At 38.5% G+C, this 144,179-nt stretch overlaps 1 protein-coding gene and 1 non-coding gene across 2 annotated transcripts; both read left to right on the top strand.

Moving 5' to 3' along the window:
- Positions 1-31,770: 31,770 nt before the first annotated feature.
- LOC100726039 (ATP-dependent translocase ABCB1-like) lies at positions 31,771-118,196 on the top strand. Its single transcript, XM_063250520.1, has 28 exons — positions 31,771-32,090; positions 32,449-32,516; positions 36,062-36,101; positions 50,343-50,511; positions 55,789-55,837; positions 59,281-59,472; positions 60,113-60,284; positions 61,568-61,692; positions 66,347-66,518; positions 72,835-72,948; positions 73,092-73,202; positions 73,389-73,514; positions 73,617-73,820; positions 74,094-74,264; positions 79,956-80,117; positions 84,861-85,034; positions 86,522-86,668; positions 88,681-88,788; positions 91,487-91,564; positions 92,385-92,468; positions 95,578-95,781; positions 99,639-99,739; positions 100,995-101,135; positions 103,220-103,376; positions 106,186-106,383; positions 112,157-112,363; positions 116,788-116,934; positions 117,616-118,196. The coding sequence occupies exons 2-28, from the start codon at positions 32,455-32,457 to the stop codon at positions 117,826-117,828; spliced, it is 3,828 nt and encodes a 1,275-aa protein (XP_063106590.1). The 5' UTR covers positions 31,771-32,090; positions 32,449-32,454; the 3' UTR covers positions 117,829-118,196.
- A 21,792-nt stretch (positions 118,197-139,988) lies between these two features.
- Positions 139,989-140,090, top strand: LOC111758510 (small nucleolar RNA U13). Its single transcript, XR_002792694.1, has one exon. It is a non-coding gene; the product is annotated as a small nucleolar RNA U13 (small nucleolar RNA).
- The last annotated feature ends 4,089 nt before the right edge of the window (positions 140,091-144,179 follow it).

Raw genomic sequence — 144,179 nt, 5'->3', positions numbered from 1 at the left:
GATCCTCTTATCATCTTCTTGTCTTTGTATCATTGCTGTTTGTTTCTTTGTTATTTTTAAGAAGTTTTTCATTTCATTCTCCCATATTACGAGTCTGCCCTCCAGTTCAGATAGTCTGTCCTTAGTTTCTTTCAAGCTGTTATGCCAGTCTTCTATAGACTTCTTAGTATCTTGGTAGTCCCTTTGAACCTGCTTCACGTATTCTATGCTTTCTCTGTTTTCTCCATCAAACAATTCTCCCCTTTTTTTCTGTTCTTCCATTCCACCACCTGTTTTTTCTTGGGTGGTACTTAGCATTTCTCTAACTATTCTGCATACTTCTAGCTTCAGGTCATTGATAACTTCATTCCTGAATTGGTCTATGAGGCTCTCTATATGGCGCCTTATGTGATTTGGTGCGGTGTCTGCTATTGCCTGTTTCTCAGAATTGGGGGCCGAGGAGCCTTTCTTGTTGCTGCCTCTTCCCATGCTGCCTCTTCTTCTCTGTTCCTTATATATGCAAGCTTATATAAGAGGCCCAGCTTCTCTCCCAGTCAGCCACAGCCTGATCGAATTGCACCAGTTAGGTGTTCCCGCTCACCGCTGCGCACCAGGGAGTTACGGACCAGGCAGCCTACGCATCTCCCCTCCCGGCCACCGTCAGGCTCTGGGATCTGGGTTGGGACAGTCTACCAGGTCCGCCGGCAGCGTCACGCAGGCCAGGCACTTTTCACCAATCCCGCCCGAGAGGGGGATGTGTGGCTGGAGTCGCCACCGCGCCCTGCTCCCGAAGGACTGCTCGGGCCCAGAAAGTCCTCCGCTGGAGTCAAACTGTGGTAGAGTGTCAGTTTCTCTCACTCACCTCACCACAAGTCAGTGCACGCCTCCCTGCCGTTCGCAGATTGCCGTTCTCAGAGCTTCTGCGCGTCTCTCTCCTTGCCGAGCCGCTTGTGGAGGCAGCCAGCCACCGCGCGGCGGGAAACCCAAATCGCGGCTTCCAATGGCGCGGAGTCCAGCCTCCACACCGAGGCTTTTCTGTTCCTGTTTTAGCACCAGGAATGCATTCCAAGTTGGTTTCTCTCAGCCCAGTTTGTTCCTGTGTCAGCAGAGCATATCTCCACCTGCTTATGTCTCCTTAGTCCGCACCATTCCTGGCTTCTGAGCCGAGTCTTTCAGAGAGCCTCCGGTAGTTGCTGTTATCTGTCCGCCATGTTCTCCCGGAACTGGAGCCCCTTTTTTTTCCTATGGAAAGGTTTTTCCTGTCACTCACTACAGGTTGATGCAGGTTCCCCACCAGCTCAGTTCTCCATTTGGTTCACCAACTCTTGTCCTCAGTACAAGTGCATTTCCAGTGAGTCAAAGTAGTAGGATTTCAAAGGGCTCAGTAAGTCGCCGCCACGTGGGTTCAGGCACTGCAGCAGGAGCCTTGAGCCTTTAGCTGTTCCAATTATAGCACCAGGACTGTATGTTTGATTGGTTCTTCTCATCTTGGGTCGAGAGGATGCATCTCCCTCTGTTCAGGACTTCCCACACTATATTATGTTGAATTCTAAGCTGACTATCTCAGGGAGCCTCTGTAGCCTGCCATTATCTATCTACCATCTTTACCAGACTCCTACCCCAATTTCTAAAAGTTGCTCTATTCTTAGGAAAACAAAAAAGATAAAAATGCTGGTAGAAATACCAGGAATGGTAGTGCATGGCTAAAACCTTGACACTTTGAGAGGTTGTGGCACAAGGATCACAAACCTGAATCCAGTTTGGTTAATTTAACAAGATTCTTATTTCAAACTTAAAAAGGGACTGGGGATATAGTTCAGTGTCAAGATTCTGCATTCAGTCTCTAATATGATAAAACTTTGGATTATGAGTAACTTGTTCCATGAGTGTCCTGGAGATGGGTAGAGTTTTCTAGTAAATTTTAACTTGGTAGAGGAACAATATCATGCAATATAAGTAGTATGTGAAGCAGAATATCACATGATCACAACTGAGCCCGTGGTTTTTCCTCTCTGTCTCTGTCTCCTGCTATGGGATTGTGGATGACATCTTCCAACTGCAAGAAATTATGGAGGAAATCTTGTTGGCAGAGGAGGACAAAAAGGTGAAGGAATCCCTTACTTCAAATGTGATTATCAGGATATGTAAAATGTGGGAAACAGCAAAGTTTGTAGAAAAACACCACCCAAATATGTCTGTAGCAGTGTGAGCAGTGAATCTGCTTAATGACAAAACAATGTCACACTTCCAAAAAATTCTCAAAAGGAAGCAAAAGCAAGTATCGTTGGCCAGGTTCCTTGTTAAAGCTGAAGAAAAACAAAAAGATTCCATTGAGCCAGTAGATAGCAGTGTTCCTGGTAGTAATAGTGAAAGTGGTCCTACACAATAACTCTCCTCTCTCTTGTCTCCCTAAACCAGCTATGAAGGTTTGGAAAGGTAAATGGAGTTTAATTTATATTTCTTTATATGGTGGTTCCTCATTTCATGAAAATTTTTGTTTGTGAGCAGTTTTGTTGCAAACAGAAGCATTTGGCAAAATTTTGTTTTTGTTTGTGATCTCCACATTGAGCAACAAACACAACCATGGCCATCTTTTCTGCATGAACACACATGGGGCCATATTTTCCTAAATCATAGAATGAATTATGCTCATAAATGGAGAGACACTGTATTGTGTATTTTCCTTTATTATTTTATATTATATTACAGTAGAATTATTTTTACACGAATATTGGGGTTGTGGAACAAATAATCTGAGTTTCCACCATTATTTGTTATGGGGAACTTCACTTTGATAAAGTGCTTTGGATCATAAGCATATTGCTGGGACAAATTATGCTTGGAAACCAAGGTTTGACTGTGTGTTAAAAGGTAAAAAGTGCTCCAAGGGGAAATGGAATAGGGGAAGGATACCAGGAATGCCAGACCAAGGAAAGATTGCAATTTTAAGTGCTATGGGCAGAGCAAGTCTTTTCTAGAAGCTAACATTTGAGCCAAGATAGGAAAAGGGTGTAGAATATTTTGAGTTGTACAATTAAAAATCCTTGAAATCTTTGAATATTAACGCTGTTAAAGTTATTTTTTGTCTTAGTTACTTTTCTTTCAATGCTGAGGTTTTGAGGGAACATCAAGATACAGGCCATAGCACTTCTTCAACATGCTTCCTGCTGTAGGCTGGTCCTCATGCCCAATGTTTCTCTATAGAATAACAGATATTTGAGCTTGTGGGAGAAAAAAGGAATCATCTTCATTAACACGGTCTTGAGAACAGTAAAGATTCTGACCAAGCCCACAGTGTCAGGTAGAAGGAGGGTAGCATTAACAACATAACTCTAGAATGAGGTTTGCTGTTCTAATCACATAGAAGGGAAGATTTTAATGATGAGAATTTCGAATTGGCTAGCATCAAACACGGGTGGGAAAGACAGGTGCAATCCTGCCCCCTAGTGGTTTTACTTTGCATTAAGTCTCAATTGCAATCTTTTTTTTTTGTATGAGTATTATTAAACAGAGATCTCTCAGATGATAGAGAGATAGATAGATAGATAGATAGATAGATAGATAGATAGATAGAGTCATGCTAAATTCCTCAGGCTGAGTTTGAAATTCAGATCTTCCTACCTCAATCTCCCAAGTACCTAGAATTCGAATGCTTGACATAGTATGCTATGACATTGTGATTACTGTATTTTTACCAGTTGCCAGATCATGCTGCAGGACTCATACCTGGAAATTACGCTTGTCTGGTAATGATATTATGGTATCATTTTTAGCTTGACTCTCTTTATTTTACTTGAGAACTACAGTCTCCTAATGCTCAACCAAGACATATATATTTCCTTGTTATCATTTCATCAAATGACAAAGGGGAACCTTGTTACTTATTGTGCTGTAGTCAACTTTTCTTCATTCTCCATCATCTTTTTTACTGCATGAGGCAATGAATTATAAAGGTCACACTGTAGAAAGTTTACCTGTGTGACTACAAGCATCTCACACTGAGCGCTACCTAAACACAGCTCTTGGTTCTGTCCCCGGGTTGATGTGTCTTTCAGCATAAACCCATAAATCCATACAGAGCACCTCCATTACTTGGTGTCAGGAACTTGCAGAGGAGAAATCATCCTGAACGCTCCTTTTCCCTCATTCTATATATTCAGTTTTAATCCATTTTCTTTTAAAAATGACATTCATTTTAGCCTCCTCTCATTTACTTGCTATATAACTGCAAAAATAATTTTGAAATGCACATAAAACTTATTATTCTCCTTAGTAAAATTTGCAATAGTTCTTATGGCTCTGTTTCAGTTGCCAAGGCTCTCCAAGATCTACCTTCTGCTTGTCTCTCTAGGCTAAAGGTACTTCTTTCTTTGATCTTTCTTGATCCAGCCACCCTGTTTCCAGCTCCTTAGAGCTTTGCTCAATACCATGCTATTGAGGGTTGCACTCTGGACACCGTCTTCCTCCACCCTGTGCCCTGTATCTCACTGTGTAACAAACACAGAAACTGTTAACTGGTTCACATGCGATGACAGTTATACTGGCTGTCACTTTTCTTGGATTGAGAGCTGCCTGGAGAGGTGATTGGATTTTGAGAGCATTAACCTCATCAATGAGTTACCTTTTTGATGATTTCCTAACTGAATGGGCTGATAGGAATGGGGCCAACCTGGAGGAAGCAGGTCACTGGGAGTGAGATTTTGAAGGGTATTACTTTTCTGAGTCTTTTCTTGTAGCTCTGCTTTCTGACTATTGTGAGGTGAGCATCTTTCTTAGCCTCATCTTTCTGCTGTTTTTGCCTTGGACCAATGTGAGCATATGCTGAAACCTTTGAGATTATGAGCCAAAATAAAACCTTCTCACCTTTAAGCTGTTTTTCTCTCATGTTTTGGTGACAATGACAAAAACCTGAATAACACACATGGATTCATCCTTCAGGCTTAGTTTAAAAATCATTTCCTCAGAGAAACATTGGCTATGGTTTAGGATTAGGCTTTTCCCCTTGCTAGTAATTCACCAAGAATCTTGCACTTCTCCCTTTTGTTACATACCACAATTGCACTTTTGCTCAATAGACAATGACTTTCTTACCCAGTTATGAACTTTGCAAGGATTTCTCAGCACCTGACACACAGTAACTGCTGAGTATTTACTGAATGAAGGAATGAGTGAGTTTATATCGTTGCTCACGCTCTTGATGTTTTCTCCTACTGTACCCCACGAGACCCTGCTTTCTCAATCCTTATTCTTCCACATTGTCAAATAACACTACAGGGATCACACTGGCAAAAACATCACTATGTTGGTTTAGCATTCTCAGAAAGGTTCCAATCTTTTGAAGCCTTGAAAAGACAACATATTAAGATATTTCTTTAAAAATGCTTAGGAAAGGTCTGAATTCTCTGATCTAGGTTTTAGTTTTGTGTGCGTATTGCAAATAAATAAATTAGGATATAGGGTTTCACAAAGAAATTTTTTCTTTATGAATGTCTACATATTAAAATGCTACAAAGATGCAAATTAAGGATGTTTAGTTATGCACACAGAAAATCACCTTTATGCGAGAAATAATACAGTATCAATTGGAAATTTCTTAGAAACATTATAAATCCATCAATAAAGAAGCTATATCTTGACTGCTATTTTTTAAAAGATACAAGATCCTGCTGTACAACTCACATTGAACTTGAACTCACTAGACAATAAGCTGACCTCAATCTCATGCTCCTCGTTCAGGCTCTGGGTTACTTATATTACAGGCCTCTCTGTCCACTTTTATAATCTCCAGATACATGTGGATAAGCTTGCGGTATCTTAGTCACTTTCTCATTGCCAAGACACAATATCCAACACCTGTCAATTAAAGGAAGTGAGGTTTATTTTGGTTCACAGTTTGTAGAGGTTTCGGTCCATAATCCATTGACTTCAACACAGGACAGCACGGTGGTGAGGCATAGCAAAGCAAAGTTATTCCTTACATGGCATCCAGGAAGGAGACAGAGACAGAGATGATAGAGATAGAGATATAGAGATAGAGATAGAGATAGAGATAGAGATAGAGATAGAGATAGAGATAGAGGTGGAGGAGAGAGGGAGAGAGAGAGAGAGAGACAGAGAGAGACAGAGAGAGAGAGACAGAGAGACAGATCAAAGGAAGGGCCAAGAACGGAGAGGTAACATTTCAGGTCATACCCATGGTGACCCACCTCTTCACACCAGACCCTGCTTCCTAAAGACAAGTCAGCTAAAATGTCTATGTAATCCACCTGTTTTTATTCTTGATCTGACCTTAATCCTGTCTCATTCAAATCCATTATTTCCAGCTATTTTCTTTCTAAATTTGGAAACAAATCTGATCACAACTTTTGATAAATCAACTGCCTAAGTGGTACAATGCAAAGTCTTTTTCATAACATACAATGGCTTCATGATCTTGTCTTCTGTCACCTATGTCAGTAGTCTCTGACCAGATTGTGCTCTTGTGTTACCTATCCAATTGTAGCACCAATATAAACCATGTTCTTTTATTATGCAGACATAGTTTATGTTGCATTCTCTGCTTGAAATATTCTTCCCAAAATCTTCTCAGTGTAACTTCTTCAGCAAGTCCGTCTTTCTCCTAAAGCTAATCATGCCGATTGTATTAGTATGTAACTACATTATGAGAGCATTTGATATTATGTTGTTAGTATTGTGTTTATGTTTTCAAAATTTTTTAGCTTTTAATGAATGGTAATCATTAAAATGATGAGTGAATTTTTAAAAAAACACAAATGGGTGGAGCTGAGACTGATGTTACTGATGTAAAAAATAATCGGAATAAGTTGTATGCGTCCTGTATTGGTTTACATTAGTGAACAAAACCATTTTTTCCTGAGTGGAGTTGACATTCTAGTAAAGGTGATAAAAATAGAATAAATAGGTGAGTGAAAAATATTATATTGAGGTGGTGATCAGTGCTCTGGATGCAAACAAGGCAGTAAGAGAAGATAAGAAATTCAGCAGAAAGGAGTGTGCCATGAAATTGCCTGACTAGGTGACCAATTGGGAGTAAAAGGAACCCCGTGGGTGTCCAGGGTAGAGTAGAGCAAAGGCCCCAGGCAGGAGCATCCCTGTGACACTTAGGGAACAGCAGGAAGCCAGGATAGCTGGAACAGAGTGGCCAAGGAGGAAGCATGAAGTCAGGAAGCAATGTGATTAGAATCTGTGCACCAGCCAAACCACACCTCCTGTGAGCCCCACAGGAAAAGAATCAAGAAGCCAAACCGTGCCTTCCCTGAGCCAGGCAGTGTGCCAGCTGGGAGGCAAGAAAAGCAGGGCCCTCCTGCCACCTATAAACAACTGGCTGATTTGGAGGAACTCAGGCTGAGATGATAGCATCTGAAGTAAAAAAAAAAAAAATGCTTATATTGTTTGATTGACTTTGAGACCTAAAGCTGGTAGTCTAAGCATCTATTTGGGAGATAATAGTATGTATTATAGCAACTGTGTGAGATTTCCTTCGGTCTGTTTTTGAAATACATCTTATTCTGTTTTACTGTTTCATTTTATTCCTGTATCTGGTAACCTAAGTGATTATTTTGAAGATAACAATATGCAATATAACAACCATCATTAAATTCCTATCATCTTGTTTTGAAAACCTATATCACTAGTTGTTTGTTGCTGCTGTTGTTGTTTTGTTTTTGTTATTGTTCTTTTTTTAATTTGTTTGCTTATTGATTTTTCTGGAGTTTTTTTCCTCTTTAAAACAAAAAAAAAGTAGAGTCTGTGGACCAAGTAGATCATTGTAAGAACTTCAACTTTTAGTCTAAGAGAAAGAGAAAACCAGTGGGAAGCTTGGAGAGTAATACACTTTCATTCTGGTGACTGCTAAGTGATGCTACATAATGTAATTTGTAAATTTGTGTAATAAATTTGTTTTTAAAATCCTATTAATAAAAAGTGATCAAAAAAAGAGGGATAAGGAGAGCAAGAGGACATACAAGAATCTTGAGGGTAATTGAAAAACATACTTAATTTAAGCCAATTGTGGTAGCATATGCCTGTAATCCCAGCACCCAGGAGGCTGAGGCAGGAAGATCCCAGGAGTCAGAGCTAACCTAGACTACATATTGAGTTCAAGGCTACTCTGAACATGCTTAATATTACAATAGAAAAAACTGGGTCTTTTTCTTTTCTTTGTTGGCTAGTATTGGGGATCAGACCCAGGAACAATCTACCCCTGACCTACATATACAGCCCTTGTTAGTTTTTGAGACAGGATCTCACTAAGTTTCTCAGGACTTGATGATCCTCCTGCCTCAGTTTGATGAATAACTTAATCAAAAAAATCTGAATTTTTATTACAAAGTAGAGAAATTAAAGATCTATAGTACCTTTTTGACTTGAGACTGGAGTAATATTTAGAAAATCAAAGAAGTAGTCATTGAGAGATAGCCTCACATTAACCTAGTGGTTGTCTTTGTTAATAAATATATTTATAAATTAAAGGCATAATAATATCTTTATACTATTACATAGTACAAGATTTTTTAATGGAAAAGTATTTCCTTTGTTGTACAATTACAATGATAACAGAACATTATTCAAAGTTGCCTATTTTTAAAGGTAGTACAATGAACAATACTTTAGGAGCATTAATATGAAATACTGGACAATTGGCTTTTTTTCTGCCTTGAACATGGAGAAATTCATTACAAAGGACTTGAGGGTGATTCATCGTCAATAGCACTTAAGAAAACAAGGCCCTCACACCTATAACTGCAAATAAATGGTTTGTACTGAAAACCTGAATGAGTTTGAGAAACAAACCCTAAAGAAGGAGTAAAAGTGTGTGTGTGTGCATGTGTGCATAGAGCTTTTTAGAACATTATACTCTTAGAACATTATAAATATTGAAAAGATGTTTACTTTTGCTTATCTATAAATCTGATACAATTCTAATAAAAATCTGTATATTCATTTTACTGTTTTTTGGAAGAATAGACATTGCATATTGATCTAAGATGATTCTAAAAGAGGATAATGAATCAAAACTATCCTACCAAACAATAAAGAGAATGGTAAGACTTCAGTACTTATTAGATCTTAGTACAAATGACAAGATTTTCTTCTTCATAGCTGGAAAAAACTATGTTGTACATATTGACAGGATTTTTGGTGCAGTAAAAAAGAATATAAAGTAAAGATGACCTTTATTCTAAGAATGCAGAGAGAATCCCATGACCACTGGAGGTCTGGCTTTCTCTGCTGGAAATGTGGTATGGGGGCTTATACATAGTTTCCAACTGGGGTGGTGCTTAAAATGACATTGCTGATGTGCAAGTAGCTGATTGGGACTCTTTTCGTGCCACAGGTAAGTTGCATAATGGAGGAGACAATGACCTCAAGGTAAACATCCCTTGGTCCCGCCTCCCACTGCTGTAATACTATCTAAGGCAAAATCCTTTCATGCCCATCTTTTTATTGTTAGGAAAAGGGTGAAGTCTCTCTCTCTCTCTTACTACTTCCTGCTGAAAGGAGCTGTTATATTGGGGTTTAGGAAGGTTGATTGGATGACAGTTTATGCCCATGCAGAAGCTGGTGCCAGGTGTTTCAGCCAGGACAATTTTATCATTGGTGAATGCCTGCATATTAGACTGAAAAAACAAAGAGAAAAGGTGCTATGAGGAGGCAGGCCACTGTCATATTTAAGGACCCGGTGAGGTAGAAGGAAAGGTGCCTTTGATCTAGATATGTCATTTTATCAGGACCACAGTGAGATAGAATCATTACCAAAGTGAGGTAGAATTCTGAAAAATAAGGGTGGGGTTAGGAGGAGTGAAGTTAATAAGTGTGGGGTTAGCAGGAGTGAAATTATGAGCAAAGTGATTATTCCCCCATCTGAAAGGATAAATTTAAGAGTGTAGGTAGATAGGGCTTGTCTCCAGGAGTTGAGCTGGAAAGAATAAGAGGGGTGGGGATGGCCATGGCTTTGTTACTATAAGGGAGATAGGAGCCTAGGCCTTCAGAGATCTCACGTTTGACTAAACAGGTGAGGGTAGAGAGAACTAAGACAATTGTCATGTAGAACAACATGAAGACAATCTTATGCATGATGTGGGAGTCTTTAGGAAAGACTCTTTAAGAGTCCTGCTGGAAAAATGATAATTAATAGAATGTAAGGAATTAGGAACCAAATTGGATAACAAAACATGACTTAGCCTGAGAGTTCTGGCTGTGAGGCCTTGGTGAGACAGTGGATGACAGAAGATGAGATAACCACTCAGGATAGTTAGATTTAGGGTTGGAAGGGCACTGCTTAGCCTGAGTGATGTGAAACCAGGATGGGAGTCCAGCAACTTTGACCACTGTTGAGGTTGCCAAGAAGACCAGGTAGGGGCCACTCCACCTTGGTTGTAGTCCTTGGGATGATTTCTCTGTAATAGACTTTAGTAACTACATCAGCAGTCTCCCTGGTTATGGGAAAGGCTTCTATCCATACTGAGAAAGTACAAACTAAGGTCAGAAGACATTTGAGAGTTTTGTGGCAGGGAAAATGTGTAAAATCTATCTGACAGTCCTGACCAGGGGATGTGTCCTCGAAATTGATGAGTAGGAAAGGAAGGAGGTGCTATATGTCCCTTCGGAGGGGTCCTAGCACAGAGATGACAGGTGTGAGTAAGCTGAAGACTGGTAGCCTTTAGAGAAGGATGTGTGACTTTTGGGGCTAAGAGTTTGTATAGGGTCTGTGATCCTATATGAAAACAGTTATATAAGTCAGTGATGATGTTTAAGGCCCGCTGATCTGGGAGAACAAGTTTTGATCCCTGGAAAATCCATCCCTGAGTGTTTTGTGTGTAATCTGGTTTATGAAGTAACTGCAGCTGCTCTGGTGAATAAGTAGATTGAGGTAGACTGTTTGGGACTAATAGGAGAAGATGAGAAGGATAGGGCCTTTTGCAGCTAACTTGGCTTGTGAATCTGCAAAAGCATTGCCCTGAACAATGGTATCTGCAGAATTTTGGTGTCGCCTACAATGAATAACTGCTGCCTGCTTTGGTAGTAGTGCTGCCTCTAGGAGTTTAAAGGTAAGAGGCACATTGATGATGGGGGTTCCCTGAGAGTTCATAAAACCCTGTTCTTGCCAGATAGAGACATGAAAGTATAAAATGCTAAATGTATACCTGGAGTCAGTGTATATATTTTTGATTTTGTCCTTTGCTAGTGTAAGAGCCCTTGTATGGGCAATAAGTTCCGCCCTCTAGGAAGAGGTCCCAGGTGGCAGTGGATTTGCCTCTATACCTTTTGACTGGTTAACTATTGCATATCCTGCCTTTTTGGCTGTCTGTTTGTTGAACTGCCATCTATGAACCATGTGTCAAAGGCTAAAGAGAGAGGTGTGCTACTGATGTGAGGGAAAGGGGTGGGAGTCATCTGTAAGACCTCAATATAGTCATAGTGAGGATGGCCCTCTGAGGTGGGAAGTGAAGTTGCCACATTAAGAGTACCACTAGTTGCAATAGAGATACAAAGGTCCTGAGAGAGGGCTAGATGTACCTGTTGAAGGCAAGAAGGGGTCATCAGAGCAGGGACTGCCTTATGTGAGATAAGCTCACTTAGATGATGAGGTGAGTGTACTGTAATAGATTGCCCTAATGTAAACATCTTAGTTTCCTGTGTCAGTAGAGCTGCAGCCACAAGGGCTCGGAGACAAGATGCCCATCCTTTTCTGTGTTGTCTAACTGTTTTGAAAAGTAGGATACTGCTTGAAAAGAATGTCCCTTCTTATGTCCAAATACACCTACAGCATTGTGGCCCTGAGAGGTAGTATATAGAGTGAAAGGTCGGGTGGAGTCAGGAAGGGTAGGGGCTGGAGCTCTTAGGAGACCCTCTTAATTTATGAAAGGAGACATGTATGGGCATAGTGGGGTCTAGGGGTTCTGATAAGGGACCCTTAGAAGCCTTGTAGAGGGGTTGAGCTAGAGCTGCAAAGTTAGGAATCCAGAGACAAAAGAAATTAGCTAAACCTAGGAAAGATGTAACCTGTTGTTTAGTTGTGGGCACCTGGAGATCTCGAAGAATAGCCTTCAATCTGTAGTGATGGAACAAATGGTGGGGGTGAGAACAAGACCTAGATATTTGATTTTTGAGGAAGCTACTTGGGCTTTAGTAGGAGGGACCCTGTATCCACAACTGGGAGACTAGCTGAACGCTGTATGGCTAACGTATGGGATGCAGAACATAAGAGAAGGTCATCTATGTATTGAAGGAGAGTGCTAGGTCTGAGATGAAGTTCTACAAGGTCAGCAGCAAGAGCTTGGCTAAAGAAGTGGGGAGTATCCCTTAACCCTTGGTTGAGCACTGTCCAAGTAACTTGTTGAGACCTGAGTGTCTGGATCACTCCATGTGAATGCAAAGAGATCCTGACAATCAGGGTGTAGGGGAATGGTAAAAAAAAAAAAAAGGCATCTTTAAGATCTACAACTGTAAAGTGAGTGGTGGAGAGAGAGATATGAGAGAGCATGGTATAGGGGTTTGGCGCCACTGGGTGGATTGGGGCAACAGCACTATTGATTACCCTAAGATCCTGCACTAGGTGTAAGACCCATCAGGCTTGAGTACCAGGAGAATGGGAGCATTATAGGGTGAATGGGTAGGTTTAAGAAAACCATTGTCTAAAAGATACTTAATTATAGGATTAAGTCCCTGTAAATGTTTGGGGGCTATGGGATATTGGGGAACACAAGAAAAAATTGAAGGATCCCTGAGATGAATTAAAATAGGCATGGCAGGTGGGATTGGAAGTATCTCAAACTATGGGATCTACCAGAGAAGAAGGAAGGGGAGGGGATGACTTTGCAGTGCACTGTGATGATGCTTGGAGGACTAGAGCTGTGGGGAGGGAGAAGGCAAAGTAGAAGTTAAGCTTTTGAAGGAGATCTCTACCTAAAAGGGGTGTGGGGCATGTTGGAATTACTAGGAAGCTATGCGTAAAGAAGAGAGTCTGGAATCTGCATGGAATAGGCCGTGTCTGCAAAGGCTGCATAGGCTGGCCATCAACACCCATCACAGAGATTGAGGACTTAATACAAGGACCTGAAAACTCAGGAAGTACACTATAAGTCATATAAGTCACCCCCATGTCTACAAGTACAGATAGTGTCTTATATGAGAACTTCAGTGAGACTTGAGGCTCCGAGGATACCTTAATGGTGGTTGTGGGCCCTGAGCCTGGTCAACCTTTAGCAGCAAGTCCAAGAAGATCAATCAGCAATGAATCTGGCAGTTATGGAGTCTCCTGTGAGGGCAAGGAGTTATAGGATGACTTACCCACTCTCTGGTGGGTAAGACAGTTTCTCTTGCAGTGGCCCTTGAGATTGCAATAGAGGCAAGGCCCCAAGCGAAAGCCAGGATTGGGGCACTCTCATGCCCAATTTCCTCCTTTTCTGCACTTGACGCATGGTCCAGGAGGGGCTCAGGCAGCTCTGCCTTGTTTTGGCTTTCCTGTCTTGGGAGCCCCAAGTGCCACTGCTAAGAGATCAGATTGATATTTAGCAAATTTTTGAGTTTTTTTCTCTGTTATTGAAAACACAGAAAGCTAAATTAAGAAGATCTCCTTGTGGGGTTTGAGAGCCTTTTGCAACTTTGCACAAATATGAGGAGCAGATTGAAAAATAAAATAAGAGTTAACAACCATCATCCCTTCATGACAGTCTGGGTTTACATTAGTAAACTTAATTAAGGTGTTTCTAAGCCAATTTAGGAACACAGCTACATTTTCATTAGCCTCCTGGACCTGTTCTAAAAGTTTGTTATAGTTAATATGTTTTTGAGCAATTTTATTAAGGCCCACAAATAGACATTCAAACATCTTATGTATTTTATAAGAACCTTCTCCATTTTGGTAATTCCAGTTCAGATCTTGTTCTGGCACCGCAGTAGGCCCAGGGTCATTTTCAGTGGCCTTATGTCTCTGATCAGCTTCTTCTCAAGCTGCTTGCCACAGCTGAGCTCACTCTTGTGAGCTGAGGGTGGAGTTTAGAATCACATAAATACCTTAAAGTGTAAATCATAACAATAAGTTATAGATTCAAATTCTCTGATATAATTCCGTGGGTCAACAGAGAAGCAACCTAATTTATGGCTAATCTGAGAAAAGTCAGAAAGGGAGAAAGGTACATGCATATTAACAAGTTCCTTGGGGCCACCTGTTCCTGAAGTGGGAGCAGAGACTGAGGTGGAGAAGACTATGGAGTAGATGGTCATCAAGCAACCAACTGTCCAGCAAGTGTGTGTGGGCAATTACCTGATGATTGGCTACAAAGCAGCCACTCGTCACCATGAGACAAAGGATCACAATGCCCCTGTGTAATCCACAGCAGACCAGCCACTGCTGGCAGGCCAATGAGTCATCCATCATGTGACCTGCAGCAGGGTGCTCGTTGCTGATCACATGAGGAGCCACAAGGGGGCAGCCATTGACTGTGAGACCCATCCCAAGATGGCAGTGCCCTGTCACATGGCAGAGGGCTGCAATATGGCGGCCATCCTCCATGGGAGCTGCAACCATGTAGCCCACCAGAAGGCTGGAATACCCAAGATTGAGTATGGTGAGCTGGCAGAGAAAATAGCGATGCAAGGGAAGGAGACAAAGAACCCTCAGACAGGACAGATGACTCGGGTAGGGGGGATTGAGAAGATAGAGACTGGGGATAAACACTAGGGGAAGGATTAGAGACACTAGGGGAAAAATTAGAGGACGGATTAGAGACCCTAGGGGAAGGATTAGAGACCCTAGGGGAAGGGAGAAGAAGATGGCCCAGCAGGTACAGAAACTCTTGGCTGAGAAGGCTGCGGAGTTTGATCTTGGGGATAGGAAGGGGAAGGTTAAAGATAGGGGGGCATGGGGCTGGGGATTTAGCTCAGCGGCATAAGCGCTTGCCTTGCAAGCAGGCAGTCGTGAGTTCGATCCCTGGTACCGATAAAAACAAACAAGACAAAAAAAAAAAAAAAAAGATAGGGGGGCACATTGTCTGAGGGGTCTCGAGGGGAGGAGGGAAAAGTTTGTGGTGCATTAAAGCTAGCTAAAAATATTTGAGCAGGTATACATGATTTAATGATAGAAGAGCATGTTCTTAGGGTAAGGAAAGCCTGTACATACGGAATTTCTGCTAACTTGTGGCCAATGTAACAAAAGGCATATAAATTTTTGAGAATTCAGATGTCAAATGTCCCCTCTTTAGGCCACGGGCTCCTGGCAGTAAAAGATTAGTTGTTTAATTCTTATGCTTTTCTTTAGGCCAGGGGTACCAAGGTTACAAACCAAGCATCCCAGAGGTGTATTTTTGGGGGAGAGGAAAATGTATTTCCCATGACTGAACTAAAAGTGAGCCAAAAGGGACAATTTTGTGCAAACCAAGCCTGACCAAAAGAGATTGTTCCCTATTTTGGAAGTGCGGTTAAAGAAATGGTTCCAACTCATGCCCAGTTGTCATCACCACAAAGCAGGGTGGGGTCTCAGAAGATCACAGTAGTGGCTCTGCCTGAGACTGTCCAAGTAACATGAGAACTGCTACCTCAGTCCAGGGACAGAATGGGTAATTGGGAGTGAGCCTGGCCCACAACCAGGGAGAAACCCTCGGATGGAGGTTGGCTCACCTGAGGTAAATGAATCAAGCTGTGTTGTTTGCAAGTTGAGCAGCTCCCACATGTTGAGAAATGAGTAATTAATCCAAGATGTGATCCAGTCCGTGAATTGGCAGGGAGACTCAAACTGAGGAGTCACTCATGCTGCCTTCCTGCCTTCCCAGTCAGGGAACCAAATGATAGGATTTTTGGCACAGTAAAAGAGAGAATATAAAGTAAAGATGGCCTTTATTCTAAGAACACAGAGAGAATTTCATGACCACTGGGGGTCTGGCTTTCTCTGCTGGAAATGTGGTGGTGAGGGGGTATATATGTAGTTTCTGACTGGAGTGGTGCTTAAAGGTGGCATTGCTGATGCATGAATAGCTGATTGGAACCCTTTTCGTGCCACAGGTAAGTTGCATAGGGAAGGAGAAAGTGACCTCAAGGTAAATGTTCCTTGGTACCACCTCCCACTGCTGTAATATCCTATCTAGGGCAAAATCCTTTCACATATAATCATATTTTCTTTACCTATTCCTCTGTTAATGGGCAACAAGGTAGATTCCTTATCTTGGTTGTTAAGATAAGTGTCACAGGGCTGGGGATTTAGCTCAGTGGCATAAGCACCTGCCTGGCAAGTGTGAGGTCATGAGTTCAATCCGTGGTACAAAAAAAAAAAAAGATAGTTGTCATAAAAATATGGATCTGAAGTGTATCTTTTTGTATACTGACTTCTTTTGGATAGATATCTAAGTCAGAAGTCACAGCACAACATATGATACTTCTTTTAATCTTTTGTGGAAACTCAATATTGTTTTCCACAGGGGATGTAATATTTTGCATTACTATCAGTAGTGTCCACAGATTTATTATCTCAACATCCTCACCAGCATTTGTCATTTTGGACTTTTTGGTATCAGTTATTCTAAATGGGATGAGATGGAATATTATCATAAATTGAAATGCATTTCCCTGAGGAGCCACAGTCATTGATGTTTTCATACACTTATTGGTTATTTGAACTTTTATTTATTTATTTTTATTAATTAAGTTCATTGGTATGTTTTAAGTGGGGGGTGAGGGAGAGAGACACCTCCTGCTGTGGGTCAGGCCTCAAGACAAAGGATCAAACAAATGCATCTACATCCTAAAGACTGATATTCTAATTAGGGCCCTATCACCTTGGAGTCACTATACCATCCCCCTAGAGAAATGGTCACAACTCTAATATCCACTCCTTATGTGACTTGCTTTCCTATTTGTCCCTAATGTAATCAATTTTGCCTGAACTATTAATCTTATTGGCTAACTATGGTTATGTTCCACATTATGCCCATCTGCCTTGTGAGTTCCCAGTTTTCCCCACCTTGAACCCATGGTTTTACTATATAAAAGTCCCTGGAAAAGACAAAGTCTTGGGTAACCTGCTTGGATCCTCTTCTGTCTCTCTTCAGACAGGAGCTTTCTTTCTCTCAATAAATATATTCTACTCTTCATGTCATTGTTCTTCAATTTTAGAGAACACAGACTCATGGACATAGTAGGTTGGGATTTCATTCCCCTATATCATTTGTTGTAGAATTTTTTGGTGTGGAAGGGAACCATTTGATAAGATTTTGGCATGGCTGAAAAGATAGGAAGTATGAAATTAAAATGGACCTTTATTTTAAGAATGTGGGGAGAGACCACCTGACCCTCTGGGGTCTAGCATTGTCTCTGGGGTCTGGCATTCTCTCCCCCCAGACATGTGGTGTGGGGGCATACATGTAGCTTAGGTTTGAGGTGGTGCCTAAGGGGCATTAGTGATACACAGGTAGCCCATAGGTATTCATTTCATGCCACAGGTGAATTCCTAGGGGCGGGGAAGATAGAAACCCTTGGTTCTGCCTCCAAGCTTTTCACCTGCTACAGTGTCCCACCTGAGGCAAAATCCTTTCATTCCCAACTTTTGATTATTAGGAAAAAGGGCAAAGATTTTATTTCTTTTACTGTTTCCTGCTGGAAGGGGGCACTGTATTGGGGTTTAGGAGTGTCGATGGGATGACGGTTGATGCCCATGTAGAAGCTGGTGCCAGGTGTTTTAACCAGGATGACTTTATCACTAGGGAATGCCTGTACTTTAGACTAAAAAAACAAAGAGATAAGGTGCTATGAGGAGGCAGGCCACTATCATATTTAAGGACCCAGGTGAGGTAGAAGGAAAGGTGCCTTTGATTTTGATATGTCATTTTATCAGGACCATGTTGAGGTAGAACCATTGCCACGGTAAGATAGAATTCTGAAAAATACGGGTAGGGTTAGGAGGAGTGCAGTTATGAGAGGTGATTATTCCCCCATCTGAAAGGGTAAAAGTTAAGAGCGTAGGTAGGTAAGGCTTGTCTCTGGTCCGGGAGTCTTTAAAAAATATTGTTGAGACTCCTCATATGATAGAAATTTTTGGCACAGAAGGGAACCATCTGATAGGATTTTGGTATAGCTGAAAAGATGGGAAGTATGAAATGAAAATGGACCTTTATTTTAAGAATGTGGGGTGAGACCACCTGACCCTCTAGGGTCTAGCATTGTCTGTGGGGTCTGGCATTCTCTCCCCCAGACATGTGGTGTGGGGGCATACATGTAGCTTAGGTTTGGGGTGGTACCTAAGGGACATTAGTGATGCACAGGTAACCCACTGCTATTCATTTCATGTCACAGGTGAATTCCTAGGGGTGGGGCAGATAGAGCCCCTTGGTTCCACCTCCAAGCTTTTCACTGGCTACAGTGTCCCAGCTAGGGCAAAATTCTTTCAATTTGGAGGTCTTCCACCAAGATCACTGGATGGAGGTGAGAGTTGCTTTTGCTTCATAGACTCTGGACTGGGACTCATTTAGGTAACAAATTTTTATGCTTCAAATTTTGCCTTGTCTTTGCCAGTTGTTTATATAACTACTTGTGATAATTGCCTGCTATTTGCTCATTGTTTTTAATTGCTTTGTCTCATATAGTTTTATTTAAATAATTTGAATCTAAGTTAAAACATGTACAATTTATAACATTATGATATTTCTTTAATGGTATGCTATTATGATTTTGTTCTTATACAAATTAAATTTAAATTGATATTTCTTTAATGCTACATTATTACTATTTTGTTCTTATAAAAGTTAAATTTAAGTTGTTGCTAAAGTTACTGGTACTCCTTGCTTGACTATATTTAGACAGTAGCACTAGAGAAAAATATTAGAACACCTCTGACAGGCTTTAATGTAAATTCTATAAAATGGTTCTCTTAAATGGAAATCTAGCTCAGATTTAGAAAACATACATGCCTACAATAAAAAACCAGACTCCTTCCACCATTTAAGCAGCACTAGGCTGGTGGCTGGCCTTAAGACTTGGTAGAGAGATGTCACTGAGACAGACTGGCTCTGATCCTCCTCTATACTTTAGAGGAAATGTCAAGCCTGTTCTGCTTCAGTTTCCTTCCTCTGACTTTACTTCTATTCATTTCCCACTTTCTACTTTCCTTATAGAGGCATGTAAAATTAGGAAAAATAATTATTCCAACCTCTTCCGTCTTAGTTAAGCCCATAGAAAATGAGCATTTGCTAACACCAAAGACAGGGAAGTCATCTTAGATAAAGACACATCCCACACTCTGGATCAATGAGACATTGATTGGAATTGTGCCCATCCAGGAGAACACACATAAGAACTATGTCCCATCTCAGTGTTTGGGGCAAATCTCCTTTGGAGAATAAGCCTGAGATACAGTGGGGAGAACCAGCTTCCTGTGACAGTAGAAGAACCTATCCTCAGAACCAGTACACATGAGACCTAAACACATTAAAATAAGGAGGCTCTTCAGTCTCTCAAGTTGTGGGCTTTAAAACCTGTATTATAAATTCAGAGAGCAGTAGGTAATGATCTTGCTCAGAATTTTAACTCTCCCTTATAGAATTTTGACAAACATTACTGTGCCAACTAATTAATCACTCTTATAGCTGCCACCCTCCAAAGAAGAGGACAGGTTCCCCAACATCTGTTTGGTGAATCCCCATTGAAGCCAGTGGCCAATAGAGTCAATGGAATATTGACCAGACAGACAGCTGGATTCCTTTTTTGAGATTGATCTTTAGTTATGTGAGCCAACAAAAACTGAGAACTGAGGGTTCCTGGCCAGGGCAACTCCCAAAAGTCCTCAGTGAACATTTGCTCATGACCACTGAAAATCTCTACTTTTCTATAATCTTTACTTCTAAACTTTCCATTGGAATTTCAGATCATTTAGAATATCTTTCCCCACCTTCAGAGATAAGACTGAGATAGCATTCTTTTGTGTGTGTGTGTGTCTTTTTTGTTTTTATCGGTACTGGGGATGGAACTCAAGACTGCCTGCTTGCAAGGCAGGTGCTTATGCCGCTGAGCTAAACCCCCAGCCCCAAGACTGAGATAGCTTTCAACAGTTGTTTACATTTCACAGCAGGTAGTAAGAAAGAATTTATATTTGTGCCTTACATATGTTAATTAAGCATAAATAGGCTTTTCTTTTCTGTGTGCCTAGAAAATTGATGTGATTTTTTCTAACTTAAACTGTGATTACTAGATGTTTTACAAATTTAACCTGTGAGCTTCAAAGATATAGAAATTTAAATGAAGTATAGCCTTATCCAGTTACTCGGAAAGGTTACCTAGGTAATTAGACAAATGCCTGGAGATTCCTTTGCCCAGTGCATGGGGTGAGGCTCCTCCAGTCAATTGTTTTACCTATCCGTAGAGGAAAAAAGAAACATCCTACTTCAAGTAGTTTATTACAAAGTTATACTTCCTTCTTTGACCATTCCTTATGGAAACAAAGTTCATGAGCTATCTGGGAAGATAGAATTGGGTGTCAGGCCGAGAGTGGATAGGCTGACCAAATCTATCTTCCATGCTCTCCAGGTAGCATCCACCTGCACTGGAGCAGTGTCAGCCCAGGGATGCTTAGGAAATATTTAGCAAACAGGAATACAAAGGGATGCCTTGTTTTATCTCCTTTATTTGCATAATTAGATAGCTCACTTCATAGCTCAGTGGAAAGGTCCTGAGTTCAATTCTCAGGTATGAAAAGGTTTCATACTTATGTCTTGCTTTTACATTACCAATGTGGGCAACACAATGCCACAGCTCCTTACTCCTTTGGAATGCATTCTTAAGCACTAGAAGATGTTTGACTATTCCATGTTGAAAAAGAGACAACTGGTATTTCTTTGCAGGAGTGAGTGGCCTACCTACTCCTTACAGCCAAAATGGAATACAGAGAGAAGTATTAATTATGATGTTCTTTTATAAATAAAATCACATTGTAAGAAAAAGATGGTTAGAACTGCAGTATGTTTAAATTTTCTTCACATTAAAAGACAATTCTTATTTATGCTCCAGGTATAATTACAGTCCTTATGAGATCACTCGCATTTATAGGTCTCTTTCTCTCAGTGACTTGAAACAAATTAAGCTAGAACTGGGAGAATTTTCAGATGACCCTGATAAGTACATTGATGTCTTTAGAGGATTTACTCAGACCTATGAGCTATGCTGGAAAGATGTAATGTTACTCTTATATCAGACATTGACTTCTAAAGTCAGTATTACACAGGCAGTATTACAAGTTGCCATTGCCTTTGGTGATGAATATCATATTGTTATTTTTAGAAGGCCAAAAAATCCAACAGCCAGGGGAACCACAAGTTCCCACTGGGGCAAAAGCAGTTCCTATCCAAGACCCCAAGTAGCCTGCCAATAATACAGGAGACATTTTCAAGTGTGTATTCTTGAAGGTCTAAGAAGGACAAAAGCCAAACGTTCTAGTTATTTTAAATTGCCAGCTATTTCTCAGGAAAAAGGCAAAAACTCCTTTGACTGTTGTACACTAGCAAAAAGAGCTTCGTAATACCAAAACACCTGTAATGTGGCCTACTGTTCTGTACGCATTTTTCTTTTCCTCTGGGTGACATAATTGATATGTTAATCAATGCTCTCCTCTATAAAGAATTGTAAAACCTAACCTAATTGATACGTTAACCATTGTTGTCCTCTACAAATAACAGATTTGGTGTTAAAATAAGCTAACAAAGGTTGTTAATTACTGCTAGAATACTCTATCCTCTGCTAAGGAAAACAAAGATCTTCCTCATTAACAGATTTCTGGACCCATGCCCATGACCCCCTTATTTTGTAAATTGTTTTTGTTTTTGTTTTTTGTCTTTTTCCTTTTTTATCGGTACCGGAGATCGAACTCATGACTGCCTGCTTGCAAGTCAGGTGCTTATGCCGCTGAGCTAAACCTCCAGCCCCTTACTTTGTAAATTGTGATATGTACTTAAAGATGGCAAGTATAGATGAGCAACACACAGCTTTTGCAATCTCCAACTGCACTGTGTTGCTGGGCCCAGGATAAAATAAATCAGCACTGCTTTTTAAAATATGTTTTTGCCTCATTTTTTGAACTCAAGTTTGGGGGCTCATTTGTGGATTACAAGACTGACTTCTTAGATCATTTATCAGAGGCAATAACAAAATATATGTCTATAGATCCTGATTTGACAGGACAGATTTTGCTTAAAAATATGTTTATTACTCAGTCAAATCCAGACATTAGAAAAAAGCTACAAAAGATAGCCTTTGCTCTAGATAGTGCACTTGATACTTTAGTAAAAGTTGCCTCCTCAATATTTTATAACCATGATGAGGGGGAGATCAAAGAGAGAAAATGAAGAGACCAGGAACAAGCAGCTACCTTAGTTGCAGACCCTAAGTCTGATTCTTGGGGCTCCAAGAACTTGAAGACAACACAGACCTGCTATTGCTGCCACTGGCCAGATCACCTTAAGAGGGACTGCACTCAGAATCCCCACGGACCATACCCCAACTGCAAAGGTGACCACTGGAGGTCAGACTGTCCTCTGAGGCCAAGGCCCCTGAGTTCAGACACATCCTATCAATTGATCCAGCAGGACTAAAGGGTTCCAGGACACTGGCAGCCTTCTCCCTCTGGCCAGACTGTCATCTCCACAAAGGAACCCCAGGTAATCATGACTATAGAGGAAAAAGAAACCAGCCTATTGCTGGATACTGGTGCAAACCAGCCTATTACTGGGTATTGGCACAAGCCTCTTGGTCCTTTTCAATCCTGGCCTTTCTTCTAGTCACCACACCTCAGTAAAGGAGTCACTGGCAAGGAGGTAATTTGCTATTTTTCACGACCCTTAGACTATAGGAAGGATGGTTTTCTTTTTACACGTTCATTTTCGATTATGCCTGAAAGTCCAGTTACGCTCTTAGGAAGAGATATTGAATCACGTTTAAATACTGTAATATATGTGCACCCAGGTCAGGTACACTGCCTTCCCCTCATGGAGACAGAAATCCTGATGTATGAGCAACTAAAGGTAGAATAGGTAGGGCAATAGGAGCTGCCCGAATACAGATACATCTCAGAGACTCTATCTTTCCTCATCAGAGACAATATCCTTTAAGACCCAAAGTTAAGAGAGGATTAATACCTATAATTGATAACCTAAGGGCACAAGGCTTACTTGAGCCCTGTAATAGTCCATGCAATATTCCAATCTTGGGAATTCAAAACTCAGTGGGGAATGGAGGTTGGTACAGGACCTTAGATTGATAAATAAGGCAGTAGTGCCCATTCATCAAATGGTACCAAATCCATACACTCTGCTCTCTCAGATCCCAGAAGATGCCAGTTGGTTTTCAGTGTTAGATTTAAAGGATGCTTTCTTTTGTATTCCTTTACATACAGATTCTCAGTTTCTTTTTGCTTTGGAAAATCCATAGGACCAAGCATCTCAATTAACATGGACTGTGTTTCCCCCCAAGGGTTCAGAGATAGTCCACATCCTTTTGGACAAGTGCTTTCCCTGATGTGGCATGTTTTAAGTTTTCCCAGGTCACAATCTTGTAATATGTAGATGACATACTGTTATGTGCCCCCTCAGAAGAGCTTTGTAACTAAGGTACTTGTGTTCTGCTAAATTTTCTAGCAGACAGAGGTTATAAGGTCTCTAACCCTAAGGCACCACCTTGCTGTTTTGAAGTAAAATATTTAGGCCTCATTATATCCAAAGGGACCTGAAGACTAGAAAAAAATTAAACCCATTCTCTCCTTCCCACAGCTCAAAACTCTAAAACAGCTGAGAAGATTCCTAGGAGTTACAGGCTTTTGCTGCCTTTGGATCCCAACATATAGAGAGATTAAAAGGACCCCTTTATCAATTTATAAAAGAGACCCAAAAGACAGATACCCATATTTTATGCTGGGAACCTGATTCTCAAACTGCATTCCAAAAGCTTAAACAAACACTTCTAAATGTGCTCACCCTGAGCCTACCCACAGGGTACCATTTCAGTTTATATGTAGATGAGAGGAGGCATGGCTTTGGGAGTGCTTACACAACATCAAGGACTTGTTCAGCAACCTATAGAGTATCTAAGTGACTTAGAAGACTGACAACTCTTCTGTGATGGCAGCTCCTTCATAGAAAAAAAGGGCAGGATATTCAGTGGTAACTTTACAGGTAACCATACTCTTAAAAGCTCCTCACTTGGGGCTGGGGATTTAGCTCAGCGGCATAACCGCCTGCCTTGCAAGCAAGCAGTCGTGAGTTCAATACCTGGTACTGATAAAAACGAAAAAGACCAAAAAAAAAAAAAAAAAAAAAGCTCCTCACTTGCACCTGGAACTAGTGCTCAGCTAGCAGAGCTCATAGCTCTGACCAGAGCCTTACAGCTTAGCAAGGGACAAAAGGTCAATATTTATACTGACTCTAAGTATGCTTTTCTAGTGCTACATGCTAATGTAGCCATATTAATAAAAATTACTTCACAGCCAATAGGTCTCCTATAAAATATAAGGAGATAGATGATCTTTTATTACAGGCTGTCCTTCAAAACCAAGTGGCATTAGACATTCTAACAGCAGCACAGGGGAGTACTTATATAAGTATAAAACCTGAATGTTGTGTATACATTCCTGATTCTTTTGCTAATATCTCAGTAGCTATTCAAGATATTAGATAACAAATCAAAGACATGTCAGATTCTAAAATTCCCTGGACTTTATTCTTAAAAGAATTCTAATTCCTCTTGGTGGAAATCTTTTTTAACTATACTCATAATTGTCTTATTGGTTTTACTCTTTGGCCCATACATACTTAACTGTCTCTTTGGCTTTGTCTCCTCCAGGCTTAAAGCTGTGCATATACCCAAGATGAAAATGCCTGGTGTCTATCGAGGAACTCTAGAGAGGATCTCTGCAGAAGTATCTCTGACTGCTGTTCAATAACTGTGACCCTGTTCAGCTCAAGAAGTTCGACTGGCCATCCCCCATTAACCCCTAGGGTAGTTCGGGTTACTTCTTCAGAGTGGGGGGGATTGTTGCAGGAAGCTGAGTTAGTTAAAAATATAGGCAGTGAGACAAGGCTAGGTCCTCAAAGGAGCCAGTGCAGATACCTGGCAGCTGGGGGGAAGGGGACAGACACCTCCTGCTGTGGGTCAGACCTCAAGACAAAGGATCAAACAAATGCATCTACATCCTAAAGACTGATATTCTAATTAGTTCCCTATCACCTTGGAGTCACTATCCCATCCCCCTAGAGAAATGGTCACAACTCTAATACCCACTTACATGATTTGCTTTCCCATTTGTTCCTAATGTAATCAATTTTACCTGAACTATTAATCTTATTGGCTAATCTTATTGGCTGCCATAATCTTATGTCCCACCTTATGCCCATCTACCTTGTGAGTTCCCAGTTTTCCCCACCCCTTGAACTCATGGTTTTACTCTATAAAAGTCCCTGGACAAGACAGAGTCCTAGACAACCCACTCAGGTCCTCTTTCTGTCTCTCTTCAGAAAGGAGCTTTCTTTCTCTCAATAAATATATTCTACTCTTCACCTCTGTTGCTCCTAAAATTCATTCTTCGGTTTTATTGAACACAAACTCGCGGACATAGTAGGTTGGGATTGTCATTCCCCTATATCATTTAAATTATTATGTCAAGAAAACAATGAGCACAAATAAAAAACCTAATGCTACATCTCAAGCTTCTAGAAAAAGAAAAACAAGTTATACCCAAAGCTCATAGAAGAGAGGAAATTGTAAATAAAGATCTGAAAGAGTTTTGGCCCACACAGGACACTGTAGCTGGTAAAGCCTCAGGCAGAACCAAGGAGCTCCATGTCCCCCACCCAAAGGAATTTACCTTTGGGGCCAAAAGAATACCAATGGGCTACCTGTGCATCCCTAATGCCCCTCAGGCACCACCCCCAACCTAAGCTACATGTATGCCCCCACTCCATGTGTTCCACAGAGAGATCTGTGGGGGGGTGCCGCACCCCAGGGGATCGGGGTGTCTCTCCCCACATTCTCAAAATAAAGGTCATTTATATTTCATACTTCTTATCTTTTCAGCCGCCACCGGTCCCCCACAGTTCTATCAAATCGGTGCAGAAATTAATGCAATTGAAACTAAAAACGCAATACAAAGAATTAATGAATCAAAAAGTTGGGGGTTTTTTTGAGAGAATAAGCAAAATTTATAAACCTCTGGCTACCTTATCAAGAAAAAGAAAGACAAAACCCAAATTCATGCAATAAGGACTGAAAAGAAGGAAATTACTAGTGATCCCATGGAAATTCAAAAGATCATGAATACCTACTTTGGAAATCTCTACTTACATAGGATGGAAAACTCAGAGGAAATGGACACATTTCTAGAAGCATACAAACTACCAAAGCTCAGTCAAGAAGATGTAGCAATTTTGAACAACCCACTACCAGCCAGCTGCTGATTGTCATTTCATGCTGCTTTGTAATTTTTAAACATTCTATCATTTCATCATTGCTAATTGCGATCCCGTCCGCAAGGTCCAAAATTCTATCCTCAGCTTCATTTAAATGGTTTTGCCAGCTTTCAATAGAATTTTTTGTTTCTTGGATATCTCTTTGAGTTTGTTTCATGGATTCTACTTGTTTTCTATATCATTCATTCAAGGTTTCAATCAGTTTCCCACGCTCTTGTTTTTGTTTTTTAATCTATTTTTTCCCTTGCTGCACATAGCAATTCCTTTACTAAGGTTGTTATTTCTGTCTTTGCATGGGAGATTACTTCTAATTTGATTTCCTTTATAGCCTCATGGATTTGTCTTTTTTATTTCACTCACTATGTTTTCAGAGATTTCCTGTGTGTGACTTGTAAAGACCTCTATTTCAATGTCTCCTTTACTTGCTCTTGATGGACTGGATGTTTGAGATTGGATTTTGCTTTTTTATTTTGTCATTTTCACCTTTTGGGCTAATATTTGGTCTTTCAGTCCCACTAGTCTCACCTATTGGTAGTGTGTATCTTAGAGTCCTATTGTGTGATTGATGTTTGTCCAACTGCTGGGTGCCACAATGAAGAGGTGGGAAAGCCACCTGAATTCCTCCTGCATGGACTGTTGGGTGGGTCCTATATTCTTCCTAGGCTGTCAAACCTAGGTATACTGATGTAAGTCAACCCTTAGTTCCTGCTGTTACTACATCTTCAAGTTGTTCCAGGTCACCAGATCTCCCTGCCTATAGTGTCTCTGCTGGGATCCTACTATGTCACTGGGTGTCTCATAAGCCCTTTTAATTATCTCCAGGTTGGGGGAGGCCTTATTGGCACTCCCCTCAACCTACCTGATGTTCTCTGTATGGAGGAAGGACTGACCTACACTCTTGCCCAGCTCACCAAGGTTCTAGTTCTGGAAGGGGCTTGGCTATTGCTCCTGTTTATCCAATGAAGGAGGCAAACTATACTCCAATTTTAGGGTCAGTCTCACTACACTGATGGAAGCCCACTGAGGTCTTCTGTTTGGATGAGGGGTTACTGAGTCTCTCAGTAACACAGCGTGTTTGATCCTCTGCAGTCCAAAGCTCTGGGTGGAAGAGTGGGAGCCGAAGATCAACAGTAATAGTAGATCCAGGAGGTTGGGGGTCCCAGAGGGCAGCGGTGGGAAGGCAGGGGAGCAGAAGAGGCTGGCTCAGCCTAGCCCTGCACGCTGCTGGAGGTCCCTGCATGCTGCTGGAGGTCCCTGCATGCTGCTGGAGGTCCTGTGTCCTGCAACACACAGTGGGGATGGTGGGAACAGGGAAGGGGTGGGCTCAGCGCCCCCAACCTTGCACACTGCTGGGAGTCTTGTGTCCCAGGGCACTTGGTTGGATGCAGGGGCACTGAAGGGGTGGGCTCGGCTTGGCTTGTGAGCTGCTGAGGGTCCCGTGTCCTATAATGCTTGGTGGGAGAGCAGGGCTGGTGCAGTAACTTAAAATGTAGGTAGTGTGGACATTCTTAGCACATCAATCTAGTATGCTTAATTAAAATTTGTATAAATGTAAATTAGTGTGAGGATAAAAAATCGAATCAAGTTATTTTTCAACAAATAGCAATAAGTTTTTGGTCTAAAGCTAAACCTTGTTCGTTTTGTACATATTCTATGTTAATTCAAATTACATTATCGTGACGTGTATTTATATACATTGTATAGAAAATGTTTATGAAATCTGTCAGTTGTGGACTATGTGCCATGCCATTGCTAAGAATATTTTGCTTATAAAAATTTCAAGGTGCAGTCAAATGCTGTTAGTTTTTGATTTTCAAGAGGCTACCTAAACTGTTAAGCCCCTTTTTCTTCCTTTGCAGCACTTTTTGTATTTAGGCATTTTCACCAAATTGTTGAACTCTAGTTAACAGCCACATGTATTCAACAATTTTAAAAGATTATTTTGGGAGGGTTGAGAATATAACTTTTTAGTTTTATTTACACCCCAAGTTAGAATAATTAAATTCATATTTACTAGATGTATTCAAATGATACACTTTTCTCTATTCTATAAGTAGGACAGGAAAGTAGGTTACACAGAAAATATTATTCTGTAAAGAAATTGTTGCTCCATGATGATTTTGCAGTACTTAGAATGCAAAATGTCATTAGAGTTCCCCTACTGACCTGGGTTTTACAGTGTGTGATTGGAAGCTCTATTTCTTGCTTAAAGTAAGTTCCTGATGATAGGCCAGAGAACTGTGCAGCCTCAGATGTGGAGCCATACTGTGCTTAGGAGAGAGACCAAAATCAAAATAGATGCTTTTGCACTAATGTGCTGTGATTTTGCTCAGATGAGACCACATTTTGTCTTATCTCAGTGCTTTCTCACTTAAACAGCAAGGCTGCTGGATGTCTCTTTTATATGGAAGTCTCCACTTGAGGATCACAGGTTCATCAAAGTTTTGGTTTCTGAGCCATTATCATACTCTATTAAAACAAACAAACAAATAAATATATTCCTGAAAGATAGCAATTGGAAAATGACTTCTTTTTGAGATACAGTCCTGTTATGTTCTTGCTTATGTGGGACTCCTGGAATCTTCCTGCCTCAGGCTACAGAAATACAGGAGGCTATCCTGGTTGAAAGAATTTTGCCCCAGATGGGATACTGTAGCCAGTGGGAGGCTGGGAAGCGGAACCAAGGGGCTGTATCTTGAAGGTCACCTTTCCTGCTCCTAAGCAATGTATCTATGGCACGAAATGAATTCCAATGGGCTACCTATGCATCAGTAATTCCCCTTAGGCTCCACCCCAAACCTAAGCTACACGTATGCCCCCACACCACGGGTGGGGCGGAGAGAATGCCAGACCCCGGAGGTCATGGAGTCTCTCTCCACATTCTTAAAATAAAGGCCACTTTTATTTCATACTTCTTATCTTTTTAGTGAAATTTACCAAACTGCACCAGCCTTTCACAATTCAAATGTACCTAACGCCAGCAGAGGTACCAACACTGTGATGGTCCACTTCTAGGACCATATAGAACTCCAATACCACATCTAACCCAAGGCGGCCTGTATCCCATCCCTGAGCTCATCCTTACTCCTTTACCAGGCATGCCCATTCCATACTTGCTCCTCATCAGTAACTTGTGCAGGTTTGCCCACCAGCTCTTAAACAAAGGGAGTAGCAATGTGGTCAATGAGCTCTCTTCAAGCAAATTCTAAAGTGAAGCTGCAGGCCACATAGTATGTTTAAAGTCTACCTAGAATATATAGCAAGACTGTATAGAAAGAAAAATAAAGAACAAAGAAAGAGAAAATGGGCCCACCATATTAAAAAGCTTTCTCATAGCAAAAGAAACCACCAACAGAGTGAAGATGCAAACCACAGAATGGGGAAAATATTTTACCAGCTATTCCTCAAAGGACTAATATCTAGAATATATAAAGACCTTTAAAAAAATCAGATTCCCCAAATTTAAAGACTCAATCCAGAATGGGCATCCGAAATGAATAGATACTTTTCAGCAGAAGTACAAACAGCAAATAGATATATGAAAAAGTGTCCAGTGCCTCTGGTCATTGGAGAGATGCAAATTAACAAACTCATATTCCATTTTACTCCAGAAAGGGCTGCTATCATCATGAACTCACCCCATAAGAAATGCTGGCAAGGCTGTTGGGAAAAACGAAATCTCCGCTGTTGGTGGGAGTGTAAAGTTGGTACAACCAATATGGAAATAGGTATGTAGATTTCTCAAAAAAACTAAAATTGGAGGTTTCCTTTCACCCAGTTAATCCCCTTCTTGGTATCTCTTTTTGAAAGAGTTAAAAGCATCTTACCACAGTGAATATGCAAGCCTATGTTTATAGCAGCACAATTTGTAATAGTTAAATCTTGGAAACAGCTCAAATGTCCATCAATCAATGAATGGATAAAGATGATATGGCTGTTATATACAATCGAATACTACTTTGCCATAAAGGAGGATAAATTTGAGACATTTTAAAGTCCATAGATGCATCTTGAGACCATACTTTTAAGTGAAATAATTCAGACACATGTTTCAATGTCACAGCTTTTTGTTTGTCTGGAAAACTGAAAGAATAAATAAGGATCAAAATGGGTGACAGACACTGAGAAGTAGGGAGACAGTGTCCAAATGGGAAAGGGAAAGAGGGAGGGAGGAAAGGAGACGGAAGGGAAAATAAAAAACAGAATAGAAGGAAAAAATGGAAACAAGACTTTTGTAAATAAGGAGGGGAAGAAGGCTGGAAGGAAGGCGATGGAAATGGGGGAGGAGGGGAGAAGAATCAAGATAAATTATACACAGGTACAAATTCCCTAGGATGCATGTGATCTTTATGTATATCAAGTGTACCCATAGGATTAACATTTTTTTAAAAAAGCTGTACACTGTGCCTGAAACACCATACACATTCATTGCTTGTCTACATTAGCAGCAAAACCTTTTTCTCAGTCTGCTCTTACCCTTCTTCGGCATTCTTCACACGCATACTTTTAGTATATTTATTTATCCATAAATAGTTGACCAATTATTCAGATTACTGCTACCGAATACAGAAATGTTATTTTACTCTCAGTAGCCATATAAAAAGCCAAACATTTAAATAGTAAAAACCAATCAGTCAGTCAATCAATACCATTTCACACCTCTGCTGTTACTTGCCCTGAGGACCACAGTGACTTTCTAGCTGGCCTTCTGCTTCCTCCTTGCTGCGCTCCAGCAGCTCAGTGTGAAGTAATGCCATATTAACCCAAATCATGAAGACTGAAGTTACTTTTTTATCATTTTGAAGAAAACTGTGGATACCAAAATAAACACTTTCATTTGTTATCAACCAAAATAATACGCTAAAATGTGTTTAAAAACCGTCATCAAATGTAAGAATTTTGCAATGCCCTAGGAAAAACACCGGCGTTAATTGTACAGCTAAAGGTGCAAAATCTGCACACTTTAAAATACCATTTCTACCTAGAAAGGTCTACGATGATTCACATATCAAAAATCTTCCTTTATAAATTTTCTATTTATCATTTTAAAAGTTGCACAGATTTACCCCAGAAACTCTCAGGTGCATTGATGACAGACTTGTAGAATGATTCTCCTGGCCCTCTCCTCCCTGCTGCTGGGAAAGAGGGTTTTACTACAAAAAGGAAAGGTCTAGGGTTGCTTTATTAACTGTATTAGATGTGGTGCCCGCCAGGAGCACCCTTCCCCACCTGCGACCCAGGGAGTCTTCTTGTGTCTGCACTGGATAAACTTGGACCGACGGGAACCTGTGTGGACCTGTGGAGTGCACCCGAGTTGTGCACTGATGATTCAGGCGAGGCGCGCTTCTCCGCTTTCGCTGGCAGAGGGGGCCACAGAAACTAGAAGGCCCCTCCGGAAATCCAACCTTGGGGCGACTTCCCCAGCCTGGAAGCTGGCAAGGGCGGGGGCGGCCCGGGGCCTGGCTGAGCGCCGGAGGCCCGCCCAGGGCGGGGACTGCTCACGTCCGCTCCTTTCCCGGCGCTCGAGGACGGCGGCGGCCCCACGGCGCAGGCACGGTGCGCATCCGCCGAGCGAGGCGCGGTGAGCTCGGAGTCTCCGCTTCCCCAGCCCCGAGTTGGTGGTTAGCTGAGTGCGCGGAAGTTAGGACCCTCCCCGAGGTGGGTCTGTGCGGCTCCCGACCCGGACGGGCTCCCCCTGACGGTGCGGGGTGCAGGGTGCGGGACGTCCCCTCGCAGCCCCGGGGTGGCGCGGGACGCGCCCTCCTGTCCCCGCGGAGGCTCCCGAGCAGCGCTTCCCTCCCGCCCGGCCGCCCGCATCGTTTTAATGCTCCGGGATGCGGCGGGCGGCGGTGGAGGGCGAAAGCCCGGCCCGTGCGAAGGCGCCGCGAGGGCACCGCGGGGACCCGGCGGGGTCCTGCCCCAGCGTCCGCGGGCGCACGCTCGCTCCTGGGCGCTGGGGGAGCGGGGCGCAGGGTCTCTCCTGACCCCTGCAGCTTGCGCTCTGGTTTCTCCACAGGTCACCATGGATCAGGAAGAGGACTCGGGTGGAAAAGCGGGGAAGAACTTGAAGCTGGGAAAGAAGAGGTAGCGGCTTTATTTCGCTTTCATAGTTTACATTGCGTGAGGGATTGGGGCCGTTTGTTTCTAGTTCTAGTGAAGATATAAACGATGGCCGATGAGAATGGTTGTTGAATTTGAAATCATTTAGACCGCTGGGTACAGCTGGTCCATCCTCCCTGGGTCTTGGTGAGGTCTTCCGCAGTTTTCTGGCCCCAGACAGGCGAGGCGTTATCGTCTGCTTTACGAGTAGTGTTAGTCGTGGACCCTGATCTTTGCTCTGTGGTCCAGAGCTGCATAAACGTGACGTGTTTGTGGAGATGCAGAATACAGAAGACCAAAACTACGTTGAAATCGTTATTATTTCATTTTAGCTGGAAATGAAGCAGTTGCTAATAGAGCAACAGAGGAAATACTTTTCTTAAGTAAATTTTGATCGCAGTATACATAGATTTTAATTTTATAGGTTCATTGATAATAGAAAATTGTAATGTACACTGTAAGATAAAAACATGCTAGTAAATATATTATTAGAATTAGAAACCAAGCTTTTCAATGTGAAAGAAAAAATACGAAGTAGAAATCAAATAAGTATGGTTTCTTTTCAGTCCACTAAAAAGGACATTAGAAAGAAGTATTCTTTAGACAAACGGCCACAGAGAAGAAGGTGGCTTCAAACAGGTCTCAAAGGAAGCCCAAAGCAAGAAAGTGGATTTGAGTGGAGTGGATGCAGGAGCAGGGTCTTGAAGGGGTCTATCCTGGCCAAGTCCAAGACAAACTGAGCATAAAGGAAAATAATAGCCACAATTTACTGTAAGATAGTGAGTACAATACAATTGAGGTTTCTGTGAAAATACTGTGAGTAAAAGGAAACTGAAAGAATGTGACAGGTAGAGAAAATAAAGGAATATTTTCACAGAACAATTCTTCTGTCATGTGGAAGTTGCGCTGTTGTACTGTGAACCCTTGATTTAGGCACTCAGTGTGTTCTGAGGGCTGCTTGTAACTTGAGTTGTGGACTGAAGGCTGCAGCTCCTCTACACAGCCTTTTCTCTCTCCCATATACAGGCAGATCTTAGTGTCCTTAGAGAGACACTGGCCCAGGATGTCTCACTTAACCCCATACAGGAAAGGATGTTGGAATGTTCCTTTGAGAACTCCGCAAGGGTTAAATCTGTATCTGAGACCATCTGGAAGCGCAGCCTGCAGAGATTTGGGTCATAATACAAGACTTTAGTCCTAAGTTAACACTAAAATTCTGGTCATAACCCAAATTGTTCATATGAGAGTCTACTATAATTGTTTCAGACATGTACTGTCAGTTGATCCTAAACTGTTCAGAGAAAACTTACACCTAATAATTAGCTCTACAATTTTTACTAATGTGAAGAAGAAAATGTGATTTTCTCATGAGAAAATTTACAGTTAGCACTTCCAGCTCATGGTAAGACTTATGTGCAGAAAGAGACCAGGAAGCTACTCAGTGTGTGATAGGATTTGAGTATACAACACCATATAGACAGCCTGCATCCAAAAATATTTAAAAATTTTTATTTTTATTAGTACATGTTCACAGTACCTAATGATTACACTCATGGGGAATTGGTACATGTACAGAATATATCTCAATTCTTTTATCTTTCCTTTCTCATTTTTTAATTTTTGCCAGCATCAGATTCATTTCTTTGTAAGTTTTTATCAAATTATCATAGTATGTAAGGTGAATCCAAATAGGCTTCTAAACTGGTGCTATATAATAGAAATATAATGGTAATCATATTTATAATTTAAAATACTCTGAAATGAATATTAGAAATGAAAAGTAATGGGAAATGGTAATGAAGATTGTTACTGCACGTATCTTTATTTTTATAATTGACCTCCAAACATTTTCAAACTAGAGATTTTTTGGTAAGTACTTACTAAATTGTGCTCATTATGATTTATCTTATTTCCTTTTTGTGATCCTGGGGTCCAACATTGGATCTTGTGTGCTGCACAAATGTTTCTCTGTTGCTGGCTTCATCACCACTGATGTTAGTCTGTTACTAACACTATATTTTAGCATAAGAGTGTGCTATGCTAGTAGGCAGTGGTAGGAGAGTAGTATTTTCTGGAGTATCTGTGTTTGAAAAAAAAAACCTGTTAGAATGACATTTGACAAGTAGTTTGCCTTTGTAGGCTTTGTGTTTCCTGCTGATGAGGATCAGTGAAAAAATCTAGGAGGTGTGAGAGCCCTGTGAAAGTATATTCCCCGCAGTTCAGCGCAGTATCTCACAAAGTGGAGGTCACGCAGTACAGCTTGGTTGCTGTTCAGGGAGCAGACTCTGCAGTTTACATCTTATCTTTATTCCAGCCGTTGGACCTTGGACAAGTTAACTTTCTCTGTTCTTCTGAAATTTTCTCATCTCTAAAAGGACAAAAATGTGCCTTTCTCAGAGTTGTTTACAAATAATGTACGGGAAGAGCTTTCTTTAGCTGCTGCCTAAAATGTAAGCTCTTCAAAATAGCTTCAGTTTTAGAAAACTAGTGAAATAACTGCTTCAGAGCTCAAACTGAGTCACTTATGGCCGTTTCCCTCTGATCCTGGGATATGCCTGTACTAGGAATAGACTGGCACTAGACCTGAAATTCTTGCACAGTTCCATAGATTTAACATCACTCCAAAGCCAAAAGGAATAAGCCGTAATTTTTTTTCTTTAGAATTCTCTTAACCTCTTCAGACCTCATTTAATGTAAACAACAAAGACAAAGATGAATTTAAATTCTGTGCAGAAAGTAGTGCTGCTCTTTCCTAAAGTGGTCTTTTTTTATATGTATGGGAAATGAGGCTGGAGGGCTCTGATTAGTTTGTGTTCACATCTTTGGTGACAGTTACATGCAGTGGGTTACTGAATTATAATAATTTGAATCTGGGTTCAAATAATAGTTGGCCTTTTTATAGCTCAGGGCCACTTTTCCCCATTTTACAGAATGTCTTTCCTCAGTCATGGCTTTTCTAGATAGCATTTATTTCCATAATGGTCTTCTTTGGGCTCTAGACATCCTTTCAAAATTAGATTTTCTCACAAGTGATTTAATTAGTTTTTATCTTAAACTAATGATGCCAAAGAGCTGTGCTCCATTAGTAGGCTAGTAGATTAAGGATAATACTTAGCCTTAATAATTACCTTGATGGAAATGAAACAGATTGATTTCTGGGACCATGAATATTTTCCCACTTGTAATAAAAATAAGAAAATATTTTTAGCATGTATTTTTGTAATTAGCAGAGATACGCTTTGTATATTCATCATCAAAATTTAGAAAAAGCTAAGACACAAGGAAGAAAATAATTTTCTAGAAATTCTTATACCTAGTAATAACCACATATGCAGATTTCTTATATATATGTAAACCTACTTATATTTAAAGTTCATAAATAATACTTTACTAATAGATTGTTTTTACCAAATAGTATATTATGGGCATGTTTTTTGTTTTTATATAATATGGTCTATAAATTACTTTGTTAATATAAAGTTTTTCTGTAATTTTTAATATTTTCAATGATTCATTTCTTATTTTTTCAGTAAAAAGGAAAAGAAACCAACTGTCAGTATGTTTGCAATGGTGAGTTTTGAATTTACTTACTATGCAGAAAATTTTGAAAATTCAACTTCTACTTCATGGAAAAGAGACATTTTACCTGTATGATAGTTTCTTAAAGAGTATGATAATGGGAATCCAAAATGAATTGGATTTAGCTTATTTCCAGTGAAATGCTCCTCATAACTTGCCATGAGAGTTACAACCCAACAACCATCACTCCTGATGCATATTTTAGCATTCTTCTGATGAATTATATTGCCTGTAGTCTGTTGCCTAGAAAAGTATTTTCCTGGGAATGATCTTTGTTATCTTGATAGAAGTTGCTACATTTCTTGCTGTCTTAAGTGGCTCTGAAATTCTGGCGTATTCTAGGTCAAAGTCTCAAGTTTCTATTATAATAAAAGATAGGAGAGGATTATTTATTACTGGGACATAGTCTATGTCCATTTTCCTCTGTGTTGAAAGTTGAAAGTCTAGTAGTTGAAAACCTTAATTTCATTTTCTAGGTCCATGGTGGTTGCTTAGAAGTTTTCCTTTGAGCTCTACTTGGGGTAGCCCAGAGATTTAATAGATGAGGGTGGTTATTGATGCTCTATCTCTCTACCTGAATCCTTACTTCCTTTTTACTAAGTGAATAAAGTTACATGGATTTAAGTGAACTGTCTAGGTGAACTGTTCTAGGGACGAGGGAACCAATTAACTCGTGCAGCACACCCCTTTATTTCACTCATTAACATATTAGACATCTTTTTCAATGGTGAGAAGTGCTTAGGCAATCACGGAAATAGATTTTAGTAAATTGAGTATAAAAGTGGGTGCAGAGAGGGAAAACCACCCCTGTGACCTTGGCACAGAGAACTCTGTGGTTAGCTGACATCCTCTTCACCTTCCTGTGCTGCCGTGACTTTACCACCGCACTTGGTCTGACATTGCTTCCTGTGCACTGTCAGACTTCTCAGAGTGCTCAGTCATTCACAGAAGGACAGTTTGAACAGACGAGTGACAGGGCTTAAGATTACTTAGATTAGTATGTTCTTGCACAGAAAAGGTTTTTTTAAATATATCAGACTTGTTTGTTTAAATATTTTGAGAAGAAAACATTGGTCTTTTGTAGATTTGTGTTTGTTTTTGTGAGTATGTGTGCTGGGGATTGAACCTGGGGCCTCACACCTGCTAAGCACACACTGTTATCACCGAGCTATACCTCCAGGCCTAGACTTTAGTTTTTGCTATTAAAGGTTAAAATTTTTAAACCTAAGGATTTGCTTTAGAAAATATAGTATAACAAGCCACAAAGGAACACAGATCCAGAGTTTGAATGTGAGGTAACTATAATAAAATTCACCAAGCACAGTGTGCCAGGAATTGTTCTTAGTAATTCGTGTACAAAGTCATTTAACTCTGAAAACTCCATGTGACAAAGATGCTATTATCATGACACTTTTACAAATGACAAAACTCAGGCCAGGTATGAACTTGTTCAGGACACGTAGCAGGCTAGGACAGATGCAGTTCATTCTGAGCCTTCTGGGAAAGTGCTTTGGTTACTTTTCCTCACATCTTTTTCCTGAACGGTTAATACAAAAAATTGAAACGTGAACCTAATATGTATGTAAAATCTGTAAACACAAAGACATCATCAGATAAGTTAATGTTGCATGGTTGACGTTAATTGGCAGTTCATATTACTTAACCACTTCTAGCTACGACTAGTACCCATGTGCCAGAGATGTCCAGGAATTCCAGATTCTGTGGCATATTAGGAGGATTCAACAGGGTTCAGTGTCCTCCTGCTGGCAGCTAATACTGGGAAAGTTTTCAATTAGCAGTTATTGCACTTCAGATATGTTTTCTTGGCTACTATACTATGGCTCTGTGTACTAAAGAGTACAAAGTACAACCTGCACTGGCAAGTGTCACGCAGAAAGACATCCAGCAGGAACCAGGCACACATTCCCAGTGGAGCTAACCACGGGAACACCTGCTTTCCCCAGCTGGGGGTTGCACCAATGTGTGAAACACTGTGTATCAGTAAAGCTTGTCAGACCCTCATTGCCCAACATTTTTACTGGGGGAAACTCCATAGGCACTTTCTGTCTAGCATGTACCAAACGTCAGACTTACAAAGTCAGCAAGCGTCTGGCATAAACACATTGTACAATCGTTTGGTCACACTTATTAGTGTGCATTGTGGTAGCCCCCTCCAAATGGGCTACCATTTGGAGCTCCTGATGGTAGCTAAGACCCACCTGTGTGTGAGTCTTTCTAATGACAGCAAGACTCTTTTCTATGCAGTGTCTGCTGAGTCGTTTTTACTATGACACCTTGTCTCTCATCAGGCTGACATTGTCCATCAGATTATTTCTTCCCTTGGCTCTGTGGTGTCACAGTGCATGGGCTTTCACCCCAGCTCTTTTACTTTTACTTATGCCTTCTTTGACTGTGAAGTTAGAGTTGCTCAATCTTTTATTCCAGGAGCGATGTCTTCTAGGTCTACCGTCATTTCCAAGTAGTGTTTGAGCTTCATGCAAACCCCCTTTCTCTTTTGAGTTGCACTCTACAGAATTATACTACCTTCTACCAATTTTCACAGGTACCCTCTCCCAATTTCTAATTACCCCTTTTTCACTGAGAACTTCAACTTCTGATTGTTTCCCACTTCAATAACCTGTGCTACAGTTATTTTGCTGAGTATGTTAGTGTCTTTATATGTGGTCAGACTTCCTTTGACCTCTGCAGTTTTACTTCCTCACTCCTGTCTTGTATTCTGAGTCATTTTTACCTTTGGGCAGAAGACTTTGGGCTCATGCTCCCACACAGCTTCTATCTCTAGATACATAAACTACAATCTTATCAATCTTTCACCTTTGTTTTAGTTACTGTTTCTCATTGCTGAGACAAAATACCCAACGCCTAAAATTAAAAGAAAACTTTATTTTGGCTCAGTTTGTAACAGTTTCAGTTCATCGCCGGCTGGCTCTCAGGCAGGGTGGCATCACAGAGGGAAAACAGTCCAGAGCAGGCAGAAGACGGAAGTCATCAAGGCAGCAGGCCGTAAAGCAGAGCAACAACGTCCTCTCTCTGTCCTTTATTTTCTATGGAAGCTACAGGTGGGTAGCACTCGCACCCAAGGTGAGCCTGCCCACTACCACACCCAAAAATATGCCGAACCAATCAGTGGACTAATTTAGCAGCCGCACACCCTGCATCTCAGCATCACACAGCCTAGATCCAGGCACCTATGAAAAGTCTCACAATCACGTAAGGCTTTGGGGAGACATCTGGACACAAGTCACAACAACTCTCCTCTTTAACTGCATTTCCCTTCCCTTCCCTTCCCTTCCCTTCCCTTCCCTTCCCTTCCCTTCCATTCCCTTCCCTTCCCTTCCCTTCCCTTTCCTTTCCCCTCTTTTCTGCTCTCTTCCCCTTCCTTTCTCTCCTTTTCCCTTCCTTTTCTTTCTACCATTCCTGGAGGTTGTGGAGCCATTTCCTTTTAGCTACCTTTCACCTATAGATACTCATTCAGGGAACTGAGTGGATGAGTTAAACTCCTGCTTTGCCCTCTAGCAGCCTCTGACCCTGTCCATGGTGTTCTTTCTTTTGTTATATCTTGTGATGTCACCCTGTGCGGATTCCCTTCACGCTCCTTGGTTTTTTGCTTGATAGTGTCTGCAGGCTTCTAGCTCTGCACAGTCATTTCCAAGTATCATTACCAATGGTCCTAGACTGAACTTAGTTCACCTCTTCACATGGGAAGGGTTACGCAACCCTTTCCATACTCTTAATCACGCTGTTGATGAAGACCTTGGGTTTATGCTCCCAGACAGCTAATATCTATAGTTGTAAACTGAAATTTATCAGTCTTTGACCCCAACATTTGAATCATTCCAACTTTGCCCTTCTCTCTTTTATATTCTTCTTTATTTTCCTTTCCTGCTCACATCTACCCTCCCTCTTTCCTCTTCCTCTTCTTCCCTTTTTTGTGGTGCTGGAGATTGAAGCCAGAGACACTAGCACTGAGCTTCATCCAGAATCCTTTTTTATTGTTGAGACAGGGTCCCACTAATTTGCGCAGGCTGCCCTTGGACTTGAGATCCACCTGTCTCATTTTTTCCAGTGCTTGGATTACAGACCTGTACCACCACACCCAGCTTTATTATTCCCCTGAGTTCATTTCTTCTTAGTTCTGTAGGGAAATATTAGTTCCTTAAAATGTTACAAATTTATTACCTGATGGTTTTGAAGTCAGAGGGCTTGCTAGGCTAAAAGCAAGGTGTCAGCAGGATTGTGTTTCCTCTGGGGGAGGACATGCCCTTCACCTTCTCAGCTTCTGCAAGGCTCTTAGATTTCTAGTGGAGTGGCCCTCATTCCTTGACATTTACTACTGCTACTCTGAGCTCTGCTTCCCTCTTAGACAGACTTGCTGGCTTACCCACAATGTTCTCCACTCCCGATACCTTCGACTTCTATAGTGTCTCCTACCATGCAGGAAGCACATCCCCAAGTCCCTAAAAGGAGAATGTGGACATGTTGGGGGCTTCACTCTGCTTCACATATCTGCTAGAGAGGTCGATCTTACAAGTGCTCTTTTCTTCTAGTAACCCTCTTCTGATTTGCAATTCTAAAGATTTATTTATAGTGGTTACTTTATATTACCTCAGTCCTTTCCTTCAGTTTTTTTTCCAAAATTTCCTACCCATTTGTATGGGAGAGTCAGCATAAGCCCTGTCTTCTTCCTATAGAGATGTACACATAACCCTGTACAGTCTGAGATCACCCCTAGCAGTCTCACATCCCTTCCTCTGTTCTCACCAAAGTGTTTATTCCGTGTCATCCCTGAGATGCACCAAACTCATTTTCATCTAACAAGTGTTGCGTGTGTTCCTCATTCTGCAATGCTCTGTCCTCAGATAGTCACATGATGAACTGCGTCTTCCTGTCCCGAGGTCTCTTAGAGGCACCGTCCCTGAGCAGTCTAAGCCTGCAGCCCTTGCCTGTCACTGTGGCACGTGGCCCTGTATGGAATTTCTCCTGAACACTTAATCAGCGTTTGACTTTTTTTTTGTATCCCTGGGTATTGGACCATGGGATCCAGGATGCCACATCACTGAGATAAATCTACAGCCCTTTGTATTTTGCTGGAGACTGACAGACTGTGGTCCTAAGAAGCAAACCTAGGGCTTTTTCCCTGAGTTACCTCCCCAACATTTTTTCATTGTTTGATTTTAAGACAAGGTCTGACTACATTGCCCAGACTGACCTCACGGGTCCTCTTGCCTCTTGGCCCCCTAAGTGACTGTATGATAGATATGCAATACCACTTCATCAAATTTGTTGTCTGTGTGTTGTCTTTTCTCTGAATTTAAGTTCCATGAGGATGAAGTACTGTTGTATTTTCTTCAACATTGGATCTCATATCCCTAGAACACTAATAAGACTTTAATAGATGCCTAGATGTCAAATAATTATTGAATATACATAGTATTCATTTTTGTAAATATAGGAGAGAGAACTTACTCCATTTTTTCCATTACCTAGAACTAAGTGTACTCCTTATTCAGCGCTCATGAAATATTTTTAAGTTTTGAGTAAATGACCAACTTTACCAACTTGTCTCAAGTCTGGACACCATGGTCCTGTTTCCATCTCACGTGCTGAATATTACAAAATCCACCTTTCTTCCTGTAATCTCAACTTGTTTGCCATGGGAATTCTGACCCTCAGCTTTCAGCACTGACAGAGCTTCCCTTTTTGCACTTCTGTTTCTTCTTCTGTACCTCTCCTATCAATGTCTAACCATTTCCCTTTTTTTTTCAAAAGGCTCCAGCATTTCAGCTGCTATATTAATGTTTGGACTCTCTGCTCCTTTACTGTGAGAGCCTGAAGAGTTATACACTTGCAAAATCAAGAAGTTGCTGCTTGTTGTATATTTTGGAGTCTTTGCTTAATAAAAGTTACTCAGCTTCATTTTAATTCTCATAAGGCATACAGAGAAGATTTTCTGTATGTATGTGTGCTTTTCTCATTTTTTAAGTGTACAGATGGAGGCTTACATCCCACAAAAGTCTCTTCTCCAATAAACTACAGAGGGAGGAGTTTGATTGTGGCTTTTATCCTACTCAAGGTTATCTTGCCACTTGCTTCAAATCTCCTTTTCAACTTTTCTCTTCAGAAAACAATCTTGCTTTGTGTCATAAAGAAAAATGAAGCTCAGACTCTCTCAGCTTTCTGTGATCATTCCTGGAATTTTAGTTGAACCTAAATTCACTTTTAACTCGTTCCTTTCTATATGAGATGTACTTTTGACTGTTTGAGAAACATCTTCACCAAGTTTTAGGATAAAACTTTTGAAGCATACAAAAAGGTAGAAAAGTAAAATCCATGTTCATCCATTGTTTGTAGTTAATAATTAGTATTTTGTCACGTTTTGTGTGGAATTATAGATTTCATAATTTTTTACACCTGTCTCAAGTTTGTATCTCTCAAAATTTTTTCCCAAAATAACTTCCTTTAAAGCACAATGTAGTGATCATATTTAACAGCATGAACAATACTTTCTTAAGATTGTGTAATGCTCCACTCACATTCAATTTCTTTTTCAATTATCTCCAAAAAAAATTCTTCCAAACTTCATGTGTTCAAATCAGAATCCGCCTAGTGACATTTGAACTTTTTTCTCCTGAGTTTAAAGTGTTGCTGCTTTTAGCAGGTAACATTGACAGTCAGTGACAACATGCAGTGCCCCCTGCTGGGGTGCATGAATTGTTCCCTTGCAGTCATTTAACTTGATCCTCTGTGCTTTGCATGTTTTATGTGGTGAAAGCTGGGTCGAAAGTTCTTTTACCTTACATGTTAAGCACTTTGGCAAGCAAACTGCGTGGGGGATGCTGTACACTTCATTTCTCATCGTGTCTGTGTCATTCCGCAAGTGTTGCATGCCTAGCCTGCTTGATTTTGAGATGTTCTGAAGGTAAAAAAGCAATGAGATAAACTATGCACAAAATCTATCTTCTCTGAATATACGTGAATTTAACATTTTGTCCACTTTTTATTGTTCCTAAAAGAAGATAAATAATTTCCACCCATCTCTGCAATTTGGTTTGTTTAAAGAATAGGATGCATTCCTAGTCTAGACAAAGTGCCAAAATTTAAGCCATGAGATAATGAACAAAAAAATAGCAAAACATTATTCTCCTTTTTATACTGTAATTTGTAAATTGGACAGTATTTTGAAGGTATGAAAAGTTATGTCAAGAATCTAAACTTGAACTGACTTGATTATATCTTGAAGAACTAGAAAAGGTTGAAATTCAAACACCAGTGCCTTTTGTATGCCACATTCTCTTTTTTTCCTGCCAAACATTATCTTTTCACTAATCACTCAGTGATTTGGCTTAGCCTTTTCTGTCCTACTTGATGTATTGCAGTTTACTGGTGGCAAGAGCTATTCTCTTTATTTTTCCAATTGTCTGTTCAGTATTTATGCCCACTCACTACTGCTGAGTTTCTGTAAGTTCCCTTGGTAACTAACTTTAGGATTGATTTCTGTCTCCTTGCGGAGAATATTAAGCTCTGCAGGCTTGTTTGTGTTGCTGTGTCTTTTATGTTGCCTGATACCTGATCCATGTTTGGCTTTCCATTTCCTTCCTGGACCTAAGGTTGTGTGTCCTGTTTCCTCCTTGGAAAACAAACCTTCTGCCTGCAGCTACATAGTTTGTCCACATGACACCCACTTGTCTTAGGTGCCACCTCCATCTTTGGCCCATTTTTGTTTTGGTTTTCTTTTGTATTTTTTTTCGATCCATAACCAGTTCATTGGATTATGTAAAAGAAGCAGTAATTATTGCACAGATTCCCTGAGCCCCTTCTCTCATCATTTTTTATATATGAAGAAATCTTTCTTCCTGCAACTTTGCCGTAACTAAAGGAATTACAAGGATCTACACTGGTAGAAGGGGGCCATGTTCTACCTTCTTAGGAATAATATTTCTTGGGAAGCATGCATCTAACTAATTCTTTTTCTATAAATCATTAAAGCACAACTATGCTAAAGTCATTTTAGGCTTATGTTAATTCCATTGTACACTGAATGTTTAACCAAAGGTACTCTCTTAAAGTAACAAAATGCTTAGTTTTTAAAATTTAACGTTAAAAAGGCACGGAAAAGAAAATCAGAAACAATACAAACAACAACAAGAAATCAAATACAATAAGACAAGCCAAGATGATAGGAATTTGACAGTGGTTGTAGTATTGCATATTACTGTCTTCAAGAGGGTTGCTTAGATTAACAGATGTAGACATGTAAAATTGATCTAAACATGTGAGTATTAACTGTTCTTTTCCAGTAACTAATACAATTAGTATATAGTCATTTTCACTATTATACACACACACACACACACTCACACACAAATTTACATCTTTTTCCTTTTCTTATCCTTTCCTTTACTCCAACTACTTTTCCTCTTTAAACAGTTTCTTATCCTTACACAGTATTTATTGTAGATTTTGGAACATATATAATTTTTCAGTTTCTTACAGTAGGTAAGCAATGAAGTATTTACACATGTGAGTCTGATTTATTTCATTTATGAGTATGGTCTCAAGTCACATCCATTTACTTATAAAAGTCTTGATGCATTCTTTCTTTATAGCTGAGTAATACTCCATTGTATAAAAATACCACATCTTTTATTCCATTCCTTGATTGATGGGCATGAAGGCTGTTTCCAAGATTTGACTGTTGCAAACTGTGCTGCTATAAATGTGGGTACACATATATCACTATGATACGATGTTTTCAATTCTTCTGGGAAAATACCTAGACATGGGATAGCTGGGTCAAATGTACTCTCTAATCCTAGCTTTTTGAGGAATCTCCACACTGATTTCCATACTCCACACTGATTTTCACTCTCTGACCAACAGGGGAGAAGAGTTCCTTTTCCCCCACAGCCCCTCCAGTATTTATTATTGGGTGATTTCTTGATCTTAGCCATTCTTTCTGGAGTGAGATAGAATCTCAGTGTTGTTTTAATTTGCATTTCCTGAGTGACCATTGTGTTGATCATTTTTTCATATATTTATTTGTCATTTGTATTTCTTCAGCTGAGAAGTGTGTATTCATCTCATTGCCCATTTTTGGATTTGGGTCTTTGAATTTGGGGGCCTGATTTTTTAAATTCTTAATATGTTCTAGATAGAAACCCTTTGTTTGGTTAAGATTGGTTAAGATATTTCCCCAGTTCATGGATTTTCTTTTCATTCTGTTGGAGATTTCCTTTGACTTATAAAAACTTTTAATAAGATGAGATCCGAGTTGTTGGTTCTTTGAAGTGTTTCCCATGCAGTTTGACTTTTGTTTATGAACTCTCTGCCTACTCCTATGTCGTCAAGATTTCTACCTATTTTTTCTTCCAGCAGATTTAGTGTTTCTGTTTTAATATTTAGATCTTTGATCCACTGTGACTGTAGTTTAGTGCATGGTGATAGACACGGATCTAGTTTTAGTATTTTACATGTAGAGAGCCAGTTTTTTCCAGCACCAGTTACTGAAGAGGTATCTTCCAGTGTACATGTTTGGCCCCTTTGTCAAAGATAAGGTGGTTGAGTGTGTTTGCACTTGTGTCTGTATCTTCTAATCTACTCTTTAATCTTTAGGTCTGTTTTTATTCCATACTATGATGATTTTATCACAATAGCTTTGTAGTATAACTTCAAGTCAGGGATTGTGATGCCACCTGCCTTAGCTTTGTTGCCCAGAATTGCCTTTGCTATTCTAAGTCTCTTCTGATTCCAGATGAATTTTACAGATGATTTCTCTAGATTTGTGAGGTATGAAAATGGTATTTTGATTGGGATTGCATTAAATCTGTATAACAAATTTGGGAGAATGGCAATTTTCACAATAGTTTGTTCTTCCTATCTGCACTGAATATCTTTCCATTTTTTGAAATCCTCTTTGATTTCCTTTTTCAGAGTATTTTAGTTTTCACAGAATAGATACTTTACTTCCTTTGTTAGATTGATTCCTAAGTATTTCATTTTTTTGGATGTTATTCTGAAGGGTGTGGCTTCACTTATTTCTCTTCCATGAGTTTGTTATCACAGGACTGCTATTGATTTCTGAGTGTTGACCTTGTATCCAACTACATTACTCAATTTGGTTATTATGTCTAGGAGACTTCCAGTGGAGTTTTTGATGTCTTCTGTGTAGAGTATCATATCATCTGAAAATAATGATGATTTAACTTCTTCCTTTCCTATTCTTATTCCTTTTATTATTCCTTTTATTTCTCTTTCTTGTCTAATTGTTCTGGCTAATGTTTCCAGGACTATATTGAATAGGTGTGATGATAATGGACATCCTTGTCTTGTTCCTGATTTTAGATTGCATTTAGTAAGATTTTGGCTGCTTATTTGTTATAGATGGATTTTATCAGATGGATGTAGATACCATCTATTCTAATTTTCTGTAAGGTTTTTATCATGAATGAGTGTTGGATTTTATTGCAAGCTTTTTCTATTGAGATAATCATATGGTTCTTGTCCTTAGCTCTGTTGATATTGTGTATTACTTTATTGCTTTGCATATGTTGAGCCATCCCCATATTCCTGGGATGAATCCCACTTGATCATGGTGCATAATCTTCTTAATGACTTGTTGCATTCTACTTGCCAATATTTTATTGAGTATTTTTGCATTTTTGTTCATAATTATCTTTTTCTTTGGATCTTTCTCTGGTTTTGGTATTAGAGTAATACTTGCTTCCAGGAACAAGTTAGGGAGAATTGCTTCCCTTTCTATTTCATTGAAGAGTTTGAGAAATGTTGGCATTAAGTTTTCCCTAAATTTCTTATAGAATGGAGGAGTGAATTAATGAGCACCTGGGCTTTCTTTGTTGGTAGGGTTTTAATTATATTTTCAATTTCATTAACTGAAATTGGGTTATTCAGCTGTTTCACATCTTCTTGATTCAACTTTGATAATTCCTGTGTTTCTACAAATCTGTCCATTTCTTCCATGTTATTGAACCTATGAGAGTAAAGGTTTTAGATGTAGGTATTGATGATCTTATGTATTTGCACCAGGATCTGTAATGATTTCACCCTTTTCATTTCTTAGTACTGTTCTTTTTTGTTTTTGTTTTTTTGATGGTACTAGGGATCAAACTCGTGACCTCACACTTGCCAGGCAGGCACTTAGGCCACTGAGCTAAATTCCCAGCCCTACCATTTTCACTTTTTATTGCATGGATTTGAGCTTTTAATTCTTTTTTTTATAAGGTTGGCTAGGGATTTATCAATTTTATTTATTGTTTCAAAGAACCAACTCTTCAATTCATTAATTCTTTGTACTGTTTTCTTAGTTTCAATTGCATTAATTTCTGCTGTGATCTTTATAATTTCTTGCCATTTTGGGCTCTGGGCTTGACATGCTCTTTTTTTTTTTTAGAAGTTTGAGGTGCAGCATTAAGGTGTTTATTATGTTCGTTTAATTTTCCTAATGTGGGAGTTTAGTGCTATAAATTTCTCTCTGAGGACTGCTTTCATTGTGTCCTATACATTCCAGTTATTTGTATTTGCATTTTCATTCCATTGTAAATATTGTTTAATTTATTCTGTGATCCACTGGCTGTTTAGGAGAGTGTTATTTAGTTTCCATGTGTTTATGGGGTTTGTGGGTTTTTTTGTTGTTGATTTCCAATTATATTGCACTATAGTCAGATAATATGCATGGAATTAGTTCAGTTCTTTTGCATTTACTTAAGCATGTTCTGTGAGTTAGTACATGGTCTATTTTAGAGAATGACCTGTGTGCAGCTGAGAAGAATATGTATCCTGATGTTGTTGGGTAGAATACTGTGTACACATTTACTAGGTCCATTTTTTTATAAATTTGATTTAGTTCTGTTATTTCTTTGCTGATTTTTTGTTTGGTTGATCTTTCTTTGTGACAGTGGTTGATCTGTCTCTTTGTGACAATGGGCATTAAGGTCCCCTGTTATAATTGTGTTCTTGTGTATTTGATTTTTTTTTATGTCTATTAAAATTTATCTTTCATAGTTGGGTGCTCCCATATTTGGTGCATATATATTTCTGATTGTAATCTCTTCCTCTTGAATTTTTCCCCTCACAAGTATGTAGTGACCTTCTTTATCTCTTTTGATCATTCTTGGTTTGAACTTCATATTGTCTGCAAACAAAATAGCTACCTCTGTTTTTTTCTGGCTTCCTGTTGCATGGACTATTTTTTGCATCCTTTGACTTTTAGTCTCTGAATTTCCTTTTGAGTTAAATGTGGTTTTTTGTACACAGAATATGTTACATTTTGTTTCTTAATCCACTGTGGCAGTCTGTTTCTTTTCATTGGTGAGTTGGGACCATTTGCATTGATGGATATAACTGATATGTACAGACTTATCACTGTCATGTTATCTTTCTGTTGTTGGTTTTCTACTTTTTCTGTTTAATTGTTGACCCTGTTTAGTGGTTTTCTTTTGTTGTTGTTCTTGGGATTGTATTTATCTTTGTCTATTTCTGAAGTGTCTTTCAGTACTCTTTGTCATGTTGGTTTGCTGGTCATGAACTTCATCAGTTATTCTTTGTCGTAGAAGTATCTTATTTCTCCATCAGTTTTCAAAGATAGTTTTTCAAGGTACATCAATCTGGGTTAAAAGTTGTTTGCTTTCAGATACTGCAATACTTAATTCTAAGCTCTTCTTGAGTTGAAGGTTTGTGTTGAGAAGTCTGCCGTGAGTTTGATAGGCTTTCCTTCATAGGTGATCTGTTTTCTTTTCTCTGACAACTTTTAGTATTCTGTTCTTGTGCTGAATTTCTGATATCTTAATTATTATGTCTTGGTGAAGATTTTTTTGGTTATGGTTAATTGGGGTTCTGTATGCCTCACTTACCTGCATATCAGATTCTTTTCCAATGTTTGGAAAATTTTCTGCTCTCCTTTCTGTAAATAGCCTTCAGATGTCATTTGTGTTGATCCCTGCTTTTTGGTTGACACCTATCAATCCTGTATTGTTTCTCTTTGTATCATACAGCTGTTGAATTGTTTTTTCCTGGTTCCTTACTATTTCTAATGGTGTTTTTTTTCATGGTAATAATCTTCCATCCTGTCTTCTGGGTCTGAGAGTCTATCTTCAGCTTCTTTCAAGTGGTTTTGCCAGCTTTCAATGGAATTTTTCATTTCCTGAATATCCCTTTGAATCTGTTTCATGCATTCTAATTGTGTCATATTGTTCATTCAAGGTTTCCATCATTTTCTTATGTTCTTCTATTTTTTGTTTAGATCTTCTTTAGATCCACACAGTATTTCTTTCATAATGTTTGTCATTTCATTTAGATTATTTCTGATCTGATTTCCTCTATGTGAAGCAATTGCTCTTCATGGAGTTGCTTCTTTACTTCAGTTGCTATCATTTCAGAAAGTTTAATGGTAAATTTCCTGTGTCTTCCATTTCAGTGTCTCTTGGGTTTGTTCTCAGTGGGTTGGAGGACTGAGACTGCCTCTTGCTCTTTTGTTTTGTTATTTTCTTCTGGGACCTGTGTGACTTGCCAGACACCCTCCTGATGGATTGCACTGGAGCATTGCACTGAGCAGAGTTTCAATCCTCCAATATCCCGATGGCAAGCCAGGGCACACCCCCAACCTATAGCATTGGATCCTTGCGCTCTGTGGTTTGTGAGGTTGGCCGGGTGATCCCCTGATGTACTGCACTGGGGTGCTCTGGGATGCTGGGCTGGGCAGAGGTTGGATCCTCTTGTTGCTAGTAGGGACAGACTAGTTGTGTTGCTAGGGCCTAGAACCTCTGTGACCAGTGAGGCTGGTTGGGAATTCCATTGTTGGGACCAGATGGCTAGGCCAACAAATGCTTCTTAACTGAAATTTTTTGGGGAGGGCATTGACTGTCAGATTTTTCTTCATGACATGAAAAGTAACTTTTCTTATAAATAGGAACAATGTATATTTTATTTCTGTTGTAGTCATTAAAGACATTTACAGTTTTGATCATGCCTCATAGAAGAGGTATCCAGAAGAATTACTTGAGATCTTAGCAGAAGAAAAATGTGCCCATTTCTAATTAAGATGATTTATCAAAGGTGATAAGTAGCTTGGACTGGAATAGTAGATAGTGGCAGTGGTAGTCTGAAAATTATTTGGATTTGGGATATAGTTTAAGGTAAAACAAACCATCCATGAAAATGTGCTAATTGTGCCTCTGCTCTGCTTCTTCTCTTTCTTAGTTTCGCTACGCAGATGGACTGGACAAGCTGTACATGTTGCTGGGAACTCTGGCTGCTCTTATCAATGGAGCTTCCCTCCCCATCATGATGGTGGTGTTGGGCGACATGACAGACATGTTTGCAGATGTCGGAAACGATATTCCGGCAAATATTACTGACTCGCTTCTCAGTAGGTATTGTTTCTGGTACTGACTTTACTCAAAATATGTAGAAAATTACCACTTGTAGAACCCTTCTTCAATGTGCACTGCCATAGTTATAACTGTGGGAAGTGGAGGGATGGAAAACTGGCTTTTTTTTTTAGTACAGTACATGTTTGAGATAAATACTTTTTACCGTTATCTTGGGGCATGGATACAAATACATAATGCAACTTGGTTCCTTCTTTTTTAATCCTCTTCCTCATTCCTTCCCATTCCCTCCTTCTTCTTCTGAGTCCCCTTTCCCAATTTGCATTCTCATTGGTATTATTGATCTTAGCCCATGTTTGTGGAATATACATTCATTAAACTTGTTAGGCTCCTTTACATGGCAGATCTTTATTTATTTTCCCTTCCCCTCTTCCTCACCTTTTGCCCTTGGTTTCCATCTATTTATCTTCTATTGATCTCTTTATTTGTACTTCGCCTTAGTTAAATAAGAGATACCATATGGTAATTAAGTCCATGTGTCTGGTATATTTCATGCAACATTGTATTTTCCAGGTATATCCATTTTCTTACAAATGTCTGAAGCTTTCCTTTCTACATAGCTGCTTCCAGGGTTTAGCTAATATGAATTGTTCTGCTGTAAACATTGGTATGCATGTATCATTATAGTATGATGTTTTAAGCTCTTTGGAGATGATACCTAGAAAGGGATAGCTGGGTCATACAGAATTTCTAATATTAGTTCTGTGATACATACTTCCTTGGTGAGGTTAATTCGTACATCCTTGGTGAGGTATTTCATTTTTCTTGAAGTGGACTGTGAATGATATTTTCATAATTTCCTTCTGATCAACTTCATTTTTGGGATACACAAATGGTTTTTTGTGTTGACCTTGTGTTGCATCACTGATGTTGGTTATTAATTCTAAGAGGTTTTTTTTTTTTAGTTGAGTTCCTTTGGTCTTCAATGTACAGTATCATGTCATCTGCAAATAATAATAATTTGAGTTCTCTTTCTTGCATATAATCTTTTATTTCTTTCTCTTACCTGAGTGCCTAACATTGTAAGTACTGTGTTAAACAGAAGTGGTAATAGTGGGTATCCTTGTCTTGATTCTGATTTTAGAGGGAATTTTTTTGGTTTCTCCCCATTTAATATATTGGCTGATGATGTGCAATAAATAGCTTTTATCACTTTTAGGATGGTCCTTCTATATCTGTTTTCTCCAGGGTTTTCATCATGAAGTGATGTTGGAGTTTGTCAAAATCCTTTTCTGCATCTATTAATATGATCCTATGGTTTTTGACCTTGCTTCTGTTTATGTGATGTATGGAATTTACTTGATCATTATATGTGATCTTTTTCATCATGTGTTGCATTCTATCCATTAACATCTTGTTGAAGACTTTTGCATGTATGTTCATTAAACAGTGTGGCCTAGAATTTTTTTTAGTTGACTCTTAATCTGGCTTTGGGATCAGGGTGGTATTGCTTTTCATAAATGAAATTGGGAGCACTTGTCTTAGTTATGTATCTCATTACTGACACAAAATACCCAGCACTAAGGCTAATGGAGGAAAAGTTTATTTTGTCTAATAGTTTATAGAGGTTTTAGTTCATAGCCAGCTGGCTCCATGGCAGAGCATTATGGCAGAGGGGCATAACAGAGGAGAAGCAGCCCATGGCAGAGCAGACAGGAGGCAGTGAGCAATCAGCCTGTCTTCCCTCTTCCCCTTTATATTCTACCCAGATTATAAGCCCATTAATTAGTCTTACCCACACCCATGGTGGGGCTTCCATTATCCACACCCAGGATTGTGTTAAACTAATTTAATTGTCATATACCCTTTGTCCCAGTATGAGATACTTTAATCCAGCATCACACACCCATGATCCCGACACTTCCTAAAGCACCAACTATGAGCACATGTGGCCATGGGAGGACATCTAGATACAAGCCATAACATACCCCATCCCTTTCAGTTTCTTTGGAGAGCTTGAAGTGTATTAGTGGCATAACATCCTTAAAGGTTTTGTAGCATTTATCAGGTTCTGGGCTTTTTTTAGTTGATTGATTCTTTATTACCATATCAATTTTATTGCTTGTTATATGGTTGTTCAGCATAGCATCTTGGGCTAGCTTTGGTAATGTGTGTGAGTCTGGAAATAATCAGTCCATTTTTTCAAATTTCTTTTTTCTTTCTTTCTTTCGTTCTTTTTTTTTTTTTAAGACAAGTCTCCCTGTGCAGTTCAGGCTGGCCTTGAGCTCACTTTTGTAGCTCAGGCTGGTCTCGAACTTGCAACAATCCTCCTGCCTCAGCCTCCCAAGTGCTGGGATTACAGTCATGAGTCACCATGCCCAGCTCTGTTGTTGATTTCTATTTTCATTTCATAGGGGTACAGTAGAACATACGGAGTAATTTTGATTCTCATTTATTTATTTATTGGTACCGTGGATCGAATTCATGACCTCATACCTGCCAGGCTGGTGTTTATGACACTGAGCTAAATCCCCAGCCCTGTCTTTTGTATTTATCTGAGCAGGCTTTGTGGACTGGTATGTGAGTTCTGTTGTAGCAGGTGGATTAGTCTCTAGATGTCTGCTAATATGCATAATAGTGTGGTTTAGCTCTGATATTTCTTTAATGACCGTTTGTTTAGTTGATCTGTTCCTTTGCAAATGTGGGACACTGAGATCCCTCACTATGGCTATACTAGTACTTATTTGATCTTTTGTGTTCATCAGTATTTGTTTATGAAGATTGATGCTCCAGTATTCAGTGCATAAATATATATCAGTGTTTTCCCTTCTTGTTGGATTCTTTCCTCAAGCAGAATGTAATAACCTTCTTTATCTCTTCTAGTCAGTTTTATCCTAAAGTTTACTCTGAGATTAAAATTGCTAACCCTGCTTGTTTTGAGGGTCCTGGTGCATGAAATAATGTTTTTTACCCTTTGATTTTTTCACTTTGAATATTTTTTGGATTAGGTAAATCTCTTGAATACCACCGACAGCTAGATTCTGTTGCATGATCCAGTCCACCAACCTGTGAGCATCAGCTTTTGTTTGTAATGAGTTTCAGAAGGCAAATTCACAAATCTTAAAAGGCCTTATGGAAGTTCTGACAAAGATGTAAATAAAAGAAGAAAGTTCAAAGCCACAAGTGTTGCAGAGAACTTCAGGGAGAAATAGAAAAACCTATCCAGGGTCTTAGATAATAAGCTAGAATCAGTTACGAGGGTCCCTGTCAAATTGGATATGGGTGCAGTACAGGAATCCAAGATGATTGTAAAGTTTATCACCTTGGAAACTAGAGGGATACAATTACCGACAGCCGAGATGAGAAAGATGAAGGGAGAATAGATCTGTGCAATAAATAACAGAAATTAAATTTTGAACATTGTCATGGGTTGAGGTGTCTGAAAGCAAATGCAGGAATGGAGAAAAAGGACAAATATGTGTGTGTGTGTGTGTGTGTGTGTGTGTGTGTGTGTGTGTAAGAGAAAGTAAGTGAAGTTTGAAAGACAAAAGGAAGAGAATTTTTTGAGTAATGTCTTTGAGAAGAATTGGATCCATGTCTCAGGAACAAAGTTTTGCTTTGGGTAGGAGCAGGATCCTTAATCTACAGAAACAGATGGAAAGAGACAATATTTGGATGTCAGAGTCCCAAGGTGGTTAAATGATGAGGTGAGAATCTGGCAGTTTTCTTCTAATTATACCAGTCCTGTCCTCCCAAGAACTCGTAAATCCTTGAAATCTTGGGCACTACTGGATCATATATGTACCATGTTGTTTCCTATATAGACATACTTGTGATAAAATATAAATTAGGCACAACAAGAGATTAGTAACAATAATAATAAAAGCACAACAAGTGTACTATATACTGTAACAAAAATTATGTTGAGTGTGCTCTCTGGTCTCTCACAATAAGCATGTTACTGTGTTGTCCACACCATTGCCAATTGATAGCATGGTTGGTTGACTGCTGGTACTCAAACCACAGAAAGTGAAACTGAAATTAGAGGGTTGTAGGTTTTGTTTATTCCTTGTTAGATTGTGTGCAGAGAAATGAAGAAAATTCAAATTTTAATATGAGTTAGTAATTCAGAAAAAAGGCTAAATGATAATAATTTATCTTTGAAGGGTTTTGTTTTGTTTTTGCAAACTTTAGAAAAGTTTCTTCTATGTTACAAAGTGTCTTGGGGGTGGGATCCAAACTGAAAATTTATCTGTGTTTCATACGCATTTATGCACATAGGTAACATTATAAAATATTTTTAATACATTTCTGCATGAAGCAAATCTTGATGAATTGGTATTATCTGTGGGTGGTATCTTGTCAGTCCTCAAAATGTTCTGGTTTTGAAGCACTTTAGACTTTTGGAGAAATAATTAGAATGTTTTTATACTTTGAAGCTTAAATTATGACTATAAAGATTGTGTACAGGTTGGAATAGGAATGATCAAGTTGTATTTATGTTTTGATGTTTAAATTGTCAGTGTGTAAATTGTGTGCCTATCTTGAATGTGTGTGTTCAAAATGCTGATGCTATCTATAAGCAGGAAAAAGCCCCAATTCATCTCTGCCCTCAAAGCCTGTGTTATAGTTAAGCTCAAGGTAGAATGCTAGCGAATATTGAAGTTTTAAATTCTTCATAAAAATTGCAATGATGGATTTAGGTTTATTTGTTGCTTTGTTTGCTCAAGGATTTCCTCTGCCTTTAACTATTTCACTGGGAAAATTCATAAAGCTAAATTTTGAGAAATTGAATACACATATATAGGCATATGAATATTTGCTAATATTTGATGATCTTCACTAGTGTTTATATACTATTCTTTGTATTTGATAACTTTTAAATAAAATAAAACCTGGAGAAATGCGATGTTAAATTTTAAACATATGGGGCTGGGGATTTAGCTCAGCGGCATAAGTGCCTGCCTTGCAAGCAGGCGTCGTGAGTTTGATCTCCGGTACCAATAAAAATGAAAAAGACAAAAAAAAATTTTTTGAAACATATCCTTAAGTGTTAAATGTGCATTGACGCAATGGGTTTCATTTTACAGATAAGTGTTTTTGAATTTAGTCTATGTGTGATTGGCTACAGCCTGCAGGGAAGTGTTGGGATGAGTGGCATAATAATTATACCTAATAGAGATGGAGTCGGTGTGTCCTGATCTTTTTTTTTTTCTAAATTGTAATTTCAAAAATGTTTGGTTCATTTGTATGTGCTTATTTTCTAATAGAAATGAAGGGGGCATAAATGATATGTTTGTTTTGTGGTGACCTAGGTAACTTGACTGACCTGATCTACAAGCAAATGGAGGAAAGGATGACCACGTAAGTAGATGTTTTCATTTTTGTTTTCTTAGCTTTTTCCGAATCAGTCCCAAGATATTAAAACTTTGCATTATCTTCATTCAATGTTTGAAATTTTGAGGTAAACAATACCATTGTTAGGTTTTAAAGAGGATATCATGCAGAATTCTTTTTAAGGATAAGTGTTAGCTACAAAAGATATATAAAAGTAAGGTTAAGCTCCAAATAGACTCAATGCATGCGTTGGCAAACATGGGCAACCACGTACAGGGAAATTAGAGAGGCTTACAATAGCCTTTAAAAATGTAGTGGTACTTAGGGTCTCTTCATTAGCTGGTTCCAGGAGGCATGCAGAGTACCGAATGATGAGTACCAGGCAACTGTTTTGGCTGGAAAGGGTAATGAGTCAAGTGTTATCATCAACATGTGTCAAATACCAATTCCAATCCATTTCAAAGTACTAATCTAGTACTAACATATGATTGTGTTAGGAGCTGAACTAAGAATCATTCTCTTCGGTGGCTTTGTAATTACTGGCTTGCTTCTTTATGTTTCAGTCAAGATATGATAATAATGTCAGCCAGTGGGAATTTTTTAAAACTCAGTTTCTAATTCTAACCACAATACCCAGAAGAACTATAATAACTGACCTTAATAAACAGAAGGGAAATTTTTTTGTTAATGATTTACACATCTTGCAGTTTACTCTCTGGAGTAATTTATTATAACAGATGCCTGAAGATACACGTTGGTGATTCAGATGACAATGATAATGTGTTACTATGTGAATTACCCATTAGGCTTGAAGAAAGTGGAGACAGCTGTTTATATGTTGAAAGTTAAGAAACAAGTAGCCACAAATATTTCTGCGAAAAGACATTGTTTTTCATTGGAAAACCAAGAATGTCTTGGTTGGTAATGTGCGTTGCATTAGAACACATTACTGGTGGGGATTTAGCTCAGAGGCATAAGTGCCTGCTTTAGAAACGTGCAGTCATGAGTTCAATTCCCAGTACAAACAAAACAAAACAACAACAACCAAAAAGAACCCCAACTCATTACTGATTCTCAAATCATGAATTTTACTTATTAAGATTTCCTTTAGCTCTCCCTTATTATATACCCTTAATACTGGGATAATATTTAATTACTAATTTATCTATTTAGTCATTTAGTAACTAAAATTTGGAGTCTTAAGTACATGTTCTTAGATAATTACATTATAAATTACCAGGTGCACCTGGAGAGTTTTGGTTTAGCAATCTTCTTGATGGGTTGTGCACAGGATTTTGAACCATAATTATCAGAGACCAGTTTTTTATTGCATAGACATTTTTATAGCCTCGGTATTGTCCAACTATTTTTTAGAAGATAGCAAAGAATTTTTTTAAATGGGAAATTGGTATATCCAGTATTTATAATGTTTGATTTTAACCTAAAAATAAATTCCTTAGTGAAACTCAATAGTTCACTTTTCAAATATGAAGGCTTGGAGCAAAGAGCCTTCAATTTTCTTAGATAGGAAAGGTTTGAAGTTGGAAGATGTCTTTTGTTTTTATTGTGGGAGATTACACTGGAAGGAAAACCACAAATTATTCATTAAACATGATAAGATAGCTCATGACGGCCAGTTGAACAGACAGTGTAAAAATATTTTTTGTTTTGTTTCATACTTTTTGTTGTCATTTAACAAACAAATAAACAAACAAACAAGCCCTGCTGGACATGCAGCCCAAAAGGCCAGGGTACCATTTCCATGCCCTTGTTCTGCTTTCTGTGAATTCTGCACTACTTTCCATTCTGCAATGTGTGGACCTTCCTAAAGTGTTCAGACATCAGTGGGCCATTCAGGGTGGGATGACCAGGTAGACCCTAAAGGACTTCTCAGCTGGTGCTGATACAGTAAGTATAGACAGGACTACAGTGTCACACTTGCCTGATTTTCCATCATCTCACAGTTACTAGCTTGTACTCTGTACTGACTCTGTGCCAGTGCTGGCCCAAGTATAACTCACATGTGATGAGTCACTGTACTTATTTCCATGTACAATTAGAAAACAGGTTTGGGAATGGTCAGCAGCCTGAGATTACACAGGAGTTAAATCAAGAACTGAGACTGTGCCAAAGTAGAAATCACTTTTTAAAAAATTTTTATTGGAGGAGCTGACCAACAAGTCAAGTAGCCAGCCTTTATGGTAAGCTGAACAAGCCATGAGAGGCCCAGGAAGAAAAAGTCAGTGTCTTAGTTACTTTTTACTCATCGCTGAGATAAAATACCTAATGACCAAAGTTGGGAAAGGAAAGGTTTATTTCTTACAGTTTTTGGAGGTTTCAGTCCGTACTCAGTTGGCTCCAAGGCAGGGTGGCATGGTGGGGCCGCAGGGCCACAGTTCATGGCAGCTGGAAAGAGAGAGAGACACACTTTCTTCCTGCCATTACATTGTATCTGGTTCCACCCCTAGATGGCTGTAGCATTGACACCATCAATCCAAGTTAGATAATGAACCAATCACAAATGCACAAGGCAAGTGCATGAGGCCTGGGGGCTGCTGACATAAACCATAACAGACAGTTAGAGCCTCCTGTGAGTCTATGGCACGAGGGCTGAGAATCATCAACTCCCCTATCCCCTTGGAGGATAAGATGAATTGATACCAACTGAGGTACAAAAAGCAACTGAATACTTGTATTGTTTTGTTGGCTTTGTAGGCCTGGGGCCGGTGGTCTGAACATCTATGGGAAGAATAACAGTATGCAATATAGCAAATATGGGGGATTTCCTTCTATCTTGTTTTGGAAGTCCAATATTTTCGTTCTGATTATTTTTCCTTATTCAATATTCTGTTTTATTTTGGCTTGATTTTTGCAATACCTGGTAGAATGGACAACTATTGTGAAGATAACAAGATATACTATGGTAGCCATGGATGTTTTCCTATTATCCTGCTTTGAAGTTCTGTACCAATCTCACTGCTTTGTTTTGATTGAATTTATTGTTTTGTTTTGTTGGGTTTTATTATCTTTAAAATAAAACTTTAAAAATTACAAAATTTTTATTAATACATTTTTGTAGTACTTAATGTGTACATTCATTGTGGGGAGTTGGTGCATGTGCATAAGGCATCTTAATTCTCTACACACCCACTTCCCTTTCTTTCTTCATCAATCTATCAATCCTCTTCCCATTTGCAAATGATCTACCTCCTTGTCCCTTATTACCTTTTATTTTGCTCTTTAACTTATTTATACTTTGGGTTTATCATGAAGAGAAATCACTCTTGACCATTTTTCTGTAATAGTGGAGATGTAGTTAGATGTTGAACATCAACTGTGTTTGTTGCAATCCCATCTTATTGGTTAAAGGTGGTGAGATACCAGGATGAGTTGAAGTGATAATGAGTCTTCTGCATGGGAAAGATGCATCGATTAGAAAGTAGTATGTGTTTCACGTTCTTGTTTTCCAGGTATGCCTATTACTATAGTGGAATTGGAGCTGGCGTGCTTATTGCTGCTTATATTCAGGTTTCATTTTGGTGCCTGGCAGCTGGGAGACAGATATACAAAATTAGAAAACTGTTTTTCCATGCTATAATGAAGCAAGAGATAAGCTGGTTTGATGTGCATGATGTTGGGGAGCTGAACACGCGGCTAATAGAGTAAGTACCCATTTTTATGGTTGACTCACATCTAGGTTTTTTTTTTTTTTTTTATGTCTTTTTCCTTTTTATCGGTACCGGGGATTGAACTCACGACTGCCTGCTTGCAAGGCAGGCGTTTCTGCAGCTGAGCTAAACCTCTAGCCCCTTTACATCTAGTTCTTGATCTTCAAGTAATTACTTGATCTTCAAGTAATCATCAGATCTGTTAGGAGATGTTAGTACATCATTCAAGAATACTAAACTCTTCTTGAATAGTAACCCTGTCTAATGCACCTTTTGTCCTTAGTACGTAGGCAGTTATGAGGGGACCCACATGACTAGTGGTATTCAAGGAGGGGTTGGATTTGCCAGCAGTAAAGCAATAGTATAATGATTTCTGGGGAAATTTCTGGGCAATTTGAAATTTCTGAGTACTTTACTATACCATGTCCATTTCTGGGGGCCATAGTAGATACAGATTTCTGCTATTAGACAAAGTTCCTACTAGAAATTGTCTTCTTGCCAAATGAAATAGGCAAACAGAGAAAGACCATTGGTGTAAACTAATTTATCCTACTCTCAACAAAACTAAACTGAATTCAGGAAAAAAGTTCTGCATTTATAGTTGTTTACATTTTCTCTAACACTGTTCTTTTAGCGATGTCTCCAAAATTAATGAAGGAATTGGTGACAAAATTGGAATGTTCTTTCAATCACTGGCAACATTTTTGGCTGGTTTTATAATAGGATTCACATATGGTTGGAAGCTGACCCTTGTGATCTTAGCCATTAGCCCTGTTCTTGGACTGTCAGCTGGAATCGGGGCAAAGGTGGGTGAAGCCTGTGTTTTAACTCCTCCCTAAAACCCCATGGGAGGATTTTTGACTATTATAGTCTAGATGTTATAGTTCCTATTTCTATCTTTAGTTCAAAATCAGCAGGATAATCTCATCGACTCAATGAGTACCTCTCACATCAGGGCTTCATGTCTTTGGCTATGTGATTATTATGGAAAGGTATGAACAAGAAGAAAGTGGCTCTTACAACATATCTTCTGCCTGCACAAAGAGGACTTATGGAACCCTGGATATCCGTGTTCGAGAACAGACAGTGCATTAGCCATGCTGCAAGCAGAAAATGTTCAGTGAACAGCACATGTGTCCCATGCAATTAACATTTTTGACTTGAATGTTTTTAGTTTGGAGACACAGTTTTATTAGCATTGTAAATTTTTCTATTCATACACATTCCAAGCATTGTTATAAAAATAATTTAAGGAATATGCTTTTGTAAATCATTAGTCTTCAATTTTATCTCCCAATCATAGTAGTAGACCAGTAGAAGTTGGCCTTCCCCCTGATACACATGCCTCTCAGGATTTTGTAAAGCTTCTTTTCCCATTGTTGGTGGGTGTTGTATTCATTTTATAAACTGGTTTAAGGCAATATTGGGTATCTGGTGGACAGTATATAGTTTTGTTGGGTTCCACATAATTTAGAGATGACACCACAAATCCATATAGCAAAAAGATAGGAAAAACAGAAGGCTAACCAGAGCTAAGCCTAACACAAAAATAAATTAAGCTAGAAAATTTAGAAATTTTTGCGTTATTATCTGTTTCTTTTTTGTAAGAGTCTTTTTTGTCTGTGTTTTACACTCTGAGTAACTATTAAGATTATCACACACAATATATTAACAGTTCTTATTCTTTTATTCTCCCTAAGATAAATGCTTAGGAGTACAATTGTTGAATTATATAATATATAATGATTGTTTTCTATATTTTTATTGTTGTAGAGTGATACGTATTTTCTTTTCTGAAATTTAATGTCTCTCCAAAGTTCCAATTCTATTTATTGAGATGAGGATTCCCATGGTTTTCATCATGAGAAAAAGTGTAATCTATTAGGTATCTTTTCTATTGAAAAATAGTTTGAGATGATTTACACAGTGAATATATGTGCTAAATGTGGAACATCATGACCAAAAATAAGTAAGATAAACATTTTTTTCTTCATATGCCTTAATATATTTGTATATCTACATATTTTTGCATTATGTTAAAATTAACTTGTTAAAATGCCTAAATGATGTGAAATTGCATTCAAAACAGATACTGTCTTCATTTACTGATAAAGAACTCTTGTCATATGCAAAAGCTGGTGCAGTGGCTGAAGAAGTGTTGGCAGCCATAAGAACCGTGATTGCATTTGGAGGACAAAAGAAAGAACTTGAAAGGTTTGAGTTCCTTTTTAAAGTTACTAGAACTGCTAAATTCTGTGCCATCATATATGTCCTTCAGGTTGACATTGCTAATTATAAAAGGTTTTCTCCAATATAAATGCTTTCTAATAATTAGTGGTATATTGTAGCATTGCTAATATTCTGTAGAAGTTGCAAATGTTTTTGTTTAATGCAAATGTTTTGTTTTTTTATCTGCTGATACAAAAAAACTTTATGTAGTTTGCCAGCTGGACATTAACATGAAAGTAATTTTTAAGGCTAAAACGTATTTCACATCTCTTGATGAGTGTTTTGGCCTGTCAATCTAATTCTTGATATTTGAAGACTGGGTGATAACATTTTTCACAGTATCTATGGGATCATTTTAATCTGTGGACCATTTCTGTCCTTGCCCAAACTCCCATTTAGTCAAGATGTGCCCATGATTTGTAAGATAAAAATATAACTAAAAACATACTTTATAAAAGTTCAGAGTCTTTTTTATGAAGCAGTGTTAACTATAATGTTTATGATGTTCCCTTTTCTTAAATTTCTGAGAGTATAGACAATAACTTATTGAAATTCATAGCATTTATTAGATCCAGTAATTTTTCGGCATCAAGAAACTTTCTATAACATGTAACATACACCATGATAATGTATACTATATTGTTATAAACATAGGTTTTTTGCAAACAAAAAAATCTAAACTATTTGGTGTATACCATACATGATGTGATAAAGCCATAAAGAAAACAAGGAAATTTTTTTTATAAGTCAGATCACTTCTGGAAAGATGAGAAGTTGTGTGATGAAAATTGGATGCACAGCGAGGCCTCTCTAGGGCTTACTGGGGCTGTGTCTTAGCCACCCCCATGCCTACTTTAGTAGTTACCATAGAATTGTATTTAGCACTCTGCATGTGTTTGGAATCTTCATTTGTTTATATGATATATTTCATACCCTAAAATATAAATTGTGATAGCTAAGTTGGTAGCTTAGTTGTATGGCAGCAGCATCTGTGTTCTATTTAGATTCTTCCTAAGGTTTTTGCTGTTTCTCCAAAATTTTTCTCACTAACTCAGTGGGAAGTCTTACTTAATGACCACACCGACATCTCGCCACAGAAAGCCCATTGTCTCATGAGCTGAAATTGTAATGAGAGAAGAAAGGTACAGATAGGTCCAGAAAACATGTATGGAATATAATTGTTTGAATAAACATTATTTGGAGAAATAAAATACTTTTAAAAGAGTCAGAAGAATATTTAAAATGTTAAATTATAGTTTTGAAAAAATGACGGTGCTCTGATGAGGGTGAGGAGGGAAAATTTAAACATGGTGGCCAGGGAGGTCATTCTGGGGAAATATCACCTAGATTGGGGCCTGAGAGAAGAGAATAGGCCCCCTGGTGGGGGTGGGCAGAGAATGGATTAGAGGAAGCATTTTCACATAACCTAAGGTAGCAAAGACTCTGATGTTCTGGGAAATGTTATCAGGCTTGTGTAAATAGAGCTTACTCAAGGGAGAGGTGTTTAGGATGGGCCTTAACCAGAATGTGGGAATTTGTAGGTCATGATGAAAAGTTAAGAGTTTTACTCCAAAGGTGGGGAAGTGGCTTAAATAGAGGAATGGCCATTTCCCTGTCTGGAAAATCTCTAGGAAGTAGGTGAGATCAGTCAAAAGGTAGGTTCAGTGAGAGTAATGGCGGCCAGGACAGTGATCTGTTTGATAGGAATGATAGTAGCCTGACCTAGAGTAGAAGCTTCAGGTGGGTGTAGGAGTCACCTTTCAGGTTTAAATTTGGAAGCTGAATCTGTAAGATTATTCTTTGGTGAAACATAATTCTTCAGTTTGCTTTCCACTGTCTCCTCTGCACATACAAGCAAAGTCTTAGTTTCAATTTCCCTTAAAAAAATAACCAGGAGGAAGTTGACTCTCTGACTATAGGAATTTTACCAACATTATAAATGAATTTAATAGCCAGAATAGTTTTTTCTACTTAATTTAAAAAATATTTTTCTGTCCTCCATGTTTTGCCAATATGTTTGTATATTAGTATTGATTTCTTTGCTTAACTAAAATAGTTTTCAGAATAGTTGAGAAGAGTGATATTCATAAAACAGTGATATTTTGTTGTTTTACTTCAGTCCATTTTTGGAGTTCCCATTTTAATTTTTATTTTCATACTAAAGCTTCTAATGAATGTGTGATTTTCAAATCTTTTTATATGAGTGACATTTTTATTAAAAAGCAAGTCAGGAAGTCGGTTTAAAGGATTATTTGCTTATGTCTCTTTCCTTCTCTGTACCCTTTTCTTTTTTTAAATTAAATTTAATTTTTTATTTCAAAGGGAGTAAACAGAACAGTAAAATGAAGCAAAAGAAGTGATAGGACAGTAGAAAATCCACAATTGTTACTGTATTTCATATTGTCATCCTTTAAATAGTTGCTCAGACTCCCAGCACCATGCTTACAAAGTCAGTCAACAACAAAAATGTCAGGATGCTTCCGTATTTCACTTATTAGCATCTCAGATGGTGTTGTGTCCGACTGTTTGGGGTTGGGAGGCAGGAGGCCAAGACGGCTATCTTGCTGCTTCTCCCTGGCAGTAGGGCCTCAGCCCGCACACAGGGGTGCCGCACGGCTTCCTTAGTGCCTCTCCCCATTTATCTTTGATGGAATCTAAATAATTACCTCCTGTTACTGCATCTTCCTGTATAAACATTTCCTCTGGCTTCACAGGACAACATCGTATCAGTGAAATGCTTCGACGTTTGTCTTGGCAAGCACAACCGGTACTAGTACAAGGCAGAATATGATCAGAAACTCTGAAGTTCCTGATCAGTTGTGTACTATGTTCCTTATCTCAACTCCTACAGGAGGATACACGTGGGCATCTGCTCACACGCCTTTTACTGAAACATTTCTTAGTAATAGTCAAAGATGGAAAGTAGCAAGTTGGGGGCTTGTAAGTTCTGTTTATATTTCATTTTCAGTAGACAAGATTGCCACATAAATTTCACCTGATGTCCTTCTGTAACAGTGACAAAATAGCTGGTTTTTAAAAACATAACGGTAAAGGCCAGAAAATATGTGCTTACTTAAGTGGTAGTTTGAACTCTGCTGGAGAATTAATAACTTGGATATGCAAAAGGTTGATGGAATATTAATAGTTATATAGCTAATATATCAAAACTCCAAAATGTGAAATGTCTGTCAATTTACATTCTTTGGTGTCATCAATTTTGAGCTCCTCTGTTATAGGCAAGGTTCTAGATTCTTCAGGGAGTTTTGATTAAGAGAATAAAGGCAGATCCAAGGCTTAATTATAATCTTTCATACTTTTTTTTTTGGCACCGGAGATCAATCTGATGACCACACATTTGCAAGGCAGGCACTTATGTCGCTGAGCTAAATCCCCAGCCTAATCTTTTATATTTCTCTAATAATTTTACCCTTGTTGTACATTTGTAAAGTTTTCTTTTATCTGAACTCTAAACGATTATCTTATCTCTGTATGTCTCTTTTTGAGTAGGATGATCTGTTCCTTTTAAATAAAATTCAAGTTGCAGGACCTCTCCTTTATTTTAGCATTAGAAGTTCTCCACTCTTCTAAGGTTTAGCTCTTGAATTTTCATTTGAGAACTGAGTCATTAGAGCTGTAGAAATGTGCTGATAGGCACATCTTTCTACATACGTTGTTTCTTTCTAGTTTGTTTGGTGCTTGCTTGTGTTTGCTCCCTTTTGTGTAATTCATGTTTGCTCTAAAAACTCTTAATGGGTATTCTCTATTACTTTCATGCTATGATCTGGTTACAGGGCTGTAGAGGTGGTTGAAAGTTTTAGTTTTTCAGTCCTTGGAGCTACAAGAACTTGGGTGGCCCAGACCAAAAGGACGGAGCCCCTTGGTCCAGCATGGTCAGCCATGTGTGACAAAAGTTGGGAAGGCTATTTAGGCAGTGTTAAGAAAGGATAAAACAGAGGAATATTGATATGCATTATGGACTCTTTTATACCATCTAAGTCAAATACCTGTTCTAGGCAATACTTTTTGAAATAGATATCTGAGAAAATAAAAGCAATCACACAGTTCATTAAGAAAAACTATTACCTAGCAATTCAAAGCTCTGCAAATATAAGCTCACCGTGGGCCTTTCCAGCAGTCCCAGAGGGAAACGGGACAACAAGCAGACTGTCCCCAAAGTTTCCTTAAGGTTCAGAAGTTTCAGTGGCTTCCTTGTGTTTAACACTAACATTGTGTCACTATTTTATGATGAAAGAAAGAGGCATGGAGATTTTGAAGAGAAGGTAAGTTTGGAAGAGAAGATTTAGTTGCAGTCTCTGTATTCCCCTGTATACAACACAACACATGTTCCAGAAGTTTGCTGAATGTTGTGTCACTTATTTCACTCTTGCTGAGGTCAGTAAAGAAGTTTTCAAAAGACTTCCTCACAAATAACTTGCCCCCACTGAACCTTAGTTTACTCTTCTACTAGCAGAGAACAAGATAGTAATAATGTTGTAGTGTTGCTGTGTGACCAAAAGGAAAAAAACGCGTGTATACCAAGAGCCCAGAACATGGTCACTGATCAGTACTATCGTCCTCCATTGACATATTTTTCCTAAGATTTATAGGGATATGTGATAATTTTTGTTTTGTTTCCCAGGTATAATAAAAATTTAGAAGATGCTAAAAAACTTGGGATAAAGAAAGCTATCACAGCCAATGCGTCTATCGGAGCAGCTTTCTTCCTGATCTATGCGTCCTATGCTCTGGCCTTCTGGTATGGGACCACCTTGGTCCTCTCAAATGAATATACCATTGGACAAGTTCTCACTGTAAGTGACGTGTGGCTTATAAGTAGAAATGAGCCATTATTAATACCAGTGAAACCAACTGGAGTTGGCTTGACAGAAGAATATATTTTAAACAACTATTGAGCACTACGACAGACAGACATCATTAGGTTACACAGTAGGAAGGAAATAACAGTACATGTATCCAACGCTATAGCAGTTTTGTTGTTTTTCTTAAAGGTGTCTTGCAGAATTACTCCTTAAGTAAACAGCACTAACATTATTGATTTCTTCAGTGTAAACTTTGTTGATTCTTTTTTATAGTTTGATGCTAAGCACTCCATAGTGCTTGTGTATGTGTGTGTTTGAGGAAGGGTCTCACTGTGGGTTTCAGGCTGGCCTTGAACTTACTACATACCCCAGACTGACCTCAAACTCAGCAATCCTCCTGCCTCACCCTCCTTAATTAGATGAGATCCCAGTTACTGATTCTGGGAAGTGTTTCCCATGCAGTTTGACTTTGTTCACAAACTCTCTACCTGCTCCTATATCGTCAAGATTTCTACCTACTTTTCCTTCCAGCAGATTTAGTGTCTCTGTTTAATATTAGATGTTTGATCCATTTTGACTTTAGTTTAGTGCATGGTGGTAGACATGGATCTAGTTTTAGTTTTCAGCATATGGAAAGCCAGTTTTTCCAGCACCACTTATTAAAGAGCTATCTTTCTTCCAGTGTATATGTTTGGCCCCTTTGTCAAACATAAGGTGGCAAAGTGTGTTTGTAGTTGTGATTGTATCTTCCAATCTACCCCATTAATCTTCAGGTCTGTTTTTATTCCAGTACCATGCAGATTTTATCACAATAGCTTAATATAAATTCAAGTCAAGGATTGTGATGCCTCCTGCCTTAGCTTTGTTGCCCAGAATTGTCTTTGCTATTCTAGATGTCTTCAGGTTCCACATGAATTTTAGGGATGATTTCTCTAGATCTGTGAGGTATGCAAATAGTATTTTGATTGGGATTGCATTAACAAATTTGGGAGAATGGCCATTTTCATAATGTTTGTTCTTCCTATCTATGAACGTTGAATATTTTTTCATTTTCTGAAATCCTCTTTGATTTCCTGTTTTCAGTGGAATGCAGTTTTATGGAATATATATTTTACTTCCTTTGTTAGATTGATTCCTATGTATTTCATTTTTTGGATGTTATTCTGAAGAATGTGGCTTCACTTATTTCTCTCTCCATGAGATTGTTGTTACAGGACTGCTATTGATTTCTGAGTGTTGACCTTGTATCCAGCTACATTACTCAATTTGGTTAGTACGTCTAGGAGACTTTCAGTGGAGTTTTGGGGATCTTCTATGTAGAGTATCTTATCATCTGCAAATAATGATGATTTAACATCTTCCTTTCCTATTCTTATTCCTGTTATTTCTCTTTCTTGTCTAGTTGCTCTGACTAATGTTTCCAGTACTATATTGAATAAGAGTGATGATAATGAACATCCTTGTCTTGTCCTTTAGGTTGAAAGTTTTCAGTTTTTGCCATCTAGTAAAATATTGGCTGTTAGTTTGTCATAGATGGTTTGTATTAATTGGAGGCAGAGACCATCAATTCCAATTTTCTGTATTTTTTTAATCATGAATGAGTGTTGGATTTTGTTGCAAACTTTTTCTGCATCTATTGAGATGATCATGTGGTTCATGCCCTTGGCTCTGTTGGTATGTTGTATTACATTTATTGATTTACATATTGCGAACCATCCACTGCATTCCTGGCATGAATCCCACTTGATCACGGTGCATAATCTTCTTAATGACTTGTTGCATTCTATTCGCCAGAATTTTATTGAGGATTTTTGCATCTATGTTCATTAGGGAGACTGGCTTGTAATTTTCTTTTTTGGTTGGGTCTTTCTCTGGTTTTGGTATTAGAGTAATACTTGCTTCCAACAATTAGTTAGGGAGAATGTCTTCCCTTTCTATTTTATTGAACAATTTGAGGAATGTTGGCAGTAAGTGTTCCTTGAATTTCTTGTACAGTTCAGCAGTGAATCCATCAGGACCTGGGCTTTTTTTTGTTGGTACATTTTCAATTTCATTAACTGAAATTGGGTTATTTAGCAGTTTCACATCTTCTTGATTCTGCTTTGGTAATTCATATCTCTAGAAATCTGTCCATTTCTTCTGTGTTATTGAACCTATGAGAGTAAACGTTTTCTAAGTAGCTATTGATGATCTTTTGTATTTCCACAGGGTCTATAGTGATTTCACCTTTTCCTTTTCTTATTGTGTGGATTTGAATTTTTTCCTCTCTCTTTTTGACAAGGTTAGCTAGGGTTTTATCAATTTTTTTGTTTTTTTAAAGAACCAACTCTTCAATTCACTAATTCTTTGTGTTGTTTTCTAGTTTCAATTGCATTAATTTCTGCTCTGATCTGTATAATTTCCCCCTTCTTTGGGCTTCAAGTTCACTTGCTCTTTTTATAGAAGTTTGAGATGTAGCATTAGTTTGTTTATTTGTGTTCATTCAATTTTGAGTTTAGTGCAACAAATTTCCCTCTAAGTGCTATAAATTTCCTCTGAGGACGGCTTTCATTGTGTCCCACAGGTTCTGGTAAGTTGTATATGCATTTTCATTTGATTGTATATGCTGTTTAATTTCTTCTGTCACCCGTTGGTTGTTTAAGAGAGTATTATTTAGTTTCCATGTGTTTATGGTCTGCTTGTGGGTTTTTTGTAGTTAATTTCCAGTTTTGTCACACTATGGTCAGATAATATGCATGGAATTATTTCAGTTCTTTTGCATTTACTTAAGCATGTTCTGTGTAGTATATGATCTATTTTAGAGAATGATCTGTGGGTAGCTGAGAAAAATGTGTATCCTGATGTTGATGGGTGGAATACTCAGTACACATTGACCAGGTCCATTTGTTCACAAGTTTGATGATTTTTTGTTTGGTTGATCTGTCTCTTTGTGACAACAGTATATTAAGGTCCCCTGTTGTAACTGTATTGCTGTTTATTTGATTTCTTATGTCTATTAAAATTTGTCTTACATAGTTGGGTGTGCCATATTTGGCACATATACATTTATGATTGTAATCTCTTCCTCTTCAAATTGTCCCCTATCAAGTTTGTAGTGCCCTCCTTTATCTATTTTGATCATTCTTGGTTTGAAATTTACATTGTCTGCTAAAAAAATAGCTGCCCCTGCTTTTTTCTAGGTTCCTGTTGCATGAACTGTTTTTTTCCATCCTTTGACTTTCAGTCTGTGGATTTCCTTTAGAATTAAATGTGTTTCTTTTACACAGCATATTGTTGCATTTTGTTTCTTAATCCACTCTGCCAGTCTGTTTCTTTTTATTGGTGAGTTGAGACCATTTATGTCATTTATAACTGATATGTACAGCCTCATTACTGTCATGTTATCTTTCTATTGTTGGTTTGCTACTTTTTCTGTTTAATTGTTGGCCCTGCTTAGTGGCTTCCTTTTGTTGTTGTTCGTGGGATTGTATTTATCTTTGTCTCTTAAATGTCTTTCAGTACTCTTTGTTGTGTTGGTTTGATGGTCATGAATTTCATCAGTTGTTCTTTGTCATACAAGTATCTTATTTCTCCATCAGTTTTCAAAGATAGTTTTGCAAGGTACAAATTGGGTTGAAAGTTGTTTTCTTTTCTTTCAGGACCTGAAATACTTAATTCCAAAGTATTTGGAGGTTTGTGTTGACTTGAAGGTTTGTGTTGAGAAGTCTGCTATGACTCTGACAGGTTTTCCTTCATAGGTGATCTGTTTCTTTTCTCTGACAGCTTTTAGTATTCTGTTCTTGTGCTGAATTTTTTATCCTACTTATACATCTGGGTGAAGATTTATTTTGGTTATGGTTAATTAGGGTTCTGTATGCCTCACTGTATATCAGATTCTCTTCTGATGTTTGGAAAATTTTCTGCTCTTATTTCTGTAACTAGTTTTCAGATGTCATTTGTGGTGACCCCTGCTTTTTTGTTGTTATGAGTATTACATTGTTTTTCTTTGCATCATCTAGCACCTATTGAATTGTTTCCTGGTTCCTTGTTATTTTTAAGAGATCTTTATTTTCATGATCACAAGTTTCTATCATGTCTGTCATGGTTTATGTCTGTATCCCCCAGGCCTCATGAGTTTGTATTGTGTATTTGTGATTGGTTCATTGTCTAGTACTTGGATTGATGGTGTCAGTGCTCCACCCACGTAAGGGTGGAGCCAGGATGTGATGTAATGGCAGGAAGAAGGTGTGTCTTGCTCTTTTGCCAGTTCCTGCTTGCTGTTTGCAGCCACCATGAACTGGGCCCAGCCATGCCAGCCTGCCTTGGAGCCAACTGAGTACAGATTAAAACTTCCAAAAACTGTAAGAAATAAACCTTTCCTTTCCCAACTTTGGGCTTCAGGTATTTTGTCTCAGCGACGAGTAAAAAGTAACTAAGACAATGTCTTTAAGATCTGAGAGTTCAGCTTCATTCAAGTAGTTCTGCCAGTTTTGATGGAATTTTTAATTTCCTAAAAATTCCTTTGTATCTGTTTCATGCATTCTAATTCTGTCTTATATTGTTTATTCACAGTTTCCATCATTTTCTTATGTTCCTCAATTTTTTATGTAGATCTTTATGCAACATTTCCTTCATAATGTTTAGCATTTCATTTTTTACCTGAAAGATTATTTCTGGTCTGATTTCCTCTATATAAAGCAATTCCTTTTCATAGAGTTGCTTCTTTACTTCAGTTGCTGTCATTTCAGAACATTCAGTTATGTGATTTCCAGTGTCTTCCATTTTAGCATCTTTTGGCATTTTTCTCACTGAGCTGGAGGACTGGGACTGCATCTTGTTCTTTCTTTTTGACATTTTCCTCTGAGATCCATATGGTTGGCCAGCCACCCTCCTGATGGATTACACTAGAATGTTGTACTGGGCAGAGTTTCAATCCTCCATATCCCCATGGCAAGCCAGGACAAACCCCCAAGCTATGGCACTGGAGACTTGTGCTCTGTTACCTGTGAGGCTGGCTTGGCATTCCCTGATGTACTTGCACTGGGTTGCTCTGGGGCTTTGGGTTGGGTGGAGTGTGTTGCTGGGACCTAGGACCTGGCTGAGTAGAGTTCAGAAGCTCTGCTACCCAGGTGGCTAGCAGGGACCCATCCCTAGAGTATGTCACCGGGTCTTAGCACCTGGCTGGGTGGATTTCAGAATGGACCTCTGCGACCAAGGCAGCTAGCAAGGATGCACCCCCAGAACATGGCACTGGGGCCTTACATCTTACTGGGTGGAGTTCAGAAGCTCAGGGACCCAGGCAGCTAGGTGGAACCCGCCCCCTCTGAGTGAGTGTGGCAGTGCCAGGGCCTTGCATCTGGCTGAGAGGAGTTTTGAGCCTCTGAAGTGTACAGCTAACTGGAGCACATCCCCTGGGGTATGGTGCTAGGGCCTTACTCCTGGCTGCGTGAGTTTGGAGCCTACAGAAACCACCCTGTAGCTAGCAGGACTGCACCCCTAACCTATGGATCTGGGGCCTTGTGCTCTGATGGGCAGAGTTCAAATTCTCCATGACCAGCTAAGCTGGTTGCTCCTTGATGGGTGGCTCTGAGCTCTGGGCTGGGCTGGGCTCAGTACTTTGTGACCTGTGAGGCTGGTGAGGTGTCCCCGATGGATTGTGCTGGAATGCTGGGCTGGGCTGGGCAAAGCTCAGATCTTCTAACATTAATGCACCTCCCAGAGTGTGATACCGAGGCTTTGTCCCTGGCTGGGTGGAATTCAGAACCTCCGGGACCCAGGCAGCTAGGCAGAGTGCTAAATTAAAATTCTTAACCATTGAAAAAATACAAAAATATTCTGTGGTCAAATAGAACTTAAATTGTCATTTCACTAGGCAAATAAGACTAATTCTGCATGGGGGCCAGGGATTTAGCTCAGCAGCATAAGTGTCTGCCTTGCAAGCAGGCAGTTGTGAGTTCGATCCCCGGTACCAATAAAAAGGAAAAAGACAAAAAAAAAAAAAAGACTAATTCTGCATGATAAACATACTAAATAAAAGTATTTGTACTGTTTTCTTTTGAGGAATAATACTTGAATATAATATGATGTTTTGATATATGTATAAAATGCAGAATGATTAAATCTAGTTCATTGGCACCTATCATCTCACCTGACATTTTACAATGATACATTTGAAATTTAGTCTCATTTAAAAATTTAACAAATTTTAGTATCTACTACGCTTATATTGCCTGCCATTTTAAAATGGAATTAGTCATGTTGACAAAAACATGAAGTATGGAAAAAATTAGAGTAGGCAGTACATAACTAATTTTTCTTACTTCCTCAGGTCTTCTTCTCAGTATTAATCGGGGCTTTTAGTGTGGGACAGGCATCTCCACAGATTGAAGCATTTGCAAATGCAAGAGGAGCAGCTTATGAAATTTTCAGAATAATAGATAATGTAAGTCCGAACCAGCCAATTTACTTACCCAACTAAAAATTTTCTAGTGAAGAGTCAATTTTGTTGTCACTTTATTTCCACAGCCTGTCACTAGGAAGTGTTTATTGTAACCTCATCCTTTCTTAACATTTTATTTTCTTTAGGAGCCTGGCATCAACAGCTTCTCAAATGATGGACATAAACCAGACAATATTAAGGGAAATTTGGAATTCAGAAATGTTCACTTCAGTTACCCATCTAGAAAAGAAGCTATCGTAAGTGATAAATCATTAACTAATGGTTTAGCGAGCTGTTGGAGGGTTTTGAACACTTACCTTAAGTGTAAAAACAGAAAAAAATGCATGTTTATTTAAGCCTACTACGACACTCTCAGTTCATATACATATTGTGTGCTGTGTGCTGCGTGTGTATTAAAGTTTATCTCTCACTGGCCACCCCAGGTCTTGAAAGGACTCAACTTAACGGTGCAGAGTGGGCAGACAGTGGCTCTGGTTGGAAATAGCGGCTGTGGGAAAAGCACAACGGTGCAACTAATACAGAGGCTTTACGACCCCAGCGAGGGTGTGGTGAGCTCAATGCCTGGCCCTTGACAGTTACTATCGTAGATCCTGCTCATGTTATGGTCCCAACCACAAGTGTGTGAAGGTTACACTTGTTTTTCATTTTAGATCAGTATTGATGGTCAGGACATCAGGACCCTAAATGTAAGATATCTGCGGGAAATTATTGGTGTGGTGAGTCAGGAACCTGTGCTGTTTGCCACCACAATAGCTGAAAACATCCGCTATGGTCGTGAAAATGTCACCATGGATGAGATTGAGAAAGCTATCAAGGAAGCCAATGCTTATGATTTCATCATGAAACTGCCTCATGTGAGTGGTTCCTGTCCTCTGTTCAGTAGTACAAAGCATCATGGCACTCTGGCCCAGTGCAGTGCATAGGAAGATAGGAATAGAAGTCAAGATTACATTGGATTTCAAAGCTCTGCAACTATCAAACTAGGTATAGATAAACATATTTAAAACTTGGAGTTATTGCTGAGTTTAAATAACTAGATTGCAGTGCCTGTGAGATTTGGTGGTTTATTGGATTACTTCCCAACTTTAAATTCTTTGCTCAGTCCTTTTATGATTTCTCTGTTGCAGAAATTTGACACTCTGGTTGGAGAGAGAGGGGCCCAACTGAGTGGTGGACAGAAACAGAGAATTGCTATTGCACGTGCGCTGGTGCGAAACCCCAAGATCCTGCTTCTGGATGAGGCCACATCAGCCTTGGACACAGAAAGCGAAGCAGTGGTTCAAGTGGCTCTGGATAAGGTTTGTGAGTCGCAGAACTGGTTCATGAGTGCAGTGAAATTCCACTGTTAATTTCTTCTTTTTTAAAAAATTCTCACCTGTCCTGAAAAGGAGGGATATTTCATTTTTCCCCCAATTTTATTTTTTTATTAGTACATGTTTGCAATACTTGCAGTTTAGTCATTTTGGGGAGCAGGTACAAGTACATAATGCAGCTGTGTCTCTGTTTAATACCATTCCCCTTCCCTCCCACTCCCTCCTCTTCTAAATCCCCTTTCCCCATTTTCATTCTTGACATGTTTGCAGTACATAATGATTACATTTCCTATGGGGAGTTTGGACATACAAATCCTATATTTTATTTCTTTTTTCATCCCATTTTCTTCTCTTTGTTCCCTCTCTCCTCTATCTCTTGTCCTCTTCCAATTTGCAAAAATATCTTTCTTCTTATTTCTTAATATCTTTTATTTTGTCCTTTAGTTACATTTTGGGTGTCTCACATAAGACAAACCATGTGATACTTAAATCTGTGTGTTTGATTTGTTTCATTTAACATCATGATCTCAGACTTCATTTTTCCTACAAATGACATATGTATTTCCTTCTTTATGGCAGAATAGTACTCCATTGTGTGTAAATATCACATTTTTAAAATCCACTTATCAGTTGATGGCTATAGAGACTTAGCTATTACGAATTTTGCTTCTGTAAATATGAGTGTTCATGTAACGTTGTAATCTGAAGCCTTTAACTCTTTCAGGAAGATAACTAGCAGGGCAATAGCTGGGTCAGGTAGAATGTCTACTTTAAGTTTTCTGAGGAATTTCCATACTGATTTCCACAACGATGGTACTAGTTTACCATCCCACTCACAGTGTAGTGGGCTCTCTTTCCCCCACAGCTTTGCTAGCACTTATTATTATTTGAATTGCTGATGATATCAGTTCTTTCTGAACTAAGATGGACTCGGAGCATCTTTAATTTGAATTTCTCTAATGGACAGAGATGCTGAACATTTTTGTGAATTTGTTGGTCATTTGCACTTCTTCTGAAAAGTGTGTGTTCATTTCAGTTGCCTATGTTTTCATTGGGTTTTTTATTTTGGGAAGTTAATTTTTTTGAGTTCTTTATATATTCTAGATATTTACCTGACCAAGGACTGGCTGGCAAAAATTATTCCCATTCTGCAGGTTGTCTTTTTACTCTATTGATTATTTCTGTGAAGAAGCTTTTTAATTTTTTTAAATTTTATTTTAAAGGGAAAAAATAAAAACAATGAAACAGAATTTCAAAACAAGATAATATCTTGTATTCTGAGCAACTGCTTTGAAGATAACAATACACAATGTATTAACCATTGAAGCTTTTTAATTTGATATGGTTCCATTTGCTGACTCTTGTTATCTTTTGTGCAGTTGGGGTTCTGTCTAGAAAATCATTGCTTACACCTACGTCTTCAAGAATTTTACCTATTTTATTTTCTAGCAGAATGAAGTGTTTCTGTTTTAACATTTAAACTTTTGAGCAATTTTGACTTTAGTAGACAGTAAGATATGAGTCTAGATTAAATCATCTGCATGTAGATATCCAGTTTTCACAGAACCATTTATTAAGAGGCAGTCTTTCTTGCAGTATACATTTTAGGCTCTTTCATCCAAGGACAAATATTAAGTATGCTTGGGATTGCTGCTATGTCCTCTGTTCTGTGCCACATGTGTGTTTTAGTGACTATTCCATGGTGATTTTGTCCCTGTAATCTTCTTGTAGTATAATTGAAGTTCAAGTATTGTGGTTCCTTACATCTTTGTCTTTTTATTTTATTTTATTTTATTTTAAAGAAGATAAACCCAAGGAAAATAAAACAATAAGATCAATCAAAACGGACAAGTATAAGTGATACAAGGCTTCAAAACATTACATAATTAACAATAGTTAACAAAATGCCTCTTGTTGTCTTCAAAATAGCTACAGATACTTTGGACATAGTAAAAATCAAATAGAACAGAATAGAATAGAAACAATACAAACAAAATAATGAATGCAATAAAGGACTTCAAAACAAGACAATAGTAAATTCAAAATGGTTACCATAATACATCTTGCTGCCTTTGAAGTAGCTGCCCATGCCATTGAATATAACAAAATCAAACAAAACAAAACAAAGAATAAAACCCAACTCCCCAAAACAATGAAAACAGTATAGGACTTCCAAAACAAGACAGTAGGGAATCAATAGGGCCACCACTCTCAGAAGATTCCTCCTAGATGCCACACTGTGTACCACTGTCCTCTGAACAGATGATCAGACCACTGGCCCTAGACCTGCAAGGTCAGTGAAACACCAAAACACCACAAGCATCAATTTGCATTTCACCTCAATAGCTATCTTTGCAGCCTGTGTTGCTCTGAATCAGCTGGGTGTGTAGAGGGGAGCAGGTGGGACTGGTTCTTGTTTGCCAGCCCGCCCAGTGAAAGGGGCTGGGGTGGGCCAACCCCACCCGGCCCCTGATGGTGGCCCACACCTGGCTCTGGTTTGCAGTGAGTTTGCAGTCCACAAATAGTGCTGACTCAAGGGAGAGACTTGGGTCTGCCTGTCCCTCTGCTGGGACACCCGGGCATGGCGCTGGTTCCCAGAGAAGGGGGCTTGCCTCTTGACAAGGCCTTGTTCTCTGTGCCCTCTGCAGCCTGTGAATGGTGCCTTACATCTTTGCCTTGTTGCCTAGACTGCCCTTGCTGTTCTAGGTCCCTTCTAGTTCTGCATGAATGATAGAAAATGTAGCCACTTTAACAAATGGTGCTAGGAAAGCTGATCTCCCACATGTGGAAGAATGACCCGAGATCTATCTCTCTCCCTGTACTAAAATTAAAGTGGATCAAAGATATAGGTATAAATACAGAAACACTGAATCTGCTGGAAGAAAATATTGGTAAAACTCTTGAATACATAGGCATAGGCAAGAACTTTTCCCCACAGAGCCTCAATTTCATAAGAAATAGCACAAATCAACAAAATTATATCAAATTAAGATGTTTCTGCTTTGCAAAAGGAACAACTAATGCAATAAAGAGGCAACCCATAGAATGGGAAAAAATTTTGCCAGCCATTCCCTGAAAAGTATTGTAAACCTAAATATCGAGTTCAGTCATCCAAGTATTGTAATCCTCTAATTTTCCTCACAATCCAAAAAGTTATATTTGTAATCCCACTGAGACATTATTGGAATCCTAGCAAGTTAATTCTAATCTACCACCACCAATGCAACCACGGCAAGAGTAAAGACACCAAGACATGTTCCAAGTTAAGAGCAACCAAGGGGTCCTAAGTCTAATCCTTGTGAGGATGTGCAGACAAAGGCCTTGATCCTAGGCCTCTCCCAGCATTTATTATCTTGTGAAGAAAGGGGGGTAGTTTGGGATGAGTGATAGTGAGGATGTCTGGGACTACGGAATAACTTGAGCTGGCTGGCCAGGTGCCAGGTTGGCATCTCTGTAATTTGCAGAGATAAAGTTATGCAGAAGGATCAATTTACAGTTAACCCAATTAAGGTAGCAGTGGAATTGTTTTGGGGGGCTTCAGTTTTTGATATGCAAACTCTTGTGCCCTGGGGAGTCATAGCCTCTTATCTTGAGGCTCTTACCCATTTGACATTCCCAGAGCTATTTACTCTAACTTCTGACCAGCTCAATCCTGTATTGTGGAGAGCACCATGTGAGGAAACAGGACTGTCTGATGGCTATAGACTTTGCACATTAGCACCTCAGCTAGCCTGATTTGCAATGCACAGAGCCAGTAGAAGAGAGAAGGAAATACCCTAGCCAGCCTTTTACTTATCAGTATAAGGAAATGTGTCCCTAATAATCAAAGTCACAGCAATTGTTTTGGATTCAAAGTGAGTCACTGGAGTTGTCTCCCACAGAGAAGAACATTATCTAGGACTCAAAAATATTAGACTCCCTCCAAATGAAAAACAAAACAAAACAAATCTGGTCAAAATATATGCAATTGAAATGAATAGGCAATGAAGTAGGAAATGAAGTAAAAATAGCCAATAGGTACACGAAAGCGTTTTTGGCATCTTAGGCCATTTGAGAAATGCAAATCAAATAATACTGATATTCCATCTTAGTCCTGAAAGAAAGGCTATTATGAACTCAAAAAACAGGAAATGGTGGCAAGGCTGTAGGGTAAAAGAACCCTTCCATGTTGTTGGAGGGAATATGAACCAGTATAATCACTGAGGAGAAATCAATATGGAAGGTCTTCAGAAAACTAAAATCAGAAATTTCCTTTTGACCCAACTATACCTCTTCTGGGCTTCTTGCCAAAAGTTAAAGGCATCAGATTTCAGCAATACATTCACACACATGTTTCTAGCAGTACAGTTCATAATAGCTAAATCTTAAAAGTGGCCTATATGCCCAATAACGGATGAATGGATAATGAAAGTGATATATAACTCAGCCATAAATAAAGATAAGACTGTAATGCTAAGTGAAATATATCAGACAGACATGGTTAAATGTCATGTAGTTGCTTTTCTATGAGAAAAGTGTAAACAATTTAGAGAACAAAATAAAAGGTAAGTGACAGGAAAAAGGGAAATAGATCTTTTGGAGATGTGAAGGGGAGCTAGGGAATGAGGGAGAGGGAAAACGGGTTCTAAAAAGGATGGGTTATACATATATATCAGCATGAATGTATCTATTGTGTTCTATGAACATGTGCTAATAAAGCAAATTTTAAAAGACGTTAAAATACATGAGACCAAGAGTAATGATACTGAATAAAGAAATAAAAAATGCATAATTACAGGATATTTCTGTGATAGCTCAGACCCCGGAATAAAACCCAAGGAAGCAAGAAATTAAAATTTGGGGAGCAAAGGCTTTATTTTAGGCCAGGCCTGGTGTCACAGTCTCCAGGAGCCAATTTGGAGACTGCGCGCCTTACAGCTAGAAAGGTTGGGTTTTAAAGCTGAAAGCCACAGGAATGTTGTAATTCCTGACACAGATAGCATCTGGGCTTTATAGAACTTGGAGAATATGAAACGTTTGAGAAATATATTTTATTCAAATATAATTGTTTAAGAATTTGTGATAATTCAGACTTACTCTGGACTAATCTTATTATCATTCAAACAAGAATTTGATAATCTGGGAAACTTTGAAAATACTGGAAAATGAAAATGAAATGGAAAATGCCTTAAATATACTGTACAAACTAAGTGAACATTACATAGTTTTGTAGTGGTAACATGTAAATAAAAAGTTAATCAAGGGTTTTTACATGATGCGATAAAAATGTGTATGTGCTAAAAGAAAAAATATTAAATTTGTATCAAAGTAAGTTCTTAAATTCTCACTTGAAATTACTTATGTTGTCTCAATTTCCTGTATTTTGTGACCAGTTTTTGCCCCTTTTATAACTTTAGAATAATAAAACTGTGCACTTTATAAAACCCCTTTATTATTTGTCTTGATCATACAATTTGTCCTGTGAGACAGAATGTTACGATTCTTAAGGCTGATTATTAGCTGATAAATAAGAGTATAACACATTGATTACACATTTATTGACATTAGATACTGTTTTCCATAGCTTTGCTGGTTTTACAATGTCTGGACCATTGCATATAGCAATATAAGTTGAACATAAGAGCTTTATACATGGAATTGTTAATGGATTCATAAGTTCTGTTTTTCTTTCCTTAGGCCCGAGAAGGCAGAACCACAATTGTGATAGCTCATCGCTTGTCCACAGTTCGGAATGCTGATGTCATTGCTGGATTTGAAGATGGAGTCATTGTAGAAAAAGGAAATCATGATGAACTCATGAAAGAGAAGGGTGTTTACTACAATCTCGTCACAATGCAGGTTTGGTCGATCTCTGAATATACAATGGATTATTTCAGTGATAGGCTGACATCCTGTTTAATGCTAACAATAGATGGTATGTGACTTACGTTGAAAAGCAAGGAAAAATAATTAGAGAATTCAGCATCAGACCAGCATTTTATATACTTTTTCTTGAAAAGATTTGTGTTAAATAAAGATGATTAAAATATATTTTAACGAGTTCAGAAGTACTCGGTACAGTAGTAACCTCTAGCAATGTGTCTACTCTACTTTTCAGTAGTGGGTAATCTGAATTGAAATGTTGTAAGTAGAAAATGCACAAGAGGGTGTGAAGAGTTTGTTGCAAGAAATGCAAAATACTCAAGGATTTCTAACATTGATTACATATTGAAATGATAATATTGGATGTCAATAACATCTTGGGGATATTAGGTTAAATAAAATGTGTAACTAAAATTGACTTTATTTGGAAACCAATCTTTGATAAAATGGGAACCTGGAAAAAGGCAGGGAAATTATTCTGTTTGCAGGCAGTATGAACTTCAAAAATGATTGAAAGACATAAAGAAGACTGCTACATACTTGATAGGGGAAAAATACAAGAGGAAGAAATAACAACCATAAATATGTATGCACCAAATATGGAAGTACCCAACTATAGAAGACAAATACTATCAGACATGAAAAATCAAGTAAACAATAGCACAATTGTAATGGGGTACGATAATATTCCACTGCACAAAGAGATAGGTTAACTAGACAAAAAATCAGCAAAGAAATAAAAGAATTGAACCAACCTTGTAAACACATGGACTTAGTAGACTTTAACACAGTGTTCCATCCAATGGCATATACACATTTTTCTCAATTGCACATGGAACATTCACTAAAATAGACCATATACTAACCTACATACAAAACTACAAAACTCCATAAGCATATGGAAATTAAATAACATCCTCTTGAACAACTAATGGGTTATAGATGAATTTAAAAAAGAAATTAAGCATTATCTACAGTCAAACAAAAATTAAAATATAACAGAAACTGTAGGACACAAAGCAGTCAGGAAATTTTACAGCAGTGAATTCTTACATCAGGAAAACAGAATGAGCACAAATAAACAACCTAATACTCCACATAAAGCTTCTAGAAAAAGAAGAACAAATCAAACCCAATGCCCATACAAAGAAGGAAATTATAAAAATCAGAGCAGAAATTAATGCAATTGAGACTAAGAAAACAATATAAAGAATTAATGAGTTGAAGAGTTGGTTCTTTGAAAAAATGAACAAAATTGATAAACCCTAGCCAACCTTATCAAAAAAGGAAAGAAAAAGACTTAAATTCATTGAGGAATGAAATTGTTGCAGAGCCTGTGGAAGTCTGGATGATCATCAATACCTATTTCAAAAATCTTTATGTGCACAGAATACAAAACACAGAAGAAGTGGACAGATTTCTAGAAACATGAATTACCAAAGCTGAATCAAGAAGATACAGAAATTCTGAATAACCCAATATCAGTTAATGAAATTGAAAACAATAAAAAACTTACCAACAAAGAAAAGCCAAGGTCCTGATGGATTCACAGCTGAATGCTACTAGAAATTTGGGGAAGATTTAATGCCAATACTCCTCAAACTCTTCAATGAAATTGAAAGGGAAGCAATTCTCCCTAACTCATTCCTAGAGACAAGTATTACTCTGATAACAAAACCAGAGAAAGACCCAACAAAAAAAAGAGAACAGACCAATTTCTCTAATGAACATAAGTGCAAAAATTCTCAATAAGATACTAGCAAAAGAATGCATCAAATCGTCAAGAAGATTATACTAAATGGGATTCATCCCAAAAATGGAGGGATTGTTCAACATACATAAAGCAATAAACATGATATACTGTATCAACAGAGCCAAGACAAAAACCACATGATCATCTCAAAAGATGCAGAAAAAGCTTTTGATGAAATCTAACATTCATTAAAAAATCCTACATAAAATCAGAATAGATGGTCTTTTATCTCAGTCTGGTAAAAGCCATCTGTGACAAACCAACAGTCAACATGGTCAAAAACTGAAACCTTTCAATCTAAAAATCAGAGCAAGACTAGAATGCCCACTATCACCACTCCTACTCAGTGTAATTCTGGGAATATTAGCCAGAGTGGTTAAACAAGAGAGAAAAATAAAAGGAATAAAGATAGGAAAGGAAGAAGTTAAATCATCATTATTTGCAGACGACATGATACTCTACATAGAAGACCCCAAAAACCCCACCAAAAGATTTGTAGAGTTAACCAAATTCAGTATGTAGCTGAATACAAGGTTAACACTCAAAAATCAATAGCATTCCTGTATGCAAACAACAAAACTCACACAGAGTAATAAGTAAAACCACATCCTTCACAACAGCATTCAAAAAAATAAGGTACTTAGGAATCAACCTAACAGGAAGTAAAAGATCTCTACATTAAAAATTACAGTACTATAAAAGGAGATCAAATAGAATATAAGGAAATGGATATTCCTTGGACATGAATAGAAAGAACCAACATTTTGAAAATGGCTATACTTCCAAAAGTGTTATACAGATTAAATGCAATTCTTATTAAAATACCATTAATATATACCTCACATATCTAGAGAAAGCATCCCTAAAATTCAATTGAAAACAGAAGTGTCCTAGAATAGTAAAAAGGCAATCCTGGGCAACAAAAGCAAGGCATATGGCATTATAATCCCTGATTTGAAATTACACTACGAATCTGCTATGACAAAATCAGCTTGGTACTGGCAAAAAACAGACCTAAGGATCAATGGAATAGATTAGAATATACAGACACAACTACAGACACTCAGCCACCTTGCCTTTGACAGAGAGGCCAAACATGTACACTGAAAGAGCCTCTTTAATAAGTGGTGCTGGCAAAACTGGCTTTCCACATGCCCTCAAACTAGACCCATGTCTATCTCTGTGCATTAAATTAAAGTCAAAATGGATAAAGATCTAAATATTAAAAAAGAAACACTAAATATACTGGAAGAGAATGTAGGTAAAAATCTTGAATATGTAAGTCGAGGCAAAGTGTGCATGAGCAAAACCAAACTTCATAAGAGGTACTTTGAAACATCAACTAGGATGTCATCTTTTTTTATTATATTTTTTTGTCGTTTTGAGACAGATGGATGCAGTTCTCTATGCAGTTCAGGCTGCCCTTGAGCTCACTTTGTAGTCCAGTCTGGTCTTGAACTCACAACCATCTTCCTGCCTCAGCACAGGCCTGAGCCACCACGCCTGGATTAGGATCTCATCTTATTAAAAAGTTTTACACATCAAAAGAAATCACCAATAGAATGAAAATGAAATCCACAGATTGGGAAAAAATTTTAGCCAACTATCCCTCAAAGGACTTAGATCTAGAAGATAACAAAGAATTTTTAAAAATCAGGCCCCTCAATTTCAAAGACTCAATCCAAAAATGGGCATCTGATATGAATACATAATCCTCAGATGAAGAAATACAAATGGCAAATAAATATATGAAAAAATGTTCAACATCATTGGTTAGTAGAGGTATGCAAATTAAAACAACATTGAGATTACATCTTACCCCAGAAAGAATAGCTATCCTCAAGAAATTAACCAATGAGAATGCTGGTGGAAATATTGGGAAAAAGGAACACTTCTCCACTGTTGATGGGAGTGTCAGTAATACAACCACTGTGGGAATCACTGTAGAGATTCCTCAAAAAACTAGGATTGGAGGTTCCATTAAACTCAGCTATTCCCCTTCTGTGTATTTTCCCAGAAGAACTGAAAACATTATACCTTAGTGATATATGTGCACTCATGTTTATAGCAGCACAATTTGTAATTGCTAAATGTTGAAAACAACCCAAATGTCCATCAGCTGTGGAATGTATAAAAAATGTTGTATTTTTATACAATGGAGTAACTACTTATCTATAAAAAAGTATAAACTCAAGACTTTTATAGGTAAATGGATTCAACCGTGTTCCATAGTCATAAGTGAAATAAATCACGTGTGTGTAAATTGCATGTGTAAACATCATATTGTCTCCCTAGTGTAAGAAAATGAGAGTGAATAACATCCCAAATCTACCATAGATATTGTGAAAGAGAAGGAAACTGCTCAAAAAGAAAGAACGCCTTGGATGGGGAAAAGGAGAAAAGACAAAAAGACAAAAGAAAAAATATGTATGCATATATACACAGGGATAAGCGATCTAAGATAGTTTAGTACTAATTTCTTTTAATTCATTGAAGAGTATGGTTTGTACTTATTTTGTTTGATCAATTTTGCGTGCCTATATCTTGTAATCTGAGCAACTACTTTGAAGATAACAATACACAGTATATTAACTCCTTTTACTTCCTATTGTTTTTTCTTTAAAATAAAAAAATTAAACTGACTGTGTCTTTTTTCACATTTTAAAATGAGAATTTAGAAAATTTCAGATGTGGCTCGTACTGCATTTCTTTTAACCCTGGTCCAAAGCAAACTTCACTGAACCAAATCCCCACAGAAAGACACACAGAAAGGATTTAAAATTTTTTTAGCACTTCAAGGGGAAATTTGCATATCTTCCAGTATATCACACAGAAAAGAAATAATAGTTTAATGTAATTCTTTCCTATAGTTAATTAAATTGTAATTTCCTTTGTGTCTAATGTTTGATAATTTTCATTCCTTAACAGAGTCTCATGGGTTATGCATATTTCTTGGTTTGTTTTAGACCAAAGGAAGTGATAATGAATTAGAAAATGAAGTTTGTGAATCCACAGATGAAGCTGATGCCTTAACTATGTCCTCAAGAGATTCAAGATCCAGTCTAAAAAGAAGATCAACTCGGAAGAATGCACATGAAGCACAAGGCCAAGAGAGAAAGCTCAGCACAAAGGAGGCCCTGGTATGCAGGAAGATGTAGTTTCTCTTTTAATGTAATTTTTTTATTAGTACATGTTTGTAGTGCATAATGATTACATTCATCATGAAGATTTGTCCAGGTCTTAATTCTTTTTTTTACCCCTTCCCTCCCGCCAACCTTTGCTCTCCTTCCCATTTACAAAAATTCTATTTCCATTTCTTCCTTTTGTTTTCTTTAAATCCCTTTTCCTTTCCTTTCCTGTTCCGTCTCCATCTCTTATACCCCTGCTCATTTGAGTCCTACTTCTTAATATCTGTCTTCCATTTTGTATTTTGGCTTTCTCACACAAATGAAGCAGTATGATATTTAAACTTGTGTGGTTTGATTTATTTCACTTAAGATTATGGTATCGAGATACATCCACTTATCTTAAAATATCTCATTTATCCTTCTTTATGGCAGAGTAATAGTCTATTGTGTATAAATACCACATTTTCTTTATCCATTCATGGGCATCTGGGCTGTTTCCAAGATTTAGCTATTATAAATTGTGATGCTATAAACATAGGTAGGCATGTATCACTAGTGTGTGATGACTTTAACTCTTTCGGAAATATGTCTAAAAGGGGACTGGTTGGGTCAAATGGAACTTCTAGTTTTAGTTGTTTGAGAAATCTCCATTCTGGTTTCCATAGTGAACTAATACATAAAATATATAAAGAACTCAAAAAAATTGGACCCTCTGAATTTAAAGATCCAATTAAAAATGGGTATCTGAAGTGAATAGACCCTTCTCAGATGAGGAAGTACAAATGGCCAATAAGTATATGAAAAAAATGCTCAACATCTCTGGCAAATTAAAATGTAAATTAAAACAACAGTGAGATTCCATCTAACTTCAGAAATAATGACTGTCATCAAGATATCAACCAATAGCAAATGATGGTGAGGCTTTGGAGAAAAAGGATCCCTTTTACCCTGTTGGTGGGCCTGAAAATTGATATGACCACCATGGAAAGGAGGACATACCGTTTTATGTAGTGAACCCTCCCCGTATTGTTCTCCAGTTGGTGGGGGAATCTGCTGCTGGGCTACAAGTAAGAACAAGCAATGATTTTTCAGAATGTTCCATAAACTCAAATGTCAACATTTTACAATGGTTGGAATTTAAATATACAAATTCATAGAAAGATTTAGAATTAGAATTTATAATGTAAAGAGCCTTGGAGGTCTTCAGATATTAAAATTTCTATCCTGTTCATCTCTATTTGTTAATAATCTTGTCATACTCTGAATAGTAAACCAAGAGTTAAATAATTGTTGATACATCCTTTATTGCTTTAAAACTATGTGGTACCATTAAGGGAATTTGTCAGCATTTTCTCAAAGCTAAATAGCTACCAGTTGATTAGGAATAAGAATACAATATATTTATTTTAAAATTTTGTATATAAAATAATTATGCCTCATAAAATCAACTATTCATCCATTTTGTAACCGGTATTTTTGTCATGTTTTATGTTATCTAGGATGAAAATGTACCTCCCGTATCCTTTTGGAGAATTCTGAAGTTGAATTTAACTGAATGGCCTTATTTAGTAGTTGGTGTGATTTGTGCCATTATAAATGGAGGCTTGCAACCAGCATTTGCAGTAATATTTTCAAAAATCATTGGGGTAAGTGTTTATGTCTATTTTTGTGTTTGCTTTTGAGTCCTGACTCAAGAATGAAAGAACTGTTCGTATTTGTCCTAGTGTACATAACCCTCCAACTGTATGCTTGACGTGAAACCAACCAGCTAGTCGATGTAAAATAGAAGTGTAGGCTGAGAGAAAAGCAATTTTGTAAACTGTCCTAGTCATGGTTTCTATCCAGGGTGTGTCGTTGCTATTCCAGCTCCCTGAGATAGTCAGTGGCATTAGTGAGGTGACTTTTCTATTCCTGCCATCGATGGGTTCTGAGCAAGAGCTGTGTCCCTTCACTAGTATACAGTGGGCTTCCTCAGGTGTTTATCGGACAGAATTGAGAATGACCTGCTCTATAACATACTACTGGACCCAGCGACCAGGCTTAGCATGCTACCTGTGTCAGATGTAATTGTCATGTCACTTGCTAAGACTAAAATAAAAGGAAAGAGTTTCCTACTAGATATTGAGGTTGACAGCTTGTATCTACCAAGTCTAGCAGTGGCATTTTCAGTGATAAGTTAGAGCTTAGGCAAGCAGGTTCTTTGCTTAGTGAAAGATTGTCAACCATGGAGCCAAGGTCACCCTTGCCGTATTGTTGAAAATCTTGTGTAGAGAGATTGATTCACACAAGAAACGCAAATCGAGCAACAGATTTTTATTTTATAACACAGAAAATCTTTAACTATTCAGGCTGACTGAGGACTGTTGATTTCAGGTTGATACTTATATTATTGAATTCATTCATTTATTGAATTCATTCAATAAATCCCTCTTCTCTGTGTAAGTTGCTCAGAAGTAGGTTACTTGCCTAGAAGGGGTGTGACCTTGGGTTCAAGATCCAGTAAGACAAAAAAGGTAAATAAACGAATAACTCAGTGTCTGTTTTGTGCCAGGTAGTTTTATACATGCTGAAAAAGTAGGAAGGAGACAAATGCTTGCCATGCAGTGTGTGTTCTAGCACAGGGAGCAGAAAGCTCTGCCTGTAAAATGGAAGTGAGCGGATATTTTAGGTTCCCTGGCCAATATGGTCTCTCTCGCAATGATTGATTCTGTTCTTGTGGAGCCACAGCTGTGATAAACAGTCTGGAAACAAACAGTGAACAACGATGAATTCCACAGAAACTTGATGTAAACATGGTGTGTAGCTTGCTGACCCTTGTCCTATCGGTGTCTTGTAGGCAGGAGAAGTAGGCTGTGCTGCCACCAGAAGCGAAGAGTGGAACTGAATGATTTAGCAATGAGTTTGGCTGTGTGTAATGGAAATTTGGTTTAGGGAATTTATATTTTCCCATGGTTATATTTATATTTATTTATGTTTATTCCTGTAAATAGTAGCCTGGAGTTCTGTCATGCAGGGCTGGCTTGAGAACTCCAAGATACTGAGTGTGCAGCCAGTATTCACCCTGTTGTAAATAGTGGGCTCTGATCACTTGAGTTTATGTCCTTGTGTCATCCATGCTGGCTGTGTTCATTGGAGCAGGTTAATCCATCTGTCTAAAATCTGAGTTAATGGTTACCATAGTAAGACATCTGGTGCTCAGTCAGCCGGCCATAGTTCCCATCAATCTGCCCCCAAGCCTCCTTTGTTTTGGAAAACCCTGGGCTGAGTGAATTGCACCTGTCTATGGTTACCAAAACACATCACCTTTTCTCTAGACACCTCAGGACAATTTGGAAGGTTCACCTAGTAAAACAGTGCCTTGCTGTACAAGTCTCCAACGGAAAAGGAAGATGTTTGCATTTCTTTTTTTATATACTAAGCGGGCACTCATTGCCCCATGAGGTAAACTGAGCATGAAAAGTATCACATCAATTTGTGAATGACAGTCCACAGGGAAGAAAGAAAGAAAGGTAGATGGAGGTCCGCATTACGGAAGCCAATCCTGATACACAGTGTAAACAGCTCCCCTCAACCCCAAAGGGATGCCATTTCATAAATGGGTCAGGACATTAATGATTTCTTAATACGTGAATCAACAATCTTTAATATTTTCTCACAGATTTTTACAAGAAATGTTGATCCTGAAACAAAACGACAGAACAGTAATCTGTTTTCACTAATGTTTCTAGTCCTTGGAATTGTCTCTTTCATTACATTTTTCCTACAGGTAAGTGCCTACATTTTTATTTTATTATTTAGGAGACTAATAAACATCCATATATTTTTCCTATTAGTGCAATAGCTCCATTGTGAACTCGGCTACTAAAAACCACATTTTTTTGTCCCCTTACTCTCTTGCTTAACAATCTCCCCCCCAACTGGAAATGTTGGTGAATCAGAAGGAATAAGCTGCTGTCCTATTATGCTGATTGAAAATACAAGGTGGAGATTCAAACTGGCTTGGATGTCATTTTAGATTAAGTACTGCTGGACAATTTACATACTCAAATATCTTGCCAAATTTTATCAATAAGAAACAAACAAAACTTTCTAAACAGGTCACACTGCTTTCAAAAGAGTTTGGGAAGCTTATCGATCAACTACTTTTGTTAAAGGAAAAAAGAACTCTTATTAATGGATGAATGTCAATTCTCAAAGCTACAAAAATAAGTTTTAGAGTCAAATTTACAGATCATTTAAAATAAAACTGCAAAGGAATGAAGAGCCATAAGAGATTTAGTGTGATATTCCAGGATCAAATTGGTGCTCACTGAAGTTTGAGCATCACTTGCATAAGTATCCTATTGTGTGTCCTTGTCGAGTAGGTAGTTTATACTGTCTAAGCGTCAATTTTTTAATCTGTGAAATAGGAACAATATTGCCTATAGGTATAGAGAGTTTTCATAACCAAGTGCTCAGCAGGGGGAAATAATCACTTGTTAAATGAATGAGTGATTAGCCACATATATATTTTTTCTTTTATCGTTAAAACTTCTGAATGTGCCTTTAATGTATTATAAGCATACATTAAATTGCATTAACAGATAGTACACTGTTCTGACATTATAAGATGTACAGAGACTGTGTCTTTACTGAATATTTACAGTCTCACTGGGGACTTCAGTGTCACTGGAATGAACAAACTCACTACATACACTATTGCTATACCAACTATTACTGCCACTGGATTTCAGAGAAGCAAAGACTGAGCAGTGTCAAGTTGACTAAGGAACCCAGAGGTAGATAGGCTTGGAGCCGGTCCCTTCAGTCTTTGACCATTTGGCAGGGGAAGCAAGGGGAGGAAAGCCACACAGAATAATACTTGGAGCCTGAGCTTGCCTTCCTGCCACAGTCTGGTTCACAAGAATGGTTGGTGAAGTCCAGAGCCTCCAAAGTGTAGAGAATGCCCAGTGGTTAGAAAGGCTGGAGTGCCCATGGACTCATTTCAGAAACACAGGAAAGGAACTCCCGGGAATATGAAAACTAAGATGCTGGGTTCCTGTGCTCATGAGGATTCTCAAAGACCTCCACTCAGTTCCAGCTCCACAACCTTATAATTGTGGCCTCTAGCATCTCACCAGGCTCCTCTTGAACTTCAGTTTCTTCTGCAGTAGGGTGATCACAGGTTTGTCATAAGCAGTTAATAAGATGGGTATGTAAAACACTGTGTTGTGTAAGGCTAGCCATGTCATCCAAAAAATAGTAAGCCATGTCACCTTCTATTTGCTCCAACTGCAGACATCCTAGTGTAATCATTTCCAAGTAAATATAGACACTAATCGTTTCAACCTTAACCTCAGTCAGTACAGGATTATTCTCTTCTCTTGCCTCATGCATGAATGATATGCTTGAACAGATGGTTATGTCACATCACAGCTTGGCTGTGAAGTCTGTGGCCTGTGGATGTTGTGTACTTGACACACGCTGGCAGTCTGAGAGATCCATGGCCCTTTTTGGCCTTTGAGCTACATGGCTCCCAAAACCACACAAAACTTTGCACTGTTTCTTCTCCGTTTCGGTAACACTCAACATGGTACTGGGAATGCCAGCTAGGTCACTGCCCACCTCTATTACTGATACTGTGAGAGATTGGAGGCTGTTACCAGGGCCCCTCCCCTTCTCAGGCACCACATACCATTTCCACCCTGCTTTGCCAGGCCTTTATGTGGCAGGCCTTACTATTAGCTGCCACTTTGAGTTCTAGGAAGAAGGAAGAGCTCCGTGCAGGAGTAGGGTTCTGTTATCTTTTGTCCCTGGACATGGCCTAGAAGCACTCAAATCTTATCATGCTCTTTCCCAGGAGCTCTATTCCCTCCGCCCAAATTCAGAAGATGATAGTCTAGAAGAGGTACATGGAAGAATGTTCTCTTAGGGAGCTTTCCACCTCCACCTATTTCGCTTCCACAGTTTGACTTTTTTACATGAAAACTAAGAATTGTTTACTGTTCTCCAAACCCTTTTACGACTAGGGTGACCACAAGTACTTTTTTCCAGACTATACTCCAGGTCCTTGTTTCCTTATGAATAATAAATCTTTTCACTGTCACAAAGGCCCAGGTTGGGTGACACATGAGGTAGCGCCTGTATTTCCAGTGCCCACTGCCTTAGGAGCAGCACCAACTCCCTGATAGAGCACTGCTCACCAGGGAATCAAGTAGAGCTGGGAGTAAGGGACAGAACACATTCCCAATAAACCTCTGACCAGCCGGCCAGCTTCTTTGGAGTGGCAGGGTCAGTGTCGTAGCGCAGCTCTTCTGGCTACACGCCTCTGCTCCCTTGTAGCTTGCTACATAGTACATGGCCACGAAGCAATACAGCCTAGAAAACAAACCTCCTCAGCAGTGCTGTCAAGCTCCCCTCTTTTCTGTAACTGGTGGCTGAGTGTCTGACACATTGTCTGGATACCATGTTCTCTTTCTCCGTAGGGCTTCACGTTTGGCAAAGCTGGAGAGATTCTCACCAAGCGGCTCCGGTACCTGGTCTTCAGGTCCATGCTGAGACAGGTATGTCTGGGAGGGCTGAGTCCTGGGATGTGCAGGAATCCACAGGCTCAGGCAGTCAGAGCTTGGTCAGATTACCTGGACTCTGTGCAGCGTCAGTTGTCCCTCAGTCTCATCTCAGATAAGGGACAGAACCATCTCCAGTTGTATTCTGGGGCCTCTGTGTTCAGCCTGTCTGCAGGACTTCTTCTGATTGTTTGTTCAACTTCTCTTTCTTGGTGAGGAGAGAGAGTCATGACAGCCCATAAGAACACAGATCTGTCCAGGGGAAGAAGCACTTTTACAAGGGTACACAGTTTCTGTTGAGGCCAGCAGCACACATAGGATTCTCTTGCTGGCAAATGAACAGAGAAAGTGTGCTTTGCCTCCAGGCCTCCCCAGGGGCTGTTACTTCTTTCCTTCAGATATTCTCATTGTTCCCTTCATTCCGTTTTCCGCTTGGGAGTCTCTGCAGAGTGCACCTCTCTTGTCTCCACCCCTGTTCTAAAAACAGCATCTTCTCTTACTTTATCTTTTTACACTGCTCTATTTTTGTCCTATTTCTGTCTTTAGAAACTAGGCTTTGCTGGCACTGTTCATGATTTTAGAAATCATCCTTGAAAAAACACCAGGCACTCACAGTTTGTGGTCTTTTTTTTCTAATTGGATGATCTATTTTTGTGTTTTGTGTATTAAAGTCCCTTTGTTGTCTATGGAATGTTACATCCTGAAGCTAAATGAAAGGGAGTTATTTATAAACAGAACTGAGTTGGTCACTTTATTCTTGTAGCTAAGAGTCTTATCAACAGGACTGTAAAATAATAAAATCTCTTTTCTACCACAGGATGTGAGCTGGTTTGACAACCCTAGAAACACCACTGGAGCACTGACTGCCAGACTTGCTAATGACGCCTCTCAAGTGAAAGGGGTGTGTGCTTTGTCTCTGTTTGCATTTGATATACTTGGCCATTTTGAAACTTAGGGTCTGATTATAGATATTAGTCATCATCTCCATTAAAAATGTTAAGTAAAAAAGATCAAGATATGATATTTGTATGTACCAGTTCCCCATAATAAATGCATTTATTATGTATTGCAAACATATACTAATAAAAATTATTTGCAATAAGTAAAGAAAATGTTAGATACCAACCCCCAAAATATATTACATATTTAATAACAAAAATGTTGACAATGTAAACATTATTTACTAAACAATGTAACTTTTAGTTCCTTTTGTAATCAGGATGCATATAGAAAAGCAGTTGTTTAGTATAATTTATTTTTCAGAATATCATTCAGGATCAGTCTATGTTAGAGCTCAGTCAACAGAAAATTATTACCGCTATTGAAAAAAAAGATGTTTGACCACTGTCACAAAGTTTAGGGCTGCTGAAGTTCAGAGTAAAGGGAAGAAAGTATTTTTAAAAATGGGTTGAAACATGAGGCAGGAGGATCATTGCAAGTTTGAGATAAGCCTGGGCTACAAAGTGAACCCAAGATCAGCCTGAACTGCATAGCCAAGACCCTGTCTCAAAAAGACAAAAGGGCTGAAACAACTGAAAAGCACACTAAAAAAATAAAGTACAGGTAGCAGGAATAAGTTCAAACTGTCAAACCACCAGGTTTGCACACTATTGACGTGGCTTAATCCTGCTAACCATAAACCAGAAGAAACCATTACTCATGGATTCTTTCATTTTATTTGGATATGTTGTTATTCAGGGGGATAGGGGATAAAAGAATCATACAGAAATTAAAAGGAACAAGGTATCTTGAAACTTTGCTCTGGGAGAAAGTGGCTGAGGAATGGTGAAGTGAAATACTCATAATTTCAAAACAAAGTTTAGAAAATATCCTCTTTTTTTCCTAATGACCACAGTATTTTATAATTGGTGTTGAAGGGCTGTGATGGTGTTCTGAGGAGAAAATAGCAGGAGAGGAAGAACAGGAACAGGAGTTCGCTCCTCAGAGTTCTGCAGACTCCTGCTCCATGTGAGGCATGGGGAGTGTCAGGCTTGAGAATGAACAATCAACAATCCTCTAAATCAGAGGCGTAGGGGGCTTCACCCCCACACAGTGTGGAGTCCTGGGTTTTCAAGTACCACTTTCCTGTATGCTAAAGAGAATGTTGTTGTCTCTGGTCCATCCTACTGATTTCTGGGGTTCGTGCCTGCCATCCACAGTTGGATGTCTGGTTTCTTCAACATGATGTGGCAAGGCAGCTCCTGCTGTGAACTGGGGAATGTTTTGGGTGCTTCTCTCAGTCCGCAGGGATGTGGGAAGTGAGTTGTAAAAAGGACACGGGGTTCCTGAGAACAGGAGCCACAGACTTCATCCCTGCTTAGCAGACTCTCTCCAGGTCGCATCAGTCGAGCTTCATGTGGAAAATGTGCAGGATAGAGAACTACATTTGAAGGCCCTTGAAGGCCTGTCTGCTGTGTGATATTGCCAAATTTTGCAAAGCATTCTTTTACTATATGTTTAATGACAGTGTCAGATAAAAGTGTGATGTATTTTTATGCTCTTTCCTTCAACCATGGCACTGTACCCTTGTGTATAATTTAGTATATATGAAGGCTACTGAGAGTTGTGGGGTTGTTTCCCTGTTAAGTATTAATCTAGTGATTATATCAGAAACATTAAGTCAATATGGGGTATGTATCAGGGTATAAAGGGTTCCATCCCAGAATTCAGCGTGGAGAGCTGTGGTTATTAGTCAGTGCATCTGCTCAGAATGATGTGAGGTCACCGAGTATTTCCGAGGCAGCAGAGAGGTGAGACACTGAATTCCATAGCAATGGACCGAATGCACTTTGTGTATTGCCTGCTGGTGGCAATCACTGTTCACTTTTGAATGCTGTGGTCAGGCTTCCTGCCAACATTCAAGCTGAAAATCACATGACAGCTTAGTAGAAGCTATATTTCATAAGTGTAAACTCCATAATTTTCCAAATAAAATCCAAGTGATCACTTTTATGCCTATGTTTTGTAATCTGAACAACTGCTTTGAAGATAACAATATGCTATATGTTAGCCATTGTTAGTCTATTATTTTGTTTTGAACTTCTGTATCATTTTTAATCTTTTTTCATTTAATTTAATTTATCTATTTGTTTTATGGGGATCAAACTCATGACCTTGTGCTTGCCAGGCAAGTGCTTACAGCTCTTTTTTCATTTTAAAATTTAAAAAAGAATTTCAAATAGATTTAAATATACTTTGGGAATTTCTACTATTCCCAGTTTAGTGTCACTCTTCCTTTTTTGGTACCAGGAATCGAACTCAGGTACTCTTCTCCTCCTCCTCCTCCTCCTCCTCCTCCTTCTTCCCCTTCTTCCCCCTCCCCCTTTTCCTCCTTGTCATCGTCGTCATCTTCTTCTTCTTCTTCTTCTTCTTCTTCTTCTTCTTCTTCTTCTTCTTCTTCTTCTTCTTCTTCTTCTTCCTCTTCTTCTTCTTCCTTCTTCCTCTTCTTTCTCTTCCTCTTCTTCCTCTTCTTCTTCTTCCTCTTCTTCCTCTTCCTCTTCTTCTTCTTCTTCCTCTTCCTCTTCTTCTTCTTCCTCTTCTTCCTCTTCCTCCTCTTCCTCTTCTTCTTCTTCCTCTTCTTCCTCTTCCTCTTCTTCTTCCTCTTCTTCCTCTTCTTCCTCTTCCTCTTCCTCTTCTTTTTCTTCTTCTTCCTCTTCTTCTTCTTCTTCTTCTTCCTCCTCCTCCTCCTCCTCCCCCTCCTCCTCCTCCTTCTCCTTCTTCTTCTTCCTCTGTAATTTGCAGAGCTTGCTGTAGTGACCATCTTATGATTAAGGTATTCTTGGTATTTAAAAAGTTGGAAAAGATAGAACTGTGTAGTTGAACTCTAGATTGTTGGTCTTTTACTTTCATTGTTTATTCAGAAGTCATATATATCCTCATTTTCAAAATTGCTCAAATTGCTAAATTGAATAGATTTTTAGGAAAGCGAATTGTCATAGTCCTTAAGAATACATAATCATGGATTTTGAATACAGCATAAAAATATGACTCTAATTTGTTTCTTTTTCCAGGCTATAGGTTCCAGGCTTGCTATAATTACCCAGAATATAGCAAATCTTGGGACAGGAATTATTATATCCTTTGTCTATGGCTGGCAATTGACACTTTTACTCCTAGCCATTGTACCCATCATGGCATTAGCAGGATTTGTTGAGATGAAAATGCTTTCTGGACATGCACTCAAAGATAAGAAAGAACTGGAACATTCTGGGAAGGTGAGTCAAAGGAAATACATTCTAACTAGTCCTTCTGCATTGCTTCCTATTGCCTGTGACCCTCTGAGAACATTTTTGAAACCCTTCCTCTAAGCAATATTTCTTGTGTTTATTCTGTAGATTAGAAGCTAAATAAAAGAAGCACAAACGTCCTTAGCTCTCAGTGCCAATCTGACTGGAGAGGGCTTTTGTAGTTTCAAGCCCTTGTCTTCACATTCTTCTCTCTTCCTGTCCTTCAGTTATTTCTTTTTGCTTTTCTTACTCCTCACCTCATTCTTTCTCATCCTCTATTGTTTCTGTTTTGTATGCTCAAATCAATTTCTTCATTTTAAAAAGGCCAGTTTATTACCTGTAATGAGAGATTCAATATGGAAAAGTCCTTAGGGCACCCACTTCTCTTTTATCATGCCTCTCCTCCTCATCCTATCTCAGTTTCTCCTCCACTTCCTACTTTCTTCAGAGCTTGCTTGTGTGATTTTCTCTCATTTTTTAATAAATAATGTGACTTCTGTGACATTCAGTGTCTCTTGGCACATGCCTACTCCTTATGACAGCACAGTGAGGTGAGTTCTGTGCTCATGTCTTTGTTGAGTCTCAAGCACAGGCACGCAGTAGTCCCATTGCTCAAGAGCTGGTAAATTCGAGTCAGGATTCAAACTCAGCTGTGCTCCTGTGGGCAAAAAAAAGGGGTGGGGGCATTGTTTTGATGGCAGAATATATTCTGATACTACATGGCAGACATGAGAGGTCAGAGCAGGGCTGACCCCCAAACCAGGCCTGATGTCTAGAGAAGGGAGCATCTACTGATGCACACTGTGTTTTCACAGGAATCAGGGCAGGATGCAGGCAGGTAAGGTTGCTCTGGGTTTCAGCAGCCCAGGTGGCTAAGGTGCTTCTTCATACACTTTGACCCTTGTGGTCTGGCTGTGGTCCAACCTACATAACTTTGGTCCCAACCAGGGCGTACACCCTATGCTGATAAGTCTGTTTAATGATGTACTTTGTTTTTCTTTCTTCTTATAGTCTTGACTTTTTCCTGAACAAACAGTGCAAAATATAGGATAAAATTTATCAAAACAAAAGCACTTTCGTTTAATCATGCCACTAATGACACATTTGAAGTATCTTAGAGAAGAATGATAGAATGTTTATGGGAAGAAAATGGCCAATCCTAAATGAATTTATGGCTAACAAAATTTAGCATTTTGAAGTGGTGCATCTAATATGAGATTGTTAAGAACTTTATTAGGAAGGCTGAGGGAAGGGCTGCAAATGGATACGGATATATGTAAATATGGCAGATTTTCTAAGTTAGGAAGGTGGCAAATGCTCTAATTCAGTTGTAGCATGAAGGGAAAGTGGTGGTTGTGGCACAGCCAGTCCACGCAGTGTTGAAAATCAGTCACCATGTGGTCACACTTTTTAGGTGACTATTTATTGTTTATGGTATACCTGATTTTATACTGGGAACACTTCAAATGTTATCTTATTTAGTGCTTCAAAGAACAGAATTATCCCTTCTAGAGAGAGAAGAAAGCTGAAGATTCAGAAATCAAAGTCACATAGACAAAATCTCCCTACCGATGTACTTCTTATATCCCTGTCCACATAGATTCTCTACTCTTCTCACAAAAGCCCCCCAATTTCCTGTAATGCAAGTCAGATCATACTGACCCCTAATTTAAACCCTACAGTGCTTCTGATCATATTTGTAATCAGATCACTCCTCTTGCCCTAGCTGTGAAACCCTGCATGATTCATCCCCTGGTGCTCTCTGTGACCTCAACTTGTACCACTTGCCTGTATCCATGCTGTTCTAGCTTCACACATTTACTTGTAATTTCTGAAACATGCCAGCCTGGGTCCTTTGGTCTTCCCATGACTGAATTCTCAGATCTCAAATTATTACCTTTGCAGAGAGGCCTTTTCTGATACCTCAGTTAGTTCATTACCCATGTCAGCTTTTGTTATTTTCCTTTTTTTTGCTTACTAAATAAATGATCTGCTGTCTTCCTTGCTATGCTGGGACCAGAACTACTTCTGTTGATTTTCCCTTAAAGAGATACAGCATGCTTTGGAATCTAGAGAAAGTTGATGTGATCTCAGAGTGTACTTGCTCCCCAAATCTGTGTCATCAGAACCTCTTCATGACTTCTACATTGTGCATTATTTGTGCTTGTAGTTTTCTATACATTATTATGGATTAATGAGATATTGTATGAAATCCAACAATCAAAGTCATAATCAAATTTCAATGTTTATAGTCATGATCAGACTCCAGCTTATTTGAGGGTAGGAAGAGAATTATGGAGATTTTTGTTCATTTTTTTATGTCTGAAAACATTTTCCTTTTGCAGAAGTATTCAGAAGATGTTGCTTTCTCAGGGAACATTGGTACTTACTCTCTATAGTTAAGGTTCCCCTGCCTCATTGTGATTACTGAATCTTTATTTACAATTCTGGAAACCCAATAGCATATTAAATGGAGAGAAACTGAGACCATTTCCTCTAAATTCAGGAATAAAATGAGGGCATACTCTCACTATTCCTGTTTAATGAAATGCTTGAAATTTTAACCACAACAATTAGGTGAGACAAAGAAATAAAAGGGATACAAATCAGAAAAGTAAAAATCAAGTTATCCTTATTTGGAGTTGTTATGATCCTGTATTTAAAAGACTCCATGAAAAGGCTTTTAGCACTGACCTAGCAAAATAGTGGGATTCAAAATTAATATTAAAAAGCAATAGCTTTTATGGAACAATGAAGCAGCCAACAAAAAAAATCAAGAAAAACAATTCCATCATAATATCTTTAAAACAAAGGCTAGGAGTCAACCTAACCAATGAAGTGAGATATCTTTACTTGAAAACTACAGAGTACTGATTAAAAAAACACACTGGAAGACAGACTTAGCTGCAAGGATATTTATTACAATATATTTTGGTAAGGAAAAAATTGAAGAGATTGAGCAAAAATAAAGAAATGATATTGTCTATTGAAATCCCATTATTAATGTAGATGTTATTACTTTGGGAAATAGTTTTGATATTTATTAAGATAAAACACAGTGACAAACAAATATAGAAATACATTTCTCTTTGGTAAAGATGTAATCCAGGTATGTTACCAAACACCTTTAGTCCCTGACACTCAGGATGCTGATGCAGAAAAGGATCTCAGGTGGAAGGCCATCCTGGTCAAGCTACTGAGGCATCGTCTCAAAATGAAGAAAAACTGTTGGTGTTGTAGTTAAGTAGGAGTGTGTTCATCTAGTATGTATGAAGCCCTGAGGCCAACCCCTAGCTTCCCCCTAATTGTGTATGCTTAGAAAGTACAACATAAGCTAATTTGTAAGATATACTAACATGTAACTTCATGTTATTTTTTTATTATTGACAGTTAATTTCTCAATTATTATTGAGTTGTCATGAATGGCAGTTATAAAGAGAAAAATACAAATAATCACATTTTTGTAAATATAGAAAGTAACTGTTAGAATTTTAAATCTAAATATGAAAGAAGCAACAACACTGCAGATGCTGTATTATTCTGAGTCTTCAGGTTAATTTTGTAAAACTGTATGTAAATATTTAGCTTTGGGCAGGTGCTTTCAACCCTTTGAACCTAAGCTTCTTCTGTAAAGAGGGAAGGATTGAATTGGTTCATCTTCCTTCCAGATCTAAAACTTAGTTTGATAAATTCTTTAATTACTTCTTCCAAGGACACGATGCTTACAGGAAATACCAAATAATAAATTAAAAATGTAATGATAAAAGAATTTGGTTAGTCCATTTGGCAGGATTAAAGCTTATTGTTCCACTATGCCACTTCCTGATCAATGATCTCTGTTACAGATAGCTACTGAAGCAATAGAAAACTTCCGAACTGTTGTTTCTTTGACTTGGGAAGAGAAATTTGAACGAATGTATGAACAAAGTTTGCAGGTACCATACAGGTAATAATGACTGAAGAGTGTGAAGAGATTTTCAATCATCAGATCTGTTTTTAGAAGGATTACTTTGCCAGGCAGGTATATAGTATTAGAAGGGAACCAATTGGAAAGATTTGGTGATTACACAGAAGTGAAATCATGAGACCAAACTAAGGCGGGCATATCTCTAAGACAGAACATGGAACAGTGGGTAACACATGACAGTAAGTCAGGGAAAGGACCAAAAGAAGGGCTCTCTGTTGCCCATGTGGAGTTGCCCATTAGGATTTGCTCTGATTGAGGAGTGAGCCCTTTTTATATCACGCAAATTGAACTGTCAGTACACATGGAGGGGATGATATTGCCAGAGTGTACTCTTCCCAATTTTCTTCACTTCTCAGCAGACCCCTTCTGTTCTTCCTTCAACACTCTCATCCCAGTGAGAGTTTAATATATGATGTGCCCAATAATATGAACAGGTTCAACCTTTTGAGTCTCAGTTTCCTCTCTATTTTACTAGAAAGAACATAACTGTCAATGGATTTTCAGATGTTTTAGTGATCCAAGAGTTTTTTTCTGAAGTTTTCATCTGAAAGTCTGCTGTGTGACAGAGATGAAGGGCATTTTGATATAGTTGGAGCAGGAGGATGCTCAGAGGGCTGCCCACTCACCAACCTGAGGCTGCCTCCCCAGCCTTACCACTGAACTACATGTCTCTCAGAAACCTGAAATCTTGATTCCTTTATTAAAAATTCCCCAATGCACCCTAAGACTGTTTCAATGAACTGTTGTTCACATGGGACTTCCATGTTATAGGTAATTATATAGGACGACTATTATATCCCTGAGGGCAGGTGCTACCTACTCTGTGTCACTCAGCATGGCCCTGTTCCCCTGTTTTACTATTATCATGTGTTGTGTAGATCTGTGTGGATGAATGTTGACAATGCAGAGCACATATGTCCTTTGTCCAGCTGTTGAAAAAAGAGAGGGAACTTTTATTTATTAATCCATGGCAGGCTTCGTATAGAGTTCATCATTTTAGTTTACCATTACTTTAATACATTGAAGTGTAGTTAATCCTTCATTAAGGATGAACATAGAAATGAATTACTAACTCAATTCATACAACTGGAAGTAAAATGAGGATCAGATTTGTTCTTTGGAAACGAAATCCCTTTTTGCCACAATTCTGTGCCCTACTTCCAGTCTATGAAAATTTATAGTTTAAGGACCAAGAAATGACAGTAGAGTAAATTTTCCAATATCTTATTTGCAGAAACTCTTTGAAGAAAGCACAAATCTTTGGAATCTCATTTTCCTTATCTCAGGCCATGATGTGTTTTTCTTATGCTGCTTGTTTCCGATTTGGTGCCTTCTTGGTAGCACAAAGTCTCATGGATTTTGAAAGTGTCCTGTTGTAAGTACTGGGTTAATAGTGACAATTTAACTATAAAAAGATAATCTTGGGATGATGTGGTTCATATGAAGCCCCAGGAAGAGATTCTGATGATTGAGAAAGTAGCATTTTTTCCTCTAGGTTTCTGTGTGTTCATGTGGGAGTAACATTTCTATTCCAATACTGACATGTATCTGACCCTCAATTTGTGGCTGGGTGGGTAACTCAACCTTGAGGTTATCAGGAGGCCTTAGAATTGAGAAGGAAGCAGAACCCTGAAGGAACCCTTGTAAAGGGCTTTCCAGCTGAAAGGGCTGGGAGGTACCCTCTATTCCTTCAAACCAGGGAGATCCCAGGATAAAAATGCTTTCTCTTGAGAGATCAGTTGCAAAATAAGTGCTAGAGAAATAAAAATATAACAAACAGAAAACTAGATCATGATTTTTCTGCTGCATTGCTGTTGGATATAGAATACTGTACCATGGTCTGGAAATGTTAAGCTTGAGCTTATTTATACTGCTAATATATCCAAATATGTACTTTGGCAGTGAAAACATATGGTGTATTTGGTCTTTCAGATTTGGAGACAGATATAAGTCTTCCCTTTGTTAGCAGGCCTGACTAATAACAATACTGTTTTACATTGAAACCAGAGTCATGGAACATAATGTGCTAGTATATGATTTCTGTGATATTTAGACATTGGCTTATTCATGCATTATAGATTATATTGAACCTAACAAGAAACATGCCTGACAAATTAAGTCAAACATCAAGTTTTGACTGGATAATTATTTTATATATTGATTTACTCCAACTCTTTGAATTGATGAATATTGCTGTGCTTTGACATTTGCTTTGCAAAATCAGTCTTTCAAATAAGTAAAAGGAGACACTTCTGAAGAGCAGTCCAACTGAAGAAGGTCCCAAAGTTTAAATAACAAGGACAAAACCATCTGTGTCATTTGTTCAGGAAAAGGTTGAAAGAAAAAAAAATACCACACTGATGCATTACCACACATGTAGGGTCCAGAGGGAAAGAAATGATGGAGTCCCCATATTCTGGAAGGGTTCACTAGTCTTACATCAATCAGTTCCTGGCCTCATGTTTAAAGAAACACATTGATAACCATGTCCAAAAGGTAGTGAAATGCATTATCAAAGAAGCAAAAGCTTTTGAACAGTGTTCAAAAATGAAGGATTGCCAAATGAAGATTTTTCTTCTGTTTTTTAAACAAACAAACAAGAAACTCTTTTTAACAGTATAGGTAGGCAGGGGCTGGGGATTTAGCTCAGTGGCATAAGTGCCTGTCTTGCAAGCAGGAAGTCGTGAGTTCGATCCCCGGTACCGATAAAAAGGAAAAAGACAAAAAAAATAAAAAATAAAAAACAGTATAGGTAGGCAGAGTTTCTGTTTTCAAAAACGGATCATTACAGTATTAGGCTCTAGAGTCTCACATCAGAGATTAGGGATACAAATGAGAGCAGCATGATAACTTGGGTGCTCAAGGAGCATTCTTTTAGCTGCTTATTCACAGATTTTTTATCCAGCAATACTCACTATATGCAATGTCGATTGCTACATAGTATTTTATAACCACAAGTCACAGTGATAATACAGCGTGTTGGCTATTGTTTTGGCACAAATCTGTGGGTCAGTTATGATTGAGGTTTGGCGTAGTGGGTCTCAGCTCAGTTCACTTGTGTGTTTGCAGTGAATTACAGCATAGTCAGAGATGAGTGGGACAGTGAAAGGGCATGAGAGCCAACAAAGCACTCAGACCCCTTGAGTCATAGACTTGGAACAGGCAACAGTGACTTCCACCACTTCCTGTGGAACACAGTAGTTACCAAGCCAACTCACATGCAGAGGTTGGAAAACAAACTCCACTTCATAAACAGGAGTGCAGTAAGGCAGGGAGTGGAGACTAAGAGGTGAAAGGGTGATGTTGTGCGTGTCATCTGAACATGAACTTATAAGGAAGGTGTTTATTTTTTAACTTCTGTTTTATAATTATCTGAGGAAATGCTTCCTGGTTGTAGAAGTGTCCCCTTGCTAGCTATATAGCCCTGACTGTGTACACATTTTGTCTTCTGTTTTCCAGGGTATTTTCAACCATAGTCTTTGGTGCCATGGCAGTCGGGCAGGTCAGTTCGTTTGCCCCTGACTATGCCAAAGCCAAAATGTCAGCTTCCCACATCATCATGATCATTGAAAAAGCCCCTGTTATTGACAGCTACAGCTCGGCAGGCCTGAAACCGGTGGGTTTGATGCATCTACTTTATTATAATCTGTTCCAAACTCCTGAATGAAAATGTTCAAAGATGTAGTTAGCTTTTTCTAGTCCTGGAGTTTGAAGCCAGGATCTTTACACAGCTATATCCCAGCTCCCTCCTCCCTTTTTTTTTTTAATTTCTCATTTTCAGACAAATCTTGAAACAATAACATCTTAATTACTTTTCTCTCTCATTGTTGATACAAAATACCTGATGCCCAAAGTTAGGAAAGGAAAGGTTTATTTCTTACAGGTTGGAGGTTTCAGTCTATACTAACTTGGCTCCCAAGCAAAATAAGATGTTAGGGCGGCCACTCATGGTCAGCTGCAAACAGCAAGGGCAAACAGCAAAAGAAAGAGAGACACAGCTGCTTCTCACCGTTACAATGTATGTTGGCTCTATCCCTGGGTGGGTGTAGCACTCATACCACCAATCGGAACACTAGACAGTGAACCAATCACAAATGCTAGATTTGGTCATGTCTATGATTACATGACGCTTGGGAAGGGCATCCTGAACATAAACCATAACAGTTCACCCCTGGCTCCCAGCAAAGACTCATGTACATCCTTTATACAAAAGACATTTAGTCCATCTTCAAGAGTTCCAAAGTCCTAACAGTTTCAGCATTGTTAAAAAGTTCAAGTCCCAAGTCTCCTCCAAGATTTAAGGCAAACTCTTAACTGCAAGCCCCTATACAAATGAAAACAAAATTAAACACTTCTAACATACAATGGCACAAGATAAACATTACCATTCCAAAGGTTACAGACAGGGGAGTTCAAAGCATTGGAACCAAAGCAAGCCCAAAATCCACCAGGGTGAACATTAAGTCTTGAAGTTCCACACTCAGCATCTGCATAAATCTATTTGCAAGCTCCAAAAGGCTTGAGTGACTCCACTCCCACAGCATCTCCAGGGGTTTCTGTTCCCATAACTTCCCTCTTAAGCCCATTCTGCTCAGTCTTTGCAGCTTTCCTTGGATGATCCACATTCCTGACTTTTCCAAACTTCTGGGGTCTCCCTTCCACTTTTGGCTTCACATTTATAGCTTTATATACTGTTTTCTCAGGGGCACATTGCTTGGCTTCCCAGACCTTCTGAAATTAGGGAGGAAGCTGCCTTAACCTCAGAACTCATGCATTTTTCTTGAACTTAAAGCCAGTACCACGTGGATGCTGTCAAGGTCTGCTGCCAGCTAGAGCAGTAGCCAGGCTTTTCTCTCTCTTGGCTGCAGGGATAGAGAGCCCTGATCATTGAGCTCCTTGAACCTGATTGGGAGGAACCACTACCATTCTGGAATTTGATGTGGCCACAACCATTCCTGTGGCCTCCATCACCACTCTGGAACACAGCCCTCTGCAGCTTTCTCCACTGAGAAGTCTTTCACTTTTGCAGTTTTGAGGCTGTGAAGGGTAAAGACCTGCTGCTTCTTAGGATGCCCCCAGGCCACCTTTATAAAAACCTTTTTGTTCCTTTTCAGCAATTGAGGTCTCAGATCTATCTTTATAGTCTACAGCTTTCTGGTCAAATTCCCGTTTTGAATCATCCTTCTGGGCTCTTTTTTTTTTATTTGCAACATAAATCTGGCTAAAACCTCTAAACAATAGCCATGCCACCACTTCAACATTTGACTGCCTTGAAATTCCTTCTGCCAGATTAATCAGTCTATCACCCTTATCTCAGTCTCAGGCAAAGTCTCTGAACATGAGAAAAAAGTAGATAAATTTTCTGCCAAGCCATAGTACACATTTTGGGAAATCCGACAATCAATGCAGTTCTTCTTCCCAATAGAAAACTCCTGAGCCTGATCTTTACAGGCACGCTTTCTGTTAGCCATCTGATGTCTTGAGCTCTGATCAGAATCTCGCATACATGACAGCCTAAGCTGTTCCAGTGCCGCTCTTTTAGGCAACATTGCCAAACCTTTGGAAATGGCTCATGGTCAGGTATAGTCACAGCAATGACCCCACTGCTCTTACTAAATTCTGTCTCAGTTACTTTTCTATCATTGTTGAGACAAAATATCTGATGCCCAAAATGAAGGAAGGAAAGTCTATGTCTTACAGCTCTTGAGGGTTTCAGTTTATAGTCAGCAGGCTCCAAGGCAGCATGGCATGGTGGAGCAGCCATTCATGGTGGCTGCAAACAGCAAAAACATAAACCAAGCAAAAGACATGCCTTCTTCTTGCCCTTACATTGTATGTTGGCTCCACTCCAGGTGAGTGCAGCACTCACGCCATCAATCCCAGCACCAGACAACAAGCCAATCATGAAGACTAGATTCAGCCATGTCTAAGATTACATGAGGCTTGGGGGGGGGTGGGCAACAAAAACCGTAACAGATAATTTGCCCAGGTCTTGGTGGTACTGGAGATTAAACATAGGGCCTTTGCTCTGAGCTACATCACAGCAGTTTTTTGAGACAGAGTTTCACTGAGTTGATAATTTGCCAGGTTCTAGTTCATGATTTTATTTTAACAAATAAACATCTCATAGGTATGCATAAAGAGTTCCAGGGCTAGAATACTGCAAATCTTATTACTCGGGTGTTCTGATACTTAGATTATTCAATTCAAGGAGTACAGATCCATCACAATTGTGTGTTTGGAATCCATAAACAATTCTTGTCACAAAGCAGTGACTCTTCAGAACTTACTTACTGAAGTCTAATAGTTGGAAATGAAACAACCCTAAGAGTTCACTGCCTTCTGACACTTAGTGGCAGAAGGGTTCACACCATCCTGTGTTTCAGTACTGCACCAGTCAAACACTGTTGTTATTGTCATTTTAGAATACCTTGGAAGGAAACGTGACCTTCAGTGATGTTGTGTTCAACTATCCTACCCGACCGGACATCCCAGTGCTTCAGGGACTGAACCTCCAGGTGAAGAAGGGCCAGACATTGGCCTTGGTAGGCAGCAGTGGCTGTGGAAAGAGCACAGTGGTCCAGCTCCTCGAGCGGTTCTATGACACACTGGCTGGAAAAGTGGTGAGCATACTTTCACAGTCAACTCATCTCAGGCTTTTCGTTATTCAAAGGCTTGGGTGTGTTTCATTCACTACAACCAGCCATGATTTTTTAGTCCTTTCACGAATAGCCTCCACTCAAGTCTGACAGTCTAGTTTTGTCATCCAAGCTATGTCACCTGTCCCAGCTGTGCAGTGTCCAACCTCATCCTCAAGCTCCCCCTCTATCCTCCTTTACAAATCACCTTCTTACCATAAGTCTCTCTTGCTGTGGCTCAATATCATCTGACATCAGAGAGTCAACTAAAAGTGAAATAGCCAGAAAGAAAAGGGATTCCAGGATAGACAAATGAAATGAAAGCCAAGGATAGGGTGGGTATCAAGAAAGAGAAAATAGCAAGAATAGATGCCAAGGAGAGCTTGGGTAAAATAAAGAGGAAGCAGGCATAGCAGGCTGTATTGATAGTGGGCTCCTTTTCATGTTTTATATTCTCAGTGAAGTGGTGATGGTATAAAAGTTTAGCTTTGTGAATAATATCAAAGAGGAGAGACAACAGCTGTAGACTACCAAGATCAAAAGTAATAGGGTAAATTTAAAAAGCTTGAATAAGAAAGGCAAAAGGCAGGAAACAAATTTAGAAAGGTAAGTATGTTATAGCGCATAATGAGGTCATACCACTGATGGAGAAAGGGCATTGAAACATCTTCCAAAGCAAAAACAAAAGCAGGATCAATACATGGGGAGCACATAAAGAGTACGGAAGACTCCTCTTTTGCTTTCTGAGCTAAAAGAATAAGTGAAGAATTAAAAATACTCATTCATCAAAACTTTGGGTCAGGGAACTGTGTTAGGTACCAGACATGAGATGGGAGTATCTAAGGGAGTAATGAATTTACACCACTATCAGCGCAGGAAAAGAGGCAAACTTGTAAGGAACAGAATTTAGAGCAACACATTTTCATAATTTAGGCATGTGCTATTGATTGACTGTTACTCAGAGGTAACAGTCAAAATATTGAACAACAGGAGTGGTGTGGTCACTTAAAACACACTGAGTTTTAAGACTGGTATGGTTTAGATCTAAAATGGTCCCCAAAGGTCTCTTGTGTTTGAAGGTGAATGGACCAAGGGGGTGGTATGCTGATCTGCAGATTCATCCTCCCATGAGTTTAGTAACTGAACATATTGTTAGGAGGCAATCAGACTAGAGCTGAGTCACTGGGTATGTAACCTGGGAGGTGCATTCTTGACCTTGCCTTATCCCTTCTCTCTCTGCTTCCTGACTGCTGAGGGTAAAAAGCTTACTCTCACCCTCGCCTTCCACCATGCTGTTTTTGCCTTGGAGCCAACAAGCATGGACTGAATCCTGAGAAAATCATGAGCCAAAATAAATCTCTTCTCATCTAAACTGTGAGTTTCCAGTACTGGAAAGTCAACTCATACACGCTTAGTTATCTGCCTCAAAGACTGTAACCAAGGAGATGGGGTATTCACGTCCATGCATTAAAAAAGTCAGGCCTAGCTGGGCATGGTGGCACATGTCTGTAACTCCAGCACTTGGGAGGCTGAGGCAGGAAGATCACCACAACTTCAGGAAGATTTTGGGCAATATAGTAAGTTTAAGACCAGTATAAACTGCATAGTGAGATCCAGTCTCAAACAACAGCAATTGATAAAGAAGTTAGATCTAGATGTTTTTCTTAAATGATAAACAGGATCTGCGTATGTTTGAACAGAGGAGATGGCAGTCAGTGAGAGAGGTGAGGTGGACTACTGTTGATACATGATTAGGTTTCCAGTGCAACAAATAGGCGAGTTCAGCTAAAAGAAGGAATTTCATAGGAGCAGTGATTCTCAGGCTTTCCTTATTATAACTTATGACGCATTTTAAAATTTCATAGTCCCCTAATGAATTCATAGTCACTTTCCAGTAGGTAAGTATATCTGGTAATAATAAAATGTTGAACTTGAAATCAGTAATAAGCAATAAATTATACATGAAGGAAGTTATTAATATTCTCTTTCCCCCAAACAAGACCTAGCTGGAAAATAATCAGCCTTGAAAACTACAGCCCCATTAGCCTATCCTTGTCTCACATGCCTTACAGTGTAGCCACTGAGAGAGACAATTGTGAGGGCAGGTGAGGCAGGAGTTATTTTTTAGCTGAGTGTTATTTTGGGGGAAACACAGTACTTACTATATAAGTGCATCAGCACAAAGCAGAATACAGTTTAAGACATAGATAGCATTATTTGTATTTCAGTTTAAGAAACGGAAAATATTGTAGGTATTTCAACTGGATAAGTATTTAACAAAAGGAATTGGGTGCTTATTTTGTGGAAGAGCTGGAAGGTAAAAAGATAGTTTCTTTCAGTTTTCCAAATCACAGTAAGGGTGCTTCTATGGTCTTGTGATCAAGAATTTATAAAATATTAAGCGCACATCATAACTGTTTCAAATCAAACGATGAAAGACCAGGGTCTGGCTACTGTGAGAACCCATCTTCCATAACACCTGAGTTATCTAACCACTACGGTAAGGAGGGTATGGCCTCTTTTTCATGCAGTACCTTTCACTGGTTTAACCTAACTTACCTCCAGAAGCAAAAGAGCCTGGAAAGGACTTATTTTGGCCGTCGTGTTCATTGATACATGGAAGGGCAGACACAGAAGTATATGGAGATGAATGCTGAGTACATAGAAGAGTAACCATCTCAAGATAGCAGTGGTGACACACTTAAACTGTCCTCATTTATTTTGTGCACATATACTAGAACTTTAACATTCTGCTGAGGATACAGAGGAGCAGATACTTTTGGCAGAAGTATCCCCAATAAATTCAAATAAATGTGCAATGTTTCATTTATAAATATCCATTAATAGCCCTTAATAATTCAGTGAGCAGGTTACTATAAGATATCTCCCACTGCTATGTAAAAATGATGCATTTTAGTCTTTGATCATAAAAATTAAAGAAAGGGCCTTAACTAGAGATCCTGCCCTGACCAAGAAATTCTTAAAACCATCAGTGGACCCTGAATCATGCTTTGAGAAACCTGGCCTGGAGTGGTAGTACTCAGACTTTGGTGTGCATTAGAATGGCCTTGAGAACTAGAAAAGAACACAGCTACTCTAAATCATTCTAGTAGTCTAGCACAATTTGGGGGGGATTTTGATGCCAAACCATGTTTGGAAACCACTAACCTGTAGATTTGAAAGGCAGTTTAGGCTAAATTGTAGAAAATCTTGAAATGCTAAGCTGCAGGTTTATAAAAAGGATAAGATCCAATTTTATGGGGACTGAAGGTATTACAATTGAAGGAATTCTATTTAAAGAATATAAAACAAGTTTTAATTTAAAATTAAGTATACTAGGCATGTCTAGAATCCCAGCACTGGGGAGGCTGAGACAGGTATATCACTGCAAGTTCAAGGCCAGCCTAGGCTACACAGTGAATTCAAGGCCTGAACTACACAGAGAGACCTTGTCTCAAAAAAAAATAATAAAATAAAATAAAATAAGGTACAAAAGTAAATATTCAAATAAAAAAATTAACACTGGAATCTGAAGATCCTAGATTCTTCTTTTCCTAGATTCTTCTGGGAAAATAGTGACTCCAGGTGTTTCCCCAAAGTCACTGCAAAACATGAATCCCAGCCAGTGGCTCGGTGTGTGGAAGAAGCTGGGTGCTCTTACTCAGTAGTAGCATCAGCTCCTGTACCTCTCCAGGGCTCTGAGCTGCAGGCTACTTAAGGCTTGGGGCAGTGGATTTGGGCAGAGATGCTGGAGATGTTGATGCGCCGGCACTGACTTTCTTACAACTAAATAGTTACTTGCCAATTGCCTGCGAAAGATAATTCTGCCAAATTGAAAGCTACCACTGTAGAATGAGATGTTGGAGGAGAAAGTGAGCTGTTTCATTCAGATGGAACACAGTATAAGCTAATGAAAATGAAATTTCAGGAGTTGGTGTGGATATAGGAAAGACAAAGAATTCTAGCCAGGTACTTGATATTTCATCACTGGATCCTGCCTATTTCTGTATAGATAGCATCAAGTTATCTAAATCAGCCTCTGGAAATAAGGATCTTGGATATCCTACCTACAAGACAAGCAAGAGACTCTGGAGACTGAGTGCACACTGAACAAGTTCTTAGCTGGTAGCCACAGAGTTGTCCTCAGCTGAAGCTGGAGAGCCTCTCTTTTAGCTTCGTATTTCAGATCAAACAGAAGGCATTTCTAAGAACTTAACCTGTTCGTTAACAAGTTACAGAGAATCATGATTGCAGTCAAAGGTGAACACTATTCAGAAGACCCAGGAACTGCAAAATATGAGCCAAAACACAGTGCCCACAGAAACACATGTAAAACCAATATGTTGCCATCTCACAGAATGATTCACCTGGTCAGTGTGAGAAGGAAGAGTGTCCTGCTTGCTCAGAGAACAGGAGCACAGGTATAAGCAGCATCTTGGCACCGTCACAGTAGGGTAGCTTCTGTTGTTTCACATCTACCTATGCAGTGCTATCCATAGAATCATCTTGGGCAGTGCAGAAACAGCAGAAAGGGAATCATGAGGAGAGTCAAGAAAAACTTGCAGCACAAAAATTAGCTGAAGAAACAAGATCCCATCGATATACTGTATACAAAAAACACATTTAACTGGAAAGGAAATCCATAGACTGAAAATCAAGGAGAGAAAACAATTGTTTCATGTGACAGGAGACCAAAAAAACCAAAAGCAAGAGTAATTTGCCCATCAACTACAGAATGGATAAGAAAGATATGATGTTTTCATTCAGTGAAAAGCTACCCAGCTATAAAGTAAAATAATCTCAAGGCTCCCATAGGTAAATGGACACAACTGGAAATCATGTTCATGGCCAAAAAAGTTCAAACTCGTATGTGTGAACCCTAGCATAAGAAACAGAAGGAGTTAATGGGATCCAAAAGCAAAATAGTTAATGTAAGAGCAAAGGGGAGGGAACACCTGGGAAGGAAAGGTAGAAACTACTATCAATTCCTTGTTGTCTTATCTTGAACTATTGTATTTTTACACAATTTTGGTAGCTTTGGTTTTGTTCTCTCTTGTTTTGTTTGATTTTATGCTGTCAGATGGTAGGGGCAGCGATTTTGAATATAATGAAGAATGAGGTAGTATATTTGCTTCCTGTGGCTGCTATAATTGATTATCACAAATATAGTGGTTTCAAATAACACACATTGATTCATACAGTTGTGGAGGAGGTCAGAAGTCCACACAAGTCTCCCTAGGCTAAAATAAAGGTCACAGCAGAGTTTTTTTCACCACAGAGCTATAAGGGACAATCCATGGTCCTGCCTTTTCTAGTTCTTTGCCCCTTATTCCATCTTCCTATCAGTAGACGACCAAGTATTTTGTTTTGTTTTGTTTTGTATTGCATACATTGATGCTGAGTCCCCTGCCTGCCCCTTTCACCATTAAGGACCGTTACAATTTGCATTAGGCTCACCAGGGTAATCCAGAACGACCATCTTATTTTAAGATCTAGTAATTTTCTGTATTAATTCTACCTGCTACTTTAATGCATCCTTAGCTTATAAAACAATATAACCCAGGATTAAAATTTCAGAAATATGTTTCTTCAAAGTATACAATTATCAACTTGCTTGGATTGACCTTGACAATCCAAAGTAAAACAATATTTTCCTTAGCCTCACAAAACCTTAACACTTTTAAAGTATGAAGTAATGATGTTAAGTTTGCTCAAAGTATGCTTGTCTTGCTGTTGATCTGTGAACTCTTGTTTTCAGCTTGTGGATGGCAAAGAAATAAAGGAACTGAATGTGGAGTGGCTGCGAGCACACCTAGGCATTGTGTCCCAGGAGCCCATGCTGTTTGACTGCAGTATCAGGGACAACATTGCCTATGGAGATAACAGCAGGACTGTGACAGAGGAGGAGATTGTGAAGGCAGCCAAGGAAGCCAACATACACCAGTTCATTGAGTCACTGCCTGATGTAAGTTATCTCCAAAGTAAAGTTTCAGGAGCATTTCCCAACCTTCCTTGCCTGTCCTTTGATTTTATTTTTGTTTTTGCATGGTGCTGTTAAACCTAGGCTGTAGCACATAGTAGGCAAACATTCTGCCACTGAGCCACACCCAGAGCCCTATCATTTGATTTCTCAATGAATGGCTTCCCAAAGGTAGAGAGAATACATCAACCAGAACGTACCCCTCACCTGTAGGCAAGCATCTGGTCATACTTCCTATCCCAATTAGCAGTTTTCTTTGCCTGATCATAAAACTCTCCTTGTGACAAAGGAGAGAAAGTGTCAGAAGAGATTCAGGTTAGGAAACATGGCCTTTGCAGGAGGAGGAGGGCAAGGAGGATGAGGATGAGGAGTAGGAGGAGACCTGCAACGGATTTCTTGCTTCTAGGCTCGAGACTGCTTCAACCACAGAGTTAAGTAGGTGCCTGAAGACTTTCCCTACAAGTCTAGGTAAAGGACCTGTGGGCATCATTAGGTCTCCACCTGTGGCCATCATGATTCTGTTCCTCTAGGCCAGCAGGCAGGATCATGTGTCACAGTTTCTCTCCCGAACATCTCTTGCTCTACCTCCTTACTACTCTTCTCCATGCTTCAAACCTCACTTTCTAGAGTCAAGCCACGCCAGAGGCCTGGACCTAAAGTAGTAATAGGGCTCTTTCTGCATAGAGGTGAGCAATTAGGATGAACATGGTATCAGTCTATATCTCATGATCCCCAAGCTCTACTCATTGCTAAAATCTTTCCTGGACTATTGTCTTATGGACACACTTAATGAATCACTGAAGAAGATGGAACCTGTCACTCACTCTCTTAAGGCCTATTAGGTCCTTTATTTTGAAATGCATCTGGATCAAAAGCCTGATTTATCTTTTTTTTTCTTATTTATTTTAATTTTATTTTAAAGATGGTAAAATTAAACAGAACAAAACAGATCATAAGGAAACAAAATGTAAGATTTCAAAGCAAGACAACCAGAGATCTTCACTGTCTATTATATTGTCTCTTGTTTTCTTCCAAATACTTGTCCATATCTTCACAGTGAATTCATACAAAACAAAATAATATAAAACTGATCAAAACAGGGTGATGAAGGCATTTTAGGTCTTCAAGACCAGACAATAAGGAAGTCAACAATGGCTACCATAGTGTCACTCATTCTCTTTCAAGATAGCTGTCTATACCTTCACATATGTTGAAATTGAACGAAACAGACTAAAATCACTCTGAACAAATAATAATAGTATTGCTGGATTTCACATCATGACACTATGAAATCAGCACTGGATACCATAGCATCTCTTTTTCTTCAAAGTAGCTGTTCATTTTATCTTGCATTATATAAATCAATTCTCATAAACTGTTTAGAAGATCTACACATGCATGAGTCTCTAGTTGTATACCTATCCTTTCTGTATTAGAGGGAAAAACAAAACAATTTTCTAGAAAAATACAAAACAAAAAAGACATATAAAACCACAATACAAGATGTTCTACAATGGTACTATGATGTCTCTTGTTATCGTTAAAAGAATCATCTATATCATCAGGCATAGCATAATTGAGCATAGCAGTGCATAACAATATTAATAAAAACAAAACATTGGAGACATTGTAAGACTTGAAAAGCAGGTAATAGTCAGACCAGAATGGGTATACTAGTGGATCTTGTCATCTTCAGAGTAGTTGCTATACTCTCAGACTTGATACTATCAAACACAGCAGATTTGAATAAAATCAGTCAAGACAAAACAGCAATCTAACAAATCAGATTCAAATAAAATCAGTCATAATAAGATGGTTTAAGTAATACAGGGCTTCAGATTAAGTTAATAGGAAATTAAGGATGGTTACCATAGTATATCCTGCTAATTTTAGAATAGCTGTATGTGCCCTCAAATCTAGTAGAAGAAGACAAACTTGAAGAGAATATAGTCAAACTAAACAGAACAATGAGCATAATGTGGATTTTAAGTCCTGATACACTATTAGCAATGTCCTCTGCCTTCCTTTTTTAGACAATTCCTCCCCTTTCACTTTCACAGGATGCACTGTACATTTTGTGTCCCACAAACTCCTTCAGTTTTTGGTTTAGGAGAGCATCCTGCTCTTTACCTGAGTAGTTCTGAACCTTTTTACCCCTAAGCTTGTTCTTAAGTTGATTCCTTTACCTACAAAAGCCTCAAAGTTTTCCTTCCTTACAGCTGAGTAGTTCTCCACTGCACAAAAGTGTCATGCCTTTCCAACCTATCTGCAGCTGCTGGATGAGCTGCCCGCATTTCTGTCTGGTTCCCTATCACATAGAGCATTGTTTTCTCATATATGACTTTCAGTCTATAAACCCTCTTTCAGGTTGATTGTGTTTCCTATACAGAGTATCTCGATGGACCCTATCTCCTGATCTACTCTGCCTGTGTTTCTTTTTGTTAGTGTATCAAGGCCATCTATGTTAGAGATTATAGCCCACCTTCTCTGCCTCATTCCTGCTATGTTATTTTTCTGCTGTTGGTTGTCTACTTTTCTCCTTCATTCTGTGTCTACCCCATTCATTGAAGCCTCTCTGCCACTGTTCCTGAAATCCTGGTGGTTTTTTTATTCTCTCTCTCTAGAATGTCCTTCAGTATTTTTTGAACTCCCCTCAGTTCCTCTTTGTTATGGAAGCATCTTGTTTCTCCATTAATATTGAGAGACAATTTTTCAGGGTACGTCAGTCTGGGTTGGAGGTGTTTTTCTTTCAGGGCCTGGAATACTTTGCTTCAAGCTCTTTTTTTTTTTTTTTTTTTTTTGGTCATTTTTGAGACAGGGTCTCTCTGTGCAGTTCAGGCTGGCCTTGAGCTCACTTTGTAGCCTACGCTGGTCTTGAACTCACAATGATCCTCCTGCCTCAGCCTCCTGAGTGCTGGGATTACAGGCATGAGCCACCACACCTGGCAAGCTCTTCTTGATTTGATGGTTTGTGTCAAGAAATCTTTCATGATTCTGATGGGTTTTCCTTTATAGTGATCTGTTTCTTTTCTCTGACAGCTTTTAATATTCTGTTCTTGCGATGAATTTCTGGGATCTTGATTATTTTATGTCTGTTTTGGTTGTAGGTGGCTGGAGTTTTGTATGCCTCACACATCTGAATATCTTTTTCCTTTTCCTATGTTTGGGAGGTTTTCCTTAATTATTTCTGTGAATAACCTTTGTATTTCATTCGTGTTTATCCCTGCTTCTTCACTCACATTTTTATTCTTAGCCTATAGATCATCTTGTCATCTTCTAGTCCTTGTATTGTTACTTCCTGTTTTCTTGTTATTTTTAGGAGATCTTTCCTTTTGCAATCACACATTGCAAACCTGTCTTCAAGTTTTGATAATCTATCTTTAGTTTCTTTCAAGTAATTTTGCCAATTTTCAATAGAGTTTTTAATTTCTTGATAATCTCTTTGAATCTGTTTCATGTATTCTAGATTTTTTTTCTTGGCAGGGGTCTTCTCACTCTTATCTTCAAATGGCAAGCCTTGCCCTGAGCACCACAAATTTGGGTTGACACATCATAAATAAAAAGCAATACTACATGAACATGAATTTTATAGGAAAATTCCAAGTGTAAAAATCATAGTCCATGTTTGATCATAATATCATCCTGGCGAGGCCCACAAATGAGGATAATTCCATTTTGTAGAACAGACATGCTAACATGTCCCACTTCTGTTTCCATTGATGAACCTTTTAGCTTCTGCTCTTATCTGAGGATTGAATAGCTAGAGACAGTTATCTGCTAAGGGGAATATCATATGAAAAATTTTGAAAAAACTCTTAAAAAGAAAAAAATTTAAAGAAATATTACAGTTCTCAAAGTTTGATATCAAAGTGAAATTCCTTTGCATTCTAGAAACTGTTTGCTAAAAACAGACAGCAAAAGACAACATCCCAAGAATATTTCTTTCTGCCTTTAAAATGATGCAGATTATATTGCTGCTTGTGTGAGAAACTTCCTTTTTCCTACTATTCTTTGTCCCCCAAAATAATGAAATTAGAAGGCTGAAGGAAATATCATTGCATCGGTGTTCTTCCACGCAAAAAAAGTTGGGCTGATTTACAAAAAGTTGACATAGCAAATGCTAGGGGATGGAGATTTAGCTCAGCAGCATAAGTGCTTGCCTTGTAAGCAGGCAGTTGTGAGTTTGATCCCTGGTACCAATTGAAAAAAAAAAAAAGATGCAAATGCTTATTTTCCAAAAAGGACATTAAACCTGCCATACAGCATTTTTGTCATTTAACTCTCTCTAAGCCCATTCTATGCTTCTAAACCTAAATTTTTCTAAGTATATTTTCAGAAAAGTGTCATATTTTCTGAGAGGAAACTGTGGCTTTGGCCCTACTTTCAAACTAGCAAAATGCTGTTTACAGAAATACAACACCAGAGTGGGGGACAAAGGAACCCAGCTCTCTGGAGGCCAGAAACAGCGCATCGCCATTGCTCGGGCCCTCATCAGGCAGCCTCATATTTTGCTTTTGGATGAAGCGACATCAGCTCTGGATACAGAAAGTGAAAAGGTAAGGATTTAAATTGGGTTCATTCATACCTGAGTCAGTTGTGATTCAAAGGTTTAAAGGTATGTTTTTCTTATCACAGTAGAGAACACGATTTAACCAGTTTTGTTAAGAGTTGCTTCTGTCAGACTTTAGTAAAATTTAAACACTTCCGCCAGCTAAGATGATGCAAGGGGAATTAGTTCTTGGGCACACACCCTCCAGAAATAAGCTTGTTGTCATGTGTTTACCTAAGAGGATGCACACAAGGGAATATGTTCCCTGTCTGTTGACAGCAACTCCTCAGGAGCCCCATGAAAAGATAGAGTTGAGAAGAGTAAAACTGGCCTGTATTTTAGAGCAATGAGCATTGTAATTTTCTGCTTGAGAACAGGATAAAATTCACCTCTTTGAAAGGCGGAGTGCTTATGAGGTGTTTTCTATCTGAAAAATGCTAGCACTGAAGGACTTTGCTCAGGCTTCCTGATCTGCTGTGGTGCTATGTTAGGAGGCTGATTTTTAGGGCTATTATGTGGTAAGGAACAATTGGAAATGTAATATAAAACACCATGTGTTTTGTATTTCACTGATGCCTTCTCTTAAAAAAGGAAAATTGGAGAAGAGTTGGGGCTTCTTACAGAGAAGGAATTAAAGGGAGAGGACTATCATTAGGAAAATTAATTCATGATTGTAATTATGGAACAGATTGTCCAGGAGGCCCTGGACAAAGCCAGGGAAGGCCGCACCTGCATCGTGATCGCGCACCGCCTGTCCACCATCCAGAATGCAGATTTAATCGTGGTGATTCAGAATGGCAAGGTCAAGGAGCATGGCACCCACCAACAGCTGCTGGCACAGAAAGGCATCTATTTTTCGATGGTCACTGTCCAAACTGGAAAAAGTGCTAATGAACTGTGACCGTATGAGAGGTTTTAATATTTGTGTTTCGATGTGATGTTGAAACTAAAAAGCAAGCACTTATTGGACATTGTAGTTATCTGTTTCCTGCCACAGGTGAATATTATTTCATCAAATTTAATATCTTCAGAGACTTCATAAGCATCAGAAATAGAATCATTGTTCAATGGCCGGGTGGACATGGTTTTAATTGCATTGTAGGATTCATAAAAGGATTTACAGTAGATTTTTTAATCAAGTATGTGCTTCTGTTTGTACTTTGAGTTTGGTAGCTGACTGCTTTGCTAAAAGGTTAGATAAGTTATAAAAATACTGAAGTGTTTGCATAAATTATCTAAAATAAACCAATGTAATGATCTTGTCTAAAATGTGTGTGATTTTTTGATTTTTTGATTTTAAAGAGAAAAAAGGTACAGTTTCAAAACAAGATAATAGGAAATTAACAGTGGAAATTAATCTAGTGTGTATTGTTATCATCAAAATAGTTGCTCAGATTACAAGATATAGGTATGTAAAGTTTCAGATCATATAAGCACAAACCATTCTTTTCAATGAACTAATACAAATTAGTATAATTATATAGCTGTGTGTGTATATTTTTTCCTTCCTTCTTTTCCCCTCTCCCCTGTCCCATTTCTTTTCTTTTGAGCAGTTTCTGTTCCTTTCCCAACATCTATTGTACATGTTGCATGTTATGTACTCTTTCAGTTTCTTACATGAGGGAGGCAATATGATGTTTACACATGCAAGTCTGATTTATTTCATTTATGAGTATGATCATCTTTTTAACTGAGTAGCACTCTATTGTATGGAAATACCACCTTTTTTTATCCATTCCTCAGTTGATGGGCACTTAAGTTGTTTCCATGATTTAGCTGCTATTGTGCTTCTTTCAGTTGGAATTTTGTAGATAATTCTGGCTTTTTAAAACTCAGCTCATTAAAAACTCATTCTTTTTTGTAGCATGGGATAAGCAGTTTATTTATGATACAAAATTTCAAAATAGGATTGTAGGAGAGTAACAATGGTTAGTACCATTGTTTTCTTCAAAGTAATTGCTCTTATGACAAGATACGGGTATGAAAAATTGATCAAACAATATATGCACAAACTTTTCAATGAACTAATAGCAATCAGTAGTATAGCTATCTTAACTACTTTATGTGTATATATGTATATTTTTTGTATATATGTAGGTATATTTTTTTCTTTTCCCTTCCTTCATTTCTCCTTTCCTCATCCAGTTTCTCTTTCCTTTTGAATAGCTTCTTCACATTTCACAATGTTGGTTGTACATTTTGGATATTATTTTACTTTCAGTTTCTTATGCTAGGGAGACAATAGGATGTTTACACATGTGAGTCTGATTTATTTCACTTATGAGTATGGTCTCAAGTTGGATCCATTTCCCTATAAATGTCTCTAATTTATCTAAATCTTATTCTATATATGTCTTCATGTTGGGTCTCACAGTGTCATCCGGCTTGTATCTTCTAGGCTTTATCCTATTATTTAATTCATTATTATGTTGTTTTAATACCTATCACACAAAGTAATATAAGATTTAGGCAATAGAGTGAGGTGTATCATGAAGTATATATTCAACTGTGCCTTAAGTATTTTCATTACTCTTGTAAAGAGCTCTTCAAGGATTTAATAATTTTATACATTTTAATATAAAACTTCTCTTTTCTGTCTTGATAATTAATCATTCTTCCCAGTAACCAGTCACTTGTAAGCTTGATCTCCCTCTTTGCATATTTATGTTCAAAATGTTTTTTGAGTTTACCTACGTTGGGATGAAAACCTGAAATAAAGAAGGAACTGGTATTTTTACTTAAAAAGTTTGAAACTTAGCCCAAAAGCAGTGTTTAAAGGATTGAAATTGTGGGCCATTATTTTCCACGTTTATTGCAAGCAATTGATATACTTAATATATAAAGAACCTCTAAAAAAAAAAGATCATCTCTAAGAAAAATGGGCAAATGTTATGATCAAATAATTCCTAATAATGTGAAATACATGAGAAAAAACAAAATGTCAGTAATAAATAAATGCAGGTAAGAACAAAATACTTATTTTTGTCTTATAACTTTATGGTCAATTGTAATCATCTCTTATGTGACAGTCTTCTTTAACTTCCTTATTGATACATTTCCATCACTATTTAACTATGTATGTTGAATTGATAAAAATCATACTCTTTTGGATATAAATTTGAATCCTAGAAATTTAGTTATAACATACATACAGGCTGCTAATTGCAGCATTACTTCTGTTGAAAACTAGAAAGAACTTGACCGGGAATTTAGCTCAGCTTGTACCTGGCTGGCAAGCACAAGGTTGTGAGTTCAATCCCCAGCGCACACACCCAAAAAATTAGAATATTAATAAAAAATCATGCACTAAATTTTGGAACACTGACAAAATTGAATACTATAGAATCATTAAAAAGTAAGTGGTAGTGCCATTTGTGCACTGTGGAGAGAGAGAGGGAGAGAGAGAGAGGATTCACCAAGAAGCAAGCCCTCTCTGTGAACCAGCACCATTCACAGGCTGCCTATCCTCTTTTGTTTGGTTTTGTTATATCTGGCAGGGAGACAGCCAGACCCAAGCCCTTCCTCATGAGTCCATGCTATTCACAGACTGCTTGGGGAGAGAACAAGGAGTTGCTAAGAAGCAAGCCCTCCTTGTGAACCAGTGCCATGTGTGGGCTGCCAGTGGGAGGGCAACAGCCAGATCCCAGCCCCTGCTAGCACAGGGCTGGCAAACAAGAAGAGCCAATCCTCTCTCACCCTCAGTAAGCAACTTGCTGATCTAGAGAAACACAGGCTGTGATGGTAGCTATTGAGGTGAAATGCAATTTGATGCGTGTGGTGTTTTGGTGTTTCACTGACCTTGCAGGTCTAGGGCCAGTGGTCTGATGATCTGTTCAGAGCATAGTGGTATGTATAGTGTCATCTAGGGGGATCACCTTCTGACAGTGGTAGCCATTGTTAATTCCCTATTATCTTGTTTTGAAGTCCCATATCATTTTCATTTGGGGGGGGGGTGTTGGGTTTTATTCTCTTTTGTTTGGTTTTGTTATATCTGCTGGCATGAGCAGCTATTTCAAAGATAGCAAGATACATTATGGTTATGGTAGCCATTTTGGATTTACTATTGTCTTGTTTTGAAGTCCATTATTGCATTCACTGTTTTGTTTTTATTGGTTCTATTCTGTTTGATTTTTACTATGTCTGAAGGTATCTGCAGTTATTTCAAAGACAATCAGAGGCATTATGGTAACTGTTGTTGATTTTGTATTTTTTTAAAGTCCTGTATCACTCACATTGGTTGTTTAGATTGATTTTATTGTTTTATTTTCCTTGGCTTTATCCTCTTTAAAATAAAAAAGTAAGTTGTACAGAAAGCCAACTGCCCAATTAGAGTTGGTAAGTTCAGTAAAATCTCAGATTGTGAGCATGATTCATTCCAGAATGGTGCTCATTCAAGTGGTGCTTTCCTACAGAATTTTTCAGTTTCTCACACTTTACACATTTCCCTAATCTCATTTGAATTGAGAGATGCCTCCACTTTTTTCTCCTCTCCTCGACAGGTCAGATCTCTTCCATAAACTCTTCCTATTGGGAGATGATCCCACAGTGAGAGCAAGAGAGAATCACTGATTCAGTATCACATAGTACTCATACTGCAAGACACTGCTTATTTATCGTTAAAATTTAGAAATGTTTGCTCATCTTGAAGAACAGTTGCAGAATAAGTTACTGAAAATCCAAGGTTTTAGTGCACTTATCTCCTCATTCACCAAGAAGAATGAGAATAACAAGTAACTATGTTTTGAGGTGAGCTTTGTAACCCAGCAAGGGTCGATGAGGTCCCTGTAAGACATAGTGACCAGGTAGTGACAGAAAGGGAAGCAAAGCACAAAGATGATTGCAATCCTCTTTCTGATGCTGGGGGTTGGGTAAACCCTACTGCAGGGAAAGGGGTCAACCACAGAGTCCCAGCAAGTCCTACTGTTGTGGATACCAATAACTTTCCTGTGGATGATGTGAACCCTACTGATAGTAGGGACTGGATTGGAGCCCAGGTTGAGAGCTTGATGGAGTTTGTACTGTAACTTTGCTTCAGAGAAGGAATTTTCATTCGTTTACCTTTGAATCCAGGCTGCACGCTGCTGAATTGTGGGCTAAACACTGGGAACAAAGCTACACTGCTGTTCTAGCCACCTTAGACAGCTTAAGCTACATGGTTACTTTTGGTTCATGTACTACCTTAACTGGCCTAAGCTACCACGCTACCACTGTAATCTTCCAAAGCCACAGTCCGCAGAGTTCTGCCCTAATTGACAAATGAGGTAAAATCAAGCCAAACCACTGACATAATTAGAGTCACAACTCTGCTGGGCCAGAATGTGTTCCACATTTCATGTGTCCTGCCACCATGTTCACCTTTAGTCACCTGAAATGCTGTTGTGCCCAAATATGTATTGACACTGCTACCAAGAAAGAATTCACTGTGTGCTACATTTCTATCACCACCACTTCCATTTTTGAAGTAGTCATGCAGTGCGTACCCTATGCCCACTGTTGTGTATGTTATAACTTCCTTAAAACTAGAGAAAACCCCTCTCTACATGTTCTTTAGAGACAGAAGAGCTCCGACCCAACCACACCATGCATACTGTGTGAAGACCTATAGGGACGTCTCCATGGAACCAAAGCCAACAGAACTTTGTACAAGCCATGCTGATATGCAAGACATATATTCACAAGAATGCCATTTACTACAAAAGTTAGTGTATAAAAATAGTGGAGATGACTGATCAAACAGATGCACAAATCTGTACACAGGCTTGCTAGGCATGCCTACAAAAAAACACAGTACTCCAGCACCAGACCTCTATGAGAAGGAGATTGATGAAATGCCTCAGAAGGCAAAGAAATATTTAAAATAAATAACACAGATAACTCAGTTAAATTAGGAAAGCACTTATTGATATGAATAAAAATATAGCAAAGAAATAAGAGATTTTAGCCAGGCATAGTGACACTGCCTCTAATCCCAGCACTTGGCTGAGGGGAGAGAATTGTTGCAAAACTGAAACCAGCCTGGGCTACAAATTGAGCTCAAGGCCAGCCTGAACTGCATAACAACACTCTGTCTAAAAAAAAAAGAGAGATCTTGAAAAATAATCAAATGTTGGAAATGAAGAGCTACATCAAAAATAGACTGTAAGGCCTCACGTACAGACTAGATGAAATAACAATATATGAACTTGAAAACAGATCCTTAGACATATCATAGGGGGAGACAAGTGAGAATGGATAACATTCTGACCTCTAGAATACCATCAAATGAACAACTTTTTTAGATCATCTGAAGATGAAAGAAAAGGTGAAGGTCATAGAAATGAAATGAAAGCTGAGAAGTTACCTCCTTAATAATCTTAAGAAAGATGTGGGCATTTTAGTTGAGGGGAAATATAGGATGCAAAAGACACCTGACCAGAAAGTATATGAGAGTCAAAAGTACAAGACAAAGAATTACAAAAACTGTAAGAGACCCCTCCTGTGACTCCTGCCATCTCCGCAGATGACCTCACAGGACCCGGGAACTACAGCCAGTGGTGCACACAGGGCTGGGCTAGACCCAGATCCCTCCTGCGACTCCCAGCATCTCAGCAGTTGACCTCCTGGGGCCCAGGAACTCCAGCCAGAGGCGCACACGGGGCCAGGCCAAAACTGAGCCCCTCCCATGTCCCACAGTCCTGGCCACTCACCTCAGGACCCAGGAACTCCAACCCATGATGTGTGCCCCAGCAGTCCCACCACTTATCAGGCACCTCCTGCACCTAGTATTGCTGTTGATCTTTGGCTTCCACACCTCCCCCCAGAACCTTGGACTGCAGTGGATTAACCATGCAGTATCAAGGGGAGACTCAGTAAGAACTCAACAGGCTTCTCATCAGTGAGGTGAGTTTGCCCCTAAAACAGAAATAGAGTTTGCCACCTTTAGTGAGTAAACAGGAGCAATAGAGAAGCCCCCTCCAGAAGTAGGCCATTGGTGAGCTTGGCAAGTGGGAGGGTGAATCCTTCCTCCACACAGAGAATATCAGGTAGGTTGACAAGGCCTCCCCAACCTGGAGAAAATTAAGGGGGCTTGTGGGACACCCAGAGACACAGTAGGGTCCAGCCCAGATAAGCACTATAAACAGTGAGATCTGGTGACTCTGAACAACCTGAAGACACAATAACAGCAGGAACTAGGAGTTGTTTCCCATCAGTACTCCTATGCCTGTAAGCCTAGTAAGAACATAGGACTCACCCAACAGGCCTTGCAGAGGAAATTCAGGTGACTGGCCCACCTCTTCAATGCAGGACCCAACAATTGAACCCAACTACAAACAGTTGACACTACTGGGATTGAAGGACCAAATATTAACCCGAAAGAGGAAAATGGCAAAATGAAAAAGCAAAACGCAATCTCAAACATCTAGTCCACCAGGAGCAAGTATAGGAGACACTGAAATAGAGGCCTTCAAAAGTAACACACCAGAAATCTCTGAAAAGATAGAAAGTGAAATAAAAAAAACAACTCCATGAGGCTACAGAGGAAATCAAATAGAAGTAATCTCTCATGTAAAAACAGAAATAACAACCTTAGTAAAGGAGTTGCTCAGTGCAGCTAGGGAAGAAATAGATTTTTTTTAAAAAGTATAGGGGCATGGGAAACTGATTGAAACCTTGAATGAACAATATAGAAAACAAGCAGAATTCATGAAACAAACGCAAAGAGACATCCAAGAAACAAAAAATTCTTTAGAAAGCTGGCAAAACCATTTAAATGAAGCTGAGGATAGAATTTTGAACCTTGAGGATGGGATCGCAATTCGCAATCATGAAAGGATAGAATGTTTAAAAATAACAAAGCAGTATAAAATGACAATCCAGCAGCTTCAAGATGATGTCAAGAGCACCAATATAAGATTAAAAGGCATCAGTGAAGATGCAAGAGTCAATGCAAATGACATAACTAAAATATTCACAGAAGTAATAAAAAATTTCCCAACATGGGGGAAAAATCTGATATGCAGATAAGTGAGGTGTATAAAACACCAAACAATCACAACCAATGTAAATCTACACCCATACATATAATAATTAAGATCCCAGACATGCAGCATAAAAATACAATACTAAAAGCTGTTAGAAAAATGACACAACTCACTTATCAAGGAAAGCCCATTAGAATCATGGCAGACTTTTCAGCACAAACCCTCAAGTCTTGACAAGCTTGGAGTGAGCTATTTCAAGTCCTAAAAGAAAAAACTTTCATTCAAATTTAATGGAGAAACAAGATACTTCCATGACAAAGAACAACTGAAGAAATTCAGTTGGTCCAACAAACCAACTCTAGAAAGAGTGTTGAAAGACATACTGCATAGAGATAAAAATGACCACAACCCCCAGAACAACAACAGAAAGAAACCACCAGGTGGCACAAGCAATTAAACACGGGGGAAAAGCAGAAAGCAAACAACTGGAACATAACATGGCAAAGTCAATTCAGTACATAACAGTTATATCCATAAATGTAAATGGCCTCAATTCACCTATCAAAAGAAACAGGTTGACAGAATGGATCAAGAAAAAGGATCCCACAATACACTGTATACAACAAACACATCTGACCCAAAATGAAACTCATAGATTAAAAGTTAAAGGATGGAAAAGAGTATTCCATGCAACAGGAAGCCAGAAAAAAGCAGGAGTAACTATTCTATTTGCAGACAATGTAAACTTCAAACCTAAAATGATTAAAAGAGATAAAGAGGTCACTACATACTTGTTAGTAGAAAAATTCAAGAGGAAGAACTAACAATTATAAATATATATGCACCAAATGCAGGAGCACCCAACTATAAAAGACAGATTCTAATGGACATGAAAAGCCACATACACAAGAACACAATTATAACAGGGGACCTTAATACGCCATTGTCACAAAAGGATAGATCAACTAGACAAAAAGTAAGCAAAGAAATAATAGAACTGAATCATACCTGCAAGCAACTGTACTTAGTACATGTTTACAGAGTGTTCCACCCAACCACATCAGAATACACATTCTTCTCACCTGCACATGGGACATTCTCCAAAACTGACCATATATTATCCCATAAAACATTCTTAAGTAAATGCAGAGGTATTGAAATTATCCCATGTGTAATATCTGACCATAGTGCACTGAAATTGCAAATTAATGGAAAGGGAATTTTAAAAACCTGCATAAATACATGGAAATTAAATACCAACCTTCTGAACAACCAGTGGGCTACAGATGAAATTAAAGAAGAAATAGAGCAATACCTGCAATTCAATGAAAATGCAGAGACAACATACTGCAATCTGTGGGATGCAATGAAAGTGGTCTTAAGAGGGAAATATATAGCAGTAAATTGTAATATCAAGAAAGCAGAATGACACAAACGACCTAATGCTTCATCTCAAGCTTCTAGAAAAAGAAGAGTAAGTTAAACCCAAAGCTCACAGAAGACAGGAAATTGTGAAGATTAGAGAAGAAATCAATGCAATTGAAACTAAAAAAAAAAATACAAGGAATTAATGAATCGAAAAGCTGTTTTTTGAGAGAATAAACAAAATTGACAAACCTCTAGCTGACCTTATAAAGAAAAAGAAACAAAAAGCCCAAATTCATGCAATAAGGACAAAAAAGGGGAAATTAGTACAGATAACACACCTATTTTGAAAATCTCTATTCACATAGAGTGGAAAACACAGAGGAAATGGACAGATTTCTAGAAACATATGAACTACCAAACCTCAACCAAGAAGATATAGCAATTTTGAATAACCCAGTATCAGCTATTGAAATTGAAAATGTAACTAAAAACTTACCAACAATAAAAAGCCCAAGTCCTGATGAATTCACAGCTGAATTCTACAAGAAATTTAGAGATTTGATGCCAATACTGCTTAATGAAATTGAAAAGGAAGCAATTCTCCCTGAATCATTCCTGGAGGCAAGCATTACTCTTACACCAAAACCAGAGAAAGACCCAACCAAAAAGGAGAAGTATAGGCCAATCTCACTAATGAACACTGACGCAAAGATTCTCAATAAAATACTGGCAAATAGAATGCAGCAAATCATCAAGAAGATTATACATCATGATCAAGTGGGATCCATTCCAGAAATGCAGGGATGGTTTAACATACACAAATCAATAAATGTAATATACCGCATCAACAGAGTCAAAAACAAAAACCACATGGTCATCTCAATAGATACAGAAAAATCTTTTGATAAAGTCCAACACATGGGTGCTGGGGATTTAGCTTAGCAGCATAAGCACCTGCCTTGCAAGCAGGCATTCGTGAGTTCGATCCCCAGTATCAATAAAAATTAAAAAATAAAGTCCAACACATGTTCATGATAAAAAAAAAACCTTCAGAAACTCAGAATCCATGGTGTCTATCTCCATAATAGCCTTCCTCTACACACACACACACACACACACACACACACACACACACACACAACTCACTGAGAGAGAAATTATGGAAATATTGCCCTTCACAACAGCAATATAAAAAATGAGATACTTAGGAATCAGCCTAAGAATGTAAAAGACCTATATACTGAAAATTATGGTATGCTATAAAAGGAGATTGAAGAGGATATTAGAAAATGGAAGAATTCCTTGCTCTTGGCTAGGAAGAACCAACATTGTGAAAATGGCCATACACCAAAAACTGTTATACAGATTTTTATGTAATCCCAATCAAAATACCATTAACATACTTCACAGATCTAGAGAAAACACTCCTAAAATTCATTTGGAAACAGAAGAAACCTACAATAACAAAGGCAATTTGGGGCAACAAAGGCAAGGCAGGAGGCATCTAAATTCCTGAGTTGAAACTATACTACAAAGCGACAGTGATAAATTCAGCATGGTGCTGGCAAAGAAATAGACCTGAGGATCAGTAGAACAAATTAGAAGATGCAAACACAACTACAAAGACACTCAGACACCTGATATTTGACAAAGGGGCTAACCATGTTCACTGGAAGAAGGACAGCCTCTTTAATAAATGGTGTTGGAAAAATTGCCTCTCCACATGCCAAAGACTGAAACTAGACCCATGCCTACCACCATGCACAAAACTACAATCAAAATGGATCAAAGACCTAAATATTAAAACAGAAACAGTAAAACTACTGGAAGACAAGGTAGGTAGAAGTCTTGGAGACATAGAGGTAGGCAGAGAATTCATGAACACAGCACAAACTGCATGGGAAACACTTCAAAGAATCAACCACTGGAATCTCACGTTGTTGAAAAGTTTCTGCACTTCAAAGGAAATCACCAACTCAAATCACACAATGGGAAAGAATTTTAGCCACAAACCCCTCAGACAAAGGACTTATATCCAGAACATATAAAGAATTGAAAAACATCAAATAAACAAAGGCCCCCAAATTCAAAGACCATCTCGAAAAATGGGCATCTGAGATGAACAAACATTTCTCAGATGAAGATATTCAAATGGCAAATATCACTGGTCATTTGAGAAATGCAAATAAAAACAGCATTGAGATTTCATCTCACTCCATAAAGAATAGATGCCATCAAGAAATCAGCTAATAATAAATTGTTGGCAAGGCTGTGGGGAAAAAGGAACACTGCTCCACTGTTGGTGGGAGTATAGACTTGTGCAAACACTATGGAGATCAGTATGGAGAATCCTCTGAAGACTAGGATTGGAAGTTTCATTCAATTCAGCTATTCCCCTCCTGGGTATTTTCCCAGAAAAACTGAAAAGGTCATATCACAGTGATATATGTATACCCATGTTCATAGCAGCACAATTTGGAATAGCTAAATCTTGGAAACAACCAAGATGCCCATCAACCACAGAATAGATGAAAAAGATGTGGAATATTACCCAGCTATAAAAAGAATGATCTTGAGGCCTCTATAAGCAAATGGAGACAACTTGAGGCTATCCTCAGGAGTGAAATAAATAAGAATTGCATTTATAAATATCACATTGTCTCTGGTATAAAAAGTAATAAGAACTGTAGGAGTAATAAAACCCAAAATGTGTAATTGCTATTGTAAAAAAGAGAGGAAAAGAAAGTGCTCTAAAGGATATAACTGCATGTATGTTTAATTGTGTAGAATTGATAACTATATTACTAAGTATTTTGGATCATTGAACAAAAATCTTTGCAGTCTTGCTGTTTAAATGTCCATTTTATGCTTTACTTGAACAACTATTTCTAAGAGGACAATATGTAATTATCAACTAGTGATTTCTTACTGTTTACTTTTTTGAAATCATGTATTATTCCTACCCTTTTCTGTTTTTTTCTTTAAATAAAAAAAGAAGATACAACAACAACTACAAACACACTCAGCAAACTTATGCTTGATAAAGGGTCCGAACATGTTCACTGGGAGAATGACAGTCTCTTTAATAAATGGTGCTAGAAACACTGGCTCTCCATATGCCAAAACCTAAAACTAGACCCATGCCTATCACCATGCACTAAACTAAAGTCTAAATGGATCAAAGATTTAAATATTAAGACATAAATAGCAAATCTGCTGCAAGTCAAAGTATGTAGAAATTTTGAAGACATAGGGGTAGGTAGAGAATTCATGAACAGGAATCAATCTACATGGGAAATACTTCCCAGAATCAATAACTGGCCTTATGTCTTATTAAAGAGTTTTTGCATGTTGCAAGAAATCTCCAGCATAGTGAAAAGAAAACCCACAAATTGGGAAAAAATCTTAGTGAACTGTCCCTCAGACAAAGAACTTCTGTCTAAAACATATAAATAATTTTTAAAATATGAGACCCCCAAAATTCAAAGACTTCTTCCAAAAATGGGCATCAGAGATGAAAAAACAGTTATCAGATGAAGAAATACAAATGGAAAATAAATACATGAAAAAATGTTCAGCTGTATTGGTCTTTAGAGAAATGCAAATTAAAACCACACTGATATTCCATCTCACTCCAGAAAGAATGGCCAGGATCAAGAAAACCATCAATAACAAATGCTGGAGAGGCTGTGGGGGAAAAGAAACTTTTCTGCATTGTTGCTGGGAGTGTAGACTGGTGCAACCACTCTAGAAGTTAGTCCGGAGGCCCCTCAAAAAGCTGGGATTGGAAGTTACATTTGACCCAATTATTCCACTTCTGGACATATTCCCAGAAAATTTAAAACATCATGTCACAGTGATATATGTGCACCCATGTTTATAGCAGCACAATTTGTAATAGCCAGATCTTGGAAACAACCTAAATGCAGTATGTAGTATTTTTATACAATGGAGTACTACTCAGCTATCAAGAATGATCACATTGAGCTATTTATAAATAAATGGATGCAACTTGAGACCAAACTCATAAGTGAAATAAATCAGACTCACATGTATAAATACCATATAGTCTCTCTAGTGTAAGAAATGGCAAGAGTACATAAGATACAAAATCCTCAATAAATATAGTGAAAGGATAAGAATCTACTCAAAGGGGGAAAAATACTATCTCAGGGAAAAAGAGGGAAAAGAAAAAATATCTAAAATTATATAAACACACTTAGGATTGCTAAGATGATTGTGCTACAAATTCTATAAGTTCTTGGAACAAAACAGTTAACATTCATAGGATTGGCACAATTGTGCATGTTAGTGCCTGATGATCTGAGGAACTCTTCAAGATCATTATGTAAAATAACAACCCGAGTTATGCTCCTATTACCTTGTTTTGAAGGCCTATATTGTCAGTGTTTTGGGCTCTTTGCTATTGTTATTTGTCTTTTTTGTTTAGTGTTTTTTTACTAATTTGTTTTGTTTTGTTTTTCCCTCTAATACAGAAAGGATAGGTATACATGTAGAGACTTATACATGTGTAGAACTTCTAAACAGTTTATGAGAATTGATTATATAATGCATGATGAAATGAACAGCTACTTTGAAGGAAAAGAGACATTATAGTATCCATTGCTGATTCCATATCATCATGCTGTGAAATCCAGTAATATTTTTATTCTTTGTTCAGAGTGGTTTTGGTCTGTTTTGTATTGTTTAATTTCAACATACAGGAAGGTATGGACAGCTATTTTGAAGAGAACAAGAGACATTGTGGCAGCCATTTTTTATTTCCTTATTGTCTGATTTTGAAGGCCTGTAATGCCCTCATTACTCTGTTCTGATCAGTTTTATACTAATTTGTTTTGTATGAATTCATTGTGTGTGAAGATATAGACAGCTATTTAGAAGAAAACAAGAGACATTATGGCAGCCAGCGATGATCGCCTGCTGTCTTGCTTTGAAATCTGTGTCACTTACATTGTTTTCTTCTGATCTGCTTTGTTTTTGTTATGTTTAGTTTTACCGTCTTTAAAATAAAATTTGAAAAACAGAGGATAAGTTGGTTCGTGCCATGTTCTATCATAGAGAACTGTGAAGGTGTCTATAAGGCAATAGGCAAGGGGAGACTTTCAACAATCAACCCTGTCAGTGGAGATGCGAGCCCATGATACAGTGGTTAGAAATTACATAATACCCTTCATCTCAGTGGCTCAACACCATTCAGACAGAGGTGTAGTTCTTTGGCCTGGCCTCACTCAACAAAGCAAGACTTGAAGGTTGAAGAAGAGTCAGAAGTATGCTGAAGGAAGAGATGCAGAGAGGAATGGGAGGGATGGTCATGCCTGCTTTCCTGGCAGGGCCATAAACTGCATGGCCACAGTGGGGACTGCAGGCTACCTGCAGGCCCTGTACTTGGGCTTGAAGGGAAAGGCTTCCCAGGCACTCTACTTATCCTTTGGGCTGAAGCAGGAAAGCCTCACAACTGAAACTGGAGAACTGTTCTAGGTCTCCTCTCCCTGAAAAGGTCATGCCTATTAAACCTGGTCTGTCCAACACTTTTGTTTTTTCATAAAAAAGAAAGTCATGTAACCAGACAAATGAAACTGCTAACTGGGAGAGGAAGTGTGACTAAATCTTTCCATTTAGATTGACTCATAACTTCTCTTCAACTGTGGGAACCAGCCCTTTAGAAATCAAACAATAGGGCAGGAAGTACACACAGTGGTAGAGTATTTGCCTAACATGCTCCAGGTTCTGGGTTTGATAATTAGAACTATGAAGGAAAAAGATAAGGAATAATTCAAAGAACAAGCATGTAAACTGCTCCATGCTCATACTTTGGATAGAGACCGAAAGCAGGCAGCAGCGAGGTAAACTGGTGTATGCTGTCCTCCTTGGCTGCCCTCACAATCTCCTCCTGTGACATGACCCTGTTATTGTCTGTGTAGGTGATGTTCTCCCTCGTGTCTATCCTGACACAGGATGCTGGGCTCCTAGGACACAATTCCCAGGTGTGCACACAGCCACTAGATGTGTTTACTTGTTTTCTTTGTTCACTACTGGCAAGTTGACAACAGGAGTTCACAGATCAATATCAGGACAATCACACTTTGAAGTTAGCAAAACTAGGATCATTAGTTCATATTTTAAAAATATCAAGACTAAGAAAAACTTTAATACATTTTACTTCCAATTGTCAAGGTTAATATTACAAGGTCATAATTGTATACAATGAGGAAATATCACATAGAAATCATGTTCCATTCTGCTTTCTAATATATGCCTGAGTGAGCAGAATCATATTTCTAATTCCCTAAGGCAGTGGGAGTGCACCTGCAGCATGTATGCCATTGCTGTTTGTTATCTTTGAAAGCTCTAAAAAGGTTTGCCATCCCTGGCCTAAGGTATCCATCCTCTTATCCCAGGAATAAATTATGTTACATGTTGAAGAGGTATTAAATTATGAAATGGAATTAAAGCTGTTGACCTGCTGATCTGAAAATAAAATGATTACCCTGGATTATTGTGGTGAGCCCAGTGTAAGCATGAATGTTTTAAAATTAACTGTGGGAGAGGAAAGCCAGAGAGGAAGCACGTGCAGTATGGAAAGACTTTCCAGCCACTTCTGCCTCTGCCAATGGAAGAAGGAGCCACAGTCTCTAATAGGCAGGAAAACAGATCATCTCTTGCAGTTGCAAGAAGGAAGGAATACAGCTGTGCTGAAACCTTCATCCTAGTCTGGTGAGATATTTTTTGGAATTTTAGCCTCCTAAATATAAGATCACAAAATTGTGTTGTTTTAAGCCAGTGAGTTTGTAGTGACCAGTTATAGGACTGCTGAAAAATAATAATACAATGCCCCATTTTTCTGGTCTGTACCATGGCATCTTTATGCTTACATCTCACCATTGTTACAGGAAAGTGGCCTGGATCAGAGTGGAAATGAGTAGCAACTGTGACGATTTGATGGGTTTGTAGGTCAAGTTTTGATCTGACCTAAGTTTGAGGAACCAGACACAGTGATTCAGGAGAACCTCAGTGAGTGTCACAGGGCAACTGGTGCATCTCTGTGGCTGTGAATCTCGGGAAAAAATAATCTCTCTGGCTTACTTTCCTTATGGTCATCAATTGGATAATGATGCTTTCTCAGCTCAGAGTCTTGAGGATTCAGTGAGCTCATAATTAGGTTGAGAGGCACAGCACTGGCACAGGTTAAGAGCTCAGGGCCTGACAGCAATTCATAACTCCATGACAAGTATATAAAGATGCAGGTGACATCTTGAATCCTAGGCCAAGAACAGGAAAGGAATGAGCTGGTTCCTTGGGTATAAAACAGAACCCAGAAGCAGGCTCCTTACAGTGCTGCCGGTGGTGGCCCTACTCTCCGATGAAGACCTCATTTCAGATAATTTTCTGGCATTCATGTGACAGAGTTATCCATGCTGTCTAAAGAAGACAGAAGCAACTCACCATTTAGCTTTTCTCACATTAGCTTTTCTCTCTAATGGTGATGAGCTACATACACATTGCATCCTGTGTGCCTGACTAGGACCTCTGGGAGACAGCTGGACAGGAGTAGGGTGAAACTTTGCTGAAACAAAACAGCTTCTTTTTGTGAAAGTGGAAGGTGTTTTACACTGTTGGTACCAATCCCTGTTGAAGTGTTTTGAGTATCTATGTTGCAGGGTTCCTAATGGGTGAGTGCACAAAACAGAGTGTGGGGACATGTCTCACAAGAGTGTGAGTACACAGCAGACCTTAGATGGAGCACTGTCCTTGAGAAATGGAAATATGAGGGGGAAAGGTTTTTAAAAACTTTCAGGCTTCACATAGTGTCTTAAATAATGTAATCACTCCACATAGTGAAATAATATAATCATCGGGTAGCATGAATGTCTCTGAAAGTTTTAACAAATTTCTTCCTCAAACTACATAAAGTAACTCTTGGGCATCCTCCTCCCTAAACAGTACACTATAAGTACAAACTGTTCTCAGATTGCAAAATACAGACATGAAGAAAATTATGAAACAGTGGAAGCACAAACCATTCTTTTTGATGAACTAATAGAGATTGGTAGTATAATTATCTATCATCATAATATATATACATATATATGTGTATATATTATATATATACATATATATGTGTATATATTATATATATATATTCCCTTCTTTCGTTTCTCCTTTCACCCACCTCAGTTGTTCTTTCCTTTTCAACAGTTTCTTCCCCTTTCACTTTCACAATATCTATTGTACATTTTGTATCTTACTTATTCTTTCAGTTTTTTTTTATTTTTAAAAAGCAAAACAGAGGGGAGGAGCTAGAGATGGCAGATCAATAAGGAGCCTCCCTGAGAGAGACAACTCAAATGCTAGAATAAATCTAGCATTTATCCTGGAGAGGTCTGGACAGAAGGAGATGAGTTCTCTCGACCCAGGAAGAAACTAAAAGGAAGAGAGCTGGTCAAACATGCAGTCCTGGGGCTACCGTGAAGCAGCCAAAATTAGTGGCCACAGTACTCTTGCCAGAGCTGCCCAAACTTGCACTGCCATGACTCGCCAGAGCTGTGGTCATTCTGAAGTAAGAGGTTGGCGAGCCCAACAGAGAATGAATCCAGTGAGGGACCTGCATTAATCTGTGGTGAGTTCTGGGAAAAAGACCCTCCCAAGGGAAAGGGGTGACCAACTGGATGACATGTTGGAATCAGGCAGGACAGGCCTGAACTAGGAATGACAATGACTTCAGTTGGTTACTCCCTTCCCAGAGCAGATTAGTGGGATCTGGTTGGCCTGGGTAACGCCCCTGGCCAGAACCCAATAAAGTCATCCCAAACTGATTCCATATGTGCAGCACACACTAACACAGTAAAGACTCCTGTAGATTGCCTGGCCTGGAAGGGAGGGGCCAGCATATGCCTACTGCACCTCTACGACCAAATAGCAAACTGGGGAGAGCAAAAATCCCTACCCAGCATGCTTCAGAAGAACCATAACCAACAAGGAAAGGGGCTGAGACCACCACTATACAACTGTATGGAAGAAATCAAAAACATGACAAGAGAAAGAAATAAGAAGTCCCCAGCCCACAATGCTGAGAATATTGATCCAAGAGAGGTAAATAGGAAAGAGATTGAGGGCAGCAAACATGCAATGTCAGTCATGGCATCAGCGGACATAAAGAGATATCTTTGAGACCTCGTGGATGAGCTCAAAAGTTACACATTAATTCAAGTAAAGCAAGATATAAGTAGATTAATAAAAGAAGTGCTAAGCACCTCTCAAGAAGACATATACAGAAGGATGGAGGAATGCAGAAAAAAGAGAGAAATATTCAATGAAGAATATAAAGAAAACCTAGAATACATGAAGCAGATTCAAAGAGATTTACCAGGAAATTAAAAACTCCATTGAAAGCTTGCAAAACTGCTTGAAAGAAACTAAGACAGACTATCAAAATATGAAGACAGGTTTGCAATGTGTGATCATGAAAGGAAAGATCTCTTAAAAATAACAAAAAACCGGCACTAACAACATAAAGGCTAGAAGACAACAAGAGAATCTATAACTTAAGAATAAAAAATGTGAGTGAAGAATCAGGAGTAAAAGCAAAAGAAATTCACAGAAATAATTAAGGAAAACTTCCCAAGCATAGGAAAGGGAAATGATATTCAGATGTTTGAGGCATACAGAACTCCATGCAGACATATAATAATCAAGATCCCAGAAATTCATCACAAGAATAGAATATTAAAAGCTGTCAGAGAAAAGAAACAGATCACCTATAAAGGGAAACCCATCAAAATCATGGCAGACTTCTCAACACAGAACATTAAATCAAAAAGAAATTGGAGCAAAGTATTTCAAGCCCTGAAAGAAAATAAGCTCCAGCCCAGATTGATATACACAGCAAACTGTCTCTAGAAATTAATGGAAAAACAAGTTGCTTCCATGACAAGGAGGAACTGGGGGAACTTGTGAACACTAATCCAGCCCTACAGAAAATATGGAAAGACATTCTAGAGAAAGAGAGAAAAAATACCAGGATTTCAGGAACAGTGGCAGAGAGGCCTCAATGAATGGGGCAGACAGTGGAATGAAAGAGAAAAGTAGACAACCAATGGCAGAAAAATAGCATAGCAGAGATGAGGCAGATAAGGTTGGCTATAATCTCTAACACAGGTGGCCTAATACACTAAAAAAAAAAAATAATAATAATAATAAAAGAAACACAGGCAGAGTACTTCAGGAGGTCAGGTCCACTGAGATGCTCTGTATAGGAAATATAATTAACCTGAAAAAGGGTTTATGGACCAAAAATCAAATATGAGAAGATAATGCTCTATGTGACAAGGAACCAGAGGGAAATAGTGGCAACTCAACCAGCACCCACAGGTAGGCTGGAAAGATAGGATACTTATGTGCAGTAGAGAACTACTCATCTGTAATGAAGGAGAACCTTTACCTACAAAAGTAGGTAAAGAAATACAACTTGAGATCAAGTCCAGGAGTGAGAAGGTTTGGAACCAGTTAGGTAAATAGCAGGTTGCCCCCCCCCAATCTAAAAACTGTGGGGGTTGGTGTGACCCAAAATGTGCAGCACCCTGTGGGAGTGTAAGGGAAGGAATAGTCTTAAAAAAGATGACAGAGGATATTGTTAACAGTGTATCAGGATTTAAAACCCACATTACTCACACCACTCTGTTTAGATAGATTATATTCTGTTCCAGTTGGTCTACGTGTACTAATTTGAGGGCACAGACAGCTATCCCAAAAATAGCATGATATAGTATGGTAATCATCCTTAATTTCCTATTAACTTAATCTGAAGCCCTGTATAACTTACACTGTTTTATCATGACTGATCTTAGTTGAATCTGGTTTGTCAAATTGCTGTTTTGTACTGACAGGTTTTATTCAAATCTGTTATGATTGATAGTATCAAGTCTGAGAGTATAGGCAACTACACTGAAGATGACAAGATTCACTAGGATACCCACTCTGGTTTGATTATACCTGCTTTTGAAGTTTCACACTGTCTACAATTTTTATTAATATTGTTATGTACTGCTATATTCAATTATACTATGCCTGATGATATGGACAATTCTATTGAAGATAACAAGAGACAACACAGTAACCATTGTAGATCACCTTGTACTATGATTTTCTATGGGCTAACATATACACAGTTTGAAAAAAAAAGCCTTACTGGTCCTCACTCTGCCATTTGGAAAGAAAAAAATTTTCCCACAACCACAAGATCCTCAATAAAATATCACCAATAAGTTGATCATTTGTTATACACAATATTCCTCCCACTAGAAATAACAATAATTAATTCACTATAGATATCAAAAGGGAGCAGATAAAATAGCAACAAAAAAAAAGCAGGGTGGCCAGTGCCACAGGTCAAAGGGCAGTACCTCAAAAGCACTGCCTAGGACAGGCTAAGCCCCTTGAATTCTCAGGCAAAAACTAAAGACACCACTGGCAACAGCTACATTTACTTCAGTAAGTACCAATTAGGTACTCTGGCCATCATAGCTTAGGGCTGCTGTCCTCCCTCCATATGATTTAAAAAAAAAAAAAACAGTTAGCCAACAAAATGTCTTTCACCAATCTTTAAAAATGAGAAAACTCGGGGCTGGGGGTTTAGCTCAGTGGCATAAGCACCTGCCTTGCAAGCAGGCAGTCGTGAGTTCAATCCCTGGTACCGATAAAAAGGAAAAAGACAAAAAAAAAAAAAGAGAAAACTCACCAGAGGACCAAAAAGCTCAAAAAAAATTAGAGGCCCTACCTAAAATAAAAGACCCAGTCAAAAAATTGGCAACCAAAATGAATAGATACTTCTCAGAAGAAAGCAGACATATAAAGACCAATAAATACATGAAAAAATGTTCAAAATCTATGGTCTTTAGGGAAATGTAAACTGAAGCAACATGAAGCCGGGTGTGGTGGTAGGAGAGTCTGAGTAAACTAACTAGCTAAGCTAAAAGGTCAAGACCCTAGTGAGGTAAAAATTAGGCTCAAGTGTACTGATTTCCAGAGAAAAATTGTTTCCCTAATTTCTCTCCAAGTTTATTTCTGTAAAGGAATAATAATCATTTTTGTGTTGACTTTGTATCCAGCCATGCTACTGGATTTGGTAAGTAAATCTAGAATACTTGAACCAAACTGTAGAAGAGCTATGATGAAATGGGGCTATTTGTTCAAATTGTTTAAAAGGAACTTTGTCAAATGCTTTTTCTGTGTCTACTGAGATAATCGTGTGGGTTTTGTCCTTGACCCTATTAATGTGGTGGAAGTAAAAGATCTTTAAGTTGTAAACTGCAGTAGTCTGTAAAAAAGAAATCACAGAGGATATCAGAAAAAGAAACCTATCCCTTGATCTTGGATAGGAAGAACCAATACAGTGGAAAGGCCATAATTCCAAAATTGTTACAAGGATTTAATGAAATCCTAATCAAAATACTAACATCATATCTTATAGAATTAGAGAAAAACAATCCCAAAATTTATTTGGAACCAGAAGAGACCTAGAACAACAAAACCATTTCTGGGCAACAAAGGCAAGGTAAGGGGCATTATAATCCTGACCTGAAATTATACTACAAAACTATTGTGATAAAAGCAACATGGTGACACTACAGCTGCCATGAGGAATGCCTCCCACAGGTAACCAGCTTAGTTCTAGTAGGGAGTGGTCAGCCCCACCCCCATGCACACTTAAGCTATCATCAGAGAGGCCTCTCATAACTAACCAGCTCAGATCCAGGAGTCAGCAACCAGACCCACTTTCACACACACTCCAGTCACCGTCAGGAAGCCAGCACAGGCTGGGAAAAGCAGCAGCCAGCCCTGCACCAGCACACCTAATGGTCATGATCAGATACCCATAGCCAGCATACCCATACTCATAGCCAAGAGAACCAAATGGTCATGCTTGAGAGTAATAATAGCCAATGGATGAAGTTCCTGGGACGAAAGAACTTCATCCATTGTTTGGATAATCTAATTGTTCGAAAGAACCCAGGAATATGATAAGATGAAGAAGCAAGAGCTGCATTGACCTGTGGTGAGTGATGGGAATAAAACCACTGCACAGAGAAGGGGGTTCCAACAGACAACATTCTCGGACCGGGCAGCACTAGCAGGAACAAGGGGCAGCAGTAATATAAGTCAGTTGTTCCCTTCCCAAACAGGATTGGTGGAGTGAGCTTGGTCTAGGTCACAGGACTTGGCTGAGACCCAATAGGTTATCTGAAATCAATTCCCTATGGCAGCGGCACACACTAATGCAGTGAAGGCTTCAGCAGGTTGACTGACCCAGAGGGGAGGCAGCACACACTAACAGTGAAGGCCTCAGCAGGTTGACTAATCCAGAGGGGAGGGGCCAGCATATGTTACCTCTGTTTGCAACTCACTAGCACACTGCAGTGGGAAGGGTCACCTAGCCAACATGCTTCAGAAGAATTGTAACCAACAAAGAAAGAAACTGGGGCCTCCTGGAAGAAACAAAAAAGATGGGAAGAGGAAGCAACAACAAAAAGTCCCTAGGTCTCAACCCTGAGAACATTGACCCAGGGCAGGTAAATACAAAGGAGAATGATGACAGCAAACAAGCAATATCAGAAACAGCACCAGTGGACATAAAGAGATATCTTCAGGACCTCATAGACAAGTTCAAAAGTGAAATATTTAGCCAAGTAAAGCAAGATATAAGAAGATTAATAAGATTCTCAGGTTCAGAAGCGTGATGATTGGGTGTGCATGCTCCATGCATGACCTGTGCCTCCATTGAACACTGTTATGATATCAGCACATTACCAATATGACGTGAAAAAAACAAATAGATAAAAGATTAATAAAAGAGATGCTAAGCACCCCTAAAGAAGACACAGACAGAAGAATGGAGGAACTCAAACAAAGGAGAGAACCATTTGATGAAGAATAGAAAGAAAATATAGACTACATGAAGCAGATTCAAAGAGATCACCAGGAAATTAAAAACTCTATGGAAAGATGGCATCTGCTTGAAAGAAACTAAGGTTAGATTATCCAAACTGAAGGACAGTTTTGCAATGTGGAATTATGAAAGGAAAAACTTTTTTAAAATAACAAGGAAAGAGTAACAATATGAAGGCTAGAAGACAAGAGGATCTTTAACTTGAGAATAAAGAATGTGAATGAAGAAGCAGGGGTACAAAGGAACTACAAAGGCTATTCACAGAAATAATTAAGGAAAACTTCCCAAACATAGGAAAAGGAAATGATATACAGATGCATGAGGCCACCTACAACCAAAACAGAGCCACACCCGGGCATATAATATCAAGATCCCAGAAATTCAACACAAGATCAGAATATTAAAAGCTGTTAGAGACAAGAAACAGATTACCTATAAAAGAGGCCCATCAGAATCATGGTAGACTTCTCGACACAAACCATCAAGTCAAGAAGAACCTGGAATGAAATATTCCAAACCCTGAAAGACAATAACCTCCAACACAGATTGATACAGCCTGAAAATCTGTCTCTAGAAATTAATGGAGAAACAAGATGCTTCCAAGACAAAGAAGAACTTGGGAAATTCACGACCACCAATCCAACTCTACAGAGAATACTGCAGGGCATTCTAGAAAAAGAGAAAAGTACTAGGATTCCAGGAACAGTGGCAGAGAGGCCTCAATGAATGGAGCAGAAAACAGAATGAAAAAGACAAGCAGACAACTGATGGCAAAAAAAAGAGCATAACAGAAATGAGGCAGAAAAGGTTGGTTAAAATCTCTACTATAGATGGCCTTGATACACTAAATTTAAAAAAAAAAAAGAACCACACATATAGTAGATAAGGAGGTAGGGCCCACCAAGATGCTATTTATAGGAAATATAATTAACATGAAAAAGAGTACATGGACTGAAAATCAAATATGAGCAAACAATGCTCTATGTGACTGAGAACCAGAGAGTAATAGGGGCAAGTAGACCAGTATTTGTGGATAGGTTGGAAAGACAAGCTTTAATAGGTAAAGGAATACAATTAGAGATCAAGTCCAGGAGGGAGAAGGTTTGGAACCACTTAGGTAAATAACAGGTTGCCCCTCCCCCAATTTAAAACCAAAGGTCTTGGTGAGACCCAAAAATGCACAGTGTATCATGGGAAAGTAAAAGAGGAGGGAGAGTCTTAAAAAAGATGGCAGAAGATATTGTTAATAGTGTATCAGGATTTAAAACCCACATTACTTGCACCAGTCTGCTTAGATAGATTTTATTCTGTTCCAGTTTGTCTACTTGCATTACATTTGAGGGCACAGACAGGATATAGCACAGTAATCATCTTTAATTTCCTGTTAACTTAATCTGGAGCCCTGTATGACTTATACTTTTTTATACAGATCTTATTTAAATCTGGTTGTTTTGATTGCTGTTTGGTATCAACAGATTTTATTCAAAACTGATATGACTGATAGTATCAAGTCTGAGAGTATATGCAACTACACTGAAGATGACAAGATTCACTAGGATACCCACTCTGGTTTGATTACTGCCTGTTTTTGAAGTTTTATACTATATACAAAGTTGTGTTTTTATTAATACTGTTATGTACTGATATATTCAATTATCTTGTATCTGATGATATAGCCAATTCTATTGAAGATAACAAGAGACAACACAGGAACTATGGTAGAACTCTTTGTACAACGGTCTTATATGTCTTTTTCATTTCATGTGTTTATAGGAATATGTTTTGTTTTGTCTTGCTTTGTTTTGTTTCTCCCTCTATTATAGAAAGGATAGAAATACATGTTAAGTCTCATGCATGTGAGGAACCTATAAACAGTTTTTGAGAATGGATCCTATGACACATGATGAAATGAACAAATACTTTGAAGAAAAAAAAGACACTAAAGTACCCAGTGCTGATCCTGGAGTGTCATAATGTGACACCCAGCAATAGGATTATCCTTTGTTTAGAGTGATATTAGCCTGCTTGGGTTTGTTCAGTATCAACATAATTGAAGATACAGATAACTGCATGTATGTTTAAATGTATAGGATTGATAACCATATTTCTAAGTTTTTGTTGGATAGTTGAACAGAACTGGTTGCAGTCTCACTGTTTTATCCCCACTTTATATGCTCCACTTTAGTATCCTGAATATCTCATTTGTAAGAGGAAAATCTGTAATCATCAACTAGTGATTTTTTACTGTTTATTTTTTTCTTTGAATGTATGTATTATTTCTACCTGTTTTCTGTTTTGTTTAGTCTTTCTTTAAATAAAAAAATTTTTAAAAAGACACCGAAGTACCCAGTGCTGATCCCAGAGTGTCATGATATGAAATCCAGCAATACTATTATTTTTTGTTCAGAGTGATTTTAGCTTGCTTTAGTTTGTTTAATCTCAACATAAATGAAGATATGGATAACTGTATGTGTGTGTAAATATATAGGACTGATAACCATATTACTAAGTTTTTGTTGGATAGTTGAACAGAACTGTTTGCAGTCTCACTGTTTGAATTCCCACTTTATATGTTCCACTTTTGTATCTTGAACAACTATTTGTAAGAGGACAGTATGTAAACATCAACTAGTGATTTCTTAGTGTTTATTTTTTCTTTGAATGTATGTATTATTTCTACCCATTTTCTGTTTTGTTTAGTCTTTCTTTAAATAAAATTTTTAAAAATGATAAGTGAGGCATATAGGGCTCCAACCAGCCATAACCAAAATAAGTTTACACTCAGACATAATAATCAAGATCCCAGAAATTCAACACAAGATCAGAATGTTAAAAGCTGTTAGAGATAAGAAACAGACCACCTATAAAGGAAATCCCATCAGAATCATGACAGACTTTTCAACACAAACTGTCAAGTTGAGAAGAATTTGGAATGAAGTATTTCAAATCCTGAAAGAAAATAACTTCCAAGTCAGGTTGATGTACTCTACAAAACTATCTTTCAAAGCAAATGGAGAAATAACATATTTCCATCACAAAGAACAGCTAAAGGAATTCAGGACCACCAAGCCAACCCTACAAAGAAGACTGAAGGTCAACCTAGAGGAGATAAAAATGACCATGGTTCCAGGAACAGTGGCAGACAATTGAATGGAAAGGGAAAATAGGGAGAAATGCAAGTAAAAAACACACTGAGATTCCATCTCATTCCTGAAAGAATGGCCAGGATAAAGAAAATTACCAGCAACAAATGCTGGAGTGGCTGTGAGGAAAAAGTAACTCTTCTGCACTGTTGGTGGGAGTACAGACTGGTGCAACCACTGTGGAGGTCAGTCTGGAGGTTCCTCAAAAACTGGAAGTCTCATTTGACCCAGCTATTCCACTTCTGAGCATATTCCCAGAAGAACTGAAAACATCATACCACAGTGATACATGTGCACCCCTATTTATAGAAGCACAATTTGTAATAGCCAGGTCTTGGAAACAACCTAAATGCCCATCAACTGAGGGATGGATAAAAAAGATGTGGTATTTTTATATAATGGAGTACAACTCAGCTATAAAGAATGATCACATTGTTATAAATAAATGGATGCAACTTGAGACCATACTCATAAGTAAAATAAATCAAACTCATATAAATACCATATAGTCTATCTAGTATAAGAAGTGGTAAAAGTACATAAGATTTTATGGTAATCATGGTTTCCCATTATATTGCTTTGAAGTCTTATAGTGTTTTCATTCATTGGTTGGAATGGTTTTATTCTGGGTTGTATGATTTTATTATGTGTGATGGTATGAACAGCTACTTTGAAGAAAACAAGATATTATAGCAGTCATTGCTGACTTAATATCATCTTGCTTTGAAGTCCTACCATGCTTTTTGTTCTTCTGTTTCCATTGGTTCTATCATGTGTGTCTTATTGGATTTTAATAGCCATTGTTCATTTTCTGTTA

This window comes from Cavia porcellus, unplaced genomic scaffold (genome assembly GCF_034190915.1).
Source record: "Cavia porcellus strain 051 isolate PalLab524CR breed Dunkin Hartley unplaced genomic scaffold, mCavPor4.1 scaffold_6, whole genome shotgun sequence".
In the NCBI taxonomy this organism is placed as follows: Eukaryota; Metazoa; Chordata; class Mammalia; order Rodentia; family Caviidae; genus Cavia; species Cavia porcellus.
The sequence above is the reverse complement of the archived record's forward strand: the minus strand, read 5'-3'. Positions and strand labels throughout refer to the sequence as shown.

Excerpts from the sequence above, each read along its gene's own strand:
- LOC100726039 (XM_063250520.1), top strand. The coding sequence starts at position 32,455 with ATGGATCAGGAAGAGGACTCGGGTGGAAAAGCGGGGAAGAACTTGAAG. Across the intron at positions 73,203-73,388 it reads CATCTAGAAAAGAAGCTATC|GTCTTGAAAGGACTCAACTT; the intron begins GTAAGTGATAAA and ends TGGCCACCCCAG. Across the intron at positions 85,035-86,521 it reads TCAGCACAAAGGAGGCCCTG|GATGAAAATGTACCTCCCGT; the intron begins GTATGCAGGAAG and ends TATGTTATCTAG.